At 35.4% G+C, this 144,179-nt stretch overlaps 11 protein-coding genes and 1 pseudogene across 24 annotated transcripts; 8 read left to right on the forward strand and 4 right to left on the reverse strand.

Moving 5' to 3' along the window:
* Positions 1-7,945: 7,945 nt before the first annotated feature.
* Positions 7,946-14,809, forward strand: LOC116110255 (probable aldehyde dehydrogenase). The gene is made up of 16 exons (XM_031396473.1): positions 7,946-8,102; positions 8,560-8,639; positions 8,890-8,993; positions 9,249-9,316; positions 9,496-9,553; positions 9,687-9,800; positions 10,084-10,167; positions 10,593-10,697; positions 11,120-11,233; positions 11,572-11,703; positions 11,807-11,896; positions 12,150-12,239; positions 12,959-13,168; positions 13,702-13,812; positions 14,291-14,370; positions 14,472-14,809. The coding sequence occupies exons 1-16, from the start codon at positions 8,032-8,034 to the stop codon at positions 14,608-14,610; spliced, it is 1,650 nt and encodes a 549-aa protein (XP_031252333.1). The 5' UTR covers positions 7,946-8,031; the 3' UTR covers positions 14,611-14,809.
* Positions 14,810-16,004: 1,195 nt separating this feature from the next.
* Positions 16,005-19,354, forward strand: LOC116110269. Of its 2 annotated transcripts, XM_031396488.1 has the most exons (3): positions 16,005-16,247; positions 17,690-18,908; positions 19,224-19,354. In XM_031396488.1, exon 2 carries the CDS (start codon positions 17,715-17,717, stop codon positions 18,906-18,908), a length of 1,194 nt encoding a protein of 397 aa, XP_031252348.1. In that variant the 5' UTR covers positions 16,005-16,247; positions 17,690-17,714; the 3' UTR covers positions 19,224-19,354. The 2 variants fall into 2 exon arrangements, with proteins under 2 accessions (XP_031252348.1, XP_031252347.1); XM_031396487.1 differs by lacking the exon at positions 19,224-19,354 and having other exon boundaries at positions 17,690-19,156.
* A 445-nt stretch (positions 19,355-19,799) lies between these two features.
* On the reverse strand, positions 19,800-23,289 carry LOC116110261 (tRNase Z TRZ1). 2 transcript variants are annotated; one of them, XM_031396479.1, is made up of 8 exons: positions 22,971-23,289; positions 22,315-22,477; positions 22,155-22,225; positions 21,929-22,024; positions 21,532-21,645; positions 20,864-20,932; positions 20,691-20,765; positions 19,800-20,221 (listed from the first exon to the last, which is right to left on the reverse strand). In XM_031396479.1, the coding sequence occupies exons 1-8, from the start codon at positions 23,229-23,231 to the stop codon at positions 20,132-20,134; spliced, it is 939 nt and encodes a 312-aa protein (XP_031252339.1). In that variant the 5' UTR covers positions 23,232-23,289; the 3' UTR covers positions 19,800-20,131. The 2 variants fall into 2 exon arrangements, with proteins under 2 accessions (XP_031252339.1, XP_031252340.1); XM_031396480.1 differs by lacking the exon at positions 20,691-20,765.
* Positions 23,290-27,904: 4,615 nt separating this feature from the next.
* Positions 27,905-28,498, reverse strand: LOC116110223 (E3 ubiquitin-protein ligase SGR9, amyloplastic-like). The gene has a single exon (XM_031396437.1). The coding sequence runs from the start codon at positions 28,496-28,498 to the stop codon at positions 27,905-27,907; it is 594 nt and encodes a 197-aa protein (XP_031252297.1).
* Positions 28,499-29,201: 703 nt separating this feature from the next.
* On the forward strand, positions 29,202-38,940 carry LOC116110248 (YLP motif-containing protein 1). 2 transcript variants are annotated; one of them, XM_031396456.1, is made up of 13 exons: positions 29,202-30,048; positions 30,145-30,310; positions 30,811-30,923; positions 31,170-31,271; positions 31,895-31,964; positions 32,564-32,619; positions 34,705-34,755; positions 34,933-35,037; positions 35,269-35,313; positions 36,161-36,263; positions 37,163-37,374; positions 38,062-38,148; positions 38,453-38,940. In XM_031396456.1, the coding sequence occupies exons 1-13, from the start codon at positions 29,266-29,268 to the stop codon at positions 38,624-38,626; spliced, it is 2,067 nt and encodes a 688-aa protein (XP_031252316.1). In that variant the 5' UTR covers positions 29,202-29,265; the 3' UTR covers positions 38,627-38,940. The 2 variants fall into 2 exon arrangements, with proteins under 2 accessions (XP_031252316.1, XP_031252317.1); XM_031396457.1 differs by having other exon boundaries at positions 37,169-37,374.
* Positions 38,941-39,525: 585 nt separating this feature from the next.
* On the forward strand, positions 39,526-47,129 carry LOC116110251 (isochorismate synthase 2, chloroplastic). 4 transcript variants are annotated; one of them, XM_031396462.1, is made up of 16 exons: positions 39,526-39,699; positions 39,777-39,965; positions 41,969-42,210; positions 42,317-42,434; positions 42,532-42,648; positions 42,765-42,911; positions 43,107-43,181; positions 43,272-43,340; positions 44,117-44,235; positions 44,370-44,427; positions 45,257-45,367; positions 45,512-45,596; positions 45,962-46,059; positions 46,275-46,367; positions 46,566-46,636; positions 46,769-47,129. In XM_031396462.1, exons 1-16 carry the CDS (start codon positions 39,586-39,588, stop codon positions 46,770-46,772), a joined length of 1,710 nt encoding a protein of 569 aa, XP_031252322.1. In that variant the 5' UTR covers positions 39,526-39,585; the 3' UTR covers positions 46,773-47,129. The 4 variants fall into 4 exon arrangements, with proteins under 4 accessions (XP_031252322.1, XP_031252321.1, XP_031252323.1 ...); XM_031396461.1 differs by having other exon boundaries at positions 43,269-43,340; positions 46,769-47,128; XM_031396463.1 differs by lacking the exon at positions 42,532-42,648 and having other exon boundaries at positions 43,269-43,340.
* Positions 47,130-54,132: 7,003 nt separating this feature from the next.
* Positions 54,133-55,452, forward strand: LOC116110270. Its single transcript, XM_031396489.1, has 2 exons — positions 54,133-54,434; positions 54,736-55,452. The coding sequence occupies exons 1-2, from the start codon at positions 54,302-54,304 to the stop codon at positions 55,323-55,325; spliced, it is 723 nt and encodes a 240-aa protein (XP_031252349.1). The 5' UTR covers positions 54,133-54,301; the 3' UTR covers positions 55,326-55,452.
* A 1,562-nt stretch (positions 55,453-57,014) lies between these two features.
* LOC116110246 (protein QUIRKY-like) lies at positions 57,015-63,797 on the forward strand. Of its 2 annotated transcripts, XM_031396454.1 has the most exons (3): positions 57,015-57,578; positions 57,908-57,912; positions 61,003-63,797. In XM_031396454.1, exons 1-3 carry the CDS (start codon positions 57,070-57,072, stop codon positions 63,630-63,632), a joined length of 3,144 nt encoding a protein of 1,047 aa, XP_031252314.1. In that variant the 5' UTR covers positions 57,015-57,069; the 3' UTR covers positions 63,633-63,797. The 2 variants fall into 2 exon arrangements, with proteins under 2 accessions (XP_031252314.1, XP_031252313.1); XM_031396453.1 differs by lacking the exon at positions 57,908-57,912 and having other exon boundaries at positions 57,015-57,732; positions 61,152-63,797.
* Positions 63,798-76,033: 12,236 nt separating this feature from the next.
* Positions 76,034-77,458, forward strand: LOC116110268 (mitochondrial outer membrane protein porin of 34 kDa-like). The gene is made up of 5 exons (XM_031396484.1): positions 76,034-76,118; positions 76,233-76,319; positions 76,462-76,523; positions 76,651-76,901; positions 77,026-77,458. The coding sequence occupies exons 1-5, from the start codon at positions 76,070-76,072 to the stop codon at positions 77,336-77,338; spliced, it is 762 nt and encodes a 253-aa protein (XP_031252344.1). The 5' UTR covers positions 76,034-76,069; the 3' UTR covers positions 77,339-77,458.
* Positions 77,459-77,850: 392 nt separating this feature from the next.
* LOC116110259 lies at positions 77,851-80,295 on the reverse strand (annotated as a pseudogene).
* Positions 80,296-81,120: 825 nt separating this feature from the next.
* On the reverse strand, positions 81,121-85,312 carry LOC116110253 (hypersensitive-induced response protein-like protein 1). Of its 7 annotated transcripts, none has more exons than XM_031396469.1 (6): positions 85,118-85,312; positions 83,019-83,207; positions 82,733-82,853; positions 82,522-82,613; positions 82,291-82,387; positions 81,121-81,633 (listed from the first exon to the last, which is right to left on the reverse strand). In XM_031396469.1, the coding sequence occupies exons 2-6, from the start codon at positions 83,205-83,207 to the stop codon at positions 81,275-81,277; spliced, it is 858 nt and encodes a 285-aa protein (XP_031252329.1). In that variant the 5' UTR covers positions 85,118-85,312; the 3' UTR covers positions 81,121-81,274. The 7 variants fall into 7 exon arrangements, with proteins under 7 accessions (XP_031252329.1, XP_031252327.1, XP_031252330.1 ...); XM_031396467.1 differs by having other exon boundaries at positions 83,019-83,217; XM_031396470.1 differs by lacking the exon at positions 85,118-85,312 and adding an exon at positions 84,460-85,007 and having other exon boundaries at positions 83,019-83,217.
* Positions 85,313-101,207: 15,895 nt separating this feature from the next.
* Positions 101,208-103,390, forward strand: LOC116110224 (putative pectinesterase 63). Its single transcript, XM_031396438.1, has 4 exons — positions 101,208-101,726; positions 102,458-102,664; positions 102,896-103,134; positions 103,231-103,390. Exons 1-4 carry the CDS (start codon positions 101,208-101,210, stop codon positions 103,388-103,390), a joined length of 1,125 nt encoding a protein of 374 aa, XP_031252298.1.
* The last annotated feature ends 40,789 nt before the right edge of the window (positions 103,391-144,179 follow it).

A 144,179-nucleotide genomic window follows, 5' to 3' on the forward strand; every position in this document is an offset into this window, starting at 1 on the left:
TCCTCATGATAAGTCTTTGCCTGAGATGCATGTTTTGCCTCATTTTGATGACTTGACTCCTTCTATTGACCGATTCAAATCTGGACTTGTATATGAAAAACGGCGACCTACTTTGCCCCTTCCTGAGCTTGGTCTGCCATCTGAGCTTGTTCAGACTAAATCCTCTACGGATGATTCAGAGACTACCCCAGTTCCTTGCCGATCGACCAAAGTGTCTTGTCCACCAGACTAGTATATTTTCTCACATACCTCTCTCCATGTTACTTTGTCTACTATTCCCATTCCACCAGGTTATTCTAAGGCAGCTAAACATGACTGTTGGCGTGCGGCAATGGCTGAGGAACTTCGAGCTCTTCAGGATAATCATACATGGGATGTTGTCCCTTGTCCTCCTCAAGTGAAAGCTATTGGTTGCAAATGGGTCTATTCTATCAAGTTGTGTTCTGATGGAACTTTGGATTGGTATAAGGCCCGGTTGGTTGAACTTGGCAATAAACAGGAATATGGAATGGACTATGAGGAGACTTTTGCTCCAGTTGCCAAAATGACTACGGTGCAGACTGTCCTGTCTGTTGCTGCATCCCAAGGTTGGCCTCTTCATCAGATGGATGTCAAAAATGCATTTCTTCATGGTGATCTCAAAGAAGAGATATACATGACCATTCCATCTGGTTTGTCATCCTTTTCTTCCTCGGATGTCTGTAAGTTGAAACGATCATTGTATGGGCTGAAACAAGCTCCCCGAGCCTAGTTTGATAAATTCAGCTCCACTTTTCGTTTCAGCAGAGTGCATATGATTCTTCTTTATTTTTCTGCAAGACATCTCTTAGCATTGTCCTTCTTCTGATTTATGTTGATGATATTGTTATTATTGGAATGGACTCTAGCTTGATCACCCGACTGCATCAGCATCTTCAAGCCTCATTTCATATGGAGGACCTTGGTCCTCTTACATACTTCTTAGGCTTGGAAGTTCATACTGATTCCTCTGGCTTTTTTTTGAATCAGCATAAATATACTCAGGATCTGATTACATTGGCTAGTCTTCAGGATACTTCTTCTATGGATAATCCTATGGAAGTAAACACGAAGTATCGTTGGGAAGAGGGTGATCTCCTTTCCGACCCTACTATGTATCGACAGTTAGTGGCGAGCCTGAACTACTTAACCATTACTCGCCCTGATATTTCCTTTGCAGTACAGCAAGTTAGTCAGTTCATGCAAGCTCCACGTCATCTACACTTAGTTTCTATTCGTCGTATCATCCGATATCTTCGAGGTTCTCCTAGTCATGGCATATTCTTCCTTACTGGGACTCCTCTTCAGCTTGTGGCTTACAGTGATGCAGATTGGGTAGGATGTCTTGATACTCGATGATTTGTTACAGGTTGGTGCATGTTTCTTGGTGACTCTTTGATATCTTGGAAGAGTAAGAAGCAAGATCGCGTCTCCAAATCTTCCACCGAATCAGAATACCGTGCGATGACTGTTGCTTGTTCTAAGATTCTTTGGCTTCATGGTCTCCTTGCTGAGATTGGTTGTGTTCAATCCGATCATGCTTCTCTATATGCTAACAACACTAGTGCCATTCAGATTGCTGCCAATCCCATCTTTTATGAGCGTACCAAACATATTGAGGTGGACTGTCATTCCATTCGGGAAGTATTGGACACTCATATCATTTCTGTTCCTCATATTTCTACTGACCTCTAGATTGCAAATGTGTTTATGAAGGCCATGACACGACAACGTCATCAGTTTCTTGTAGGCAAATTGATGCTTCTTGACCGACCAGCATCAATTTGAGGGGGGATGTTACCATGATACGCTCCATGTTTCCTTATTTAGTTCTCACCAGTTGTACATATATACTTCCTTATTTAGTCAGAATCTGTATATAGACATAGTTTTGGTATAGACAGATTTAATAGCTGTAATTTAGGCTTGATTCTAGCCTTGTTTATTGCACATTTGTGCCTATATAATGAGAGGAAATCCTCACAGAGAGGACATTGAATCCAATTGACACCAAGTATGTCATCCATCCTCAGCTTAGAGCTGTCTGGAGTATGCCTGACTAATTGGTTTTATTTGTTCTAAGCATGTGCGGCTCTGTTTGGGCACCTATGCCCGTTTCACTTTTCTATTTGGTTTGAGCCCACGAGCTTCATTAGGGCGCCTGAGCCCATCTCCCTCCTTTGTTTGGAGTCTGTATACTCCGTTTTAGATGGTTGTTCCCATCCTTTTATCCAAAAAGATGGGCATATATGTTCTGGTCTTCTTTTGACCTCTTCTGGGGGCATGTCCCTAGTTTTCTGTATAATTTCTCTTCTTTTATGAAATTTACCTTTTCCAAAAAAAAAAAAAAAAAAAAAAAAAAATGTGAACTAGTTCGTAAATTAACTAGACTTCATTTATCAATTTATTCGTTCAATTACTGATCCTGAAAAGAAAAGGTTAATGCCTACTGCCAATGTTCCTAAGTTTATAATTTGAATTATATTACTTCTTATAAAGTCTATATACAGTACTACGCCACTGAATACAAAAGGATTCATGCACAATAAATTTCATTAGGATATATATTATAATACTCAACTACACATAAAAAGGATACCTCCATTATAGGAAAAAGAAAAACACTGCTGTTTGATATAGTCACAGAAACAAAACTTATTTAGGAATTCGGATACAAATATGGTTAGATTATTGACTCATTCGTTTCTTACTTTTATTCGAGGTTTTGATTTGACATCAGGAGCCTGGAACCGCACCGGATTCTTCCTTCTTAATTACTAGATCTAGAAGTCTCACAAATGGAGTAGCAGCCATGTGGTTTATGGAAGAAGACGGTGAAAGAGTCAGTGGTACGACCGGTCTCTCCCCTAGAACATATCGTTTTTATTAAGTTCAGAATTCAGATACGTGAAAAAGAGCTTGTTATTTTCAACGTTTTTGTCAAATTCAAAGGCAGCCCCCACTTGGTAATTGAGGAAACGCATGAAACGTTTGACCTAGAATTTGTATTCTTATATTTACAAAGACTTTTTAACATTTATCTTGTACGAAACCATCCATATCTTATTATATATATGGCAATACATTAACGAACCTAAATATTTTTTAGCTGACTTTATTAGCTAATTAATTATATATCTCCCTTGTTAATTGGATTAATTATGAGATTAATTATTTGAATGCATTGCCCAAACTCCCGCAGTTTGACACAGTAGATAATTTATATTAACCAGAATTTATATATGTGAGGAGACGGAAGGAAGGATAAAGGAAAGTATGTCTTCCATCATCAATTTAAAGCCATTCTTGTTTGTTCTAAGCCGGTGCTCTCTTGTCGAACGTCAGTGCCTGTTTGCTTTTTTGTTTGGTTTGAGCCTGTTAGCTCCATTAGAGCACTTGTGCCCATCTCTCTCCTTTATTTGGAGCCTGTGTGTTCTCTTCTGGGCGTTTATTCCTATCCTTTTATCTAAAAAGATTGACACATTTGTTCTGGTTTTCTTTAAACTTCTTCTGGGGGGTATGTATGCCCCTAATTTATGTATAGTTTCTTTTTTTTTTTTTTTTTTTATGAAATTTATCTCTTCCAAAAAAAAAAGGATAAAGAAAAGTAATGTATCAATATCACCTTAATTGATTTAATTAAAATTTTCAAATTTTAACATCCTAATTGTTGTCAATGCTTTGAACTTTATTCTTACTTGCATTAGCTTCCAAGCTTCATCTTAATTTAATCTGACTTGCAGAATATATTTAATTTTTAACAAATTGCTTAGTTTATTCTATATATATATATATATAAAATGATCGAAAGAAATTCTTGTTAAATAAAGTTGACATTGTACTTGGTTTTCGAGCAGTCATACAATCAATCTATTAATTAAACAATCAAGCAATTGGATCAACTTAACAGATTTAAAAATGTGGCAGCCTCTGATATATCTGACGATGAAGTAATTCATTTTTTAATGAAAAATCCTCACGACCTGGAGACTTTGCTAGATCGATTCTTTGTTAAAAAAGCTAACTATCAAGTTGGTAGGGTTACAATATTAATGAAAGGTCAACGATTCCCATCAACCATTGGATTTAGAACTCTTATATTTGAGGTTTCTGTGTCTTTTAGTAAACTTGAAGATAGATAAATTCAGATTCAGTAAGATTTGCTTAACACTTTTATGTTTAAGATCCAATCAAACTCCTAGTTATTGGGATACTAATTATTTAATCGTGTAACTTTTTGTTTGGATCGATTGGGTCCATAAATGAATTTTTTTCATTAATTCTTTTGATAGATACCCAACAACTTCGGAGAAAATTAAGTTAGGAATGTTAGACCTCTTTTTCTTGGAAGGCAAACAGGGTTGTTTAGCTGTTATAACAACAGCGGTAGCTCATCATTCGATAGCTAGCTTCATTTTTGTCAAAAAATCCTATGAAGCTGGAAGTTCAAAGAAGGCATGCAGAGCTCAGAATTTCTTCATTAAGGTCATAATTAGTTCTTCACTAAGGTCAGCTGCAGTTTCTATCAAATTGGGTGGGCGACCCTGAGTAAACGCTTAGGGTTAAGGCCAGGGTTGTGGCCTTATAGGGTTGAAGCAGAGTTTTTAGTTGGCGAAGAGAATAAAAGAAAGAAAGGAAAAAAAAAACATTACAATGATCATCACCAACCTACAATTTTCTCCAGACAAATTATATTTTTTTTTCAACTTTATCCATTGTTAGCCATCTACATGTTGACATGGACTAAACTTATAAATTTCAATTATATATACATATATATCAATTTCAGAGACTTGGATATTTCTACCAGGTTGCTTGTTGCTTGGTCGATGATTGTTTGTAAGGTCATCGAGTGGATTAAAAAAGATAAGATTCGGAAGTTTGTAATTTGTTTATTAATTTATAGACCTTTTCTCTTTCCGATGATGGTGGAATTTGAATGATGAGATGAAGTCTTATAATATTGATTAAAAAAAAAAAAAAAAAAACCATAAAGTCCAAGATCCATCCATTCATATTCCATGCGTACGTATAGCATGTGTAATTCAGAAGGTGGTGAGAAATTTATCTGGATGTTGAAGTTGATGATGGAAGATATCATGCGAGAAAGTGAAAGCCAGACAAAAAAGCTGTGGGAGAAATTACCCATTGTGGTCTGGAGCATGCAAGATAATTAGGTTAAATAAATTTAGGTATAATTAGCTATTATTTGTGTATTTAAACCAGTCGTTTAATATGGTATAATCTTGGTACAAGGAAGTCAATGGATTTCTTAATATATATATATATATAAAATGAATACCGTACATACTGTCCTTGCCGCCGTTCCGGTCGAACTTAAGATATTTTACTCGAGAACTGTGCAGATTCATTGAACCTGGAAAGAAAACTTGAAAAAAAAAAAAAAACTCAGGCATCCGTAAGAGTAAGGTATTGCAGATGAATGCAACGTATTATATGAAGTAAATGAATTTGTGTTGCTTTCCATGAATGGGTCAATTTTCAGAATAAGCATATCCCAGTAGACCTTGTTTTATTTATTTTGTTAAGAGTAGAATACTTGTGAGATGATAAAAGGTGATGCAATTTATCATCAATTGATTTATCAAATGTCAATGAGTGTCTTTATTTTATTTTAAAATTAAATTTCATTTGATGTCTCTTGCATATATGATTATATTTTTCTTTCAAAAATACTACGTTTACAACTCAATCTCACAATCTTTTCTTTCAACTTTAACGTAGCAGTAGAGAGTTGGCATTACCACGCACGTCAACTGACAACTTTCACTAAACATGAACAACCGTTTCTTAAAGACGAACAACCGTTCATTCATAAGGAATAGTTATTTCATTCATGAGAAAGTGATTGTTATTTTATAACGAACAACCATTATGTATGAATGAATGATTGTTCCTCAATAAGGAACAACCATTGCTTATTAAGGAACAATTATTCCTTATAAAAGAACGATCATTCGTGTTTAGTCAAAATCATTTAGTGTCTTGAATGTGATGAGAGCTGACGTGACAATTACTAACTCAACTATCAAGTTGAGATTGCAAGAGAATCTTATAAGATTGGATTGTGGACCGGAGTGGATCTACCCTTTGAGGGTTGGCCCAGGCCTACCCTCATATTTAAAAAAAAAAAAAAATACAAATAAATAGACTCACAAAAAATTGTCATTAATTTGTATACTTAGGCCTATCTCTCAGATTTAAAAAAAAAAAAATGAGAACTATTGTATATATATATGGGTCCACAAAAAACTTGTTATTAATATGTATATTCCAAGCCCACATCATATCAAAAGTTTAAAATTCTCTCTACTCTTTTTTCTCCACGACTCCACATGTTTTTTTTTTTTTTTTTTTATGATTTTATCTTCAAAATTCTTTACTTTCTCATTCTCTTTCTCTCTCATGCTATTCGCTCTTAAAACTTTTGAAAGACTGAAATTGTTAAAGCTTGCACTACTTAAGTACCACAATTAACTTTGGTTTTTGTTTTATCAGTTTTATATATGTATATTGCTCATTTTAATTTAGTTTATTTTATGGTTTAATCATGCTTGTTCTTTTAGAGGTCTTTTTATTCTAATTTAAGAGAAAAAAATATGAATATTATAAGTTTATTTTGTGTTTTATGTCTAAGAATGAATCTGCTTTTTCAAATTAAAACCTTAACTATATATTGAAAGACGTTATTCTTTACCTTTCATTAACCACTTTCGTACATTTCAAACGTCACCGTTCAACTGCTCAAAATTATTAAAGAAATTTGGGTTACTATATATGTTTCTACTAAGAAAATTCTCCCTATTTTTATTAATTCATATTAAAAGTTAATGCAATATTAACTTGATTTAAGTTTTATTGACTTTAGTTTAAGCTATGTTTGATCAAAGTCATGAAAATTTACATTATAATATGTGGAAGGCAAAAAAAATAAATAAATAAATTAAAAGAACGTTTTGCTCAAAATTTTGCTTCTCATATATTTATTAAAGTAAGAAAGTATTGTGTTATTACATTATTTTCTCTTAGGTTCATGATATTGTATTATTTTCTTTGCTTAATGTTTGACGATTTTTTAAAGTTCTTACTAGTTGTTTGACAAACAATGGCAGAGCCGCGGAGGCTCCCTCTGGGCAAAAATCTTGTATCCGCCACTTGTTGTGGGCGTAGTATTACTCTATAAATTTTTTATTTTTTATTTATTTTTTATTTTTTTGCCTTCTTTTCCGTTTAGAGCTTTAGATAAGACTATGTATGTACCTTAAATTAAGGTTTTGGGTCAGGAAGATGGGCTTTGGAAGTTCTAGGCCTTTTAAGGGCACATAGGTTTAAGTTGGTCCATTTGATTTTTAAAATTTAAACCAAAGTAGGTCAGTCCATGTGAATCCTCGTCACGTGTACTAATGTACCTTAAAGTCTTACCAAGAGAAGAGATTTCGTGACAGTCTCTAAAAGACAAACATGGCACTTAAAAAAATTAATTTAATTTATAGGATAACATTGTCACGTGACCAAATTTCACGCTTAAAAGACAGCTGTTCCTTTCTTTATTCTTATCCCGCTCCGCGTTTAGTGACTCACTCACTAGTCACTAATCATTAATTCATCATGTTATGATGCTATGTACCTCAGGACCATTACGGTCCATAGACCTGCAAGTGAGTCCTTTGCTACCAAACCTGTCTCATGATTTATTCCATTTCCTTCAACTTTAACGGAAATTAAACTGAGAAAGTGTGATAGAGAATATTTGACACTACACTATAACCATTCTCAGTAGATTAAAATACATTAAGTGACTGGGATGTGACGTGGCGGTACGATCTTTTCAATAAATAATAAATATATTAAATTATTATGTTACCAAACTAAGCTCGTCGACTGTGACGCTTTATGGTCCGTCCAATCATAAAGGCCCAGCTGATTAAGTTAAGATCCCATTCTAAAAAGACGACGCCACTCTAACTCACTTTCAGTTCTCTCTCACTCACCATGTATAGAGTTCTCGCCTCCAGAGCTCCCCGGAAGCCTTACAGTTGGTTCTCTTCTTTCAATCTCTCTAGGTATTTTTTTTTCTTATTTCCTTTTATATGTTGAGTTTGTGTTGATCTGAGAGATGAGAAGTAAGCGTAGTTCAATTCAGGTTGTTGTTTTTCTTTGAATTATTATTATTATTATTCCATATTAAAAGATGGTCCTTTTTGTATTGGTACGGGGACGTTTTGGTCATGCCCTTTTTTTTTTTCGAAAATTATTTGTAATGCAATGAGATTGAATGCGTTATATTATGATGTTATTTATCTGCTGGTGGGGTTTTTATTTGTTTAAATTTCATTGCATTCTATTTAATTATATGGGAAATTAATTTTCTGGAGTAGTTTTGATGTGGGTTATAGTTGTAGTGTTTGGCTGGAGTTTGGATTGTTATGATTTATGTATTGTTGTTCTATAGTTAAGGTGTTTATTACATGGATTTATGGGAAATTTCGTTACCTGATTTCATATTTTCCTGTGTACCAGATCTGCTCATTCTTTGCCTTTTACTACTGTCGAAGCTGAAGAAATATCCGCTTCTCAACCTGCTGAAGTATACAACTTGGGTAGGTACCGCAACTCTTACATCGTTTGGTATTCTAAGCTGAAACTGATGGCTCTATCTATATTGTTCTGCTACGAAAAGGAGTAGTTTTTGAGCAGTTGTGAAACAAACAAGAATTTGCTAGGTGCAATTTTCTATGGTAACTCTTTAGTTATTTGCAAGTTATAGGACTCCAGTTAGGCTCTAAACTTGCTCTTTGTAAAGCCTCACAACAAGAGAGTGTTTTGAACATGGAATGTTTTTGCCTTTAGTGCAGGGGAAATGGACAGGATCATCAAGTTGGAATACAATTGTAGATCCGTTAAATGGAGAACCATTCATTAAGATTGCTGATGTATCTGAAAAGGAAATCCAGGTACTTCCTTTGTGTGTTATGTAAACTGACCCCATTGCTTTGTTTGCCAGCAGATATTCCCCTTTGTTGAGTGGAAGGTGTATATTGTGGCCAACCTGGCATAGGTTTTAGTCCTTTTTTTTTTTTTCACTAAGCATCTTCTTATTATCTACTTTAATTTTTTTATTCAAGTGAAAACTTGTCTAAACTTTTTGTTTTCTTATGTTATTGGGTTGCATCTAAATTAAATTTCCCTACTATTGAACCTGTTTACAGCCATTTGTAGAGAGCTTGTCCAAGTGCCCTAAACATGGTCTACATAATCCCTTTAAAGCACCAGAGAGGTTTGTTTCACCTCTTCATCTATTCCTATCTTTGCTTCCTCTTTCTGTCTTTGCTTATTGGATTGTCAGATGGGTAAAGATATCATCATTCCAAGTAGTTGTTTTCTTATTTATATCAGTAGTTTGATGTGGTGCGTAGTTTCTAACAATGAATACTACTGATGGGTCATTTTTGGAAGGTATCTGTTATATGGAGACATATCTGCCAAGGCGGCCCACATGCTTGGTCTGCCAAAGGTAATACATTCTGCTTGAAAGAATTTTGAATATCTATCTTCCTTAATCTCATTGACTTTGGTGTTCTGTAGTTTCACTTATAGGCTTTTTTATGCTTCCGATTGACCCCTTTTGATTATTTTTTCACATTCAGGTCACTGATTTCTTTGCTAGGTTAATACAAAGGGTTTCTCCTAAGAGTTATCAGCAGGCTTTTGGTGAGGTTTATGTTACACAGAAATTCTTGGAGAATTTCTCTGGTGATCAGGTACTTCAAGATCAACCTCGTTGAGCAATTTTGGTTGGAAAGATCAAGAAAAAAGGGGAAATCTGGCAAATAGTTTCCACTATTGATGAATGTCATATGCTTGTTTGCCATTATTGTACAATTTCCATCCTCACAATTGTTGCATGTTTGCCATGCTTCAGAATAAGCTAGAAATATATATTTAATAATCTGATGGACAATTTTTAGTTACGGTATCTTTTTAAGTTTGCTGAAACTTTTACAAATTTACTATTAACCTTTTTTCTGTCTATATGTCTGGCAGGTTCGTTTTCTGGCAAGGTCTTTTGCTGTACCTGGGAATCATCTTGGACAGCAGAGCCATGGTTTTCGTTGGCCTTATGGTCCTGTAAGGCATTCTCTTTAAAGATATAAGAATTTCATACATCCTGTCTCACTGATTATTTAAGTATGAGGAATTCATCTACAAGTATAATGATTTGTGAAGATTATTGCGTCATAAAAGTTTGTTTCTCTTTAGATTTAGATGGTTAAATTTTAATCCATTTTAAATATCAACAACAGAGAAGAAGGACAAAGCATTTCCTTTATAATCTATATGATGGTTTTCCAATTTGCGATTAGTTTTTATATTTTGAAATGTGTTTTCACCATGTCAATCTTTTGCACATGACATCTTTTCATTGCTGTCATATTGAATAGTAGGTGCTTTAGATGTTGTTACTTATTAATTGTATATAGTTTCCATGTTATATATTCATTACTCTTCATAAAATTCTTATGATTTAAGAATCTAAAAGAATTTATCTGCAGGTTGCAATTGTTACTCCCTTTAATTTTCCTCTAGAGATTCCTGTACTTCAATTGATGGGTGCTCTCTTTATGGGTAATAAGCCCACTCTCAAGGTTGATAGCAAGGTATGTTAGTGATTAAATACCATTGGTGGCATGTAATTATGGTTTGTTTATATCATATTAATTGTTTCAAGATGATATGAGCTATTTTAGTATTGCAGAACTGCAATACATGATGCATATTTATTAGTTATTTTCTGCTTCTTGTTTCTGGAAAGTGTCACTGATGTTTAATGGGATTGGGAGAGGCACCACAATTAGGAAAGGTCATACCATTTGTTTTAATAGAAAAATTCATGGGTGTTCAACTAAATTTGCATGGGAGGAGAGAGAAGGATGATGTATAGGACTGATCCAGTAGATTGATGTTCATTATAATTTACAATTGTTTCACAATATTTTTGTTCGTACTGAAGAAAACTCTAGTTTTTTGACATTGTGAAAGGTTTCCTTAGTCAGATTTTGACTTTGTAAATATTTCATAGGTCAGCATTGTTATGGAGCAGATGATACGTTTACTTCATCAGTGTGGGTTACCTGTGGAAGATGTTGATTTCATAAATTCTGATGGGAAAGCGATGAACAAGCTGCTGATGGAGGTTTGTCATCTAAAATTTAACTGTGTGCTTTTCATTGGTCATGGTTGGCGGTGATATTGGACACTGTAATTCTTTGTTAATGCAAATAACTGTGCGTGATGGTTTTAGAAGAAACTTAAATTTCTGAAAAAAGGTATCTGTAGTTAATTCTTTTGTTATAGAAGGTGAAGCCTTTACTACAGGAAAGGTGGTTTTAAGGAACCATGGAAAAAATTTTCATGTTTTATTCTGATGGCATTGCTTCTCAGCTCTTATCCACAGCTTTTTTATGATTATGATGCAAATTTGAACGTAAAATGAAAATAAAATTAACATATAATCTTATGTTGCTTCTTTAGGCAAATCCACGGATGACCCTGTTTACTGGTAGCTCCAGAGTAGCTGATAAACTGGCTGTTGACTTGAAGGGCCGCATTAAATTGGAAGATGCAGGATTTGACTGGAAAATCTTGGGACCTGATGTTCAGGAGGTTTCTTGGAAGAAATCTTTTACTTTGGATCATGCTATTACATTCTTGTAGATTTAAGATAATTATATTGATTTTTTTTTTCTTGCTGATTTCTGAATGGTAGGTCGATTATGTTGCATGGGTTTGCGACCAAGATGCATATGCATGCAGTGGTCAGAAGTGTTCTGCACAATCAATACTATTCATGCATGAGGTTAGCTGCTGTGGTTTTAGTTTTCTGTACTTGGTCTAGTATAGATGTACTAATGCTTTATGATTAATCTTAAGGTATTAACGTTTAGAACTAGGGTTAAGGAGCTAAACTTTTGATTCTGTTCTAGGTTATGTATATTTTTAATTTTAAGTTTGTTTCTCTAGAGTTTCTTAGAGATTAGCAGTATGCAGTACTCATATATACTTCTGATTTCCAAACCTTTCTTTGTTAATATAATCTTATCATTGTGCAGAACTGGTCCTCAACTTCACTTGTATCCCAAATGAAGAACCTTGCGGCGAGAAGGAAGTTGGAGGATTTAACTGTTGGTCCAGTTCTTACTGTAAGTGTGGCAATTTGCTTATATATATACTATTGTGAATTTTTATATTAGATTGTCATAGGCTACTTATTTGGTGAATACCACTGCAACATTCAATGATTCTGGTATTGCGGCTTTGTGATGGGGGTCATTGAACATATTGTTAAATTTTTATCATAAAAACCCGGATGAAATGTTAACTGTTTCGAATCTAATGGGCATTTTATGAGCAAATGAGGCATTCATTAAGCTTTCTGGGCAATTTGTTAATCCCAGGACATGGTTGGCTGGCTAGATTAGCTCTTAATAAAATTACCAATGCAGCTAAATTGATTAGAAAGCCTTAGGAAATTAGGTTTTAGCCCAAACTACCTATGGTGGTTGAATGTGAGCGTTATATGTATAAAGTGACATGTTTGAGGATGAATTTGCCCATTTGTTGAATTAAGTCTTAAAGTAATATTATCTCTCTATAGGCATTTGACAAATTAGCACGCTGGTAATGTCAAAAATTGTACACTAGCACTAATAGGACAAAAAGAATGCATGTAATTGTAGGTCTGACCAATGGCTTCATACTTTCAATTCTTTTTCTCACCCACTGAAGAGTCGCTGAAACTAATCTCTTTTAGCTTATTGAGGCATGTCTCTTAAAGTGGTGTTTCTTTAAAGGTACCATATTATTATTCTGAATTACAACTTTACAATGTCTCAGTTCTGGTTTCCATATTATTGTGCAGGTTACAACTGAAGCAATGCTTGATCACATGAATAAGTTGCTTCAGATACCAGGTTCAAAGTTACTCTTTGGTGGTGAAGAGTTGAAGAACCATTCCATTCCTACTATTTATGGTGCTCTAAAACCAACGGCCATCTATGTTCCACTTGAAGAAATTGTGAAAGACAACAACTATGAGCTTGTAACAAGAGAAATCTTCGGACCATTTCAGGTAAATAAAAATAGAGAAATTAGTACTCTTTTAACTGTTTATATGTATGTGAGTGTTACCAAACTATATATTTAATTTTATATCTTAATTATACTTTGCTCGGGAGCCTTTTAAGGTTGGTTGACGGGGAAAAATGAACATAACCTCAAATATCTCAATATAGTTATTTTCTATGCTTTAAAAGTGAAGCAGTGGTGCAGGTTCACAATGAGGAGGCATGCTATCAAAACTCGTTGTCTTTCATTTAGTGATTTTGTTGAATTCTTTAAGTTATTTATATCACAAAACCAGAACACATATTTTTGGGCTTATGTTAAAACTTATCCCAGATTCTGAGAGTGTGCATTGGAGTTGGGGATCAAGTGTGTGAGAGTCACATTCTATTTAACTGATTATTACTGGATTCAAACTTTTTTTAGTTGAATGATGTATAGATAAAAACCCATCAAAAGAAAATGCTGTAGAGGGCAGCACATTCCTAAGTACTTGTTACAAATATTGAATGTGACAGCAGGAAATATGTTTGTTTCTAGGTTGTTACTGAATATAAGCAAGATCAACTCCCATTGGTGCTGAATGCTCTGGAGAGAATGCATGCACATTTAACAGCTGCAGTGGTTTCAAATGATCTACACTTTCTACAGGCAAGATTTAACTACTCTCTCTTACTCTCTCTCTCCCTCTCTCTCTCAGGCTCATCAAAGAACTAGATAATCTTATCTATATGATAAGTACTGGGTTGATACAAAAATATCATACAGTGTAGTCAAAGTAGATCTTGAGAGACAACCGGCAAATATTTGTTTTATGTTTGAAATTCTTCATGGACATAAAACTGATTATTTATGCTGACTATAAATTTGTACTACTTAAGTCAGCAAAACTTCAACCATCTGGTCGTATGCTGCTTGTACCTGGGCACCATTCCGAACATGATAAATGATTGATTCTCAGGCGTTAAGAATACAGCCCCTTAAATAAGTTTTCAACCTTGAACTTGCCTTCTTGGGCATGTAGGACGATTTTCGAATTCTTAATCAATGCACTGAAATATGTAGGAATGTATTATGAATCAATTTCTGCAGTTTTAGCTTTGCTTATTGTCAATAAGTCAATTTGCAGGAAGTCATTGGGCAAACAGTAAATGGAACTACATACGCTGGATTAAGAGCACGAACAACTGGAGCTCCACAGAATCACTGGTGAGTAGAAAATTAAAATCCTTTTAGATCTGTTTTCATGATTCTTGAGAAGATTGTTAGTGCTTATAAGTGCATATATTAACGACTACTACAAATGATAGGTTTGGACCGTCCGGAGACCCAAGAGGCGCTGGAATCGGGACCCCAGAAGCAATAAAACTTGTTTGGTCAAGCCATAGAGAAATAATATATGATGTTGGTCCAGTCCCAAGCCAGTGGGCGATTCCACCATCTACCTGAGGATTCACATTGATTAGTAGAGGAGAGAAAAGAAATTTTTATATCAATAAATTACTTTTGATAGCAGTCAGCATATGTAGTGTTCTTTCACTCCTTCCTCTTTGTTAGTTTCATGAATAAAACTAAGAAATTTTTGTGACTTTTGAAGATTATGGAATCAGGATATATGTTACTCTATTAGCTCACTAAGTTATTTCCCTGTCGTGTTTGCTTATTACGTTTCTTGGATTAGTTTGTTTGTGATTCCCAAAATGATTTTTAAAAGCAAATTGAATTAAAAAAATTTAAATTATATCTTAATATTTGAAAATATATTTAATGTAATATTCATAAACTTTTTTTAGAGTTACATCTTGTACAAATTGAATAACCATAAATCCATGATTATATATATATATAATTCTTCAGTAAGGACGTTATTATATAAATTTTGGTATTTTATATATATATATATATATATATATATATATACTCTTTATTTGTCACTTTATATCAAAAATATTTGAACTAATTCTAACTAATTGTATTTCCATCTTCCATGAAGCTCATTGATTAAAAAAAAAGTTATCACGATTAATCTTGATTTACAAAAAATAAAGATTATTTTTAATTGTTAATTATTTAAAAAAAAAAAAAGATGTAAAGATTATTTAAGCTCTACAATTACTTCCTAAATTTAAAAAAAAAAAAAATTTGTTAATTTTGAACAACAAAACAAATTAAAGTCCCAACTACAATATCACGATTAATCTTGTACACAAAGGATTCAAATTAAATTATTTAAAAAAAAATGGTAGAAATATAAATTAAATTATTTTTAAAAAATGGTAGAAATATAATTAGTTTTTAAATTATTATATTATACTGAATTTTGGTTGGATCCAATAATAATCATTTTCCTTGTCTAAATAACACCCTGGTTTTAAAATCCGGCTCGGCCCAACCGATTGAACCGGTTCGACTGAGAACAGGTGATTAGATTAGGTCGGTTTATATAAAAAACTGGAATTAGCATTTGACCCGTTTCTACTTGCGGTTGAACTGGTTTTTTTTGCGATGAACCACTGGTATAAACCGGGTCAGCTACAGTAAAATATAAAAAAATAATTAATTTTTTTTATTATCATTGATAAAAATTAAAATCTGCATTTAATTTTTTTGAGGTTTTTGCTGATGTTATGGTCCAACCCGTTGGTTTGACAGTTCGACCCGCCAAACCTGTGATCCGGTGCTTGGCCGGGTTGCCCCGGGTCGGGTTTTAAACTTGCTAAATAGAATCACTTGAAAAATCAAACGGTTTCCTAATGAATCCACTGGCATTTACAAAACATACCTACTACGTCGTTTTGGGGGCAGAAAACCAGTAAAAAGTCAAGCTTGCCTTTGACCTCTTCGCTAGAAACCCTTCTTCCGCTAAAACCCTTTTGCTTACACGCCTCTCTCCCTGTGTAGTGTGTATGAAATAATACTTTCTCATTTACGCACAAAACTTCAATAACTTCTCTGCAACAGTGCAACCTTCACTCTTCTCTGCACAAATCGATCGAAACTTCACTGGTTCTTCTCTCATCAATCGGACAAATCTTCTGCAGCCTTCGAATTCGATCTCTCCAAGACTCCACTGTGCAAAGTCTAAGGTTTCTTCTCTCTCTTTGCGAACTTGCGCTTAATTAGTTTTTATTTATAATGTCGTTGATTTGGTTTGTTTTGGAGTGTTGGCTGATGGTGCTGACTGCTGAAGCTTTGCGTTTTTTTTTTCTCCTGCTGCTGTTTGGTTTTGCTAGTTGTTTTGGATTTTGATGTTAGCGAACTTGCGTTTTTATGGTTTTTGGCTTTTGCTATTTCTTCTCTTGCTGGTTGGGTTAGCGGGGTTCTTGGGTTAGATTTTTATGCTACATATTCTTTATATATTTTGAGAGCCTGAAGAACATATCTTGTATATTTATCTGTATACAATTTCTTTATATATTTTCACTTTGAAAACGCTATCAATTAAAATGGGCTAATACAACTTTTACAAGGAGAAACCCCACTTTTGGCATCCATGTTGGTGATGATCTCTGGATATTAAAATCGGTTAATACAGCTCATGGCTTAGGCGCTGATTAGGACACAAGTTTCTCTTTCTCGTAAATGTTTCACTTTTGTCTCCTCTTAAGCAATTTGGTATCTAATAATATGTAAACATTGTTAAGAGATGATGGAATGTTATTATACTGTGTATATTTTGTCCCCACCCCATTCATCCTTTTCCTTATATTATCTTTCTTTCTTTTTGGTTGAATCAAGTAACAGACAAGATATGGCATGTGTACTGTTTTGTATTCTAAACTGAAACAGATCGTTGGAGATGGATGGGATTTTGTTTCAGGGTCGAGATAATGTTTATTACAAAAGGGAAAAAGGAAATTTATTTGATATTTAATCATACATAAGAGTCTAATTCTTTTGTTGGAACTGCACTTATTGATGCCTACTCTGTTTGTGGGTATGTTGATTTTTTTCTAATTCTGAAAAAATCATTTTTTTTTAAAAAAATTTCTGTCATGCTGATGTCATCACGGTCCAACCAGCCAGTTGGACCGTTCGACCCATGACCCGGCTCCCTGGCCGGGTTAGCAGACGGGTCGGGTTCCTAAACATTGGTATGAATATTATAGTTAAGCAATCAAAGACCTATCCTTCAAGTCAGGTACTCGTTTTTGCACCCTATATGCTCTGGAATTTTTGTTGGGTCTAGCCAGTAAGCTGTAATTTGGAATACATTTGATATTTGCTTCATAAGGTTTGTCGTGAATATTATCATGCCGAATGTACTCCAAATACTTCACTTACGTTATTTGCTATGCACCGCCTTTATTGTTTTCACTTTGAACTCAAAATGGATTGATTTATTTTATGCGAAAGCTGATTTTTTAATAGATTATGCTTTAGATTGCACATTGGAGTTTAATTTGTGGTTTGTTCTATAACTAGGTTTTACGATGAAAATTATGTTGAGAGGATAAGTCAAAGTTAATTGTTTTCTGAATGAACTTTTTTTTTCTATGTTTCTGATGGTACCCTTTTATTTAAACAGATTTTTAGTTTCAGCAGTTTTTATCATGACATTGCTGGAAGTGATAACAAAGGCCTCAGCCAATCCTGAACCACCAGGTTCCCATATTGACCACCCTATCATTCTCAATCCAAATGATATTTTCCTCAACTTGAAGCCAAAACATGAAAACATCAGTCGTGCATCACTTGTGAATCCTGTTTCTGGCTGGGAAATTTCTCAAACTGATACCCAACTCATTGACTCAGGCAAGAAGTTCTATGCGAAGCTTAAGAGAAAGCTCAAAGATACTAATAACTTTAACAAGGATGAGTTCATTGGAATTTTCAATCCATTTCTTGTTAAACTTAGTGAGCATGTTGGGATTTCGAATGTCAGTGATATGTCTAATAATGGGTTCACCTGGATTTTAATTGAGAAGATTGGGTTCTTGATGGGTCGAGATGTGGCAGGTTTGGTTTTGGAAGCCTGTCTAGGTTTGAAAATTTGGGAGTTGGTGGAAGCTTTGATCATTAACGGGCTTGTCGATCATTCGTGTTATTCAAATTTGGTTATGAAACTTGCAAAAGAGAAGAGGTCAGATTTGCTTTGTGTTTGTGTTAGATATGCTCCAGATCTTGGATCATCTGAGTTACTTTGCATTTTGAAGTATTTTCTTTGTCCACCGAAAGATGCATATGGCAGCATGGTGAGTGTGAGGAAGGAATGGGAGAGCCAGGCCTTGCTAGCTATTGAGAAGGCAACTGATGAAAAACTTTCTCGGAAAAAGTTATGTGTGGCAAAGGAGGCTTCAATTTGGCTGATGGTTGCACATGATGGGTTTTCAGTTTCTGAACTTTGTTTGCATTATTTGCTGGGATCATCTAATGTTGATGAAGTGATACTATCATCCTCAATTAGTAAGTTAAGCGGTAAAGAGATGATGAATTTGATTCGGTACTTGGGGAAATGGTTGAAGAAGTTTGAGAGGTTCCCCCAGGCACGACCATGCCCAGAAGCATCATATATGTTGGGTTTATCTGCTTGTGATTGGGTTCCCAAGCTTGAAGTGGTTGTGAAATGTCTTGGCTTGGTGTTGGATGAGAACTTTTCTTCTCTGGTTTTGCACCCTGAGTTTCGGGATGAGCTGAGATCTATAGAGGGAGTCGTCAGTTCCCTAGTTCTGGAAACAAGGTTTTGTTGTCCGATAGCTAACGTACTCAAGAATTTAGTAGTTGATGATGAAACCGTGCAGAATTAGGAGCTGTATCAACTCTCAATGTAGTGTTGTTATTCAATGATGTTGCTATTGCAAAGTTTTGTTTAATTAATCTTGTCAGTGTAATCATCATTTATTTTGGAATGAACTGTTGCAATTTTAAATGTTTCTTTTGTGAATGATTTGATATTGACTATAATTGTAAATACTTACGAGTTTTGACTGCTTTTATCTCCTTTGTTTGAGAATTTTGGTGACAATCTGTGGCGAGTGCCACAGGATCTTATGGAAGATCTTTATCCTGGAATATCTACCATATTTCCTCAAGGATTAGGAACGTTGTTNGTGCAGAATTAGGAGCTGTATCAACTCTCAATGTAGTGTTGTTATTCAATGATGTTGCTATTGCAAAGTTTTGTTTAATTAATCTTGTCAGTGTAATCATCATTTATTTTGGAATGAACTGTTGCAATTTTAAATGTTTCTTTTGTGAATGATTTGACATTGACTATAATTGTAAATACTTACGAGTTTTGACTGCTTTTATCTCCTTTGTTTGAGAATTTTGGTGACAATCTGTGGCGAGTGCCACAGGATCTTATGGAAGATCTTTATCCTGGAATATCTACCATATTTCCTCAAGGATTAGGAACGTTATTTGTTGTATTTGGCTCTCCGCAGTAACCTTTAACGATTGTATGATTTCCCATGATATCCTAATCTAGTCATCTGCCCATAGGTGATGAATGTTCTGCCGCCATGTTACCCAGTTGATTTGTGAAATGAATTGGGACGAAACAATTTGTGGGGATTATGGCTTCTCTAGTTACAAATTTGCTCAGTTAAAAGGCATGCCTTCTGATTCATCCAGATTTACCAATGATTAGTTGCCTTGAATTAATAAATCATTTTAGAGCCTGTTAATGTTTCTGGTTGTTTAAAAACTTAAAATGCCTGTTCTGTGTTTGCACTATCAAAAGACTTAATCATTCCGAATATGAAAAATAAATAGTAAATTATTTTGTGAACGAACTCCACCGTAGACAAAAATTAAATAGCTACCAGTTACATGTTCCTGCACTAACTTATAAGAACTTTGAATTGTGCTGAAATGACTACAGCTACCAATAGCTTTCCTTTAATCTTTATTCCCATTGTAGTTGGTCTTCAGCAGTAGAGATTTATGCAACCATCAGATGAAGGGCAGCTGCTTCTATGGTTTGCCACAATGCAAAATACGCCCGATTAAGAAAAGCTTTCAAGTCTCAATTTCTCCTATTGTTAAAACCTTCAGTAAGTGCAGACACACGGCCAGCCAAAGGCGGAGGCAATGCAGAAACGGCTCCTTGTATTTCCTGATAAACCAGCAGTGAAAATTATCAATCCAGTCATGGAAGAATTATACAGTTTGAGGAAGAAAAAAAAGGCAACCTGGAAGCATAGCAAATAAAAAAGAGCCACAACCTACTCTTAAGGCATATCACACCCTAGTCCTTTAAAGTACAATGGAATTTTGGATATCGAAGGGCCCAATATTAATGGCAGACCAAACTGATATATGGATACTACACATGAACCAATGTAGCAAACCATGCCTATGAATCAACAATCAGATTTGCAACTCAAATTCAGCAGCTGGCAATTAATTATAAACTGCACTGTTGCCAAGAAATAGGCCTCTAATAAAACAATCACCAGTATCTATCAGTGCGACCTTGTGTTTTTTGTCAACTCCCTCCTTGCTATGCTGGGCTTGCAGAAGGTAATATTGTTAAATGAAAAGGATAAAAGGCTATATCCTAGCGTCTATGTCAGATTACTTACATCTAATGTATGACGAGCTGAAAAGTGAATCAGAAGAATTGCTTTGTTCTCAAACTTGTCCGCATAATTAACTATCTGGTAGTTCATGAATAAAATTAAAGCAAAGAGTTAGAAATGCAGATCGATTCACACATTAGAACAAAATAGACTTATTAAGAGATTAGGGACTGTACCTCAGAGAGATGAGTGTGTCCATAATCTCTTGCCTGCTCCACAGTTGTTGAGTTATCAACATAGGTGCTCTGCAGGAAAAGAAGAGAAATGGATAATGCACTAAACTTGATGACTCAAGCCATTTTAAAGCTCCATGTGGTCTTCTTTTCTTCCCTATTAGTTTGACTTAGTTCTTTTGAGGATGTTTCCAACCAATGACTTAATTCTTTTGAGGATGTTTCCAACCAATAGTGTAGACACCTATTTATACTAAAACCATCCCTTTTATTTTGCATGAAATGGTAAACCCAGGATTTTATTAGTTAAGGTATTCATGACAGCCCTTATACAAAGAAAACATATATGAAAGCATGCATGCAGGTGTACAAACAATTAGCAGGTAATTGACTTCCAATGGTAAATATTTGTTAGCAGACAAGAAGAAGAAACAGAGCCAAACAACTCAGCTAGGTTCCTTCATGACCGCTTATTCAACCCATTGATGACTTGGAGATATACAATGGTGAATTGGAAAATGAATCTCTTGTTGTGTCTACACAAATGCAATTCAGTAAACTAAAATATTCATCTACACTTGCAACTTATTACCCCCTTTCTCTAAGGAATAAGAGAGAAATTTAAAACCATACTATTTAAAGTAGAACAAAAAACAAGCCATATGACCCACCTCCATTACGAGAATCCTTGCCCTTAAAACATCAATATTACTTTCATCAACAATAAAGTCTGACATTGTATCTCCAGTAAAGGCAACTTCAGGTGTTGAAATAGTATTTGTAATCTGCCAATACGAAACTTAACCTTGTCAGACACAAAAACAGGAAAATATGTATCAAAGACAAAAGTAAATCAACCCAGAAACTATCCATCAATGCTAAAACTGGAAAATCATTTTGACAAGCTTAACCATTCATTTTTTTCTTTAAAAGAAATAAATTAAGAATTAGAATATAGAAAGGCAGATGCACAAAGAATAGCAATCACAAGATCACAAACAAAAGAAGAAAGAAAATCCCTTGAAAACATGTATATGATAATGTACTATTATGACTAGTAAGAAAGACCTCCGTGCCTGACGACTTCAATTTCTTAATCTCAGGACCAGGAAGGCCTAAATACTCCTGCTTGAGTTTTTGTTTTACATAGTAAACTATGTAACCCTGCAATAAAACATGCACAATGCCAGTTAGTTCCCAAACAAATTTCAAATTACGTCAGTTAAAAATTTAAATTAACAAGTGTCTCATATGAACCCAGAAGAGGAAAATATTACAAAAGAATAAGGTTTACCTGGCTCGGTATAACATGGTAAGTCTTAAAAGCTTTTACTTTAAGGTCCTTTCTCAAGCAGTATTCTTCCCCTGAAAATACAAGTTGTATGTGCCACAAGAAGTAAGCTGATTTATTTTCATTCAAGGACAGAAGTTGAGAAAAAGTCGAACATAATTACCCACATCCAAACCAATCAAGTTATGATTGAGCTCAGAATGGTCCATTCTTCTATGAACGTTAAATAGTTCCTCCACATTTTCTTTTACACAAGTTGGAACAATAATTGTTGGGGGCTTCATACGATATAGGCCTCTGGTTGCAACATACATGGGCAATCCTCCCTAAGAAACATTAACTCATGAGAATGAAAAACGTTTCTACAATAAAAAAAGAACATTCTATCTATAACCAAAACTAGAAATGTGTAAGATAAGGAACAAAATAAGGTTAAATATTGAGATACTGAATAAACTCATCCAATTCAAAATTCCAGGAAAAAAAAAAAAAGAGTGTTTTAATATTCTATTAACTTTTAAACCTATCAAATTAAAAAAAAAAAATATATATATATATATATATATATTATCTATAAGTTATGCAACACAGATCATATGCAGGCACAGCTTTAACTAGTCAAAAATTACATTTTTCAAAGGTAATAATTATATCAACTATTTCTAATTAATCTTCCAATTACGTTAAACATTCAATACTCCTCTAGGAAAGAATCAATGAATTTTATTCTTACTAAACTCTATACAGAAATAAGAAGTATAAAGATCACTAAGAAGACAGAGCAACTGAAAACGGGAAAAGAGAGATAAGAGCACTAACAATGTGATCCATGTGAGCGTGGGAAATAAAGAGAAAATCTTGAGAGATTGCACGATCTGGGCATCGACCAATATCAAAAGCTAAATTAAGAGATGGGAAAATTATGCAAGTTTCATGGCCTGCTATGGACAATCCCTCCACTTTGTAGCTTTCTATAAACATCTCCTTCTTATCATCTTTGTTTCTCTTTGAAACTGATGCCTCTCCCTCTCCCTCGTGTTTTTCCTCTGTTGAACTCGAGTTTTTGTTTCTTGTCGCCATGTTGTCCACCGAATGGAAGCGAGGAGTGAAAGCAGAAAAAGAAGGGAGAAAACGGGGGGTTCTTGTATATGTTTCTTTTTGTGGTTAAAACTTGTAATTCGTTAAAAGTTCCTTTTTTTTTCCTATAATTTCGCGATCATCTACTCTTACTTTATATTTCTCTTAAAATCTCATTAATTTTGTTGACGCTTGATTTTGAACACCAACGACTCGCACGTGAGAAGCGCCAAGCGAACTTAGGAATTATACGTGATGAATCCATGAGATTTGAATGTGGAGCTGAGATTATATATGTTGTAGAAATTATAAATAATAGGCTGACAAGAGAGGTTTTTATAGTGGTTCGGATGCTCAAACAAGCGACTCCTACATCCACTGTTATTTTATTGATCTCTGATTATTTCTGTGATATTGGCCGTAAGACATACAAAGATGAAGAAATACAGTGTTTACAGAGAGAAAGAATTGAGCTCTTATCTATGGTTAAATCTCAGATGCCCAGCCCCCCTCTTCGGGAAGAGGAGTGCCAATTTATACACCCTTGCACTCAAATGTAATGAGTCTTTTGCAAGTTGCCTTGACACATAAAAGGCTCTCATCCATTCATTTCTTGAAAGGAAATAGGATTGGTAAGAACATCTTTGAGGAGATATAGGCTTGGCAACTAGTACAGAAAGACATTTATTAGGCTAACATAAGCATGACTTTTTAGGCATAACAGAAGCCCCTAGTTTTTGGAGTGCGTAATCGCGCTTCAGAAACTAAGGTCTTTGATCTGAATGGCTGAAGTCTCAAACTGAAGAGCTCGAACTATTCTTGGCGTGATCGAGTGCTGAGAGTTAGGAGCTGATCGCGATCTGTTAGGAGCTCGACTTGAAAGCAAAACGAGCTCAATCTGAGCAAAATGAGCTCAACTTGAGAGCAAAATGGGCTTAATTTGAGCAAAATGAGCTCAACTTGAGACCACGACGAGCTCAATCTAAGATCAAAACGAGCTCAATCTGAGCAAAACGAACTTAATCTAAGATCATAACAAACTCAATCTAAGCAAAACGAGCTCAATTTAAGAGCAAAACGAGCTCAACTTGAGAATAAAACGAGCTCAATTTAAGAGCAAAACGAGTTTAACTTGAGAGCAAAACGAGCTCAATCTGAGCAAAATGAGCTCAACTTGAGAGCAAAACGAACTCAACCTGAGCAAAACGAGCTCAATCTGAGATTATAACAAACTCAATTTGAGCAAAACGAGTTCAACTTGAACAAAAACGAGCTCAACTTGAGAGCAAAATGAGCTCAACATGAGCAAAACGAGCTTAACTTGAGAGCAAAACGAGCTCAATCTGAGCAAAACGAGCTCAACCTCAAAGCATAACGAGCTCGACCTCAAAGGTCATAACGAGCTCTACTTGAAAGGTCATAACGAGCTCGACCTGAGAGCATAACGAGCTCGACCTGAGAGGTCATAATGAGCTCAACCTGAAAGGTCACAACGAGCTCGACCTGAAAAAGTCATAACGAGCTCGACCTGAACGGTCACAACGAGCTCGACCTAAGAGCACAAGAGATCAACGATCTCAGCGTGTGATTAGTGATCTGAACACGCGATTTGAAGCTAAAGATCAGCGATCTAAAGCCAAGGATCAGGACGATCTGTGCATACGATCTGCGATCTGGCCACGTGATCGGAGAACTCTGATGCATTCGATCTGCGATTTGGCCACACGATTGGAGAATTCTGACACGTGCGATCTGCGAACTGGCCACGCGATTGGAGAATTCTAACGCGTGCGATCTGCGATCTAACCACGTGATCGGAGAACTCTGACGCGTGCGATCTGGCCACGTGATTGGAGAATTCTAACGTGTGCAATCTGCGATCTGGCCATGCGATTGGAGAATTCTCTGCGATCTGGCCATGCGATTGGAGAATTCTCTGCGATCTGGCCACACAATTGGAGAATTCTGACGCAGGTTTGAGATCTGAGCACGCCATCAGGGAACTTGGACACAGGTTTGAGAATCGGACCTGCATGGGCCACCAAACTATTGACGCTTAATTTTGGACGCCAACGACTCGCACGTGAGAAGCGCTAAGCGGACTTAGGAATCACACGTGATGGATCCATGAGATTTGAATGTGGAGCACAGATTATATATGTTGTAAAAAACATAAATAATAGGCTGACAAGAGAGGTTTTTATAGTGGTTCGGATGCTCAAACAAGCGACTCCTACATCCACTATTATTTTATTGATCTCTGCTTATTTCTATGATATTGCCCGTAAGACATACAAAGATGAAGAAATATAATGTTTACAGAGAGAAAGAAGTGAGCTCTTATCTATGGTTAACTCTCATATGCCCAGCCCCCCTCTTCGGGAAGAGGAGTGTCAATTTATACACCCTTGCACTCAAATGTAATGAATGTTTTGCAAGTTGCCTTGACACATGGAAGGCTCTCATCCATTCATTTCTTGAAAGAAGATAGGGTTGGTGAGAACATCTTTAAGGAGATATGAGTTTGACAACTAGTACAGAAAGACATTTATTAGGTGACATAAGTATGACTTTTTAAGCATAACAAATTTTGATTTAATTTTTTAGCCGAATGACAATTGACCCTAATCTATGCAAAAAGACACTTTTTCTCCTTGCTTTTGGAAACATCTAATGTTATTGTCATTTTTCAGATTTATAGATGTTAAATTTTATTGTGAAAGGACAATCCTGTCAATTCACTTCATATATAAGGTTATGTAAATGCAGACAGAAAATTTATAAAATGAAATTCAAGCACGCAAACTGGTCCGAACACTCTGGATAAAAAAAAAAAAAATTATGAAATGGATGAACTTTTTGGGACTAACCTTTTATATTTGATGATTTTCTTAATTAGTTATTAATTGTTTTTTTCCATCGACTGTAGGTAATTAATTTTAAAAATATTTATCTTCTAATTGGTGAAAACAAGGGTAGAATTAAAAATTTAGTGTTCAAAGCCAGTCAAGTAGAAAATGAGATGGACGGAAACTGACTTTGGAGTAAAAATTTAATTGTTGCTAAAATTTAGGGGGAAAATTGTTCTTTTGTGATAGATTGGGGGTTAATAAGAGTGCAGCCTAATTGCTTTTATTTACTCATTAATTTTTACTCGGAAGACGGTAGCAAAAACTGTATGAAAGCCAACCCTCAAACCTTGCAGAAATAACTGTAATAAAGAGCGAGAGACGTATTTGTAATGAGAAATTCAATTTAAAAATTAATTAATGCAGCAGTGAAATATTGGAGTCTAGGAACAAATCTATGACATTCACTGTAATCGCAAAAGAAGAAGAAAATATATATATATACACAAGAATTATGGTTCTTACTTTGTTGAATGTTTTAAATATCTTTGATTTTTAAGGTTGAGAAGGGTGATGTTTAAAAATCTTCGAGTTCAATTAGAAGCAAGAAAAAGAAGGTGATGGAGTATTGCTATGAACCTGAAAAAATGGAGGAGGTAATGCTGTTCAGCTTATCTAGAATGCTAAAAATCATCTCTGACGAACGTATTACAGTATGATTTTGCAAACATCTGGCTTAACATTTATGTATATGTAGCTTTAATCAGAAAGTAAATTTCCTTGCTGGGATTAAGTTCAAATATAGACCCTTTTATTTGTGCCTTGAAAAACATAGTAAAAGGACTGCAAAATCAGTCTAGCGTTTCCTCAGCCTGTTTGAAATCCAGTATGAATTTTTTTTAGTTTGAGTTGAGCTGCTCTAGGGCTTTAGCATTTGATTTTGCTCGCTTGACTTTGATGATTGTGCTCAGCATGCCTTGAAGAAGGACGCAGAACACAGCCATGCCTTTTTGCAGATTTTTAGTACAAATGGTGTAAACAACTTTTGCTTGCGCGAAGGAAATAAATTGCTTTTTCAATTCGAGTTAAGTAGCCAACGGCTTTTTCCCTTTCAAATAACAACTTAACGACACTTTTTCACTCACTAAAATATCACTTTTTCCTTAAAAAAATACACTTTTTGATTTGACGACGAACAGAGAATAAACTTGATTCATTCTTTTAGGATTTTTCAAGAGAGGAGGCCGATGAGGTTTTTTATGGTGGAAGGTTAGACTTTAGTGGTTGTGATTGGTTTGAATTTGACTTAAAAGAGGAGGCTAAACAACTTTAATTGCTCGATTATCGACGATTGGTAAGGTTGGTGAGAGTAAGGTTTAAAGGGTTTTAATGACTGATGATCGGGAAAAAAAATTATGGTAGTTTAGAGTCGTAATGATGTCGAAATCAACAGATGATTGGTGAAGTTGATGGATAAGTGTCATTAAATATATTTTTTAAAGTGAAAAAGTGATATTTTAAAAGTTTAAGGGTAGAAAAGTTTCTTTAAATTATTGTTTAGATGGGAAAAAACAGTTTACTCTTTCAATTATTGCGAAAATTATTGTGAAACCTACTTAAACAGTAACAAGTATTAAACAAACAATAGGCAATTGAATAAAGAGGTAACAAAATATTAAAAGAACAATTTGCAACGAGAATGCTACCGATTTTATACAGAAATTCAATTTAAAAATTGATTAATACAGCAGAGCAAAATTGTAATCTGAAAACAGATCTATGACATTCACAGTAATCGCAAAAGAAGAAGAAGAAAGTATTCAAGAATTAATATTGATGGTGTGGAAGGGGAAAGCGACACAGAGGACACATGTGACTCTTCTCCAGCCATGGAACGATGCAATCACCATGATAAAAATGGAAGCAAGGCAGACGAAACACTTCAACTCCAAGCTCGAATTCCTCCAAACATACGCTACACTTCTCATCCTCTGAACCACAAAATTTTCCCCTCTCCAGTGCTTCAATCGAAGATTGAGTAGCCGGCCTGAACATCTCAGAAGCCCTGGATTCTTCTAAAGTCCTCCTAATTATCTCTTCATATCCCAAGTAAGAAACTCTTTGAATATCCAACGCCGTTAAATAGTGAGGGATTGACATTCCATGATTCCTTTCTTCAGTGTTGAGTAATCCCCACAGGCGTCTAGCTATGACTGCAGCCCTCGAGTAGTACTCATGTGTGATTGATCTATGCAAGGCCTCTGAAGAAATCGTCCGCCCAGAAAGAAGAGAAGATTTACAAACCAGACATGGGAAGCTGTCGAAAGAACCCATTAATAAATCGAATGTGGGTACTTCCACAGATACAGTCTCCACTCTGGTTTCTTCTGGCACAAGAATCTCCCAGTAATTATCATCCATCTCCACGCAAACTTGTAGATGCCGGTATATGTGATAGTGAACATTTGACGTACCGTAGTAACCTTGATGCTCGGACACATGACGGGTTATGGGGTTGTGGTGGTTCATCATCGTCCTTAACGACATACTGTATTTCGAGAGTGAATTGTTACTATGGAGTGTGTCTGTGTGTGATGCTTGATCAGTAAGTAACTGGGTTAACAAAAGAAAGAAGAAGAAAGCGCCTTGGACATTGATTTGCTGTGCGTGATTTCGTAAAGTCTCACCAGTGAAATCCTTTTATATAAGATTTTGATAACCCTTAGTCAATCAGGATTTACAGTTCAGGTAGAAGTCTCCTAATTTGACATAAGAAAGAAGAAGAAAGCGCCTTGGCAAAATTTACTCTCTGTAATTTCCTAAAGCAATTTTGATAACCCTGAATTAATCAGGATTTACAATTTTAAGTAGAAGAAGTTTCCTAGTCCGAAGGGATCTAATAAAATCTAACCAAAATAATTCAAATTTATTTATTTTTTCTTTAAAAAAATCAAATTACAAGTTTGTACCCTCAACGGTTCGAAAAAATAGTTTGGTTTGCAAGAGGGAAGAACTAAAGGGAGTTTGTAGAAAAGGGTCAAATATGTAATATCACCTATGAAATTGAGAATTATATAATTTTTTTTTTTTTAAGATACACTCCCTGCCCCGCTCTTTCTCTCTGTTCACGATCTTTAGTTTCTCACTTTCTCTAGAAATTTCGAAAACACTCGCTCTGAAACCAAATCATGGATCATCAGCAATGGCACTTCAGGCCACCACCCCCGGCCAACAACATCTGTCCAATTTGCTATATATCTCACTTCCCATTTTGCCCTCCGCCTCCCCCTCCTCCGCCGCCCTACGCTAATCAAAACCCTAGATTTCCACCCCACCCCGGCTTCGACCCTAGAACTTGGCACGGTGTGAACCCTAATTTCGAAGGGCCAAATCCGGTACCGCCGGTTTATGATTACTATGGTGGTACCAACGGTTTTGTTAGTGAATATGATAGGAATTATAATAATAAAAGAATGAGAATTGATGAGAACAATTACCAGTCACCTGATCACGAGCGCCGATTGAAGCTGATTCGCGATCACGGCTGCGCTTCTGGAAACCCTGAGTTTTTTAATAGGAATGGGGTTTATTCTGCTGAAAATCATGCAGCTAATAATTCTGTTCATGTGAATCATGATTGGCAAAGTTATGGTCCTAACAATCAACCACCGCCAACGGCGTTACCACTACCGCTGTTACCTCCACCGCATCATGGATGGCAGCACCAAAATTATTGTAACGGTAATGAGCATTTGAATACACCAGGAGGTTACTTATCACATCACACTGGCAATGGCATTGGGCAGCCTCCTCTTCCTACTTCTCCACCGCCGCCTTTGCCGGTGGATCCCCCACTGCCACATCTGCCCCAGCCACCACCACCACCGAAAACGTCTTTGTTTCCTGTACCTTTGAGTCGTCCTTCCTCATACCCACCAATTTCGCATGCTTCTGCTGAGTTTCTTAGGGAGGTATGTGTTTGTTGTCGTATGCTTAGTTTGTGGTTTTGCGTCTTAATTGTTGGCATTGTGTTGTTTGATTTAAATTATTTTGTTTGTATCATGAAGGAATCCCGGTCATTGTCTATGCCGTACCTGGGAGAAAGCCAATCGTTTCCCCTGAAGCAATTATCTCCGGAGAAGCCAAAAGTTGTGAATGCTTTGCAGCTGTTTAAGCAACCTCATCGAGCTACTCGCCCTGATCATATTGTGATAATACTTCGTGGGCTTCCAGGTAGCTTGTTTTGATTGGTGCATTCTTAATAATTCGTCATTATTTTTAATGTTTCTGTAGAAGAAATATTGGTGAAATTTGAATCTTTACTATAGGCTATTGGATGTATTCCTGGATTGTGGTATGAGATACTCTCAGTGCTCAAATGTTTGTTGGAATTTCAGCACTTGACTGAGTTTCTAGTATCATTTTTCTTAATGGACTGAGCAGATTACGGGACATGGTTTATGAGAAAATTTTTTGGTTAATTTTTTTTAAGGGATGTGCTTACGTGGAGAGTTGTGTGCAAGGACTACCTTTGAAGACCCCTAGCAATTAGCTGACACATACATAGACAGTTTATTTTCATTTGTTTTGTGACTTTTAGATAAATGTTTCCTGCTTATTAGTAGAGAAAGGGAAATGTGCATAAATTCTGGTTCATAGTTTGGCAAAACATGCCTAATCAAAGTTTCTATGATTGTAGTTGGAATCTTTATTGTATTTGTTTATATTTACAGGTAGTGGAAAGAGCTACTTAGCAAAAATGTTGCGTGACCTTGAGGTTGAAAATGGTGGTGATGCTCCTAGAATTCATTCTATGGATGACTATTTCATGACTGAAGTTGAAAAGGTTGGCACTGTGTTACTTCTGTGTTTGATGTTCTCATTGAAATCTTAAGTGGTTGTTTCGAATAGAAATCTCTTTTTCATTTCCTGCTGCATAAAGTGCATCGGCGCATCTGCATGCATGGTATATGGTCCTTTCACAGACACCTCTACACACACATTCATAAAAAGACGTAGATTATGTGTCATTCCGAGTGAGGTTCTTACTTTATAGAATGTTATAATAAATCATGTATCTTCTACTTTGAAGATTGAGGAGGGTGATGTTTCAAAATCTTCAAGTTCAATTAGAAGCAAAAAACCAATAACAAAGAAGGTGATGGAGTATTGCTATGAACCTGAAATGGAGGAGGTAATACTGTTCAGCTTATCTAGAATGCTAAAAATCATCTGTGTCGAACATATTATAGTATGATTTTGCAAACATCTGGCTTAACATTTATGTATATGTTGCTTTAATCAGAAAGTAATTGTTTTTGCTGATATTTTTTAGGTCAAACTATATACCCCTTATTTGTGTCCTTAAAAGCATAGTAAAAGGATTTCAAATCAGTCTAGCATGTCCTCAGCCTGTTTCAAATCCAGCATTAATTTTTTAGCCTGAACTGCAATAGGCTTTACCGTTTGATTGTGCTAAGCATGCCTTGTCAAAGAACACAGAATACAGCCATGCCTTTTTACAGATTTTTAGTACGAATGGTGTAACGAACTTTTGCTTGCACTCAGGAAATGAATTGCCTGTTCAAATATTGTGAAAAATCCCATAAATAAAGTTAAAAATATGACCTATTATAGGCTGTTCTTAATACTGCTTTCTGTTTTATAATCCTATTTAGGTTTTTAAATTTCCTTTCATATGCAATGCTTAACTGCTCTTAGTGCATTAGCATATTGGCATTTTAACTACTTGCTTGTTCATCATACAACTATATTGTTATTTTCTTGAAGTTTGATTGATATTTATTCCCACAACAGGCTTATCGATTGAGCATGTTGAAAGCATTTAAGAGGACTCTTGAGGAGGGAAATTTCACTTTTGTAATTGGTATGAGATCTTTTAAAGTCCCAGTTGAAAACATGCATTTCCATTATTATTATTGGTTGTGTTTTTATCATTTACATTCTTTTCCATTCTGGCCACCGCAATGGTATTGGCAATGTTGAGATGGTCATTTGTCTAGAAGTGGAATAATTATGTTCTTTGTTGAAAAGTTGTTCTAATTTGATGAAATTGTTTATTTTGATCACTTGATATCAAGGCAGTGTCTATATTTGGTTTTTGATATCTGAAATGTGTTTCTAGTGGTAGCCCCAGGTGGGAGATATAACTCTCTTTAAGAATGCGGGTTTGTTTGAACCTGCCTGAATTATGGCCTGTTTAGAAAACTGGCAATAGTACATTTTCACTTTTTTCTGTTCTATAAAAAGTTTAAACTATAGGCATTAGAATAAGTCAAAAGAAATTGAATGTTCTTCCTTGAGTTAAACTGGCTACTTACAGCATTCGAGAACGTCAATAATGTAATTGGGTTATAGAATGAGGGTGATGCAGTGCCTCCGCACTGCTTGCATTTTCACTAACCACAGATGCAGTTTTGTTCGGCAATTGACCCTTTTGTTGCTGTTATGTGTGCCTCGTCTTAGTGGATGACCGCAATCTGCGGGTAGCTGATTTTGCTCAGTTTTGGGCATTTGCAAAGGTATACCCTTAATTCTTTTTTCCTTCCAACATCTGTAAGTATATATGTTGTCTTTTCTGTTTCCTGGGACTAGTTTAGGTCTGTAGGTGCACATAATCATATGCAGATCTCATTGAAGTTAGAAGCTAATAATTTTAATGTGTTGCATTTGTTTGCTTATGTTTTATGGGTTTTAACCACATGGGGTGTCCCTTTGATGCTTAATGCGATTGTTTACTTATAATATATACTTCCTTTTTTGGGCTTACTTTAAGTGGAGTCTCTGCTCTGTATTTGGTATGAATCTTTTGTTTGCTGTCAAAAGCAGAGAGTTAAACAATTTTATTTGAAATGTTAGAATACAATGCCATTACTAAGTTAAATGGATTAGCAAAGCAGGGAAATATTTATGAAATCTTCTCTATCAGTGTTTGGAAGTTCTTTGCTCTATTTTTTCCCCTTCTGTTTTCGTATTAGTTGTACTTCATCTCTAGACAGCGTTTTAATTTTTTAAAAATTATAGGTTATAAGATGTATTAAGTATGGTACTCATCATCCTTAAGGAAGGATTATCATCATTTTTGGGACCTTTCTCTTTTGTGGCCCAGAGATGATCCATGATTGTTGTACAAGCAATCCAAATTCATAGCAGGGAACTTTGGTGTGTTTACTAACATAATATGAACTAGCAAATTTTAACAATAACTTTGGGGAGGCACTGCCTGTTTAATATCAGCATATTTGATTTGATTTATGGAAACATCCATTTTATGTCTCTGAATAAGTTAGAAGCTGAACTAAAGCCGTTACCAAAAAGTCAGTTGCATATAATGAAGGTATTGACGTCCTATTTCATTCATCTAACACCATATGATTGTGCATGTGTGGCTTCTATTTTTAACCCTGAGAGCGTTTGTTGTATGAGTAATGCTAGACATTCAAAAATGTACACCAAAATTAACACCCTAAGTGATGCATCATCTTGTTTGGAATTGTTATTTCATTTACCAATTGATCACCTCATTTACATCTCAACACCACATAAGATTACCCATCCCGTGGGAGGAGACTTTTGGGATAACTTTTGGGATAACTTTTGGGATGTGCAGCATTATTGTTGTTATATATACCGTGTGCTAAGTTGGATATTGAGAAAAGAAAGGTTGTATCTTGATCCATTATGTGTAAAGCTTAGTTATTGTTGTCTTTTCTTGTCAGTAGTGTAAAGTATACTAGTACAAATGTTATTCAAAATTCTTCCTGAATTGTTATACTTCTCCCTTAGAAGTTTGTTCTAGGCAGCTGTGGGTATACATGGTCCATCTATACTGTTTATTGTTACATTTTATCAGCTTATTCCGTTCTATTTATTTTCTTTCTCATTACTTGATTTCTCGAACTTAAAATACCTTGTTATGGACTTCTTGTTTGAAGGAAACTTCCCAATGTTTAAGTGAGCAACGAACTAACTGACTATGGCTATGTATATTTTAAAGTTGTGTTTGCCTTGGTTTGGAACCACTAATCTCTAGGTGGTTTTATTGAATTTGTGTTGATTGAACATCTAATTATAGATAGTTTGGCAGATTTTGGGAAATTTCATTTTTAGTTGTTTTTTCATGCTTCCTATTGTCATTGTGTTAAAAGTTTGGAAAAGAAGGAATGTTGACAATAATATGCTAAAGTGTCTGAACGTTTTATGTGAACTTCCACAATACACTGATAACTGAAGAGAGTAAGTCTGGCCTCATTACTTGGTATGTGGTGCATTTCAAGTACTCACTTTGAACACTAATTTGCCTGACCTTTACATATGGTTATTAATTTAGTAATTATGCTAGTGTTATATTTGATTTTTATTTGCTGAATAGTGAGGTGGGAAAAAGCAATTGCACATTCTGTCATTTAGATGAGATGGCAATGAAACATGATCCGTTAGGAAGTTTAGATTTCTCCAGTTGATGATGCAGTTGTACACTAATATTACTTATTTCCTCGCAAATTGCCAGTGTTGTATGTTATATGATGATGTTTTAAGCAGGTAGATAATATGAGGTTCTCTTGTTTATTATTTTCTTTTCTTATTGTTGCTTGTTTGCTTGTCAGAGGTCGGGTTATGAAGTGTACATTTTAGAAGCTACATATAAGGACCCCGCGGTGAGTTTGGATATTATTTATTTATTTATTTATTTTTTTTTTTTTGAAGAATTATTCCTTTTATGTGGTTTGATTATTTATGGTTTCTGTTCTTTGTATGAAGAAATTGTGATTTTAGGGTGAGAAGTTCTTCTCACTTGATAATGAAAGTATGTAAATAATTTGGTGAAATTTCAGGGCTGTGCAGCTAGGAACGTGCATGGTTTTACCTTTGATGCGATTGAAAAGATGGCTGGACAATGGGAAGAAGCTCCATCTTTGTACCTGCAACTGGATATAAAGGTTATTATTACATGCTCTTAATTTAATAATATTGGTTGAAATGCTGGAAGTTAGAGCTAATTATTGTTCATAGGTAGAGAAATTCAAATGTAAACTTTTTTAATAGAATCTGAAATGAAAAGTCTATTTGACATGTGTCGGCTTGTGAAATTCTAAGAAATTTTGTAATCTTTTTTCAGAACTTTAGTAACTTACTTTTCTGTATTTGCTGTATTCTTGCTGGCATGACAGTCTTTATTCCATGGTGATGACCTGAAGAAAAGTGGGATTAAAGAGGTAATTCAATATTTCTGTTGCTGATTTTGCCTTTTTTAATTTTTTAAGAATAGAGTACGATAAGTGCCTTTGCCTGATGATAGCTAGATTCTGTCTTTTCTGAAGTCAGGCCTAGCCTATTGAACCCAAACTTGGCCATGCCTTGTATGACTACTTGTCAAACCATGGAGAATTTTGCTTCCCCCTTTTCATAGAGGATAGGCTACTGTAACTCAAATTTTTGACAAAAATTGTGACACTAATTTATGACACTTGATTCGACTTAAACTAATGGACTTGGATGAGAAGTTAAGAGTTAGTTATTTATAATGCCAACTAAGCAATTTTTAAGCCATTGGATTACCTTGAATCAAGGGCCATGAATTTGTGTCAGACATTTGTGTAAAATATTTGAGTTAAAATAGCTTGACCCCTTCATAAAAACTTATTAATCTGTCTGGTTTGGATGCTTACTTGAGTCATGGTAATGGCTCACGAAATTCATTGAATTAGTAAGCTCAATGTAGATGGTCCAGCAGCATCTAGTGTGTTTGAAAAACTTATGCAAGTAAAAATTACCCTCTAGAAAGATTTGGTCTTGGATCTTATGCAGTTGTCATAATTAATTATTCAGCTCTTATCTGTTTCTTCTCCCATAAAAGTTCTTCATTGTTTCTGTATGGGGAAATAGAAACATCCCTGAAATGAAATGGTGAATTATACTGGATATTGTCCACAGTTCAAAGAAAAGTATTCGATATTGCTTGTAATAACAATCAGCGGTGATGTATTAATTATGTCGAAGTGCATTTTGTGTTATGTTGTTTGTTCCACAATTTTTTTTTTTTTCAATGCTAAAATCTTTTAGGTAGACATGGACTTGGAAGATGAAGATATTGATGAAGGTCTGTCTGCACAACAAGAAATACTCTCTAACAACATTACAGTTGTTGGGGATCAACCACCTTCTGGTATGTTCAAGTGTTGATTTTGATAGTTTTTGTGTCTTTGTTTATGCATGTTGTGATTGAGTTGTTTTGATTTACCATATTAAATTATATAAGTTGCAAGAATTGGGATTTTTGAATTGTTAGTCCGTCGCATATATCTGTCTGCTTGTAGTTACTGGAGTAAAAGCACTTGAATGTTGGAATATGTATCTCATTAGGGGGTTAAATATCATATTTAATAATATAAGGGTGTGTGGATCTAATAAGAAATCAAGGCAATTTAGTGGAAGTACTCAAAGAAAACAACTTTGCATCAAATGTCCTCCACATTTCCTTTCTTACCACAATTAATTGTAACTTCTAAAGTAAGCTTTACATCTAGTTATATGTTCAAATACCCAAATATTGAACATTACACCTACATCCACATTTTTCTTACCAAGCCATGCACTGAATGGAGTTAACAGCCTCTGTGCAGACTGCTTATGTAGATACTTGTATGTATATACATGCCTGTTAACATGTGTATACATATAACTATATACATAAGTTAGATAAGGTGCAACAGCTCCTTTTATAATATAGATAATAGCAGTGTTCTCTGCATGACCTTGAGTTTGGATGACTTTTTTTACTTGCTTAGTAATCTAGTCTTGTGTCATGTGGAGAGTTGATTTTATGAATAATTTTGCTAGGTTTATTTTTCTTGAATGCAAAAAATCTCTTTTCTGCATCTGATTTACTTTTCCATACCTATATGACTTACCATGTCCTACTAATACACATTTTTCATTGGTTTATCGTGGATCAATTTTGTTTTTCCCCCTCAATCATATGGAATGATTATCTTTTAAAATTTCTCAAGTTTTCCCCATTGTTTTATCTAATTTTTGGGCTGATATATTATATTATTATTTGAGCTTTAGATTCTCCTTCTGATGGGAAGAGATGGGATGCTGAAAGTGATCATCCAACACAAGTAGTTAAAGACTTGGGCAGTTGTAAGTGGTCAGATGATTTAGAGGATGATGATGCTGAAAGATCTAAAGTTGTGAAGGGTAATTTAAATTCTCTTTCTGGGCTGTTCCAAACTTATGGTAGGGAAGGGAAATCTGTTCGTTGGGGTGACCAGGTATCTACTAGATTTCACCAAATTTTTTTTTTCTATGTTGAATGCTAATACATAGCTTGTAGCTTGTTCCTGGTGATTAGCTTGATCACCTGTTATGCTAATACTTATGGGCTTTCATCTGGCTTTTGAGAAGATTGGGGAGCAGATACAGAGCATTTGAAATTTTAATGGATGTTATATAATTCATACTTGGAGGGGGAAAACATTAATGACTTCTGAATATTTACTGCTGAATTATTTTACCTGTTTTTGAGATTTATAATATCCATAACTAATGTTCTCTCATGTGATAGTTTATGTTTAGAAAAAATAGAAAAAAAAGAGGTAGTTTAATATAAGAAAGATTTTCACTCTGTCTATCTAGCAACATATGTATATGCATGTGTGCATGTGACATTTTATTAGTGTAGTCGTGGTATTGCTTAAGCAGTTTAGAGTTCAACCTGCAATAGCAGTGGTCTATTTCTTTGGATTTGTATGTCCTTAGGAAATAACTCCACTACAACTTTGCATTTCATTTTTTTCTAACAAGTTTAGAAAAATATATTCTTGGATAAGAAACAATAAAATTTATATTACTTGCATGTTTAGAAAGTTTGGTGTATCCACTTAATTCTGTCCCTTTCCCCGTGATTATTTTCCTAAACTATTCAGCTTGTCATGTTTTCTAATTAATTTTATTACCAGGTTGGTGATACTGGTTTTTCAATAGGTGCCGCAAAGAATGCTGACATGCTGTCGTTAGTAATTGGACCGGGTGCCGGATACAACTTGGTCAGTCATGCAATAATAATGTTGCCTATAATTTGGATAATTCAAATAATTTTTAAATCTGTAATGATTGTATATTCGCTTTTTTAGATAATACGGTTTTGTAGTTCATGCACATTACTAGTATTTGCTATTTATTCTTTCCATTTTTGTTGGTAGAACATGCTTTTTTCTTGGGGCCAATAGGATGGGAAGGATGGCTTTTATTTTCGTGTTCACATTCTATGATTGAAAATTTTCACCTTATGTTTGCGGTCCACAAAGATTCACTTTATAAGTGTGTTTTGTGTGCTTCCATCGCCTGCAGAAGTCTAACCCATTAACTAAAGAAGAGCGATCAGGATCAATGCATAGTGTTGGCAAATCAGAGAAGCAGAGCTCATTCCAAGAGCATCTCCGTGCAGAGCGGGAGTCGTTCAAAGCTGTTTTTGATAGGAGGCGACAGCGGATTGGTGGACTCGATTTGGAAGAGGAAGGATAACGGAAAAAAAGCTAGGGAAGTTTTCTGTTTTCCTAATAGGCATTGTTCTGATATCTTTGTTATTCTTTTGGGGGTCATTTAATTACCCATTTTTCCGAGGAAACATTTGTCAACTATAGAAAGATGGCTCAGTGGTATATGTTGTTTTCTGGGTTACTTTCTTAGTCCCCCGTCCCCCCTAAAAGTTAGGCCCCTCCCTTGAGTGAACCCAGAACGTGGAATTTTTCTGAGAGGTGAAGGGCAATATGGCAAAAGTTGCCTTTGGTGTTGGATTCTGTAATCGTAGTCGAGTGAGAATGTTGTACTATTGGTAGAGAAACTACTTGGTGGATTTTTGATAGTATTGTAGTCACCACATTATAATTTTTGGTACCAATTGTTGTATGATCTCATCTTGATCAACACATAATGAAAATAGTGCTTATACATACAGTCTGAAGATTTGTCCAAATTTCAGATGAATATTTGAAGTGTTTTTATTTTCTTATACCACAAATTACCTTGTAGAGTTTTAATTTTTGTTAAAAAATATATCTTGTGATGAAAGATTCGAGTTTGTCTATCCGATGACAAAGATTTGCGTGCATCGTGCTAGATGTTGCAAAAACCATATAAATCTCCAAGAATCAAATGCAAATTTGTGGGTTTTAATCTGTTTGCTGTCAACTATAATAGTATAATCATCAATCTTTGCAATATAAAAACCTAGTCCTGGAATGAGAATTTTGATTCGTCTAACCGTAAGTGGAATATACTAATACTAATACTATCACGTGTCACATTGATGACCAAGATTGATGTTGCTCTCTCACTTCCAAAATCAATCATAAATTGAAGATTACATTTACAATAATCCCTTTATGGGTATCCTCTTCTTATCATTACTTGTAGCTAATAGGCCAACACATTGACATTGCTCTCTCTCTCTCTCTCTCTCTCTTATATTTTTCTCTCTTTTCATGGCCGGTGCCACTGGGCACTGCCTTCCACGCTTCATTGATACTGAATCAATGAAAACCATTACTACTGTTCCCACCTCCAGGCATTCCCTTCACAACACTACTTTTCACTATGTAAGTCAATGAACCTCCTTGTTATGCTTGATTATGTAAATGAATCTTTCACTGAATACTTGTTAATTATGTATCAGAGATATCAGTCGTGTTCACTCTCCATGAATGGTTGCCAAGGAGACTCTCCACTTCCTGTTGGCACAATACAAAGTCGTACTCTTGCTCCAGTTCCTTCTCCTGCTTTAGCCATGGACAGACTCAACTCAGCCATTTCCGAGTTGAAATCCAACCCACCTCCATTAACGTCTGGCATCATAAGGCTCCAGGTACGGTTATGGTAAATTAAGTTGGAGTTTAATGTCACTGTCTCCTTGTTTCTTCGATGTGGATGGATGACTCATTTCATCTGTAATCGACTAATCAATCAGAGGGTAATGGGCTCCTGCCACGTGGTTTTCTTCCACTGGATGCCCTGATTCTATTTATTCTTATCTTGCACNATACATATATAGTAACATCCCTACACATATAACGCAAAATGCCACTTGAATGTGTTAAAATAAATATTCCAGATATCAGTTGACAAATAATGCTACACTCATTTGATACCACATTATGTATTAATCATCAGAGGATATATGATGCATAAAAATCAAAAGGATGAAGTACACAGTCCATAGACTGCTCGTTTGTTCACAGATCCTATATAGGACCTCCTGAATATTTGTAGGATGACATTGCTACAAAAATGAAATTGAAATTATTGATTATTAAAGCTGGATCGAAGAATGGCTTGTTTATTACCTGGATCGAAAAATGGAGCTGTCGTTAACGAATGGAGTTGTCGCCGTCGATTTCCAGCGAGGAACGGAGCTGTCGTCGTCAATTTCCGGTGAGGGAGGAAGACGTCGTCGTCGATTTCAGAGAGTTCAGATGTGATTTGGGTGGGATTTCAGAGAGAAATCTTCGCAGAGAACAAACAACAGAGATGAAGCTGAAAATTTTTTGCAGAGAAGAGAGAAGAAGCTGAGAAATTTGCGTAAGAAACTGAGAAAATTTTCATAAAAAACTGAGAAAGAGATGAACTGAACGCGATGAGAAGAAGGCTGCGTGTATTAGGTTTAGGGATTTTTAATTGGACCGGTTTATCAGTCGGTCTAGTTGGACCGGCGGTTCACTGAAAATATCCGATTTTTTAACGGTTTAACTCGGTCTATTGCATTACAACGGTTTTAGAATTGATCCGAACCGGACACGTGACCGGTTCCCGGTCCGGTCCGGCTTTTAAAACAATGGTTTTAATTTGTTTGCTGTCAACTATCTTTGCAATATAAAAACCTAGTTCTGGAATGAAAATTTTGATTCATCTAACCATAAGTGGAATATACTAATACTAGTACTAATACTATCACGTGTCACATTGATGACCAAGATTGATGTTGCTCTCTCACTTCCAATTGAAGATTACAATAATCCCTTTATGGGTATCCGCTTCTTATCATTACTTATAGCTAAGAGGCCAACACATTGACATTGCTCTCTCTCTCTCTCTCTCTCTCTTATATTTTTCTCTCTTTTCATGGCCGGTGCCACTGGGCACTGCCTTCCACGCTTCACTGATACTGAATCAATGAAAAACATTACTACTGTTCCCATCTCCAGGCATTCCCTTCACAACACTACTTTTCACTATGTAAGTTAATGAACCTCTTTGTTATGCTTGATTATGTAAATGAATCTTTCACTGAATACTTGTTAATTATGTAACAGAGATATCAGTCGTGTTCACTCTCCATGAATGGTTGCCAAGGAGACTCTCCACTTCGTGTTGGCACAATACAAAGTCGCACACTTGCTCCAGTTCCCTCTCCTGCTTTAGCCATGGACAGACTCAACTCAGCCATTTCCGAGTTGAAATCCAACCCACCTCCATTAACGTCTGGCATCATAAGGCTCCAGGTACGGTTATGGTAATTAAGTTGGAGTTTAATGTCACTGTCTCCTTGTTTCTTCGATGTGGATGGATGACTCATTTCATCTGTAATCGACTAATCAATCAGAGGGTAATGGGCTCCTGCCACGTGGTTTTCTTCCACTGGATGCCCTGATTCTATTTATTCTTATCTTGCACTCTCATTTGTATAGCATTTTACATTTACCAATAAAAAATAATTCTTTTTATAATTAAGGGTCAAACTATAAATACCTCATAATACAATGCTACAAAGGTAAATTCCTTGAATATCCTTTCCCGCTCTCCGCTCCAACCGCATTCAACTAAATTTTTCCTACTGAAGAAAAAAGAATCACATTTCTTCTTTGACTGAAGGTGCCGATTCAAGAACAAATTGAAGCAATTGATTGGCTCCATGCTCAACAGAATCTTCTTCCACGCTGTTTCTTCTCTGCTCGAAGCCAAAAAAAAGTTTCTAATAGTTTCTTAGAATATACTAATGGCAATGGCTACACCTCAGTTACTCATAATTTGGTCAGTGTGGCCGGTGTGGGGTGTGCCGTTTTCTTTCGCCATCTCCATCCATTCTCATACAATGATTGGAGGTCTATTAAAAGGTAAACTATATATCTACATTAATGTTTGCTATGTTTTTGTCAAATTTTTAGTAATTATAAAAAATTAATGACAATTTGTTGATGTTGCATACATCTTTGATTGAAGGTTTCTTTCTAGAGAATGCCCATTGATTCGTGCCTATGGAGCAATTCGTTTCGATGCAAGGGCTAACATATCATCTGAATGGGAAGATTTTGGTTCATTTTACTTTATGGTTCCTCAGGTAGAGGACTTGTGTTCTTTCTTAAGTGCTTAATGCCCATGAATTTTAAACTTTTGTTTAGTATTTATAAGATCTGTTGCTAGATACTTAATGACAGGTTGAGTTTGATGAGCTTGAAGAAAGTTCAATGCTTGCTGTAACTGTTGCTTGGGATGATGCTCTTTCATGGACTTGGGAAAAGGCCATTCACACACTTGAATCCACTATGCGCCAGGTCCATATAAGCTGACTGAGTTGAATTTGTCAAAATAATTGGTTATCTGAGTGTCAGTAATATCTTGAAAGGCTTGTTTATTGCACCATCCCGTTTAATTTTACTTAATGATGCAGGTTTCTTCCAAAGTTGTAATTTTACGGAAAGAGGTTTCCAGAACATTCATTTTAAGTAATAATCATTCTCCCTGTAAGACACATTGGAATCTTGCTGTTAAGAGGGCTTTGCAGATAATCAACCAAAGCAGCACTCCGCTTATTAAGGTATTGAATAAGCATAATAAAACCTTTTTTTGGTGCCAACTAGTTATAAAATTCTGTGATTGTGAAGATATTTGTAGTTCTCATAAGCAAGCTCAAATGTTTTCAAAGTCACAGAACCTGCAAGTCTTTATTCTACTCTTCCCCTCACTGCTATCTCAATTTGCTTTTAATAAATCTATCATGACCGGAAATCAGGTTGTACTAGCACGTAGTAGCAGAGTTGTAACTGCTACAGATATTGATCCTATTACGTGGCTTGCTTGTCTGAAGGTATTCTTTTATCATAACATTTTGTTGAAATTTTGGTGAAACTTATCTTAAAGTGGGTATTTACAACCTATCTGAACTATCTTTCAGCAGGTTGAAGGGGAAAATGCTTACCAGTTCTGTCTTCAGCCACCTGATGCACCTGCATTTATAGGAAACACGGTAAGTGAGCTTACTAGTATATTCTAGAATATTGTGCATATTTTCCTGTGCTCTTTGTAATCATCTATACTCTTCTCCTAAATTGCACATTCATGAAATCCTTGCTTATGATATTGATCTTGCAATGGAATCCGATTGACAAATACCAGTATGACTAAGGGTTTAGACAGGATGCTGTTCAGAAAAATATACTCTCGGGGTGTCTTTTAAGTTTTCATCCTTTTCTACCTCTTTGTCCCCCAACATATGGGATATATATCTTTGGTTCTTCATAATCCACTTGGCCCCTTGCACAAGTATTGTATGTAAAATTGGTTTGCTACTTGCCAGTGCCCCATACAAAAGGATAATTGACGGTCATTTTCACCTATAAAGTTCTTGGACTTCGATGCTTTTGTTGTTTGGTATTTGGCTTCATTTCCTTCTTCATGTTTCAAAGTAGTTCTCTTGGTGTCCTAGACAATTAAGTCATAGTTTATGTCCACTGAGTGTTTTTCCGCTCTACCACTGGAATAGTTGGTTGAAATATTCATATCATTTCTTCATCAATATTATGGGGTTCAAGTTGTTCTAGCACTTCATTGTGAGCCCTTAGCCTTATGCCAAGTTTAACCAAATGTACCACCATTTTTTCATCCGAAAAGAAGAATAAAGGAAAAATAAAAAGATTTTGTATCAGTAAACTTGTTTTATGTCTTTTAAAATCTGTTCATGACTATTTCTGAGATCAAATGGCCTTGTTCTTGCTTTGACTTATACAAAAACTTTATGAATAGCCAGAACAACTATTTCATAGAAAATGGCTTAACATCAGTAGTGAGGCACTGGCTGGAACCCGTGCTAGAGGTAGATCAACTGCTATGGATCTTCAAATAGAACATGACCTACTCTCCAGGTTTATTTTGCTACTCCAAACCCACTAGAAATTTTTTTTTCCTGGATATTCTCATGTATTTTTTGCTATGACTGTTTCGATTTTTTTGTGGCCAACTAACAATCAATTGTACATCCAATTTATACTTCTTGCAGTCCAAAGGATCACCTTGAGTTTACTATAGTACGTGAGAGCATAAGAAGAAAATTAGAGGCAAGTTTATTTTGAGTATCTTCATCATTCAAATCAATAGTTTTTCTTCTCTGCAAGAAATGCTTTTAATAGTAATTGGTTTTCATCCCCCTGCATGTATACACATGCATACATGTCATTGTGAGAGAAAAAGAGAGAGAGAGGCCCTTCTACAGTGTTACTTTGGGTTAGGACAGGCTAAACTAATGCTTTTAGTGTAATAATATGTGAAGCAATCATTATATCAAGACCTGTAGGTGTGAAGTTTGAAAAATAGTACCAGTTGCTAGTAGTAATTAAACAACTAGGAATGCTTCTAGACTTTCTAGTGGGCTGACAAACTGATAAGATCACCTGCAAACAAACTCAATCCACAACCAACCAGCAATAATTCTCACACAAATCACCCACACACTGTCAATCCACAACCAGAATAACACAAGAAACAGAATATATAATCTCAGCACAATTTGTATTAATCAGATAATATGAATGAAACAGATAGAAAATGGAATGACTGGACTGTAAACATAAACCCTGGCGTTTCAAGGAGCCAGGAACCTCCACTGTTTTATCAATGCAAAAAGATAATCCTGCTGCTACGACTCTCCCTGCTTATATACTAATCCCCTTTCCACAATTACCCTTACTCACACAATTCATATTCTCAAAACAAACTCTTACCCATGACACCTGTGCTTTGTGGACCCACTCCCTTAACAACCTTCCTAATGTCTATTACGCCTCTTAAGGGTGTAAACTTTATGCACTGCTGGTTTATCACAAACACAGAAAAAAAGGATGAGATAGATAAGGATATATATATGCTTAACTCTGTTCTTGTTTGCAGGCTGTATGTGACAGGGTAGTGGTTGAACCCATGAAAACAATACGAAAACTGCCTAGAGTTCAACATTTGTATGCCCAATTGGCAGGAACACTAAGAAGCGAAGATGATGAAGTAAGAATGATACATTTCAAATTCAAGTTCTGATCAGAATACAACACCTGCCTGCTGTTTACTCCCCTGTTCTCCAAACCCTTGTTCAATACTGAGTTAGTTATTTCTGAAAATTTTTGACATTTCATTTTCTCTCTCTTTCAGTTTGACATCTTGGCTTCTCTTCACCCAAGTCCAGCAGTCTGTGGATTTCCAACTGAAGAGGCACGACTTCTAATTGCAAAAAGTGGTACATGATTTTTTTTTTCTTTTAACCATTTCTAGTATGTGGATGTAGTCATATTATTTTCTTAAGAGCAGTAGACCTTATGCAATAACTGAAATACTGTATTTTGAAGATTGTATTCAAGTATTGCATAAGAAATCTTACTGTATCAGCATCTATTTCCCTATCTTAATGCAGTCAGATTATTAACCACTTATAGTTCTTATCATTGTTGTTTTTACATTGATCAGAACTATAATTCCGTGATCTCTTCTTCATTTTCCCTTGGTAGTGCAATACTTTCACTAACAATCACTAAATTGATTTTGATTGCAAGTCTGTTACCTGTGTCAACAATGAATCTTAAATATTTTCAATATGTTGTTCAGAGGTATTTGACCGAGGAATGTATGCTGGGCCTGTTGGTTGGTTTGGAGGAGGAGAGAGTGAGTTTGCTGTTGGCATCAGGTCAGCATTAGTGGAAAAGGTGAGATGATACTCTTGTCAACTATTTCCTCTGTTTTGGGTAAGAATTACATTGTCATCTGAACTAGTTAAGAACTTAAGTGGTTCCTCCAGTTTTACTATTTTCCAGAAAACTGAAACGAAAAGTGGAAGCTATATATATTAATTTGATGTGTTTAATATCATTCTGTTCATCCCTTTGCCAAAGTATCAAGTACTGATTACTTCACAAAATAGGGTCTTGGCACATTGATATATGCTGGAACAGGAATAGTAGAAGGAAGCAATCCATCTTTAGAGTGGGATGAACTTGAACTGAAGACATCTCAGGTGTGTGTATGAGTGAATGTTGTATTTGCTGCATCCATGCTTCATTCGGTTCTTCTTAATCTTAAATCATGTGCCTGGGGTTGTGTTTGTATGAAGAATCTTAAATTGTGTTTAAGAGTCTATCTCTTTGCATCATGTATGAACACTTTTGTGAACATTTTCCAAATGTCGATTCATGTGTTTTGATCCATCCTGCAGTTCACCAAGTTGCTTAAACTTGAGGTGCCTTTCCGGTCAAAAATTGAGAAATTGGGGACTCAGCTGAAAAGGTTAGTATTCTTTATGTTTAGCTGCTTTTTTTGAAGATAAATTCTTTCTTTTCTTTGGATGGTTTCTTCAAGAAGCTACGCCCATTTCACAAAAGAAGTTACTAGTTGGTTGATTCCATTGCTGCATGGCAGTTAATGTTCAGACACTGCAACAAAAAACAAAGTTCCCCACAGTATATTTATTCTTTTTCCTGGAAGAGAATTGATTCTGGCTTACTAGTAGCTATCCAAACTGATTGATTGAGTTACCTGTTTGGTGCCCCTTGTACTCCGGAAAATTTTTATACAGCACACATTAGCCACAACATTTGGATCATAATCTGGTGAGTGATAGCAGGACAAATAAGAAGAAATATTGGAAATTTCACCAGCAACTTTTCATTCATTTTATTAGGAAAAGCCAGGTAGCTGAAAATAACCTCAGCTCAAGCAAAGTTTATATAAACATGCACCTTCCTATTATTTATTTAATTATTTAATGAAAAAGTGTGATTCCTTATATAAATGGAATTCTAACTTTTCAATTTCAAAGGCATTTCTTTGCATTATATAATNAGGATTGATAGGGTTATCTCAGAGCATGTATATAGAGAAAATGTTGAAAAAGTTCAACATGCAAGACTCCAAAAGAGGTTTTTTGCCTTGCGGTCATGGACTACATCTTTCTAAGGATATGAGTCCTAAGACTGATCAAGAGAGAAAGCAGATGCGTAATATACAATAAGATTCAGCCGTGGGTAGTCTTATGTACGCAATGCTATGTACAAGGCCTGATATAGCTTATGCTGTAAGTAGTGTGAGCATATATCAATCAAATCCAGGAGAGAAATATTGGTCAGTAGTTAAAACAATCTTTAAGTACTTGAGAAGGACTAAAGATTTAATACTGAGTTATGGAGGTTCAGAATTGAAAATCCAGGGATACTCAGATTCTGATTTTCAATCAGATGTGGATGATAGAAAGTCTACATCCGGATTCATCTTTACATGTAATGGAGGAGCAGTTAGTTGGAAAAGTTCCAAACAATAAACCACTGCAGACTCCACTACAGAAGCTGAATATATTGCCGCTTCAGAAGCAGCAAAAGAAGGTGTGTGGATACGCAAATTTGTACCTGAACTTGATGTGGTTCCGAACATGAGTTATCCGATAACTTTGTTTTGCGATAATAATGGTGCTATTGCATAAGCAAAAAAACCAAGAGCACACCAAAAATCAAAACATATTCAGCGTAAATATCATATTTTGAGAGAGCTTGTTGAAGTTGGAGAAATTTTGGTGCAAAAAACACCTTCAGCGGATAACGTAGCTGATCCACTTACTAAAGCGATGACACAGAAGCAATTAGATTATCATCTTGAGAAGATGGGTATTAGATACCACAACGATTGGCTCTAGTGCAAGTGGGAGTTTTGTTAGTGTATGCCCTAGGAACCAATCGTGTCATCGGTTCCGAGGCATTATGTTTTGTATATATATATATATATGTGAATGTATATAGTTTGTATATACATTTTATCTTATCAATAGAAGAAAATGTTTTTATTTCACATGTGGTTTATTGCTTCATTTATATATATATATTACATGTGAAATGTCCGGATGATACAAATCTTTAGAAGATCAAAATCATCAAAGTATTCCCTACATAGGTAATATTAATTGGGCAATAATATTACATAGTAGGCATACTGAATGCCTCCGTAGAATATCATNGACAAACTTAAGGAAGAGTTTGGAGGAAGTAGCCAAACCAGAAACATGCAAGTCTTGAACCTAAGGAGAGAGTTTGAGACATTGAAACTGCAAGAGGTTGAAGTGGTTAAGGAGTATGTAGATAGATTAATGAATGTGGTTAACAAGATAAGGTTGCTAGGGGAAGAGATAACTGATAAAAGAATTGTAGAGAAGGTATTGGTAAGCTTACCCCAGAGGTTTGAATCAAAAATCTCCTCTTTGGAGGATTCCAAAGACTTGTCTCAAATTACCTTAACTAAACTTGTTCATGCACTTCAAGCTCAAGAGCAAAGAAGAAAGCTGAGGCATGAGGACAGTGGTGAAGCTGTATTGGTTGTCCAGCAAAAGAGCAAGCCAACTTAAGGAGGAAACAAGATGTTTATTGGAGATAAGAGAGGAAAGGAAACAGCAAGCAGTCAGTGGAACAAACCAGCTGGTTTCAGGAGTTTTGCACCATGTTCTTGTTAGTGTATGCCGTAGGAACCAATCGTGTCATCGGTTCCGAGGCATTATGTTTTGTATATATATGTTAATGTATATAGTTTGTATATACATTTTATCTTATCAATAGAAGAAAGTGTTCTTATTTCACATGTGGTTTATTGCTTCATTTATATATATGTATTACATGTGAAATGTCCGGATGATACAAATCTTTAGAAGATCAAAATCATCAAAGTATTCCCTACATAGGTAATATTAATTGGGCAATAATATTACATAGTAGGCATGCTGAATGCCTCCGTAGAATATCATGTGATGGTATTGGTGTGGGTGATTATAAAAGTTATATCACTAGGGCATTAGCATGGATACGCGGTTAGTGAACTGTTTATCGAATATGGCCATTTATGATGAATCACATGGACATTTAAAATGTAGTCAATGATTTATCATAAGATCGTACTAGGGTATTTTTAATCCTTAGACCTGAGATATCACGGTTGGATTCTGCATAAACGCATATGGTTCATATGGTGTATAAACATGAGGCTAATCATGCCATGTGTTAATAAGCCGATTTGGCCATGTGTTGTTTATGTGTGAGGACAAGTGATAGTCAAGATGGGATCCGTTGACTTGGTATAGATTGATATCAAGTTCCAAGACAAATGTCAAGATACATTGGAAAAGGGAAATCTCCGGCCGGGGTATATAAAATGTTACATGAAAGGTTGTTTCATGGTGACACGTTCCATATGTATTGAATTAAAATTAAGATAAGGATTTTGACATACCATGAATCCATTCTTAATTAGGATTAGACAACGGAAGGATTTGATTATACAACATGTATGATTGTAAAAGGTTCGTTGGAGTATATCTTCATTGTGACTTAGGGGTTATGGAGCATTGCTAGATGCCTACCATAATCAGTGGGAGTTTTGTTCATAAAGAGTTATGACAAAACATATCGAAATAGTCTGTGATATTGGGCCCACGGCTAGGCCACAGTGAACCTAAGAGGTCACACATAAAAACTAAGGAGAATGAAGAAATAGCCAAAGAGAGTTGATTATCCAAGGTTGGCTAGCACCTACCAAAGGTAATAAAGTTATTTATATTAATCATTTTCTTTATATTAAATTGGATTTTACAAGGGGTTGTAATTGTAAACAATTTAAGGGTTAAATTGTTATGTAAACAATTTAAGAGTTAAATTGTTAATTGTGATTAAATGTTAATCCAATGTTATCATTTAAAGAAGTTTAACAACTTCATAACAATTATGGAATTGTTTAAGGAAGTCCAAAACAATTATTGAATTGTTTACAAGGATTCCTATATAAAGAAAATGATATATCAATTTTTGTGTAGAGGAAAAAAAAATCTCTAAGAACCCTAAATCTCCCTCTTGGTCAAATTTCTTCTTCCCTTGGTGTGGATACTCTTTTGCTTAATTTCTCTTGAAATTAAGAGGTTCCAAGGTTGCTAAGGGCTTAAGGTAACATATTCTACCTTACTTATTTCAATTTGATTGAAATTTATTTTTTAAACTATGACTATACTTGTTATAGTATGATATGCTTGATTCTCCATGCATCTGTCTTTCAGTTCTCACTGCAAAAAGAAGAACTATGCAGAGAGTAAGTGTTGGTTCAGACCAAATGTTCAATGTAGGGCATGTAAACAATTCAGCCACATTAAAAAGGTATGCCAAAACAAACCACACCAGCCAGCGCAGCAAGCACAGATGGCTGAGGATCTACAGCAAACTACAGAATCAGAGCATCTATTTGTGGCATCCTACTATGCAGTTCAATTCAATGCTGGAGCTTGGCTGATTGATAGTGAATGTACAAATCATATGACATATGATCTGGAGAACTTTGTGAAGCTGGACCAAGCATAACAATCAAGTGTAAAGGTGAGAAATTGTGTCTTTGTCAGGGTTAAAGGCAGAGGAGATGTGGCTGTGCAGACCTTGACAAGTACAAAAATAATTTCTAATGTGTTGTTTGTTCCTGAAATCAATCAAAATCTGCTTAGTGTAGGACAGATGCTTGAAAGAAATTACATCATACACTTTGAAAACAAATCCTGCACAATATTAGATAATGAGGGAATTGTGATGATGTATGTTAAAATGGTGGGAAAGAGCTTCCCAGTTGAACTCAAAAAATCATAATTTCAAGCTATGACAGTGAATTCAGATGACACAGACCTATGGCATAAAAGGTATGGTCATTATCACTATGTTGGCCTTAGGCAAATAAAGCTTAAAAATATGGTGCATACCTCACCCGAAATGGAAGAGAAAAAGAGTTTGTGTAGAGTATGCCAAAGAGGAAAGCTTAGCAATCTAACAAACCAGGCCTAGAGAGCTACTGAAAAGCTCCAATTGGTACACATTGATGTGTGTGGACCAATGCAGACCCCATCCCTAAGTGGATCTAAATACTTTACCTTGTTTATTGATGATTATTCAAGAATGACTTAGTTGTATTTTTTAAAACAAAAAGGAGAAGTTGCTGCTGTGTTTAGGAGATTTAAAGTTCAAGTTGAAAACCAAGCTGGTGTAAGGATAAAGGCTGTGAGAAGTGACAATGGGGGTGAATATACTTCATAGGAATTTGAATCTATATGCAGGGATGTAGGAATGTGGCATCAGTATAGCTGTCCTTATATTCCTCAACAAAATAGAATGAGTGAAAGGAAGAATAGAACAGTGATGGAGATGTCAAGATGCATGCTAACTGAAAAAAAATCTTCCAAATGAGTTATGGGTAGAATTTGTGAACTCTAGTGTGTATTTGTTGAATATGCTTCCAACCAAGGCTTTAAAAGATCAACTCCATTTGAAGCATGGTATGGAGTCAAGCCTCAAGTAGACTATCTTAGAATCTTTGGGAGTATATGCTATGTCCTCATACTAGCCATCAAAAGATCAAAGCTTGATGACAAAGCAAAAGCTAAAATTTTGGTTGGTTACAGCCTCCAATCCAAGGCATACGAAGTCTATATTCCGGAGTCTAAGAAGGTTGTGATTTCAAGGGATGTAAAGGTTGAGGTTAGTGTGGAACTGGGAGGAGAAGAAAATTCAGGATGATGCACGGCCATAGCAAAGAGAGAAAGTTGCTGACCAAGTTGATGGGGCAGATTTTGATACAGAAGAAGAAGTATCAGTTAAGGGAACTAGACCTCTTGTTGAGATCTATGGGAGATACAATGTTGCAATGCTTGAACCAGCATCCTATTTTGAAGCAGCCAAGTTAGAGGAATGGATGATTGCTATGTAGGAGGGGTTGTCCATGATAGAAAAGAATGGAACATGGAAGCTTGTAGATAGACCTGCTAAAAGAAAAGTGATCCAGGTAAAGTGGATCTTCAAGAAAAAATTGAACCATGATGGTTCAGTTCTGAAGCACAACGCTAGGCTAGTTGTGAAAGGCTTTGCACAACAACATGGAGTAGACTTTCAAGACACATTTGCACCTATTGCTAGGCATGATGCAATCAGGTTAGTCTGCTTTGGCAACTCAATTCAAGTGGAAAGTTTATCAAATGGATGTCAAGTTAGCCTTCTTGAATGGTTGGCTAGATGAAGAGATCTTTATTGAACAACCTAAGGGACATGAAGTCAAAGGGAAAGAAGACAAGGTCTATTTGCTGAGGAAGGCCTTATATGGCCTAAAACAAGCTCCAAGAGCTTGGTACAGCAGAATCAATGACTACCTGGTCAGCCTAGGTTATGCAAGGAGTCCAAATGAGCATACTTTTTATGTGAAGAAAGTCAATGAAGATGTGATCATGGTTTCCTTGTATGTAGATGATTGGCTGGTGATAGGAAACAATGCTACTCAAGTTGAAGAGTTTAAGAAAGCAATGCACAAAAAGTTTGAGATGACTGACTTGGGAGAGATGACCTATTTTCTTGGAATGAAAATCTATCAATCTCAAGATGGCATTTTTATATGTCAAAGGAGATATGCTAATGAGATGCTGAAAAAGTTTGGGATGGATGAATATAAGTCAGTTGGCACACCTTTAGTGCAAAATCAAAGGTTGTGCAAAGAGGATGGAGCAGTCCTGGTGGATGAAACAAATTATAGAAGGTTGATTGGGAGCTTGTTATATTTGACAGCAACAAGACCTGATCTAATGTTTCCCACTAGTCTCCTATCAATATTTATGAGCAAACCAAGTGAGGAGCATCTTAAAGCAACCAAAAGAGTGTTGAGGTTCATCAGAGGAATAGCAGATCATGGAATCTGGTTCAAGAAGTTTGAAAATTTCATATTGGTAGGCTATGTAGACATTGATTGGGGAGGTTCTTGTGATGACATGCGAAGCACATCAAGGTATGTTTTCCTGCTGAATTGTGGAGCTTTTAGCTGGTCTATAGGCATGCTGAAGTAGTAGTTTTTGGCGAATTCAGCTTGCATTTGGCTACCAACTTTATATCAACTTAATGTGATGTAATTAGAGTTACTAAGGATGTATGGTTAAGATGTTATTTTGGATTAAAATATGTTTTATGTTAGGTACAACAGTAAGTTTGCAATGTGTAAAACTCTGCTGTATTTTTGTTGAATGATATGCAATATACAAGTCCTTCTTCTCTCTTATCTTTTTTCCTCCCTCTTTTCTCTCTCGTATAACCATCCTTACATGCTCAAATAACCAACAAGAATAAAAATATTGCTTAATGTTCTTATTATTTTTGAAATGTTTTGTGTTTTGTTGCTTCCAGATAGGGTGGAAAATGTATATGTATCAGTTATAATTAATGATCTAAACTAAGAAAAGAAATTAGATAAGAAGTCGGGAGGGAAGGGAGGGGAGCCTCGTTCACTAAAACCGTCAACAGTTTAGGCTTTTCTTTTATTTGAGATCAATCAGCTTAACTACAAGATGTTTGCAGATCTAATATCGTTTAAATTGGGAAAAGAATTTGATTTCATTTCAGAGCTTCTCATCTGGGCAGAGTGACGGTTAGATTTTATATTTATAAGATTATACTAATTGCATGTGAGATGGGAATCGTAAGGGTCAGCTTTCTTGGCCACGGTGAATCATATAATGTTCTTGTGCTTGAAGCAATATTCTAGGTTAATTAATGTTGATACGTGCATTATTTTCACGGCGGCTGGCATCCCTCTCTACGTACTCCTCCACCGAAATATTTTGTTACACAAGACAAGCAAAGAATATATAGTTTCTTTCCTCTCCTATTCAAATTGTTAACTTCTACAAACTAACTCAAACAACCCACCCGACACATCACGTTTAGAATAATTATATGCCTCCTGAAAAGCTGTGTGAACTTCATCAGGTTTTGATCACACACAAAAACGATTGCCACATTGATCCATCGGTTTCCATTTCTATAAATACAATTATAAGCTCACCCCATATCAACAATCACAAAAACATCATTAATTTGGGAAGTTCAGCTACTAAACTGATTAATTTAGTTCATCACCATGGCATACGTTGGAGGAAGAAGGTGGCCTGGAGAAAGAATTCATCCGCATAAGCCAATAATTCAAGATTTTGTACCTTCTTCAGATTGGAATGAGGACGCCAATGGCCATTATCTCCTGATGGATCTTCCTGGTACGGAAAAAAGTTATATTTGGTGATGAATATATAGGATACACAGCTTTCTAAAATTATTAAAATCTCCTTAAATATAACGTAATGCAATATATAATATATATATATAGTCTACAATAGCTGAAGAGGTGCATGGAAATATGTAATATGATTTTCTATGTCGATATTAATTGAATACTAAATGAAGAGCAATTTCATTTTTTTTTTTTTTCCTTGTGGAAATATTTATATGAAGATTTACTGCTCAAATGGATATACGAGGAACATGGTATTAACTATTGTGAATTGTATTATGTTTTAGACTTCCAAAAGGAACAGGTGAAGCTCCATGCTGACCCTTCTGGCAGTATAATGGTTAGCGGAGAAAGACTGACGAATGATAAAAGTAGAATAATACGCTTCGAGCAGACCTTTAAACTGCCACCAAATTCAGATATCGATCAGATCACCGGAAAATTTGACGGTGAGATTCTCTATGTAACTGTGCCAAAACTAGTCGAAGCAGAGAAGCAGCAGGAAGTTCCCGAGAGAGAAACCGAAAACATGAGCAGCAGCAGCAATATTACGGAAGAAATCAAAGAGGAAAGCAGTCATCATCATCATCACAATGATGAAAATGTAAACCGCGGTCATGCAGAAGTGCATGGCAAAGAAGAACATGAGCGCCAGTCTGACAAGAAACAAATGTGTTCCTCCCGGGTTGATAGTTTCCATAAAGAGGACGTAGAGAAGTGGGCAAAACAGCCGAGTCAGTTGGATTGGGCTATGAAGATACTAAGGAAAAACAAGGGAATTGTTGTTACGGCCGTGATAGCGTTCTCACTGGGGGTTTACGTTTCTCGCAAGTTCGGACCTGCTGCTGCGGTACTCGAGGCTGCGCCATTTGATTAATTAGTTTGCACGATTGTCCACCAGTAATGCTAAACGATTACAAAATTATGTTGACCATCTACCGTTGTATATAGAATAATATTAGACAAATTCCTTGTGTGAAATTGCAAATAATAAATTATCCATTCCGTCTTTATGATGCTGATTCATTCACTGTGTTTTAATTCATAACGCAAAATTAACAATTCCCTCGTTGTTGTTGGACTGTTTCTTGAATCTATTATTTCTTTGAAACTAAGGAGAAAATTAAAAATTAATGTTGATGATAAAATCAAAAAAAGGAAAATTGCAGCTGGACCACACAATTATCAGGGTGAATCAGAATAAGATGAATTTCAAAAGTAAGTTTGATAGTGATGGAGTGAATGAATGAGACATGGAAGGCAAATTTTTTTTTTTTTTTTTAATCATCAGGAGGTCCGGATCAGTTTGCGCGCACCTTAACTAATCTTCTAAGGTCTTAGAAGTCCGATCGAGTAACCCTCCAGTGACCACCTCTATTAGGGTCTGGACGGACTCAAACTCAGGAGCTTAGGAAAACTCCTTTTATTCTTTGACCACTAGGCTACCAATTTCTATGTCTGTTGAAGGTAATATGCCAAAATGTTTGTTACAACTTACATCCCAACATCTTATGATAAAAAATTAAATTAAATTAAAATGGGTGTTACGACAAATATTACAGAATTAATTTTTAATTTGTAGTCATGAGCATGTCGTATAAAATAGACTACAGAATCATCAGGGAGAGATTGGTGTGTTTGAGTAAATATCAAATTGAATCAAACTCTAGACTGATTGTATTATACACAACAAAGATTGTGAATTGTGATGGCTGCAAGGCCCCTTTAGAAAGGGGGATGAGATGTACAAAATTTGATTGGATGCTAAATAGATAAATAAAAGGAATGGGCATCTAATCAAATATATTCTAGGGTGTATATGAAGCTTTTGCAATATAGCATTGAAATCTGTTGGAAAAATATTATGCCAAAAACAAAACAGCATCTGACCAAAATTTACTTTATCCTTTGGGATCAGATTCACCTCCACCAATTCAAAAGCCAACCCCCGAAGGGAGAAGCTTCTTCGTTATGAGTGCCAAAAGTTGTTACCAATCCACAATGTTCAGAATACGTTACTGGAGATTTGTTTTACAAGAATGAAAAAGGGAAATTAAATAATAAATGTAAGGTGGTGTGACTGTGAGTTGAGTAGAAAAAGGTAAAGGATATTGGTCTTTTAGGTTTGTTGACAAGAGAAACAGATAGAAGAAGAATAATAAGAGTCCGAAACAATAAAATAAAGGTGGATGCTTTTGTGGCTAAACTTTATTCAAAATGTGTGTGCTTTTGACATAAAGGAGAGGCCCAAGTTTGGGAGGAGGAATCATCATCTGCCTTGCAGTTACCTTACCTACATTCTATGAAGCGTCACCGTTTTCTTCAAGCTACCTATATTCATACAAATCCATTAAAAATAAATAAGATGAGGTGGGTAAAGGAACCTGTCAAGTTGGAAACTAAAACCTTGACGAGAGAGCATGGAATATTTATTCTTTTCCATTTTCTTTCATAATAATAATAATAATAATAAATCACAATTTCAAAAGGCCACCTTAAAAACCACCTCATCTCACTCTCTTAATTTCCCTTCCGCTATCAACGCTTTCTCTGTCCATCCAAAAAAACAAAACAATCCAGTATTTCTTTCAACAAAAATAAATAATAACAAACATGAGAGTATGACAACCCCGCCGTCTCAACCACCGCCACAAAATACCGTCCGTAAACTTGTGGTGGAAGTAGTCGATGCACGTGACTTGCTTCCAAAGGACGGCCAGGGAAGTTCCAGTCCCTACGTCATCGCTGACTTTGACGGCCAAAGAAAGCGAACCTCCACAAAGTTTCGGGAGCTCAATCCAGTATGGAACGAGCCATTGGAGTTCATTGTGTCGGACCCCAAAAACATGGACTATGAAGAGCTGGATATCGAGGTATACAACGATAAAAAGTACTGCAATGGCAGTGGCCGTAAGAACCACTTCTTGGGAAGGGTTAAGTTGTACGGTAGCCAATTCTCAAAGCGTGGAGACGAAGGGTTGATGTATCTTCCTTTGGAGAAGAAAAGTGTTTTCAGCTGGATTAGAGGAGAGATCGGCTTGAGAATTTGTTACTACGATGAGTTGGTTGAAGAGGAGCAGCCACCGCCAGAGGGTCAACCGCCGCCAAATCAACCTCCTCCAGAAGAACCGTCGCAGAACACACCCGCGGTTGTTGTCGTTGAGGAAGGTCGAGCTTTCGAGGTTCCTGGACACGGGCAGACTTGTCATCCTGTTCCAGAGCACTACCATTGTCAACCGCCTCCGGTTACCATAATCGAGGAATCTCCACCGCACGTGGTGCAAGTACCACCGGATCCACCTCATTATGCGCCGCCAGATGAGCCGATTCCGACGGTGGAGGTGATGAAGATGCAGAGCGCAGGTGTTGAAAGAGTTAAAGTTTTGAAAAGACGATATGGAGAATTTTCACCGAGGGTGATCACTACTGGTAAAGCTTCCGGAGAAACTGCAACAGCAGAGATGGTCCATCCATACAATGTGTTAAATTGGTGATGAATATATAGGATACACAGCTTTCTAAAATTATTAAAATCTCCTTAAATATAACGTAATGCAATATATAATATATATATATAGTCTACAATAGCTGAAGAGGTGCATGGAAATATGTAATATGATTTTCTATGTCGATATTAATTGAATACTAAATGAAGAGCAATTTCATTTTTTTTTTTTTTCCTTGTGGAAATATTTATATGAAGATTTACTGCTCAAATGGATATACGAGGAACATGGTATTAACTATTGTGAATTGTATTATGTTTTAGACTTCCAAAAGGAACAGGTGAAGCTCCATGCTGACCCTTCTGGCAGTATAATGGTTAGCGGAGAAAGACTGACGAATGATAAAAGTAGAATAATACGCTTCGAGCAGACCTTTAAACTGCCACCAAATTCAGATATCGATCAGATCACCGGAAAATTTGACGGTGAGATTCTCTATGTAACTGTGCCAAAACTAGTCGAAGCAGAGAAGCAGCAGGAAGTTCCCGAGAGAGAAACCGAAAACATGAGCAGCAGCAGCAATATTACGGAAGAAATCAAAGAGGAAAGCAGTCATCATCATCATCACAATGATGAAAATGTAAACCGCGGTCATGCAGAAGTGCATGGCAAAGAAGAACATGAGCGCCAGTCTGACAAGAAACAAATGTGTTCCTCCCGGGTTGATAGTTTCCATAAAGAGGACGTAGAGAAGTGGGCAAAACAGCCGAGTCAGTTGGATTGGGCTATGAAGATACTAAGGAAAAACAAGGGAATTGTTGTTACGGCCGTGATAGCGTTCTCACTGGGGGTTTACGTTTCTCGCAAGTTCGGACCTGCTGCTGCGGTACTCGAGGCTGCGCCATTTGATTAATTAGTTTGCACGATTGTCCACCAGTAATGCTAAACGATTACAAAATTATGTTGACCATCTACCGTTGTATATAGAATAATATTAGACAAATTCCTTGTGTGAAATTGCAAATAATAAATTATCCATTCCGTCTTTATGATGCTGATTCATTCACTGTGTTTTAATTCATAACGCAAAATTAACAATTCCCTCGTTGTTGTTGGACTGTTTCTTGAATCTATTATTTCTTTGAAACTAAGGAGAAAATTAAAAATTAATGTTGATGATAAAATCAAAAAAAGGAAAATTGCAGCTGGACCACACAATTATCAGGGTGAATCAGAATAAGATGAATTTCAAAAGTAAGTTTGATAGTGATGGAGTGAATGAATGAGACATGGAAGGCAAATTTTTTTTTTTTTTTTTAATCATCAGGAGGTCCGGATCAGTTTGCGCGCACCTTAACTAATCTTCTAAGGTCTTAGAAGTCCGATCGAGTAACCCTCCAGTGACCACCTCTATTAGGGTCTGGACGGACTCAAACTCAGGAGCTTAGGAAAACTCCTTTTATTCTTTGACCACTAGGCTACCAATTTCTATGTCTGTTGAAGGTAATATGCCAAAATGTTTGTTACAACTTACATCCCAACATCTTATGATAAAAAATTAAATTAAATTAAAATGGGTGTTACGACAAATATTACAGAATTAATTTTTAATTTGTAGTCATGAGCATGTCGTATAAAATAGACTACAGAATCATCAGGGAGAGATTGGTGTGTTTGAGTAAATATCAAATTGAATCAAACTCTAGACTGATTGTATTATACACAACAAAGATTGTGAATTGTGATGGCTGCAAGGCCCCTTTAGAAAGGGGGATGAGATGTACAAAATTTGATTGGATGCTAAATAGATAAATAAAAGGAATGGGCATCTAATCAAATATATTCTAGGGTGTATATGAAGCTTTTGCAATATAGCATTGAAATCTGTTGGAAAAATATTATGCCAAAAACAAAACAGCATCTGACCAAAATTTACTTTATCCTTTGGGATCAGATTCACCTCCACCAATTCAAAAGCCAACCCCCGAAGGGAGAAGCTTCTTCGTTATGAGTGCCAAAAGTTGTTACCAATCCACAATGTTCAGAATACGTTACTGGAGATTTGTTTTACAAGAATGAAAAAGGGAAATTAAATAATAAATGTAAGGTGGTGTGACTGTGAGTTGAGTAGAAAAAGGTAAAGGATATTGGTCTTTTAGGTTTGTTGACAAGAGAAACAGATAGAAGAAGAATAATAAGAGTCCGAAACAATAAAATAAAGGTGGATGCTTTTGTGGCTAAACTTTATTCAAAATGTGTGTGCTTTTGACATAAAGGAGAGGCCCAAGTTTGGGAGGAGGAATCATCATCTGCCTTGCAGTTACCTTACCTACATTCTATGAAGCGTCACCGTTTTCTTCAAGCTACCTATATTCATACAAATCCATTAAAAATAAATAAGATGAGGTGGGTAAAGGAACCTGTCAAGTTGGAAACTAAAACCTTGACGAGAGAGCATGGAATATTTATTCTTTTCCATTTTCTTTCATAATAATAATAATAATAATAAATCACAATTTCAAAAGGCCACCTTAAAAACCACCTCATCTCACTCTCTTAATTTCCCTTCCGCTATCAACGCTTTCTCTGTCCATCCAAAAAAACAAAACAATCCAGTATTTCTTTCAACAAAAATAAATAATAACAAACATGAGAGTATGACAACCCCGCCGTCTCAACCACCGCCACAAAATACCGTCCGTAAACTTGTGGTGGAAGTAGTCGATGCACGTGACTTGCTTCCAAAGGACGGCCAGGGAAGTTCCAGTCCCTACGTCATCGCTGACTTTGACGGCCAAAGAAAGCGAACCTCCACAAAGTTTCGGGAGCTCAATCCAGTATGGAACGAGCCATTGGAGTTCATTGTGTCGGACCCCAAAAACATGGACTATGAAGAGCTGGATATCGAGGTATACAACGATAAAAAGTACTGCAATGGCAGTGGCCGTAAGAACCACTTCTTGGGAAGGGTTAAGTTGTACGGTAGCCAATTCTCAAAGCGTGGAGACGAAGGGTTGATGTATCTTCCTTTGGAGAAGAAAAGTGTTTTCAGCTGGATTAGAGGAGAGATCGGCTTGAGAATTTGTTACTACGATGAGTTGGTTGAAGAGGAGCAGCCACCGCCAGAGGGTCAACCGCCGCCAAATCAACCTCCTCCAGAAGAACCGTCGCAGAACACACCCGCGGTTGTTGTCGTTGAGGAAGGTCGAGCTTTCGAGGTTCCTGGACACGGGCAGACTTGTCATCCTGTTCCAGAGCACTACCATTGTCAACCGCCTCCGGTTACCATAATCGAGGAATCTCCACCGCACGTGGTGCAAGTACCACCGGATCCACCTCATTATGCGCCGCCAGATGAGCCGATTCCGACGGTGGAGGTGATGAAGATGCAGAGCGCAGGTGTTGAAAGAGTTAAAGTTTTGAAAAGACGATATGGAGAATTTTCACCGAGGGTGATCACTACTGGTAAAGCTTCCGGAGAAACTGCAACAGCAGAGATGGTCCATCCATACAATCTGGTTGAGCCGATGATGTATCTATTTGTGAAAATCGTAAAGGCGCGTGGCTTAGCTCCAAACGAGAGTCCATATGTGAAAATCAGAACGTCCAATCATTTCCGGAAATCCGAACCGGCATTTCATCGGCCCGGTGAGCCAACCGACTCCCCCGAGTGGAACCAGGTATTCGCACTGGGTTATAATAAGAATGACTCCGCCAACGCGCTTCTGGAAATCTCCGTGTGGGACTCTCATTCGGAAAATTTCCTCGGCGGTCTTTGTTTCGATCTTTCCGATGTTCCGGTGCGGGACCCACCAGATAGTCCGCTGGCCCCACAGTGGTATCGCCTCGAGAGCGGACCTCCAGAACAAGGGAATAGAATATCCGGTGACCTTCAGCTGGCCGTATGGATTGGGACTCAAGCTGATGACGCGTTTCCCGAAGCGAGGAGCTCGGATGCGCCCTACGTGGCACACACGCGCTCTAAGGTTTATCAATCGCCTAAACTCTGGTATTTGAGAGTTACCGTGATTGAAGCTCAGGACCTTCACATTGCTCATAATTTACCTCCGTTGACGGCACCGCAGATTAGAGTGAAAGCGCAGTTGGGGTGTCAGTCTGTACGGACGAAGCGTGCGTCTATGAACAATCACAGCTCGTCGTTTCACTGGAATGAGGACTTATTCTTCGTCGCCGGAGAGCCGTTCGAAGACTCCTTGATTTTGTTGGTCCAGGACCGTACAAGCAATGAAGCAATGCTCCTGGGACACATCATGATTCCAGTGAGCTCGATCGAACAACGAATCGACGAGCGACACGTGGCGAGCAAATGGATTGCCTTGGAGGGAAGAAGCGAAGGTGGCTGTAGCTGTGGGCCCTACTGCGGGAGAATTCAGCTACGATTATGTTTGGAGGGTGGATATCACGTGCTTGATGAAGCGGCGCACGTGTGTAGTGATTTTAGACCCACGGCTAAGCAGCTTTGGAAGCCAGTTATTGGAATTTTGGAGCTGGGGATTCTAGGCGCACGCGGCTTGTTGCCAATGAAAACCAAAAATGGAGGTAAAGGCTCTACTGATGCTTATTGTGTGGCCAAGTACGGTAAAAAGTGGGTGCGCACCAGAACCATCACTGACAGCTTTGATCCACGCTGGAATGAGCAGTACACGTGGCAAGTGTACGATCCGTGTACTGTTCTTACTATTGCAGTGTTCGACAACTGGCGGATGTTTGCTGATGTATCAGAAGACAAACCCGATTGGCGTATTGGGAAAATACGTATTCGCGTATCTACTCTGGAGAACAACAAAGTGTATACAACTTCGTATCCTTTGTTGGTACTGACGCGTTCCGGGTTGAAGAAAATGGGCGAGATTGAATTGGCCGTTCGGTTTGCCTGCCCGTCAATGTTACCGGATACTTGCTCAGTTTATGGGCAGCCACTGCTTCCTAGAATGCATTACTTACGGCCACTAGGCGTGGCCCAGCAGGAAGCGTTGCGTGGGGCTGCAACCAAAATGGTGGCCGCATGGCTGGGCCGGTCTGAACCCCCATTGGGCCCAGAGGTTGTGAGGTACATGTTGGATGCGGATTCTCATGCATGGAGCATGAGAAAGAGTAAAGCAAATTGGTTTCGGATCGTTGCGGTTCTTGCGTGGGCTATCGGGTTGGCTAAATGGTTGTATGATATTAGAAGGTGGAAGAATCCGGTGACTACAGTTTTAGTGCATGTGTTGTATTTGGTTCTTGTTTGGTACCCAGATTTGGTAGTACCAACTGGGTTTCTATACGTTGTGTTAATTGGAGTGTGGTATTATAGGTTCAGGCCCAAGACACCTTCGGGCATGGATACAAGATTATCACAGGCAGAAGCGGTTGACCCGGATGAGCTAGATGAAGAATTCGATTCAATACCCAGTTCAAAACCACCGGACATAGTTAGGATGAGGTATGATCGGTTACGGATGTTGGCTGCAAGGGTCCAAACAGTTTTGGGTGATTTTGCGACCCAAGGAGAGAGGGTTCAAGCTTTGGTAAGTTGGAGAGATCCAAGGGCCACTAAATTGTTCATTGGGGTTTGTTTAGTCATTACATTGGTACTGTACGCGGTCCCACCCAAAATGGTGGCTGTGGCACTAGGATTTTACTATTTAAGGCATCCCATGTTTAGAGACCCCATGCCGCCGGCTAGCTTGAACTTCTTCCGGCGGTTGCCCAGTTTATCGGACCGATTGATGTAGAGTTGAAGAGTAGATTAGGAATTAATAGTAAATTTTTAGGCATCAAGTGGAAAGTGGTGGGGAAGAGGGTGGAACAAAGTTTACTGTTTGTGTTGAAAAGTTGTTCCTTAGTAACATTGTAAGGAGTGAAAAAAAAAAAAAAAAAGGGCGGGATTAAAAGGGAAAGTGGCTAGTTGTCATTATTGTCTTTTCTTTTTTTTTTTAATTAATTTTTTTTTATTTTTGTATTTGAATTCAATTGACTGTATTGAAAACTTGAAATAAGAAAAAGGAGAGAAAGAATTGAGTGAGAGAGGTTTCAATGATCCAGAAATTACTGTAAAAATGTCGCAAAAAGTATCGACACTGAGCTGCTTTCTGACATACAAAAATGCATTCACATCTAGTGTTGAGGTGAATAATAAGCTACCACTTCATTAAATCCCGGGAATTACTGATTAACTGAATGATATCCACACGAGCTCAACCATACTATAAAGTAACAGAGAGAGAGAGGATTCATTATTACTTTTTATAAGTAAGAATTCAATTATAAGTCAAGAAGTATGGCTGGCACTTGGCAGCTTTTAAGACATTTTTTCAAAAAAAATTGACTTGAGAATGTAATAATTTCTTCTGAGTGCTTAGACTACAGTTTTGAGAATCATTTGGCGCTACATAACACGGTAGCCTGATACTTTTTTTTTTTTTTTTCAATATTTGATTTACAATTTTGGAAGTTGGATTGTGCTCAGAAGTCAGATTGCATCTCCACTCTCCGATCTACATCTGGGGGACCAGACCATTTCTGCTTTATCCGATTTTAATCAAACAAAACAAGGAAATTATTAACCCATTATATATATATAATTAATATCTCCAAACTAGTTTACACACATTTATGGAGTTATCCCACAATATCGTATCTTTATATAAATCATGGATAAAAATATTATCTTTACATCGAATAGAGAATCGAGAATGAAATTTTTAAAAAAATCTCTAATTTATTATTATATCCTCAGTACTTTTAATAATTACAACCACCCCCTCAAATAATTAAACTTAAAAAAAATTAAATCAAATAATTAAATTTAAACCCAGAAACAAACTGAATGAAGTTTAGATTATAAATAAGGTCTATCTAATACAAATTTAATTACATAATTAACAATTTAAGCCGGAAACAAATTAAACAAAGTTTTAGATTATAAATAAATAAAATGCATTTTTATACAAACTTAATAAATTAAGGTCTTGATATACTACAACAAATTATTTATTAGTTTATGAATCATATAGGAAAATTATCAATGTTTTAAAACCCGGCTTGGCCCAACCTATTTAACCGATTCAACCGGGACTTGGGGCTTTCATTGGGTCGAGTTAGCAATTTTCATATTCACCAAAAACCCTAGAAATTGGAAAGGTGATCAACAAACAATTGAAAGCCGAGATGTTTGGGCTTTTGAAGAGGAAGGGCCGATGAGTGCAATGGTGATGGCGGAAGTGATTTCCATTGAGTGAATTTACCATAAATCGAAAAAACCCACGGCAGCAACAGTCGACTTTTCTGGTGATTGGTAAGGCGAACAAGGGTGAGGTGAGATGAGTTTTGGTCAAGAGGCTGTGGGAAGTATTTTCGTGATGATGGGAAGAGTTGTTGATGCCGACAGTGGTGAGATTTAGCTTGGGTTGTCGATTTTGGCCAGATCTTGGGTAGATTTTTTGGTGAATGGCTCAGGAGATGATTAAGATTGCATTTGGTGTGTTGCCCCCGCCAACCAGTTGACCACTGATTTTTATTTATGGTATGTTTGCTAAATTTTAAACATGTAGAGACTCAATTGTAATTTTCAAAGATTTATTTGCTGAATTTTAAACTTTTGGTCACACGGTCTGACTGCCCAATCAAACAAGTTAAACCAATCAACTTGAGACCCTACAACTTTGCCGAGTTTCACCCCAGATTGGTTATTAAAATATTGAAAATTATAATGGTATATAAATATTAAAGTTTTAATATTTATTAGTTGGAAATATTTTTAATTTCGCCCTCCTCTCACTTCAAAGTTCAAACTTCAAATCCTGGTTCACCACTGGCCGACTGGTTATGAGTGGAGGTAATTAGGGAGAGATTATCTCTGGATCATTGAACTCTATCTGAGTGGGAGGCTAAGCGTGAAAAGCTGGTGCAGGATTTGATTAAAAATAACAAGCTAAAAACACACAAAGTAAGACATTGGATTGAGAACAAATTTCGTGTGGATATTCACAATTCTCGCATAAAATAAACACAACCTTTAGCCATTAGTTAAGTGCATTAAAGCTTAAACATAGGAAAACCAAAATAATAGGATGCGGATTAGAGAATAAAAAGGGTAAATATTGCATTATGCTTTACATTAATTAAACATTCAAGGCTTGGAAACCACATTCCAGCCCACCTTCAACAGCCTCAGAGGATTGGGTTTCCAGGTCTGTAATTCATTTGGCACTTTTCCTGTTTCCTTTTTGTATTTTGGGTTGGGCAATCAACAATGGAGGGTTATGATTGTTGATCAAAACGTGAACTTTCAAAATATTGCACGTTGATTGGCAAAAACATGTGTACAATGAACATGACCACACATCATCAAAATAGTGATTGGAACGAAAATTAATATTGACCAAAAATGCATACTAGCATCGTTAATTAATTAACACGATTAAGATGACGGTTAATAATGCTTTATTGATTGAAATATGTTTGATATTTGGTTTGCAGAAGAAGCTCAATAACCAAGAATCTGGTGAATCAAGGTTAAAGTTAATATGGGAGAGACAGAAAAATCAGAAAAGAATGACAGTAAAGCCGAAGAGAAGGACAAGCATGAAAAGAAAGAGAAACACGAGGGTAAGGAGAATAAGGAGGAGGGAGATGATGAGAAAACTAAAGATAAGAAGAAGAAGAAGGACAAAGAATGTAAAGATAAGGAGGATAAAGAAGATGGTGGAAAGGAGAAGAAGAAAAAGAACCCTGGAGATAAAAAGGATCCAACGAAACTGAGGGCTAAGCTCGAAAAGATCGATGCCAAGATGCAGGAACTTGCTGCAAAGAAAGAAGAAGTTTTGAAAGTGCTTAATGAAGTCGAAAAAACTCCCACAAATCAAACCGGATGATGATCCTGCAGCTGCACCTAGCTTCCTCCCTCGCCCATCTCAGGTTACACTTGTTGTATGAAATGAATATATGCAAAAGCTTCAAGGACTTTTTGCATGCATATGCAGATATAGTTTATTATAGGAAACTGATGTATTTATATAATAAACACGAAAATAAAATATGTATCTTTGAATGATAAATGGTCAGAAGTTTGCAAAAGCAAAGGCAATTAAAAGTCTCTAGAGTGTATGATAATTCGATAACTTATGTGGGGAATGAAGCCTGGTCCGGGAGCATTGCAAGTATATAGGCAGAAAATTTTGCAATGATCCTCGACCAATCTTCATTCCAAACATTACAATTATCATGTATGCATACTTGCTTTCACTGAAGTATTTGATGCAAACAGTTTGCGAAGAGAAGGAAAATTGGGTGAAGCAAGAGATATTTTATACGGGAGCCCACTTATATTTAATATTGATAGCTAATCAAGATTGACTTCCAGGGAAAGGTGCATTATTTTTTCATAGTTTTTTGCATGTTTCACACACCACTAATTAATGTTATCTTGATTAGAAAAAGAATAATTAGAATGACGAAAAATTCTATGATTGATGTGCAATAAAGTGATGAAATTTCACTTAATTTTATTAGCCAATCCAAGATGATGATATCACTTGCTTAGTAAAGTTAGATGCAGATCATGCAGTGTCAAGTTTTTTCTGAAAAAAGACAAGGCAAGATAATTGCTCAATTTTCATGTATTATCCTGAACCGAATGAACCAGGGCACTTAATGTCTATAGTCATATTATTATTACATGAAAATAAAAGCAATCATTTCTCACATGAAAAACAATTTACTCAACTACCTCTGGGTGGTCAAGTCGTTTGATATGGACTCTTGGGTGTATTAATCAAAAGGTTTTGAATTCGAATCCCTTCTCGATTGCTAATAGGAGTAGCCACTGAAGCTCTTATCCGGCCGATAGGTAGTTCCAGAGTCCCGAGAGATTAGTTGAAGTATGCACAAGACGGCCTAGACACCCCGGCCAAAAAAAAAAAAAAAAAAAAAAAAAAAATTCAGTTTACTCTATTTAGGAATGCTTAATTAGGACTTGCATATATGCACAGGTCACATGGTTTCCTTTTATCGCGAGCGTATAAACATTTATTAGAGAAGTAATCCAATTGATCTGCACTAGTACTACTTGGAAGCTTTCTTGACGTACTTGCAACATGTTGTGTGTGATTTTTCGACCAAGCTCGGAGAATCGCGAGGATATAGTTCAATCCAGAACCAGCTCAACTCCACTGATTGTCCGACCCAGCATAAACTCGTCAAGATATAGCTTAACCCAGCACAAGCTAGTCACGAATAATCTGAATGATAGTTCAACCAATTCCCAGATAACTTCAGATCCCAGATATCTCGAGAATGATCAGATTGATAGCAATCTTTGCGCAATCATAAAGCCCAATCGCAAGAATATCGGAGTTGCATTTCAATTTAATTTTAATCCCTTTAATTTCGCTCTTTTCTTTGTACAAAGTTTGCATATAAACCCCCTCAAACGATGAGGAAGGGGTTGGAACATATTCCTAGAATTATTACTGTAAGCTCTCAAAACAAATACAAAGAACAGTGGACGTAGGCTTAAGAGTTCATCTCACCGAACCACTTTAAAATCCTTTCTTGCCATTTACTTTACTGCATTCATTATTCCTTCATTGTTGGTTATCATTAATCATGCACATATCCGTTCCGATTCCGTCAAGGTCAATCAAATCGCTCTAGTTGGTGTAAAATTTTGTATCAACATTTTGGCGCTAGACGGAGGGCCTCCGCTAACATCTCAGAAATTCCAGCAAACAACCACAACGATCTAACCACTTCAGGCCCACGATGGTGCGTACAAGAACAAAAACCACCACCGGCAACCACGACGATGTGGAAGCCACCCATCAGGAGGTGCAATAGGACGCCGCTGGATGTTGACCACCATTGCCGCCATCTCAGCATGCCACGAATAACCAAGGGGCAAGAACGTCAAACTCTGAAAACGGCCAGCTGGTGGAGATGATCAGAGTGGCTGAGCTGAGAAATCGACAACCAACTGCCCAGAACCTTGACCAGCCGCGCTTCACTAATCCCACCCCGACGGGTCGAACTTTAGCTGACAACCAATCTGGCTCATCAGTGCCAAGGGGCGACCGACACCCCCGACGTCAAAGGGTGCACTTCGTCCACGAGCGTGAGTCTCACGGACAATCTAGCCCTAGGAGGCGACCGAGGAAACAACCAATGGGTGAAAGCGAAGGAAATGGTCATCCACGAGACGCTCGACCGACCCAGTGGAATCCTCAACGTTAGCATGTCAGTCTTAACCCATGCCCAAGATAAGCCCAATCCTCGCAAGCTCGTGAGATGAGTAATGTTTGCCAATCTGGCAATGACTAACATTCCGGTTATAACTGACGTCATGAGTACTCAACCTCACACATCAATGCGTATAATGGAGGGGGTTCACAAGCGACAGATTTGCGAACTCACTTGCTCGAGGTAAGGTTGAACTAAGCTCGTCAGGGGCAAATACCTCGAAAGAAGTAGAGTAGCAGAAGCCGAAGCTCGATGACCTATGGCAATGAACTCTGTATGTAAATGGCTCTTCAAATGATAAGGGGGCAGCAGCAGAGCTCTTGCTCGAAAGTCCTGAGGGAAACCTGATTAGAGTCGTAGTAAGATTCGGATTCGTCACCTCCAACAATGAGGCTGAGTACGAGGCATTGCTCGCAAGGATTCGCCTTGCCAAGGAAATGGGGGTAGAATCCATTAAAATTTACGGTGATTCCCAACTCATAGTCCATCAGATTGCCGGGGAGTACCAGACAAAGGAAGATAGGATGGTGTCCTACCTTCAATTGGTGAAATTCGAGCTCAAGCAGTTTAGATCCTTCACAGTTCTTCATATCCCAAGGGAGAAGAACTGGATAGCTGATGCTTTAGCCCGCCTAGCCTCTGCAATGAACCAAGAGAAAGCTGATTCCATACCAGTTAAGCTCTTCCCAAGACCAAGCACCTTTGCTCCACAGGAATCAATCTTAGTAACTAGTCGAAGATACAGTTGGATGAACACAATCATTGTCTACTTAAGGGATGGTACACTGCCTGAAGGAAGAACTGAAGCTAGAATACTCCATGCAAAGTCAGCCCGGTACATGTTCATCAACGATAAGTTGTATAAGCGCAGATTCAATATACCGCTACTGCGATGTATCGACCATGAGGACGCAGATTATGTGTTGAGGGAGATCCATGAGGGGATTTGCGGGAACCATGCAAGAGGCAGATCTCTAGCATACAAAGTGTTTCATCAAGGTTATTACTGGCCAACAGTTTTCGACGATGTAGCGAACTATGTGCGTAGATGCGATAAATGCTAGAGATTTGCAGATACTCTACGAGCTACACCTCAAGAATTAATTACACTGACAAGCCCCTAGCCATTTGCAATCTGGGGTATTGACTTGATAGGCCCTTTGCCTCAAGGAAAATGGGGCGTTAAGTTTGTAGTGGTTACCGTTAACTACCTCACCAAGTGGGCAGAAGTCGGGCCTTTAGCTACCACCACGTCGAACAAGTTGAAGGATTTTGTTTACAAAAATATCGTTTGTTGGTTCGGAATCCTCTACACTATAATAACCGACAATGGGAAACAGTTCGACAATAAAGACTTTAGATCTTTCTGCGAACAGCTCGACATCAAGAAGAGCTTCGTCGCTGTTTATCAACCTCAAGCCAACGGTCAAGTAGAGGCTGTAAACAAGGTCATCAAGCACACCATTAAAAAGAAGCTTGATGCCTTGAAGGGAAAATGAGCCGAAGAATTGTCCGAGGCCTTGTGGTTTACAGAACGACAGTCTCTCTATCATACTGGTGTGAAGCAATGACCTCAGTTGAAGTGGAGATTTGTTTGTTTTGAATGGAAGTTTTCGATAAAGAAATAAATGAAGACCTTCTCCGCCTGAGGCTAGACCTAATCAAAGAGTATTAGGTCAAGTCTCAGCTAAGGCTCGCCTCATATCAGTAGCGAGCCAGACAATATTTTAATGCCAAAGTCAAAAACAAAGACTTTGAAGTGGGCAATCTAGTTCTCAGAAAGATCATCCAAGGTACCCAAAACCCGAACTTGGGAGCACACTCAAATGGGAAGGTCCTATTAGGATCTCCGAAAAGCTTCTGCCATAAACTTTCCACTTGGAACGCCTCAACGGCGAAGCAATACTGCAAGCTTGGAATGCCGAGTATTTACGAAAGTATTACCAATGAGCAGTTCGGGTTCCACCCATGTCTCTCTTTTATCATTCATTGTAAAGTCGTTCATGGCCAAAATGCTTTATCAATAAAAGAGGTATTATTCAAACCTTTCTTAGTTCATCATTGTTATTTTTACTCATTTAACATGTATTATTCATCGCTTCAAAAATCGCAACCTACGTGATAGCATTTAAAAAAGAACTCAAAGTCAAGAGTCGGAAAAAAGGTAGCTTATCTCAATAAGCCATGTCAAAATCCTACTCTACAAGGGTGAAATATCCCAAATCAACAAAGTTAAACTTGAAAAAATTCAAGAAAGACACGTCGAAAGAAATCGGCCCTAAGCTGGCGACCAAAACTCGAAACGGACAATGGATCCAAAATTGAAGTTGTCGCATAGGATTTCCTTGCATATATTAAAAAAAAACTCTTCAAGAAGCGAGCTACGCATAACTTGAAGCAAATTCAAATTTTTTATGACAAGTCCAACTAGGATGATTGAAGATTGCTCAATAGGGATACATCAAAACATCTTCTATTCATTATAAAGTTCGATTACAACTTAAAAAAAAAAAAAAAAAAAAAAAGATATATAATAATCTTTCAGGTAGGTGGGGGAGCAGGGACATCATCTTTGGCCAAGCCATGGTGCTCGTCGCTGACTGGAAGAGACGATTCCTCAACGGAAGGGTTGGTAGTAGCCTCTTCAAGGTTTGAAGCCTCGCCCGGAGAAAGATCGATAGTTTTGGGGGGGAGTGTAGCCAGGGGAGTCGGATCCTTGACTTCTTGCTTAGGTCAATCTCCTTTTCACCTTCCTCGACCCCTTCTTGGCCCTCACCATCATCCTCGAAATCATCTGAGAATATGTAGGCCATTCCTTGAGCTTCGGTCCTCATCTTATCGACCTCTCTCTAATAAGCTCGCAAGAGGAAAAAGAAGTTGATCGAAGGGTGAGCTTTCCACAACTTCTGCATGAGGAAGACTGACGTCTGCCAAACCCGAATGGTGATGAGCTCATTCAGTTCCTCAATTTGAAGTCTAAGTTGCCCGGCCTCAACTTTAGCTTTTCATCAACCTTTCATTCCTAAGCAAGGTCGAGCGAGGTCTATTTGAACTTGGCCTCCTAATCCAAAGCAGCTTTTTGGGTTGAGCAAAGCTTAGAATTTAGCTTGTTATTAGTACCCCACTATTGTGCCAAACTTTTCTCTGCCTCGGTTGCTTTCGCTTTAGCCTTAGCTCTTGCAGCCTTGTTGACCTTGATTTTGTTGGAACTCCCTTTCCTTGACCCTAAAGGTCGTCATCTCCTTCTTGAGCCACTCGAGTTTAGCTTGCTTGGCATCCTTCTCTTCTCCGCAACCTCGGCGCTGGCCAAAGAGTCCTCCTTCACTGTCTTCGCCAGTTGTCACCCTTTATGAGTGCCCTCCAACGTGGGATAGTACTCTTCGTAGAGAAGCCTACTCGCCATGGTAGCCTAAAAAAAAAAAAGAGAGATAGGATGGAAAGTCAGCAAGTAGTGATAAAAGAAAAAAGGGGTGAGCTACTAGTACCTTCGCCATATAGCTGCACACCCAGGCCAACACCTAGGTGGGAGACAAGTCTCTAACACACGCAAATGTTCGGGGGGTGATGCCATCCCTAGCCGCCGCAGCCCCAACGCTGATATGGTTGGGGAGTTGGTCAATCAAAGCATCGACCACGGCTCGAGCTGCCTCGTCCATCTTCTTGCCTCCCTATCAAGATGAGCTAGACTTACTTCCCTTGGCAACAACAGTCTCACCCGTGGGAGTGGATTTCTTCTTGGCCGAATCCTTGGCCACCGACTTCTTTGGGTCGCCAGCCTACACAACGGCCTCCTTGCCCGAGCCAACCTGCTGCTCGACCACCTTTTGCTTCCTCGAGCCCCCTAGGGGCTCGACCAATTTCTTCTTACCGGAGCCATCATACTACTCAGGTGCCTTATGTTTTCCCGAGCCTTTCGTTAGCCTGGGTGCTTTTTTTGCCGGCCTCTTTTGGGGCTTGTGCGTACCTTTCCCACCAACTACCTTTGAGGTAATTGCGAGCTTCTTCGCACTTGGGTCTTCCCCAAGTTCGCCCTCGCTACGCTTCACGCTAGAAATATCAGTGGGCTGCTTCATCACCTAACCAACAAGCGTTTTCTTGGCAGCCGCAGAAGTTATCGCCTTCTTCTTAAGGCCCTTTGGTTTCTTGGCCCACATTTCTGCAAAAAAGAGAAGCAAACTATGAACGACCTATCTATGCGGGAGAAATAATCGCGAGCAAGCAATAACTTAACCTTTCTCGAGAATGGTAAGAAACTTAGCGTTCTCCTAACAGAAGCCATACATCCTTAAATGAGGAAGCGTGATGATCTCATTGACGTTATGTTGTCTATCGAGAAGGTCGCTGAAGCGTTGGAGCCTCTCTAAGCTCGCAGTGGGGAGATAGTTTTGCTCAACGTTAACTGCAAAGCAAAGCAACTCAGTTAGCTTAAAAATAAAGCTTGAAAGCGATCTTCATACGCGTTGCGAGTTTGAAATCTTACTCACTTCCGAAGCGAAAATGATGGTCTCCCAAGCCTCATAAAAGAAAAATTGAGAGTCCCAATGTGGGATCTTCTTTGGGACGTCAACCAACCGGTTGAAACATACCTTCCTCACCTTGAAAAGGTAGTACGTTTGCTCTTGTCCTTTCTTTAGTCTATACAAATGGATGAGCTCCTTGACGGATGGGTCGCCCAAACTAGCGATCGTGTATGCTATATACAGACCTATGATTATGACATATGAGTTCAGGGACAATTGGAGAGGAACGATGTCGAACTGTCTCAGAACGTTGTCAATAAAATAATGAGGGGGACTAGATACCCCACATCTCAAGAGGGTCTCAGAGGTCGTTACCCACCTGGGTAGAGGATTCTTCGGAGAAGAATTCCCGGGAACCATCAAATTGAGTTGCGGCGCATAAATCTCTCTTATGCGCCTCAAGTCCTCGGATTATACCCCCGGGGGCTGCTGAACCCGCGAGTGAATCAAACATGCAATCAATCGTGTGGCTGCTGGATGAGGACATAGTTAAAGCTCGCTTTTGGGTACCTAAATCAAAAGCAAACATGTGTCAAAGCTCGAAAAACTCGACGACCTATCCACACTGCTTTCAATTTAAGCACCCGAGATAGCTTACACCAAACAATAAATTCACGCGACCTACCTAGGTTTTTGGTAGCCATCGTGATAAGCCCTCCTTAAACCCAAGGCCGCTGGAGATATGCTTAAAAACCCTAGTAAAGCCCTAGAAGACTCAATGTGGCCACGACAATGGCCACCCTTAGCTGCAAAAATCAAGAAAGCAACTAAAGAGAAAGAAAGAAGCCTTACTGGAATAAGAGAATGGGAAGAACTCGCTAGAAAGAGCACCGTGACAATGATGAAGCAACAACAGAATAAGTAAAAGACATCAAAGAATTTTTCGCAAGTTGAGTAAGTTTATGATGACTTCGCTCACTTTTATAGTGGCTTGCATGGGAGACAAAAGGGCGGGGTTCGATCGTAACTGTCGATCTATAGTGAATCTCGACCTTCTATTTATCGAGCAATCCTAGCCCTTGGACGTGGCCACATGACAGCCATCCACGAGGGGCGATGAACCATCAGACTACTGTGATCATAACCGTCGCCGCATATCGCCTCAACTCCGCTCGTGGACAGCTGTAGTCACCCACGTGCGATGAAACATGACTGTCAAAGGCTGCCGCATGTAATGCGACATGACTACATGGAATTTACACAATTGTCCTAACCATTCATATTCCGAGTTTGACAGGTGTCACAAAGGAAAGAAGATCCAAGTGTGAAGTACGTTGACCAATCATGGGTTTGACTCTCGAAGCTCGACTGAGCCTGGGTCTGATGGCCTACTGACGACATCGAGCTTGATATTAAATCGAGTAATAGTCTTTGAAGCTCGAAACGAACATCGAATACTAGGGGACAGATGTTGTGTGTGATTTTTCCATCAAGCTTGAAGAATCGCGATGATATAGTTTTATCCAAAACTAGCTCGACTCCACTGATTGTCCGACCCAGCACAAGCTCATCGAGATATAGGTCGACTCAACACAAGCTAGTCGCAAACAATCCGAATGATCGTTCAATCAATTCCCAGATAACTTCAGATCCCAAATATCTCAAGAATGATCAGATTGACCACAATCTTTGTGCAATCATGGCGCCCAATCGCAAGAATATCGGAGTTGCATTTTAATTTATTTGCAATCCCTTTAATTTCGCTTTTTTCTTTGTACAAAATTTGTATTTAAACCCCCTCAAACAATGAGGAAGGAGTTGGAAAATATTCCTAGAATTATTACTGTAAGCTCTCACAGCAAATACAAATAATAGTGGACATAGGCTCAAGAGTTCATCTCACCGAACCACTTTAAAATCATTTTTTGCCATTTACTTTACTGCATTCGTTATTCCTTCATTGCTAGTTACATTACTCACGCACACATCCGTTTCGATTTCATCAAAGTCAATCGGATCGCTCTAGTTGGCGCAAAATTTTGTATCAACACAACAAATTGAATGGAGTATCTTTACTTGTTTAATCTGGTTCAGTTCATCTAAGCTGTTTAAAGAATTATCTGATGTAAATTTTAAGCAAGTGGTAATTAAACTCTCAGTACAATTTCAGCAGAGATGTATGACTTCACTTCTCTTCTATTTTTGCTTAAAGTTTCATCATCAATACGTCCATCTTGGAGCTACATGTGGGAACTATGACAAAAGTATATGGTGAATGGGTGTTGATGGGGCTTGCAATGAGCTGAAGATGAATGAATTCTTGGAAATTTCCCTTTATATGGTTGGTCCTACATCAGGAAGCTTCCTCTTCGGCTTATTCTATCCATTCTCAATAAATTAAACCTCGTTGCCAACAAATCATAATAGGTTAAAATATAAGTGTGGTCTTTACTGTTTTTAAGTTTAAACCTGAAATGAGCAGTTCTCCTGGTTTATACTTCCATATTGGCAAAAAAGCCAGAGGTTGTATCATTCTTTACATCTTCCCATTTTTCTTAATTTTAATGTTTTTGATTTTTACTTCACGTTACAATTGATTGATATTTGCTAATACTTTACTTGTTCTCATTTTTTTAGATCTTCTTTACAAGGGTTATGCTCAACAACCACCATTTCACTTCAGTTACCAATGGGTCGACTGGAATGTTGATCTCTCCTGTCAGAGTAATTGATCTACCATCAATCTGATATTTAATGAAATTGAAATTTCTCTTTCAGTGTCTCATTTTCCATGTAATTGTAAACTCTGCATGCATATTGTGTCAATGAGAGGCATCATGTAATTATATTTTGAACTTCAATACAGTGGAAAGTATTGTGCCTGGACTGCAAACGGCTTTAAGATTTACCATTCCTGATTCTGGAAAGGTATGAACATTATTATCTCCTTTTTTACAATTCTATCAGAACTTTTCCATGACGAATAGTTAAAATGTGATGCAATAAGTCCACACATGCTTAGTATTAGAACAAATATAATTGAAATTAATTGCAGGTGGAACTACGATTCTTGCACGACTATGTTGGGATTACTGCAGGCTCTGGATTGAAGATGAGCAACCACCACTCTATAGGAAATGAACCCTCTATAGGACTCGACCCTGTCGTTAATTTTTCAGGTGTAATTGGAACCGATTTAGTCTCCCTTGGGACTGATATCGCCTTTGACATGTCAGCAAGCACATTCAACAAAATCAATGCCGGTTTAACCTTCAATAGTCCTTTCCTTGTTGCTTCATTGACCTTGTGAGCAACCCTATGAGAAAAGTCGAAAAGACTAAACCAAGATTCTTTGTTTTCCTTAATTCAACCTTTAAAATTTGTTACCTGATTTTCAAGAAACTAATGCTAAGCCTTTATAATAATGCAGGAATGATAAACTTGACACTTTAAAAGCCTCCTATTACCAACCACTGAACCCCCTGTCCAGGAGTGCCATTGCTGCGGAATTGAAGCATAGTTTTTTTATTGAAAGGACGACCATCTTGACAGTTGGTGGCCAGCATGAACTGTTTCCTTCTACATTGGTGAAGGCTCGTATGGACAGTAACGGCAAGGTGGGTGCTCTTATTCAGCAAGGTTTCTGGCAAAAGTTCTTCCTATCTATTGCTGGAGAATTTGATTTTAAGGACAACGACAGGAGGCGTCCCAAGATCGGTCTTTCTGCGGCTCTCGCGCCTTAAAGTAATATAATATTATAGAAGATGTTTTCATGTTCAGAAGACACTAATAACAACAGCATCTAATGATTGTAATTTTACTGGTGCGATAGTTATAAGAGTAAAACTACAATTACAAAAAAAAATAAAAAAAAAATTAAAAAAAAAAAAAAAAAAAAAAATGAATAAAAAAATAAATTTAATAAGTTTGACTTTTTGTTTTACTATTTTATTCATTTTTTATCACCTCACTTTGTATATAAATTTTTGTAAAATTTCTTTGTAAGTATAGTATTATTGTAATTATATATCTTCATATCTTCAATCAAGCATGTAATGGGGGAAATTATTCTCTTGGTTAACCTCTGTAGTACCTTGATGGAGCATTGGAAATATGTATTCAGCTTTTCATAAAGAATGATAAATAATAACAAATAAAAATTTATTCCTCTGCTGTTTTCATCAGGAAAATTTAAGGACTTGGTTTTGACAATGCATTTGAACTGCAAGCTGTTAATACTTTTTTATAATATAAATCTTAAACCCTGAACCCTAGAAAAGAAGTAAAATTTGTCAGTAAATGGCGAAATTTCAGATATTTAGAGATTTTTTATCAAATCATGTTGCAGACCGTTTAAAGTGCAGCTGCTACTGTTTATCTGTAAATGCTGTGACCGAATGTAACAAGTGAACAAATTGCAGAAGGCCTCTTCATGAAGCAGACATAACTGGTGCTGTCATGACGCAGAGGTTTAACTATACGGGTTTGTCACTTTGATATTCAAGCAGTTTTTCATATAGCTAGCTTGAGACTAATTGACAATCATAATTAACAACCAGAAAACATGGAAACTTAAACGAAAAAGAAATACCCTTACTTGGTTATAATACCCTTACTTGTCCAGAATATAACCCAATGTTAAGCCTTGATTTTTAACAAATTACTGGTGACTAGCCTGAAGAAGGTCATCACGGATCTGTGTAGCTACATTACGAACAGCACCAGGTCCATGGGGAATGAAGATAGCTGAGGACTTAGAAGCAGCACCAATTTCCTTCACGGTGTCAAAGTATTGGGACCCTGTCCATGACATCCTCTGAAGTGGTTCCTGGCACATTCATGAAGAATCCTAGCACACTGTCTCAAGCAATACCAAGCCCTGTGCAATACCAAGCCCTGACAGATATTTGGCCTCAGCTTCACCTTCAGCTCTTTTGATATGTAAAAGTTTCTCTGCCTCTGCCTTTTCACTCGCTGCCACTCTCAGTCTTGCAGCTGAGAGAGTAGAAAACAGTTAGAAAATTTCATTGAACAAAATGTAGGAGTGTTAAACATAGTGTGCCTGGCAAATCATTTGGAAGTTTTTGTTCAGTTACTTGAGGAAAGACAGAGAAAAATAGTATAGAATAATATTATACTTACAACTGAGTTATACAAACAAACAAAAAACCAAGGACAAAGTAGTCATTTTACATGAATTTTATGTAATTTTTATCTGTTTGTATGACTCAGTTATAAGCAAAACATTATCAAATAGTATAATTCCTTATAACATGCAAAGAGAAGCAAAATGGATATTTGGTGTATTTTCACCTACGTAATTTCCTAGACCAAATTATGCACATAAATAATGACAATACTGTCAAAGGAAATGAGATTCGACCCATATGGAACCATTGAAAGGAACTTTCCCTAAAGAACCGCTATTTTATATGTACAGTTAAGCAAGATGCTATGCAACAACCTATGATTGAGGGAAAAATCAAAGAGTTTTACACTTACCAGTTTATGTTGGAACTAGATAATTTACCAGCGCTAATGTCATTCATCGCCCACTTCACATGCTTATCTGGTTCAATCTCAACAATGAGTGTTTGAACGATCTCATACCCGTAAGCAGACATAACCTGTGAGAAATAATGAAGAAAACATTATAAACACTATCTCACATAAGCTCCCCAATAAACAGAAACTAATGAAGGTTGTCCTCCACAACATTCATAAAATCACTTGATTACCTTTTCAAGTTCATCTTCCACAGCTTTTGCAATTTCTTTCTTTTTTTGGTTCGAAAGCATCATCCAGATTTAGCTTCAGAACACTTGCCTTAATCACTGAACAATTGGATAGAGGATGATATATATATATATATATGCACACCTTACAAGAACATACATGTGATTGTGTGTATAATTAAAAGCACAAAATGTAACTCAAATGGTAGATTTATTTTGTACCATCAAATACATATGCCTGAATTTGTGACTTTGTGTTGCTGAGTTTGTAGAATGTATCACTGGCCTTATCTACCAGGGCACGATATTGAACAAATGCAACAACACTGATGAAGACATTGCCCTGGTAAATAATTCCAGCAATGTTACATATGCATATAAAGATAATGACATAACCGAGGTGAAACTAAATCTATAATGAGTTATACAGACGGACATACCTTTGTTTTGGTTTTACAGCGCACATCTAACTGCCTCTACCTAAGAGACAGATGACCAGCTGTCTGATGTCTAAGGATCCATGGTAAGCAATGGAATCCAGGTTCAAGTACCTCCTCAAACTTGCCAAATCTCTCCTTAATAACTCCTGTGGACTGCTCAGCTTGTATGCAGCGGAACAGATTACCCATGTTCAATTCAACACAACAATGACGATTTGGAAGAGGAGACTTACAAAAGTATCGAGGAGCAATGCAAAAAATGAGTGACAGAAGTATATGAGTAACAACTCTAAATATGACCAAGCACTGGCCGAGGAAAGGAAACGTCTCAAATATATCTTTACTTACATGAAAATTTGCAATATGAATAATACCAACAAAGGCAAGTCTATCATTTGAATGGAACTTTTACAAGATTAAGAAGAGATATCAAAATTTAATATCTGAGCTGCAGCCACAAGACCAGACTTAGTGAAAGCTATGAATGAGAAGAATTATTATTGATGAAGTATTAAATAAACCTCAAAATTAGGGCCTTAGTAGTGTTAAAAAACAAACGTTACAGAACTAGAACAGTAAATTTTCTGTCAACATACAATTAACGGGTAACATGATTAAGAAATACTAAACAACAATTCTGAAATGTATACATTTACAGGGGATTGTCAACCTTTAGATAATGATCACTAACCTAATAAAGGCCTAAAATGACGAAGAAAAATGAAGATGTTTATTAATTTAAAATAGGATTTGCTTGATGTTTCCTCTGAGACACATGTCATAATAGGATAGTATTTACTCATAATTTATGTGGAAGTGAGCCATCAATCTAGTATTATTGAATATAAATTCCCATTAATCACAAGATATTTGGGAATTTGTATGGCTGTATAGCACCAATCCATCTGTTTCGGTTACTATGATTCTAAAAGCATTCACATGTTTCATCTCATAAATAACTCAAAGCAATTCAATTTCCACATAAATAGCAAACAGTTTATACCCGGCTGCATCCTTGTTTTACAGCAATTTTCCACTGAAGTCTTTGATAGATCAATAACCAGAGAGTTTTAAGTGATTCTGGTAAAAGAATGAAGAAAATATATGAAATTGTGTGTCATATTTTGTGATGGTTATTTCTCATGCCATATTGTGCCGTGTGTTATATGACATTATGGTGCAGAACTTTCTGATAAGGATACTGGCATTTGAAGAGCACCAGCAAGCTCCTGTTGAAATGCATAATTGGTGTGATAAAATGTATGCAGATAATAAGAATGAGGCATCAGCATGGTCCCTTTATAAGTCAAAGTTACTATAATCTATTACCAAGTACGCACATTATCTTCATAGAGCAGAATAACTTGCTTAATATCATATGCACGCTAGTAGCTATAATAGATTGTCAATTAACAAAACCAGACGCATGAAAACTTGATGGAAATCACAAATGCATGACTGTTATCCAAACATCAACGCCATATATGCCTTGATAAGTAGCAAATTACTGTTGAGAAGCAGCCTGAAGAAGTCCATCACGGATCTGGGTAGCTACATCGCGAACAGCACCAGGTCCATGGGGAATGAAGACAGCAGAGGATTTTGAAGCAGCACCAATTTCCTTCATTGTGTCAAAGTATTGGGTGACCAGGACCATGTCCATCACATCCTTTGCAGTAGTCCCTGGAACATTGATAGAGAACCCCAGCACACTATCTCTTAATCCATCTACAATTGCTTGTCTCTGGCGGGCAATACCAAGCCCTGAGAGATATTTGGACTCTGCTTCACCTTCAGCTCTTTTGATTTGTAAAATTTTCTCTGCCTCAGCTTTTTCATTGGCCGCCACCCTCAGTCTTGCAGCTGAAAGAGTAAAAAACAATAAGAACATTTCATTGAACAAAATCATACTTTGAGATTTCAAATTTCTCTGAAAAATGAACATTATATAATGAAATGGCAGGATCATAGGCAATGACTAATTGGTATATCACCATCCAAGAGCTATGTCATGCTTCTGATATGAATACAGTGGACAACAAATTTATCTGCATCGAGATATTTTTCCCCTTTAGCGTTGCAACAGTTCTGAGAAGCTAGTATCTTCCTGCAACGTTAGTGAAATATACTAATATAACGTCCCCGGGCAACTCATATAGAAAATGTTTTTTTTTTTTCATTCGGAGAAAAGTTATCGATATACATAAACTTAATTCTTTGTTAAAAACACGAAGGCCACAAGAACAAGAATGTCTGTTTGATATGTTTTCATCTCAATAATTCCTAAGCTAAAATCAAGTGCTTATAAAAATGACATCAGAGTCTGAGAACATGAAATTCTGCCCATCAGAGTTCAAGATAAAATGTAGGAAGACATTGGTAAAGGGGGTATGCCCCTCAGAAATCTGCCACTGTCTAATGTGCAGAATACAGTTAAACTAGTTGCTCATCTAAATCAGAGGACAATTTAAAAAAAGTTTTGTACTCATCAACTTAGTGGAGATAAATAAAATACTTTACCAGCATTAATTTCATTCATTGCCCGCTTCACATGCTCATCTGGTTCAATGTCAACAATGAGTGTTTGCACTATCTCATACCCATAAGCAGACATAGCCTGTGGGAAATAATGGAGAAAACAGTACAAACACATAAGCTTCACTATTTAAACCAACTAGTGGTCATGTACCACAAGAAAATGAAGTTTGGCTCTCACAATAACAGCTATGCATATAGAATAATATTGATTACCTTTTCGAGTTCATCTTCCACAGCTTTAGCTATTTCATTTTTTTGTTCAAAAGCATCATCCAGATTTAGCTTGGGAACACTTGCCCTAATCACTAAACAATTGGGTGGAAGATGATAAATAACATACAAGTACATCCTTGTGATGCTGTGTTGTGTGAGTGAAAGCACTACACGTATTTCAAATGGCGTTAAGTAAAGATTTAATTTGTACCATCAAATACATATGCCTGAATTTGGAGCCTTGTGTTGCTGAGTTTGTAGAAAGCATCACTTGCATTATCTGCCAGGGCACGATATTGAATAGACGCAACAACATTGACAAAAACATTGTCCTGGTTAATTGCCAAAAAGATTTATTTGTCTCAGTGGTAGTGTCTCTATTTCTCCCAACCCCCACATATAGAGATAATAATAATTTCAAGATAAGTTACAGATGCCAAAAAGAGTGTGACATAACTGAGGTTAAATTATATTTATAAAGAGTTATATAGACAGACCTTTGTTTTGGTTTCACAACGCACATCTAACTGCTGCAACCTCAGAGACAAGTGGCCGGCAATCTGATGTCCGAGGAACCATGGTAGGCAATGGCATCCAGGTTCAAGGACGTCATCAAACTTGCCAAATTTCTCCTTAATCAGTACTGTGGACTGGTCAACTTGTACACAACAGAACAGATTCCCCATCTGCTTAATACTGTAATATGTTAAAAAATGCAGAAGTCAAATATGTTTAATTTAAGAATTGTATGTTTCAATTCATTGATTTCTACTACAAGGTTACAAACATTACATAGGAAGAGCTCACATAATTAAGAGATTACAAAATATCAAGAGTATCCTACAATATATTGACATAATTAAGTATCCTACAATATACTAACATAAATAGGAGATTACAAAATATTCAGTAAATCTCAACACTCGCCCTCAAGTTGGTGCGTATATGTTACACATGCCCAATTTGTCTAAAACTTATGAGAATATACGTGAATGGCAACTTAACATGGTATCAGAGTCAAAGATCTTAAGTTCGAATCTCCACATACAAGCTGGATAAAGAGAAATGACAAAAAATCCAAAGTTTGATGTGAGGGAGCCTATTGATCTAATATGTGTTGAGCCCTCAGCTACTAGCTTAAGTTTTTAGATGGAATGGCAAGTTAACAAAATAGAAAGGATTGAAACAAGAAAACGATAATTATTACTCTATGCTATGTGGTCATAGTGAGATAGACGAAATAACCTAAGCCAGTAAAGATCAACAGAATGAACAGTAAGAAAAACAGAAGAATTCTGGAAATTTTAGTGATGAGAATTACTGCAGATTTTGCTGTGAAGCTTAGTTCATATACACTTTACAATAACAGCAAGTAACAGACTTCCCAGATATACGGGCTCACGCTAAAAACCCTCTAACTTCTCTGCTCTGCACCGACTTGCGACTAATGCAGTCCACCTCGGCAACCAAGTCATGGTTACATGGCACAGATTTTACAAGACTAGCATTAGCTTAACATATCAGCGGAGCAATATATAATATTTCAAAAGATACAACAGTGTATCTAAAATCTGTCACAATTTGATCATTACTCATTATGAAGGAACACAGAAATAGATAATAACCACAGAAGAAAGATGCACATAACAAAGTATTCGTACTAAAAACTTGTGTCACTTAGAAACCCAGAAACCCAATTCCTAGTGTCACTTAGAGGTGGTAAACCGGAACAAATAAACAACAACAACAACAACCAAGAAGAGCCTTTCAGTTCGATTCAACCCCCAAAAATTAGTTAGAGAAAGATGGGAATTAACATTCAAATGAGAAGTAGGAGACTTACAATACTCCGTAGGAGAAGAATGCAATGAAATGACTGATAGAAAGATAAGAATGACAACTATAAGAAAGGGACTTAAATATAACCTAGAGCCTTGCCTAGGAAACCTCTTCAAAATTGTTACGATACTGCAAAATATCGAGAGTTTGTCTTTAATTCAAAAGAGGATTGCAGCAATTAAGCACCGAATATGGTTCTAAGTCCACCAATAAAGGGAAGTCGAGTCAATCACTACAAACTTTCACTGTGTTATTCTATGAATAGAAATCCAGGAAAGCTCTAAGAAGTTTCGCCACATGAAAGGAATATTAAATAATCAAATATTAATGCATAGGATTACGCCAACCCTTAAGGAATAATAAACAGCAATGAACAAGACGTAATGATATGATACAATCTAAGGGTAACATTAAGAAATGATAAGATTAAGGAATAATGAACAACAATGAACAAGATGTAATGAGAAAATGACAAATAAAAACGAAAGATGCTTTGACAATGTAATTATAAAAATATGAAAACTATTGGTTTGCCGTCCCAATTAAGCAAGATGCAACTAAGCTTCGTACTTGTTGTTTTCTTAATTTTCATTGGTAAAATCATTAATTAATAATGACAAATTAGATATCAATATGAATGGATTTGAACAGCAAGCAACCATGAAAAGGAAAGTGTAAAGAAAAAAAAAAAGTTAACAGTAACAGAAATGGACCCAGAAATGGTTTCAGAGAGACTTAAAAAGTAGAAGAAACTCACCTTTAAAATTCTTCACATGCAAAACTTGGTCAGTTTTTCTTAGATGTATAATAAAAGGTAAAAACGAGTATAGCATGATAGCATCAGCATCCACCTGTAAAGAAGAAGAAACTGTGGGCATAAAACAGAAACGAAGAACGCGGATTCCCATATCTATAAACATTTTGCCATTTATATTCATCGAATAATATATCTCTATAAATAAACATGGTTATTGCTGTATATTTGTGAAATAAAAAGTTTGTAATTTGATTATACCTTGATATTGGATTCTTTTTGGATTTTTTATTAATATTAAAATTCAATACAAACTGTTCTTGCTACGTGGGTATAGATAAAGATGTTGACTTTATTTGGAAGTGAATAAGTTAAAGCATTGAAGACAAGGCGATGATTCGAAATCCTTTGCATTTGCAGAAATAATAATACAATATTTTATAATTTATATAATATAACATTAAAGCTGGTCAAGATCAAGCACCATTGAAACTTCTGAAGTACAAGTGTAAAAAGTTACGCTATCAAGGAGAAACGAGGGTATGAAATAAGTTACACCATCAAGTAGAAATAGGGATATGAAATAAGAATAATACTACACTTATAAAAAAAAATCTTATAAATTAATGTGATAAAAAATAAAAAGAATAATGAATTTAATAAATTTAACTTTTTGTTTTATTATTCTATTCATTTTTTGTCATCTCACTTTGTATGGAAATCTTTGTAAGTATAGTATTATTGATGAAATAAATAAGAGTTTACCTTAAAAGAATCTTTCCTAAAAAGTTTTAAAATACCACTTTTCCACCCAAAGTTTATATTCCACTAATACTGAAAATACACTTCACTTTCTGAGCTGACGTTCAACAAGTTACCAAGAGTCAAGGTAAGAGCGGTTTAGTAGAGTGGATCGAATGGTGGTGACCGATTAAATATTTTGTTAGGGTAGGTGCACTAGAGCTAATAATATTACATTTGTAATAATATTATTGAATATCAATAAAGGCATAACTTCTATATCATAGCATTAATTTATATATTCGTATACATATTGATATATGTCCTTAGAATGGTTGAACCATAACGAGAGAATTAAGTATTCTAAATCTTAATTGTGAAGACCTTATGATCACATATAGTGTCATTTTTAGAACTGTTTGTAGCCTTAGTATTAATCTGACCAAGGACACAGATTATACAGTAAGGTTATCATAACGTTGAACGACCCTACCGAAAGGTAATGACAGTTTTCACATATCAAGGTTGTTAGGTGACAACCTAGTGCGAAACATGGGTGCTTGTTAATGACAAGTTCACTAGACCGACCCACTAAAGGACTCCACATAAGATGGTGACAGCAATGTCTATGAAATATATTCTCCAACGGTTGGTGGTGCATGTGATCCCTCGACTTAAGATCACCAGAGCGTCATGTGTAATTATTGATGTACTTTGACAGTAGCCTAACGTAATCTTATTTAGGGTTATCAGTACGGTAGTCGTTGGTTACATCGAGAAGTACACTATGGCTATGGTGGATCAACAAAGGATTCATCACTTCTAGTTACAGTAGAAATTATCTTGCTGATATATTCAGTTAGAAACTATGACCGCAAAATCTGCAGCCACAGTGGAATTGAGTCAGTGCTTGAATCCAATTTATATAATTATTGATTCGACAACCGAATATAAACATATCAAGGTAAATTCATTAAAGTTGACACTACTTCTGTACTTTAAACCTTAATGAGATAAATAATGATGAAAGGATTTGAATTGCATGGTAATCATACTGTTGAAAAGTAGCTACTTCACTGAATCTTTATTTGTTGTGTAATCGTGATGCCTTGCTAGCGGCCAATCTTGATTGGTGTACGGAACACTAATTAGTTGATGATTAATTATAAATCTAGTCATTGTCAACATAATAAAGAGTCTACAAGTCACACACATTAAAGACAGTTTTATTGAGAATGAATATGGAAGGGTACTTTCGTCTTTTAGATGAAAAAGGTATTTTGGTAATTTTGTTGTGCGATTAAATTCGCTGAAGGTCGTTACCCAAATTCAATATTTATATTGAGGTTAATTTAGCAAAATTATAATTGTATTAATATTAATATAAAACACTAATATTAATGTGGATTAAATATATTTTATATAATTAAATATATTTTATATCCCATTAATTAAATATAGTGATAAATAAATATTCATATTTATTTATTAGGAATATATATTTAAATTGGGAATTATCCTATTCCAAAATAGGAATAGAAATATTCCTATTCTTAATGGGGAATATTTTAATCCCCACTATAAAAGAAAAGGGATAGGAGAGTTAATCATAAATTCATAAGAGTTCATTATTTTCTCCAAAAGGAAAACCCTAGCCACCCATTAAGTTTTTTACAGAGAAATTCTTTCTCCCAAATTTGCGTCTTCTCTCTTCTTACACCCAGGATTCTAGCAAACTTCCTTGCTTGTGGATTCGCCTTCTTGCCTTTGTGTGGACTTCTCAAGAATGATTCCATGTTGAATCGACTAGCGAAAAGTAAATCAAAGAACCCAAAGGAGCCTCCAAACGCAGGTAATAACAACAAACCTTATATGGGTTGTTTTTATTTTATAAATGGGTTGCATATATCAATCTTGATCGTGGGATTAACGGGTTAAATTGAATAAATTTTGTTTTATATTTCGCGTATAATTCAATAAAATCCCTACAGGCCGTTGGAATCAGCTGAAAATCAATTAAGAACAGAAAACTCTAGCTTTGCAGTGGCTAGCAATCGGTGAGAAATCAAGTGTTGAAGTGAGAAGGGTTTTGTAAAGAAGAGACTGGAGGTTTAAATGGTAGTGACAGAGAGAATTTTTGCCACTGAAATCGACTTTAGGAATTAACAGAATATAAACTCTGGATGGAAATGTGGTATTTTGAAAATTCTTTGGGTGGGAAAGTGTCATTAAGGCAAACCTTGGGTGGAAAAAAGCTGATTACTTCATGAAATAATTTTATCTTAAATCCAATATAATAGACATATGTATTGTATCAAATCCACAGGACCACAAAGTATATAACTTATAGAGGTGGGAATTTGGGTCTTGGCCCAATGGGATGCCCAAAAAACGCACCCAAGACCAGCCTTTAGGAGGACTCATCCTATAGGGCCTGGGCCCAGACCTAGGCCCAAAAGGAGGGACCGGTCCTTAGGTTGGTCCCTCCTCCAAGGCACGAGCCTAAAACCAATCCCAAGCCAAGGCCCAAACCCCCACCTTTTTTTTCTTATACACCCTTGGCAAATATCAAAACCCCCTGTTTTATATTGAATTGATAATAAATATAAGGGTTAAACTAAAAATTTACAATATATATATATTCGACCGTTTAGCCAACGGTCATGGGGGGAAAAGTTTTTTTTCTTTCACTTTCCTCCCAAACCTAAACTATAAATAACCCCATTTTCCTCCATTTTCCTCACAACTCACAACTATAAATCTCTCATTCTCCCTACTCCAATTCTCAAACTCTCGTCAATTTATATTTATATTTATTCATATTATTATTTATTTTATTCAATTTCTTCCATTTTTCAATTTCATCTATTATTCATATCATTCAATTTCTTCCATTTTAGTTATTTATTATTTTATCATAAATTCATAATAGATTCCCGAAATTATGCATTCGAAAGATCATCCCCAAATGAGTATTATGTTCTATCCACCGAAGAAATGGAAGAGTTCGATCAATTTTCACCCTTTCTAGAGGCAGCAATTCCACAACCAAAAATAACTGAGACTGCGTGCAGCCAAACACAAGAGAGCTGCGACACCACAAGCATGACAAGACCGTCAAAGAGGATTGTGTCTGGGGTATGGCAATACTTCACCAAATCAAAACCGGCAAAACCAAATTGGGAGGGGGAAGAAACTTGCGGTGTATGTAATTTTTTGCAACCGTGGTTGGCACTGAGCACAGGACTTCGATGATGCGGTGGCACATAGAGAAGAAGCACCCCCAATATATGCAGTCCGGACCGTCTAGTTCAACTTCAATGGCACCTAGTAAGCAAATTCAAACTCAACTTAATTTTAATCCATAATCATCAACTAGATTATTCATATCATTCAATTTCTTCCATCTTAGTTATTTATTATTTTATCATAAATTAATAATGGATTCCTGAAATTATGCATTCGAAAGATCATCCCCAAATGAGTATTATGTTCTATCCACCAAAGAAATGGAAGGGTTCAATCAATTTTCACCCTTTCTAGAGGCAGCAATTCCACAACCAAAAACAGTCGAGACTGCATGCAGCCAAACACAAGCGAGCTGCAACACCACAAGCACGACAAGATCGTCAAAGAAGGTTGGGTCCGGGGTATGGCAATACTTCACCAAATCAAAACAGGCAAAGCCAAATTAGGAGGGGCAAGAAACTTGCGGTGTATGTAATTTTTTTGCAACCGTTGTCAACACTGAGCACAGGACTTCGATGATGCGGCGGCACCTAGAGAAGAAGCACTTGCAATATATGTAGTCCGGACCGTCTAGTTCAACTTCAATGGCACATAGTAAGCAAATTCAAACTCAACTTAATTTTAATCCACAATCATCAACTCTCTCAACCCGGCAATACAATGCACACAAAGCACGAGAGGCAATAGTAAGATACATAGTTGCTACGGACTCTCTTCTTTCTTTATTTGAAAATCATTATTTTGTTAAAATGATTAAAGATGTTTTTCGTCCAGCATATAGCCCTGTTAGCAGAGGTATTAGTAAAAAGGACATACTAAAACTTTATAATAAAATAAGAGATCAACTTAAAAGAGAATTTGAAAATTTTAGGAATATATATATATTGCACTTACTTCAGACATATGGGCTGCTTGATCAAAAACAGATTTTTTGAGTATCACAATACATTACCTAGATCATAGTTGGCGTTTACAATAAAAATTGATAGGTTTTAAACCATTATATGCTAAACATAGTGTTGTGATAATTTATTTTACAATTATTGAAATTTTGCAAGATTATTTATTAACTGAGAGAGTTGTGGCGCTAATGCTTGATAATGCACTGCCAACACCACGATAATTTCTTTATTTGAAAAGAGATTAGGTCCACATGGTGACAGAAATTTTTTTCACCAGAGATGTGCTTGCTACATCATCAATTTGATTGTTAAAGTAGGTTTAGAAGCTATACATTCGAGGATTGAAAGGGTGTGCACGACTATTAGATTCATCGCTGGTAGCAATACAAGATGGACTGAGTATGTAAAATATTATTGCCAAGAGAAGCTGCCAAATCGACCAAAGAAGTTATGTACAGACATGTCTATCTGTTGGAACTCCACGTACTTGATGTTACAAAGAGCTATGTCAATCGCAAGACAAATCACAAAGTTCATCAACCGAAAGAACTATCCGAACAAAGTCATCAATAATGATGACTGGATGGTTTGCAATGTTTTTCATTCATTTCTTAAAGTTTTTTATGATTCCACTAATACATTAAGTGGTATTTACTAATGTAGCGTTAGATATTTTATTTCATATTTCTATTTTTTTTGCTAAACATAGATATGATGCAAATTTAAGTGACATGTTTAAAAAGTGGCAACAAAATACCAAAAATATTGGTTAGATATTCCTTTCTTATATGGATTAGGTCTTATTGTAGATCCTAGGTTTAAACATATTTAAATGTATGGTTACTGAGATAGGCCAACATTTAAATCATGACTATAGTTCTTATTTGATAGACTTTAACAAAAAAATAGAAAGCTTTTTTTCTTTCTATCAGACTAGGTACAATGGAACACCCAACGCTTGCAGAGACGACCAACAGGACCCTGACAAAGACATTTATCAATAAGGATCTAGCATGTGGACGTATATGGAACTCAATAGCGGTGGTGGTGGAAGTAGCAACTATAGCTCGTACAAGCATAGACCAAGTGAGCTTCATCAGTATCTACAAATGGACATGTCCTACATGATGAAGAAGGAGAAACATGAGATGGATCTACTTCAATGGTAAAGCCAAAATACAAGTCGATTCCCCTTTGTAGCCCAAATGACACGTGACATTTTATCTGTGCCAGTTTCGACAATGGCATCCAAGTCAACATTCTCAATTAGTGGCCGCACTGTTGAAGATAGAAGATACTCTTTAACCAATGAGTTGGTTGAAGTCATAACAAGTTTACGGGATTAGACTCTTGCTAACTAAAGACTATAACATCACCTTGAAGATCTCGAGCTACTAGACCTCTTCAGAAACACAGATTTGGACGATGTAAATTAATTTAATAAATACAAATTTGTTTAATTGTTTATTTGTGAAGTGTAAATAGGGGCGAGCACGGGTAGCGGGTAGAACCGGAACCGGGGGCAAGAACCGGAACCGGAACCTACCTAGAACCTGCACTGTGCGGGTAGGTTTCGATTCTAATTTTTTGGAACCGCTACTGTGCTGTTCCGGTTCTGGTTCTTGCATGTGGAGGAACTGGAACCGGAACCTGTAAAAAGGGTACCCTGTTTGGAACCTGTAGGGGGTACCCGGTTTGGAACCTGTTTTGGAACCTGTTTGGAACCTGTTTGGAACCTGTTTTGGAACTTGTTTGGAACCTGTTTTGGAATCTATTTGGAACCTGCTTTGGAACCTGTTTTGGAACCTGTTTGGAACCTGTTTTGGAACCTGTTTAGAACCTATTTTGGAACCTGGACTATGATAAAATATTTGTGAAATGTAAATAATGGGGGAGTTTCTATTATTTTACATATAAAAAAATTTAAAATAGAAAAAGTTAAATTTTAAGAATAACCTAATTAAATAAATATACTAATACAATTGTACTTATTACATATAAATTACACCATATTAAAAGCTTTGATATATTATAATACATTAATATTAAAGTTTTGATCAATTAAATGAATAATTGGAATTATGATCCAATTAAAAGTGTTTTACATTTTTAATGTTATTAAAAGAATTATTTTTGAATAAAATAGTATATTTGATTGAGTAATAATATATTTAGTTATTTACTTCAATTATCAAGTTCTAAGTATATCTATAATAAATTAGTAATTAATTAATTATATATGATAAATTGATAAACATTAATAAATTTAATTACTAGTTAAATATCCTACTTAATCCTTCTTAGTTCGTCCATTACTTATAGTTTAAATCGTTAGCTTCTTTAATTATAATTTTTAACATTACTTAATTGATTTATAGTATATAATTATAGCATTACATATTATTCTACTTTAATTGACTTAAAGTTATAACATAATTAATAGTTAATTAATTGACTTATAATTAGAAATTTAATTAATTATAGCATTACGTTTAGATTTATTGATACGACCCGTCCCGACCCCCCTATCCCATAGGCTCCGGCGCACCTATAGACTCAGGTGATCGAGACGTGCCATGTGAGAAAACTATAAACCTGTTAAAATAAATATCATAAAATGTAACGCATTTGCATATAAACAATGCATTGGAATTTTCACAAAATGAAATTTATGGTACAGATTTTTCCATATCTTTAATAATCCAACAAGAAATAAATACATGATGAAAGAAACTAAACTTTGCAGCGACAAACAAATACAACTATAGAATCTATGGTGAAATGAAGTCGTGTGGCCCAACCTTGAGTGAATTCACTCCTCTGCACGATCACCTCTAGACCTGGTGTGGGGGAAAGAAAAACATTTGAAAACGAGGGTGAGCTAGAAATGCTCAGTGAGTGGAATGGGTTAGTAGTATAAAACATTTCAATATACAATAAAAACACTCATGCTTATAAAATTTCATTTCCGTATACACATTTTTATAACCCACTTCATAACACATGCTGAAATCCTCATGGCAAGACTTCTTCGAACACTATTATGATAAACGATAAATACTCATGTTTCTCTAAAACATCATTTCAAGAAACAGTTCATATACGAATAACATTTACATTTATAAGTTCCCATTTTCAAAAATGATATACATATCCAACTATCTCTCAATCACATGTGAAAACTCTCACCCAACTAGTACCCTGGGGAAATGTCATACCTGGTGGGCATCCCACACGCAGCAGAGCAAGGGACGTACCTGTCATACCGGCAAGATCTATCATCGCGTGGGCAGAGCCACTGAAACTGTCATACCTGGCGGACCACTCAACGCCCAGGCAGAGCCAATAATTTGTCATACCCGGCAAGATCTATCATCGCAACGCAAGCCACTGACTGTCATACCTGCAGACCACTCAACCCCAGGCAGAGCCAATAAAATCTGTCATACCTGGTGGACCACTCAACGCCCAGGCAGAGCCAATAAATCATATCATACCCGGCAAGATCTATCATCGCACGGGCAGAGCCACTGAACTGTCATACCTGGCGGACCACTCAACGCCCAGCAGAGCCAATAAAATCTGTCATACCTGCGGACCACTCAACGCCCAGGCAAGCCAATAAAATCTGTCATACCTGGCGGAATCCTGCATCGCTCAGGCAAGCCAAATCTGTTCTCTGGGGATGGGTACTTCGTAGGGTGGGTTTAGCACCACAGCATACTCATGCATAGTCTCAAGTAACATGTAAGTCAATAGCATATTTCGTATGTGCTTATAAATCATACTATATGACATAATATTCAAAAGTCATATATAAGGTGAAACTACAATTTTCTAAACATGTTTCAGAAACTGGCGGTTTAACCTAGATTGAAATTATTACTAACCTCACAAATCTGAGTCTTTTCTTTAACATTTAACAGCCAAAATGCCTAACTCCCAGCATTTAAACACCATGGAAATCATTTTCTCAAAGACAGTCCAACTGCATAACCAAGCACCTCTCAAAATGCAATCCAGCCGAGTGCATGCAACCCAAAATATCTACCACCATCTCAGTTTATTGAAACAGCCAATGCATGCAAGTTTAATTAGCAAGCAATCCCTTTAAAACCAAAACAACCACTCTAGAATTTGTCCGAAAACATGCAAAGAAGAAATAAACCAAGCAAGCTTCACATTTTGCTCAACCTCACCAAAATATATAAAAAGGGCATACTAGAAAATACATACAAGCATAGATCTGAAATTTTTAAGGAAAGTTTTTATTAAAACCACTCACCGTTTGAAGCTCGACCCTTAAGCCGAAAAATGACTGAAATCTTCTAATAATGCCCCCGCTTGCCTCCCTATGTACAAATCAATAAATCCTCCATAAAAAGTCCCCATAAGGTAACGCCTCAATACAAAATCGTTGGACACTTCACACACCCAAAAGATTAACATAACTTCTGCTTTAACAAAACGTCTCATAATCGAACATTGGTCGCTCTCAGATTTTCTTAAAAATTCTATTTATCATTTTAAGCCATAATTTTAACAGAGCGTTCTAGAGACACATAGTTGTTCCCATATTTTTCTCAAGTCATTCCAGAATCAATAACTATTTAAAACACAATTGCCTTTCAACTCGTTCAAATCTGCCCCTGTTTCCAAAATTGAGGTACTGACTTGAAAAATTCATAACAATTCACCCTAATCCAAACCTCATGAAACTCTCTAGAATTAAACTAGACACACATAGGATTCACCAGAATTTAAAATCACTCAATTTGGATAAGAATAGATGCATCAAATCATTTTCCAAAAATACATGTTCTGCACAAAACGAAAATTCAGGATTCACAAGGCAACTTCAAAAATCCATATAAAATTCAATCCTACGAATTTTTAAGTGAAATAAATTTCTAAACACTCCTCAAGATTCTACAACAACATATCCAAAATTCGGCTTCAAACAAAAACCCAAAACATACAACACATTTTCGGAGTTCCAGATGGTTAGATTTCTGTACAATAAACCCTTACATCAAAACATATCTTTAACCCATTTTTGTTTAGAAACACCTCTATGTTCTACCCACACCAAATTATTAAAATCAATCTCCCTATTTTAGTTTTATTTTCATGAATTTATACCAAATCATAGACAAAACAACCAAAGAGAGTTCGAATCATAAATCACCAAAAAGAGGAAATATCAAGCTTTATAACACCTCCCATTTGCTCGATCTTCCTCCACTCTCCGATCACCGGAGTTTTGCTCGCGACGGCCCTTTTGCGCACCTCCGTCGGTCTCCTATCTCCTCTCTCCTCTCTATTCTTGGTTATCTTTCTCTCCCATCTTTTTCTTTTCTTTCTTTCCTTCTTCCTCTCCTTCTCTTCTTCTCTTTTCTCTCTCTCTCTTTTCTTTCTTCCTTTCTCCTCTTTTCTTTTCTTCTTCTTCCCCGTTTTTCTTTTCATTGAATGATCACTGTTCATCAAAATATCTGAAAAATTTCAATTTAGTCCTCACTTATTTCGACTATCACCTTGTACTCCCCAAAACTTTCAAATTATTACACTTTACCCCAGAATCACAAAATAAAATTTAATAAAACTCCATTAAAAAAAAAATACGGGGTATTACATTTATATTATAATTACTTAATCATTATAACATTTTATTATAACCATTAGTAAAACTTAATTAAATGTTACAAATTTAAATTTATAGTATGATTACTAATAGTTATTCACTATAATATTACTTATAGAGGATTATATAATTAATTATAACATTACATAATTAAATAATTACTTAATTGATTATGTCATTATATTATAAATATAGTAATTACTAATTTACTACATACACATTAGCATAATACTTATTAAATGATAAGTAATTTCCTTAATTATCAACATTACCTTATAAACATTAATTAAGTATTACATTATAGTTAATAATTACTCAATTAAATTAATAATATTATATTACATTATATATTTGATCACTTACTTAATTATAGCATCATAGTTTAAATGATTATATAATTACATAATTAGTTATGAATTTATAACATTACATTATAAACATTAGTAATTTACTAATTTACTATATTATTCATTACTTATAAACGATTAAAAATTTAATTAATTATAACATTACCTTATATATTTATAATATGATTACTTAATCAATTATAACATTCCATTATAACATTAGTATATTAATCAAATGATTTGAAATTTAATTAATTATAATATTAAATTATGATTATAGTATGATTACTTAATTCTTATAACTACTTATACTATTATAATAGATCATATAATAATATAACATTACATAATTAAATGAATTCTTAATTGATGATGAGTTATGATATTATGTTTTAACATAGTAATTACTAATTTACTACATAAACATTAGCACAATATTTAATTAAATGATAAGAAATTTAATTATATAACATTACCTTATAAACATTAATTAAGTATTACATTATAGTTAAATAATTACTCAATTAAATTATAATATTATTATATTACATTATATATATGATCACTATTTAATTATAGCATTACATAGTTAATGATTACATAATTACATATTAGTTATGAATTTATAACATTACATTATAAACATGTAATTTACTAATTTACTATATTATTACATTACTTAATTAAACGATTAAAATTAATTAATTATAACATACCTATATATATAATAGATTACTTAATCAATTATAACATTCCATTATAAACATTAATTAGATTAATCAATGATTTGAAATTAATTAATTATAAATAAAATTATATTATAGTAGATTACTTAATTCATTATAACATACATTATACTATTATAGTATGATCATATAATTATATAACATTACATAATTAAATAATTACTTAATGATTATGAGTTATGATATTATGTTTTACATTAGTAATTACTAATTTACTACATAAACATTAGCACAATACTTAATTAATGATAGAAATTTAATTAATTATAACATTACCTATAAACTTTCATTATACATTAATTAAGAATTGCATTATATTAAATAATTACTCAATTAAATTATATATTATTATATTTCATTATATTTGATCACTTACTTAATTATAGCATTATATAGTTAATGATTACATAATTACTTAAATAGTTATGAATTTATAACATTACATTTAACATTATATATTTACTATACTATTACATTACTTAATTAAACGATTAAAAATAATTAATTAACATTACTTTATATATTTTGTATATGATTCTTAATCATTATAACATTCCTTATAAACATTAGTATATTAATTAAATGATTTGAAATTAATTAATTATAATATTAATTATAGATTTATAGTTGATATACTGTAGACTAAAAATCTACTTGTGCAAAGGAGGTTCTGATCCCCTGAGGTTGAGCCACTAGCGATCTGCTGTACCTGCACACGTAGAGAAACACACCGCGTGAACGAACGGGAAACACCAGGGTGGTGTTTTGCCGTAGGCACTCCGACGCTCAATCAGCAAACTGAAAGGCTTATATAGTGAGGGCTAAGGAATAAGAGATTACCGAAGTCTAGTCGGGACTGTGACTACGGCGAATCATGGAACTCTCGAGTAAAGAGTCTCGGGTGTGAAGGTGTAATGTTGATGTCCTTTGTGAGAGGGCAGACCTCTGCTTAATGTGGTTTGTCTGGTCTCCCAACCTTGTGGGAACAGGAGTCCTCGTATGACTCCGATGTAAACCCTAGAAGAAATAGGGTCGTGGTGAGTCGTCTTACCCGTGTCCAAATAGGAAGATAACTCTGTTTAAGAGAATTCGCTAAGTAGGAAAGTGATCAGGAATAGGAAGACGTCTTTGAATAGGAGGTTGACTGGGAGTAGGAAAGTACTATGACAGGGCTATGGGCTCTGGGTTCTTCCGTGGACCTAGGAAATGGGCTAGGTTTGAGAGGCTTGTGCCCGCTTGATTTGGGCCGGTTTATACCTCATGTTAAATAGAATTAGCATGGCTTGGGCCTTTGCAAGACTGGGCCTGGTCCATCTTCGCTAATGGTCCTATTTCCCTATTTGGGCCAAGGACGATTTTTGGCCTTAACAAGGCCCCCTCACATCAAACTTGTATTATTTTTTATTTATTTTCTTTATCTAGATTGTATGCCTAAAAATTGAAGAAAGGCCTTTACAATAGCCTTCTGAATGAGCCATTTGTTAGGAGATAGTGCAACAGAGAACATACATTCGAGATTAATAACATATGATTAAAATCATACCACCACAAAGAGACACAATTTTTACGTGGTTCGGCATAACCTTCCTACATCCACAGATGAGAGAAATCCACTATAATTTCATGAACATGATATACAAGATTATAAAACACCATAAACTCAATACATAAAACAAAGCGGAAACAATCCCAGTTTCTAAGTCACTCTCCCCATGATGTTTAATAACCCTTACGTCAAATACCTTGTGTTCTCACATTCTCTCATAACCTTGAATTGGTTCTCACCCCTATATTTATAGGTAGTATATGAGATATTCTTTTCCTAATAAGATTCATATTTCAACTCCTAATAGGACTCCTAAATTCTATTCCTATTTACAATTGTATTCTTTATTAAATAGTTTTCCTAAAGACATACAATTTCACATGGGAACAAATAGAAAAGCGAGCCATAATATCCCAACACCATTCACCATGGAATGGAGCGTGGGAAACTTTAGAAAGAGTTGGCAAGCTCAACATCCTGCTGCAGAAAGACACATCAGTTTGATAAAGCTCAAACTCTACAAGGATGCGAGTGTTCGGACCAACAAGTAATAGAGCTACTTCATATTCAGACAATCCCTTATTCTTGTTTTTGCTTAATCTCAGCACCTATAGCACTGATTGGAATATTGACACCTATCAGGAGTGCTTACTAGAGCCCATATCCGTTAATTGCTCATGGGAATGGTCATATGTGGCAGTAGCCATCAAGACCAACCCTTTACAAAGAGCCTCTTTTATTCCGAAAGGCTAACAGCTAATTCTGACAAGCTATTCTTCTTTCAATATGCTAGTCATAGTGTGCTCATCTAGCCTATTGAAGTTCAGTCTTGTCCATTGGGTAGCGGGAACTTCTCTTTTGGAATTGCTTGGTTAAATGATAGGCCCCTCACATCAAACTTGATTTTTTTTTTTTTACATTTTCTTTATCTAGTTTGTAAGTGGAGATTCGAACTTGAGACTTTTGGTTAAAAACTTAAAGGTCTCAATGCCATGTTAAATTGCCATTCCCATGTAAGAGCTTAAGTTGATAGGTGAGGGCTCAACATATATAAGATTTGAAATTTTTTTTTTCATTTTCTTTATCCAGTTTATATGTGGGGATTCGAACTTGAGATATTTGGCTCTGAAGCCATCAAACATATATATGGATTAGTTTATATAATGAATTTGTATATATAACATTATATGTCATACAAACTAACTAATGTATTATAATATGATTAGAGGTCTTAAGATTAATAATTAATTAATTATTTCATCTTTTCTTGCCAGGATTATTAACAATTATTTATATAATAATATATAGTGTCACGTATTACCTGTGCGATATTATAATTATATATATAATACCTTAATTACCATAACTAATGTAATTATACATATGGTATAGTTATTGCTAAGAAATTTCTAAAATATAAAACTCTTTGCTATTCTCACTACCATTTTAATTAATCAAAAACAATATTCTCCTATAAATAAATAACAGGTTAAACCATCGTCTTTTTGAATTGTACTCACATCGTCACATCTGAAAAAATATTACCTAATATAATCATGAGGGGTTGTTTGGATCAAGGTAAATAAGATAACGAGGGTAATCTTCATTTATTTTGCAAGATTCAGGTGTTTGGTTTGCAAGTAATAAAATATTACGGTAATATTTTATTATAAATAGTGTTTACTGTTGGTAATGTAGGAGGTAATCTTATTACCTTGTTAGGGGGTGTTATTAAAACATTACCGGGGTAATATGATTTTTTTTACCCATTTTGCCTTTAATTAAACACCATTTCGGACACAGTTGTCCTCAAATGTCTATCAAATAACAATTACCCAATCCCCCTACATTTGAGAAATTAGCTAAAACACCCCAGCCACAAAAAAGTTTAAAAGTTAACAAAATACCCCTAGCCAACCAAGGCCGTGACTCACCACTGCCAACTGCTGGGCCAGCCGTGCACTGGTAAGGCCTTTTTCGACCATGGATCTATGATCTATGGACAGAAACAGCTAGATCTGGCATTTCTATGGTTGTTTCACGACCAAAGATGTGGTCGTGAAACAACCACAGATTTGGCCATGAAATGGTCATAGATTTGTCAATGGATTTGTGATCCATGACCATTTCCAGCTTTCTCGGCGCACGGCTGGCCATATACAACCAGTCATGTGCCATTCCATCGATTGTCGGCAGCGGCCGACGGTGGTGGCTGGCTACCAACAGTGGCTTGGGATGTGTGGGGGTGTTTTTGCTACAAATTAAAATTTTATATGGTTGGGGTGTTTTAACAAAATTTCAAATGTAGGGGGTTAAAAGAATGGTTCAAAAAATAATAATAAAATATACTATTATATTAACATTTAAAAAGGAGGGTAATTTAGTAATCTATAAAATATACCCACCCATTTATTCTCTCAACCAAACATATTATTCACCAATTTATTTGAACTAACCAAACACATTTTCTAAATATTCTTAGTAATCTTCAAGGTGATCTTTCTTTCCGTTAATATAATATACCTTTATAATAAAATATTATGCAATCCAAATGCCCCATAATAGTCATATAAATAATATATTTTTAGCTTTCTCAACCTCCCTGCAACAAAGATGGTCAAATCTCTTGAATTCACGAACTGTATCTGATCATTCTATATTTAGCATTCTATATATATATTTTTTTTTTATTTTAGAAAGAGTTTTAACTTATTTGACTTAGACATTCATTAGCAACGTTTTTTGTTTTACTATTTAAAAGCCTTAAAACAAGTTTTGAAAGGAAAATTGTTGACTCCACTAATTTTAGAAAGGGTATCCTTGTAACAAACAAATTACTAAAAATAAGTATGATTTCACATATATAAATTACCCAATAACACTTTATTCTAAACACAATAATAAAGTTAACCAATTCAAGAATGGCTTACAGAATAAAACAATTTGCCATTCTTGCAATTGTGTTAACAACGACTTTACTTTCTTCCCAATTAATTCCAACCGTATTTTGCACAGACATTCCATCGGAAAAAGCAAAACTTGATGATTGGATTGGCAAAAGCATCAAAGACTATAATCATAGGAAGACTAAATTGAATCATACGAAATCTCCCTTATATGACATTTTGGCTGCTGCAGAGGCTCATGTTAAGGTAATAACTGTTAAGAAAGATGGTAGCGGAGATTTCAAGACGGTGACTGATGCAATAAAGAGCGTACCTGCGGGGAATTCACAGAGGGTGGTGATTAAGATCGGTGGAGGGGAGTATCGAGAGAAGATCATCATTGACAGATCAAAGAAGTTTATAACACTTTATGGGGACCCAAATGAGTTGACAAAGATTGTTTATGATGGGACGGCAACAAAGTATGGTACATTTAATAGCGCTACGGTGATTGTAGAAAGTCATTACTTTGTGGCTGTTAACATTGCATTTGTGGTACGCCTTTTATATTCATTCTTTCTTTTTACTTTACATATACTTTGAATATCAACGTATTAAACAATGGTTCAGATATTATAAAATTGTTGATGTCTGTATTATACATACACATAATACTATAAACATAGAACATAAGTTAACCTTAAGATATTAGTTAAGTATAATGAAAATTTAATTAACTAGAAGATGTAATATTGGCGTGAAAATCACATAGTTTAACAATTATATGTAAAAACATTAGCATAAATATTTTTTTGCATATTACTTACTAAATTGTTTACAATTTATTGAACAAAACCAATATATGGAATGGTATGATCCAATTTATTGATGATTTGACATAACTCAACTCTTGGATCATATTATCAATTCAGTAATACTACACTTACAAACCATTCTCTTTAATTTTATCTCACAAACGCGACATATCAGTTTATAATTGGTTAGCTCGCAATAAGTCCTATCTACCCAATAATGGGTCACATCTACTCAAAAACAAAATGACCAATTACAAGATGTCAAGTAAACATTTGTAAAAAAAAGTTAAGAAAAATATTTATCAACCAATCTTTACTCTTATCAATTTTATCAGTGAGGTCACTATAGTTGATGCATGACAGATAATAAATGGTAATAAAAGCTCAATATTTGTGAGGTCACTATCTGCCATCTTAATCATTTTATAGTAATGATCTTAGTTTAAGTTTCTTCTTCTTCTTCTTTCGTAGAATTCATCCCCGATGCCAGATAGTAGAAGAACGGATGCACAGGCAGTTGCCTTGAGAATATCAGGAGATAAGGCAGCATTTCATAATTGCAAGTTTGCAGGTTTTCAAGACACATTGTGTGATGATAAAGGAAGACATTTCTTTAGAGATTGTTATATTGAAGGCACAGTTGACTTCATTTTTGGAAATGGCCAATCCCTATATTTGGTACTTTTTATATTTCTCTTAATTATTATAATTTGAATTTTGTTAACCTCCATTCTTTAAAACAGTAAGAAAGATCTTTTAAATTAGGATTTAAAAAAAAAAAAATCTAATTAAATATGTTTAATATATTTGATTGCATATTAATATATCAAGAATTACATGGATACATGAGATTAGCTTCTTAACTAATGAATTAGCATATGAAAGCTAAACATTGTAATATTGATGCAGAACACCACCATAAAATCGGTTGCAAAAGGCTTGGGAGTGATCACTGCAAATGGAAGGGAAAAAGCAACTGAGAAAAGTGGTTTTACATTTGTTCATTGTACCATAGTTGGCACTGGTGACATTTATCTTGGACGTGCATGGAAGGAGAGTCCTAGAGTGATCTTTGCTTATACATATATGGGCACTCTCATCAATAGTGAAGGATGGTCAAATAGCATGATTGGCGAAAAAGATAACAAGTATGAAACTTGATAATCTTTTCCCCTATATAGTTAATTAACAATATTTTAATAATTATATATACTTATTGATTTGTGAATTGGAACATTTTGTAGAGCTGTGTATTACGGCGAGTACAAGTGCAAGGGACCAGGGGCTAGTGCTTCTGGTAGAGCCAAATTTGCCAGGATACTATCAGATGAAGAAGCTGAACCTTTTCTGAGCATGACTTACTTAAATGGAAACAAGTGGATTCTACCACCTCCTACTGTATGAATTGATTCAAGTATACAACAAAGAGCAAGGTTGTAATAGGGAAAATTCTACCATAATCAATGATAAAAATATAAAATATTTGTAAGTATTGTTTGTCGACTTATGAAATATGTGTGCACATTATTATTAATTTACTTGTGGGAACATTTCTGTTTATGTGTAAACATTCCTTTAATCTCTTCTCATAGTACATGTGTCCATTCACAAGATATTTTATCTCGATTTGTTTTCATGAGACTTGTGTGATAAGATACTTTACAAGTGTCACTCTCTCTTTAGAGTGGTCCATGAAGGTTTGTTAAAAAGTTTCTCTCACGTGCAAGGAGGTAACCAGAAACTCATTTTAAATAAAGGGATCAAGACGTTAATTAAACTTAATAATACAATTGTAAATAAACTTATAATAAATAATATATTGGGTATAAGTTATACAAAAATATGAGTATTTATTTATAATGCTCTTTATAATTATGTGTTTGACGATATGGAATAAATTTATAATACTTTAACAAGTGTAAAACAAAACCAAGAAAATTTACTAATGAACAAGTTATTAAGCCAACACAAATAACAACACCTCCAAATTAAACTATAATAAAATTTATGCTAAAAAAACATTCAAAAATTTATCTAGCTTTTATAGTAAAATATTATATTTTTTGTTGTAATTTCACTTTTATGTTTCAATCCCTTAAAATAATGCATCAAAATACATATTTTTTATATTTATCTTTTTTTCCTAACTTCAATATTTTGATATGACTCATCTATGGGTAGTCTAGATGATTAAAACGAATTGGGGATAGTGTGTGTAGGCACACGGTCTGAGATTCGATTCTCCATCTAAACATCTGCAATTTAAGTGGAGGGTCATGACGGTGGGTTGTATATATATAAGTATTGAAACACAAAACAATTGACAATAATTTAATTTGACAAACTAATTTTGAAAATGATATTTATTTTATAAAATATATGAAAAGATATACAAACTTTCTTCATTTTATTCTTTGTACAATTAAATAACATATACAAAATCTATTATATAATTTATTAAATGTATTTGTGAGATTTTTTTGTAAAAACTAAGGCTCCGTTTGGTTCACTTTTTTACACTTTTTAGAAAAGTTTTTTGAAAAAAGTTAAAAAAAAAAGTTGAATTGGGCGGGTATTACAATGTAGGATTTGGAAATTAATAAAAATACCCCCTATGTTTGTTTATTTACTAAACACCCCTATAATAAAACATTAAAAGTTAATAAAAACACCCTCAACCCACCCATTAAATACGAACAGTTGGCCACCATCGCCGGAGGGTGGTCGGAGTCGCCGTATCTGCGCATGACCGGCTGGATCTTGCTGGTCGTGAGTCGATATGGCCTTTTCCGACCAGATCCACAATGGATCTGGCCGACAAAGGCCAGATCTACGGCTAGATCTGGCCACTGACGGCCAGATCTGGCCGCATTTGCTTGTCAACAACGGCCAAAGATACGATCGTCGTTGATGGTCAACGACTATCATATGTTGGCTGTCGTTGATGGTCAACGACTATCATATGTTGGCCGTCGTTGACGACTGGCTACTGCCAAAGATCTGACTGTCAACAGCCAGATTTTTGGCCTTAGATCTGGCCTTTTCCGGCCAAATCCACCATGGATCTGGTTGGAAAATGCTAGATCGACGCACTACCGGCTAGATTCAGCCAGTAGTGTGCCATTATACCAGATTCCGGCCATCTTCCGACAGTGGTGGCTGGAATCTGGTAAATGTGGGTTGCTGGGGTGTTTTTGCAATTTCTAAAAAAAATTTAGGGGTATTTAATTAAATTAACAAATTTAGGGGGTTTAAAAAAAATTGAATAATATTATGAATTTTTTCAATTTTACTGTTTAACTTTATTGGGAATACTAATAATAGTATTCCCAAGAGTGAGCCAAACGAAGCCTAAGAATTTAATTTGATATATTTGATGAATTTAAAAATTAATTTCATTTATACATATATATATATATTAATGATTGTGGAGTGTGGCTCCTTGTTGAAAGCTTGAAGGAAGTTCAAGTTTTGTGCTGCAAGGTGTGTTTCGGCTATCCAAGCTCAAGAGGTGCTTGAGTTGTCCAAGTGAATTCTTAGACTCAAGCAAATTGTAGCTGAACATTGGAGTAATCAAATGGTGGAGTTAAGAGTCTTGTAGAATAGGGAGTGTTTCACAGTGTTGTACTTTATTTCAACTCTGGATTAGTCTGTAACGTGTTTTGTTATAATAGATTTACTTGATCTGGATTTAGTCTCATAGATGTAGGCTAAAATGGTTTTTAGCGAACCATATAAAAATCCCAATGTACTTTATTTTTCGGCTCATGTTTGATTAATTTGCCTAATGGTTTGTTAATTAACTCCTAAAAGCATTAACACCTGTTAAACACATTCCGCTATGTGTATGAAGAGTTCATACACTCTTTCAATATTAATGGACAAGAAGATGAGTATGGATAGTTTTTAATCATGAATTGCAATTGAAAATCACCACAAAAATCTTAACCGTTTTACCTCATCATAATCTGGTTTCTCTTTTGATAATTTCTCAACCATCTGAAACCTCAAAGATGCTTCACCCTTTTTTTTTTTTTTTTTTTANGTGGCCTTTATTTAATTTGTTAGAAAAATTAAATAAGTGAAATTACGTTTAAATGTGTGTTTGCACATATTTAAATATATTATCATTATTGTTAAATGTTAATATATATTTAAATATATATTAATTGATTTTAATTGAGATAATGATGGAGAATAAAATAAATCAAATTGGGAGTGTTTGGCAACATGGGGCGTTTGGGTTGGAGCCCAAGCCTATTCCATATGGGATTAGGGCAACTTAATTAAATATAAAAGGAAAAGTGTGTGTTAATTAATTTAATGAATTGATTTCTCTTGAAATTAAAAACACACATAGCAGCCCCATCTCCTCCCACGCCAGTTTTGGGTTTTAGGAATTTGATTTGCTTTCTTCTTAATCTTGAAGCCAAAGAGGATCTAGCAAATCCCTCTTTGGTTCTTTTGAGATTGTCTTCGTGTGGACTACATAGGTCCGATCCTACACTTGGATCGGTAGCAAAACATTCGTCGACAAATTTGGAGGATCCTCTAACGTGCGTTTGTTTTCTTTAAACTCAGATTTATTTTTTTGCAGATTTTATTTATATGAATTGTAAAATTATACTCTTGATCTTGGGTCATGTAAATGATCCCTGAATTATATTTTTTGTTTCCGTTGCAAATATGGGACCGTTTACTAACACCCATCCCCCTCATGATATTGACTAGATCTTACGCATGTGCATGGTTGGTTATATTGCGGGCTCAAGTGGGTCAAAGGCCTGAGCGAGGCAGATATCGCTACATTGGATTGTTTTGTCGGCCCAAAAGGGGTCAAAGGCCCGAACGAGGCAGATATCTCTAGATAAGATGGATTTAGCATTCAACCCGCGCGATGTTGGACTTTGCCGAGTTGGATGGGTTCACATCTGGGTACTAGTTATGGTGAGGAGTTTCACATGAAGTTGGGAAAAGTTTTATATTTATATAAATCATTTATGGAAGTGGAAACTTTATAAATATAAATGTTTTGTCGTATATTAAAATGATTTCTCCCTTTTCCCCACTCACTGAGTATTTCTAGCTCACCTATATTTTTTTTATGTTTTCCTTTTCCTCCCACCAGGTCAAGAAGAGAATCGTGCAGAAGAGTGATATTCGCTCAAAGTTGGGCCACACGACTCCATTTTGGCAAGTGTATAACCGATAGATTTTTCTTTTGCATCATAGAGACTTATGTTTGGCTCTATCATGTGCCATTTCATGCTTTATTTTGGATTTGTAATATATATATATATATAACCTGATACCAAATATTCCTCTTATTTTTGTAAAAGAATTATTGATGAATGCATACCATGATGCAAAGAAGAAAATGTTTATAAAGATATTTTAGGAAAAACATTTTTTTTTTTTTATGGTTTTATAGATTTTACATGGCACGTCTTGGTCACCTAAGTCTCATGGGTGCGCCCGGAGCTTGTGGGATAGGGAGGGTCGAGACGGGTCATGTCATAAACTCTCTCATACTCTGTCAAGATGATTGGGTGGGTTTGAATTAAAAATAATTTAACTAATATTACTTGTCAAACATGCGGCACATCATTTACTCTAATTTGTTTAATTTATCTCTAATTTAAAATCATTTAATCACAATAAAACACATTAATTTGTATGAGTGAGTTTGCATAGGGTGGTATACATAATACTATTCTTTTTATGAAACATTCTTTATAGGTTCAAAACAGTAAAACTTGTTGCTAAATCTATTACTAAGAACGTCTATACTGTTTAATAAATTCTACTTTTATAAGCTTTTATGAATCATATACTAATTTATTTGTTTTAAAATAATTCTTATTGAAAGTTTTAATACTTTACAAAGTGAATTAAACCTAAGCGGAATGGGATGTTAAGTTGATTTTAGTGTTTATTCGTCACCATTACAAAACAATCAAACATGAAACAAAATAAAGCACACCAGNTGGTGAATTAATTAAGCAATAGAGGCAAAACAAATATAGTTGTGGCGGAATATTTATTCTATGTAAGGAAAAAATTATTATTAAGGTGGAAAGTGTTAGCCAAAATCAAGCAAAGCTTGATCAATGGCACTTGTTTGATTCAAGCCATCGAGCCATTGATCAAGCTTTGTCTGATTTTCGCTAACAGAAAGTGTTGAGTAATATATAGTTTTAATAGAAAGACTTAAAAAACTAACTAAGCAGGATAATTGTTGTGCAAAAAATTGTGAAAAAGAAAATTATTTGGTCAATAATGTTTTTTTATTATTTGAAGATTTTGCTATTTAACATAATTCACTACAATGATTGTTTTGTTTTCTTTATATATAAATAAAATATATGTAATTATGACAAATTTAGTAAAAATCTTAGAGAGTGTTATGCCAAAAAATACACAACACCACCAATGAGAGCTTAACAAACACTCAAAGACAAAATGATATTAGCTGTCAAAACTCAAACCGCCTCAAAGAGATATTTTATATCAATCATATCTCATTTTAAGATAAGGATTAAGGAGTGGTCCCCATGTGTCAAGACAACTTGCAAAATCACTCATTACATTGACTTCAAAGGTATAAGTAGGCACCTCTCTTCATGAAAAAGAGAGGTTTGATATATGAGAGCTTATTTTTCTCTGTAAACAAAACATTCTCCATCTTTGTATGCCTCAAAGGTGATATCAAAAAAATAGTTAGAGAATAATAAAATATTAATGGATGTAGAATCGCTTTAAGCATCCAAACCATTATAAAAATCTCTCTTGTCAATCTTTTATTTATGTTTCTTCAAACATATATCATCTCAGTACCATACTTAACTCTCATAATCATATTGCGTGTAATTTCTAAGATCTTCTTAACACTTTGCACATGCGAGGTCGTTGGTGTCAAAATCATGCATCAACCGTTTGGCACTATAAGGAGGGCCTAATTCACATCAGCTTTCCATGTTTTTCTAGGAAGTCTCAACCTCTTCAGCAAATTCCAGCTTCTTTTTCCAGAATCACGTTATCAAATGTGAAAATCTGAGTAGGATAAAGTTTGAATCTGGCGAAGCAGTAAACACAAGAATTGTAGCCCTTCGAGTTAGATTTCTGATGGTTCAAGAATTATCAAAATCTGAGATCTACAGCTCAAGTTATCATCAAAATACTGAAGCTTATTTCGGATCAGAGCTCTTAGATCATGTGGTCAAATCTCCCAGATCGTGTGCTCAGATCTCTCAGATTGCGTGGCCAGATTACCCAGATTGCACACATAAGAGCTCTCAGATCGTGCGCATCAGATCTCTCAGATCGCGAGCTTAGATCACTTTGATCTTCAGCTTCAGATCACGCTCAAATCTCTCAAACCAGAAAGAGCTCCCACGCTCTCTAGCTCCCAAGCTCTTGAGATCACGTGTTCAAGATCATTGAGATCACGCATTTAGATAATTCAGATCACGCTTTTGAGCGGCCAAATCATGCTTCCAAGCACTTAGATCATGCTTCCGAGCACTCAGATCGCACTTTCGAGCGCTCAAATCGCTAGCCTTGTGTTCTTAGATCAAGCTTTGCGCTTTTTGATCGAACTTCTTGTATTCTCAAATCAAGCTTCGCACTTTCTGATTGAACTTCTTATATTCTCAGATCAAGCTTCGCGCTTTCTGATCGAACTTCTTGTGTTCTCAGATCAAGCTTTGCGCTTTTTGATCGAACTCCTTGTGTTTTTAGATCAAGCTTCGCATTTTCTGATCGAATTTCTTGTGTTTTTAGATCAAACTCCGCGCTTTTTGATCAAACTCCTTGTGTTCTCAGATTAAGCTCGGCGCTTTCTGATTGAACTCCTTGGGTTCTCAGATCAAGCTTTGTGCTTTCTGATCGAACTCCTTGTGTTCTCAGATCAACCTTTGTGCTTTCTGATCAAACTTTTTGTGTTTTCAGATCAAGCTTTGTGCTTCCTAGTCGAATTCCTTAAGATCTCATATCAAGCTCCTTATGCTTTCTGATTGAGCTCATAAGCTCACTCGTTCGCTTGAGATTGCACGCCTCAGATTGTTCAGATCGCGCTGTCCAAATCATGCTCCTCAACTTGAGATCGCACGCTTCATATTACTTNAATAATAGGTAAGGCTGAAACTGGATGAAAATAGTTGAAGATGGATGAAGAGGATTGTGATTAAGTAGTGTTTAGGTCTGTATTTGGACTGAGAGAAGTGTGTAGGTCTGTGTTTGGACTTAGAGCAGTGGAGACATGAATTGATTGATAAGGAGGTAACGCTGGGGTAGTTAAATCAATTTCATTTGACAAGTTGGCAAAGTGTTGGAGGAAGGGATAACAGATAATTAGGAAACTAAATTATGACTAGTCAAGGCAGATGGGGAAAAGTTTGGTTTACTGGTATGTAAGGTTGGTCTGGATTTTAAGGTAGCAGATGTAGGTTCAAATAAAGGTGAACTAGTACTAGAAATAACAGGAATCTGAGAAGCAGTATCTAGAGATAAATCAGAACTGTGTGTAGGAAATTTACCTGCTACTGAAGAGTGAGTACCAACTACTAGAGTATGTAAGAAAGTTTGAGAGCCAGTTATTGCTTAGAGGATAAGACCTACTGGAGATGAGGTATGTTGCAAAGTGATACAAGGAAATGTTGAGGAGTTATCATGACAAGAATTAGTAGGATGTGATGATGAATCAAAGTTAGGTAGGACAGAGGGCTTATCAAATTTTTTAGAAAAAAGAAACACATCTTCATTGAATTGGACACTAGGAGTGATGAAGGTTTTATTATTAGCCCTTAAATATTTATAACCCTTATGAAGTAAACTATACCCTACAAAGACACATTTGGAAGAATGAAAATCAAATTTGTGGCTGTTAAAGTTTTAAAGGAAAGGAAAGCAAGAACAACCAAAGATTTTAAGGCTATCATACACAGGAAGTTTATTGAAAAGTTTGTGATAAGGTGTATCATTATTTAAGACAGTAGTGGGCATCTTGTTAATGAGAAAGGCTACTGTTCCAAAGGCTAGCCACCAGTATTTTAAAGGTATAGAGACATGAGCTAACAAAGTAAGTCATGTTTCAATAATGTGCCTGTGTTTCCTCTCACTACGGCCATTTTGTTGGTGAACATAGGCACAAAAATATCTAGTTTGAATACCATTTTTAGTGAGGTAGGGAAAGAGAGTTTTATACTCACCTCTTTGATTGGATTGGAGGCATTTTAGTTCCAAATTGCCTCTCAGCAAGGTGATGAAATTTAATAAAAGTTTATTTAACTTCAGCTTTGGTTCTAAAAGGAAACAACCAGGTAAAGCGGCTAAAATCATCTAGAAATTGCACATAAAACTTGAAACCTTCTACTGAAGAAATTGGTGCAGGACCCCACACATCACTGTGTACTAAAGCTAAGGGTTCATTGGCATGAGATTGTGATAAAGGGAAGCTATTTTGATGAAGTTTTCCTAACTGACATGCATCATAGAAGTTAGATAATTGGGTAGGCAAATTCTGATTTGTAAAGTGAGAAGTAAACTTAGGAAGTGTTGGTAAAATTTTATGCAAAGTAATGGAGTTGGGATGACCCAATCTCTTATGCCAAAGCATGTATTGATGTGAATGCTTGTCAACAGTCAAACAGTTAAATTTTGAAGCATCAGAGTTTCTTTTATCAAAAGTGCAACATGAAACAATAGATTTTCTTTCATCAGACATGCAATATGCAATAGGTTTAGTAGTACTTTCATTGGACTCAACTGAAGACCCTTCAATATATGTTTTATTAATATTGAAGGTAGAACAAGTATTGGAATCAGAAGGAATAATTGTGTATCACAACTAGAATAAGTGGGATTACATTGTGCATCAGAAAAAGAAACATTTTCACAGCCAACATTCAAAAGTAGAACAAGAGATTTATTAACATTTGCAACTAACTCGAGAGACTTATTTGACAACTGAGGTATGGAAACAAATTTATTTGAAGACTAAGATAAGTCATTGGTTGAGGAGCACATAGAGTGTGCAGGAGTTGCAAAGTTTTGTGACATGTAAGCTATAGTCATACCAGGCCGGTAAGGAGAGATGCATGATTTTGGCAAGGCAATGGTGTTAGATGGGATTTTCAGTTGATAAAGCCCTTCTTTAAGGCCCCCTTGCAGTAACATGGCCTTGGTTGACTTATCCTTAACAACACAAGAGTTAGCATCAAACTCAACAACAAAATTGTTATCCCTTGTAAACCTATAAATACTAAGTAAATTCTTTGTAATTTTAGGAACACAAAGTATGTTTTTAAGATAAAGACACCTGGAATGTAGATTGCCAAGAATAAAAGAATGATCAATATGAGAAATGGGAAGGTACTCACAGTTGCCAACATAAAGTTGGTCTCACCTTCATAATTCTTGCTAATGTTCAACTGGGACAGGTTAGAGGTTACATGATCAGTTGCTCTGGAGTCCATATACCATGCTGGATCAATTGGAGTAAAAGCAGAGGCCTATTGATTATTGTACATTGTTATGCAACTGTGGGCAAAAAGGAAATTACTTCTAGGATACATTGCTGAGTTAGCACCGGCATGAACCAAATTTGCTTGACTATTTGGTCCCATCTGTTGACTGGGAACTCCAAAGGTTGGAGAAAAGCTTAAATTATTCTTAGGAGGAGGACTATAGTGTGGTTGCTGCGAGTTGTAATGTTGCTATTATGGTTGAAACATAGTATCAGAATTCTGCTGTAGACCACTAAGATGAGCAAATGGTACTACTTCAGTAGAATAAGTGTTGTGATGGTGCTAGGACATCGGATCAACATAAGAATTGTTATGAAAACTCTGAGATGAGACATTTCCAGCTTGAAATGCACCATTGTAAGCTGAGTTATATAGGTGATAACATTGTATTTATGAGTGACCAGCTTTGTTGCAAACATGACAGATAATTTTTCCTATTCCTATTCATGTTCCTCTACCTCTTCCATATGTGGTAAAACCAGGAGGTCTAGGGTTGAAGTTATTGTTATTATAGGGTAAGAAGTGATGAGCAGATGAAGCAGGAGCAGAATAAGGTTAAGCGGTAATATTGTAAGCAGAAAATGAAGACTGAATAGGTGAGAGAAGAGGCTGAACATGTGAGTTTACATAGGAAGGTAATGCAACATAATTCTAAGAAGTATGTAGATTCCCCAGAGACATTAGAGAAGGTATGGTACCACTCAAGTTTTCTGTAGTTTTGACAATAGAGTTTAACTATGAATTTGTACCAGAAACATTATAACACCTAGGACTGGTTATTGAGGCTATGTTTGTTGTTATACAAATATGTGGAATTGAACTTATCAAGTTGTATTTCATATTTTTGCAACAGGAATTAGGCTTCTTGGAGGGTTACAATGTCTAGTTTTGACTCTAATCTAAAGGTAAGTGTCATCACAGTTAGATCATATTCAGGCCCTAGGCCATCTAACACATATTGCAATAAGTCGATCTTCATCGGAAACAACTAATCCATTAGCAACTAAACTCTCTGCAATTTCTTTCATTTTCTTCACATAATCACTAATACTCGAATCTCCTTTATGAGTGGTTTGAACTAATTTTTTTAGATGTAAGGCTCTAGCCTTTGAATCTGTGATAAACTCATTTTCTAAAGCTAGCCAAATCTCATTGGAAAACTGACACTTAGACACAGAACAGAACATGCTTTCACTGATTTTAAGCTAGTAACCAACTTACTAGGAATTTATCAGTCTTTTCCACATAATGTAAGCTGGATTTAGACTCTCTCCAACAGTGTTATTGCTAATTTCTATCTCAGAATCATTAATTAAAATTAGAGGAGGACAAGGCACTCTACCTAACAAGTGATCTTCTAGTTCATGGGAACCAATTGCAAAGAGAACTTGGGAGCTCCAAAAATGATAGTTGTTCCGCGTTGGCTTGGGATTGATAACTTGTAAGCTCGAGGCAAGAGCTGAGGTAGTTCGGTTCTGCAGTTCAGGCATCATCTTCCTGGTGTTGTTAAGCGACTGAGAGAGATCAGGATCTGAAGTCATTTGACGCGAGTCAATGCTCTGATACCATGTGAATCTAGCTTAGGGTTTGAGAGAAAAACGAAATATCAAGAAAGTGTAACTGATTTTAGATATTGAAGAGTAGATTCGTAACAGATACAAGTGACAAAACATTCTCCCTTTTTATACAAAGAACAGATTACCAACTACTTTACAACTAAACTACTGATTTTGTTATAAACAAAATGACATCATATTGCAGAATATCATTTTCTCCTACTACTTGAGATTTTTACACTTTTACCCTTTGGTCAACAACGGAGATATTAAACTTAATTTAACATTATGAATTCACAAGATTGTCCTTTCATGGTTAAGTTCTAATGTCTTAATTCAAAAAATGGAGGGTAACATGAGTGTTTCCGAAACCAAGGGGGGAAAAGTTCATTTGCAATAGATTTGTGGTGAAATGTTGTCCCTATCTTCTAATCTTGATCAATAATTGTCATATAATCCCAGAAAAGAAAAATAATGTGAATAAAGAAAGTAGCTGGATTATGCATGCCACATCAATTTTATATTAGATTTATATACATAATAAGTATATAGATAATGTTTTTCCTATAAAAACACACGTAACAGTTTCCTTTGATTGTTATACGCACTTTAATTTGTTTATTTATCTAATTTTAAGTTTTTCGATCATATTGTAATACATTAATTTTTGTAAGTTAACCCATATAATGAATTTCTACATATAATATTAGTATTAGAAATAATCTCATATATAGTCATCGACAGATTTAGCCACAAAATGACATGAATTAACCTAATTGAAATAACAAGGGTAAAAATAGTTGGAATATGCTAGACTACCAAGTCTAGTACCATTAGCATTGTCTAGCATAATTTAATTAGATTGTCAAACCATATTGTTAAATGCTAGACTATCGAGTCATGTATAATCTAGCATTATGAATTAGAAATATATCATTTATTATTTCATTAAAGGTATAATTAATAAGTTACTGGATTTTATAGCTAGATTTGTCCTTTGAATAAAACCTACACATTTTGGGAAAGTGTAATTATTGAGTTGATTATATATATTCAAATTGATATTAATAAACTCTTATTGTAGGATTTTTAACATGAATTTCACTCAATTCTAACAATTAATCCCAAGATCTGCATATTGATTATAGAATACTAAATTTAAAGATTAAGGCTTAGAAAAACCTGATTCTATCATAGCTTCTGAATTTCTTGAATTCCCTGCAAGTAGTGATTGGTCTTCATTTCTAGAAACACTCCAAAATGACGACTTCCAAATAGGGTTCAGTGTACAATTGTATTTTGTAAAAGGGACCTAGCCAATTGATATTAATTTATTGGGCACTCCCATTAAATGTCCAATAAACTCTAAAGCCCATTATAGGCCGAAGATCAGTTCTCAATTATCATATCAGAGAGCATAAGGAGCTCAATTTGAGAGCATAAGGAGTTCGATCTGAGATCATAAAGAGCTTGATCTGAGATCATGAGGAGCTCGATTTGAGAGCATAAAGAGCTTGATCTGAGATCATAACAAGCTTGATCGGAGAGCATAAAAAGCTCGATCTGAGATCATGAGAAGTTCGATCAGAAAGCGTGAAGCTTGATTTGAGAACACAAGGAGTTCAATCAGAAAGCACGAAGCTTGATCTAAGAACAGAAGAATTGTTCAATTAGAATGCACGAAGCTTGATCTGAGAACTCGAGATCAGTGATCTAAGTGCTTAGAAGCGTGATCTAAATCATCTAAACATGTGATCTCAACGATCTTAAACGCGCGATCTGGATGATCTGAGCGTGCGATCTGCGATCTGGCCACACGACCCGAGAGCTCTGATGCGTGTGATCTAATCAGGTCAGCTGAGAGCTAGAGATCTGATCAATCTAAGTGCGTGATCTCAGCGATCTTGAACGAAATCTGAGCATGCGATCTGCGATCTGGACATGCGATTTGAGAGTTCTGATGCGTGTGATTTGCGATCTGACCATGCCATCTGAGAGCTTTGATGCGTGCTATCTACGATCTGCCCACGCCATCTGAGAGCTCTAATACGTGCAATATGTGATCTGACCACGCCATCTAAGAGCTCTGATGCGTGCGATCTACGATCTGACAACGCCATCTGAAGCTCTTATATGTGCGATTTGCGATTTCCGCGTGATCTCATCGATCTTGAATGCGCGATTTGAGCGTACGATCTACGATCTGGACACCTGATCTGAGAGCTTTGATGCATGCGATCTGATCACGCCATCTAAGAGCTCGATGCGTGCGATCTAATCACGCCATCTGAGAGCTATGATATGTGTAATCTGTGATTTGGACACGTAATTTGAGAGCTCTGGTGTGTGCGATTTGCGATCTGACCACGCCATCTGAGAGCTCTGATGCGTGCCATCTACGATCTGACCACGCGATCGGGTGAGCTTGGACGCAGGTTCAAGTTCTGCATGGGCCACCAAACTGTTGATGCTTGATTTTGACACCAACGACTCGCACGTGCAAAGTGCTAAGAGAGTCTTAAAAATTACACATGATAGATTCATGAGATTTGAATATGGTGTTGAGATCATATATGTTTGCAGAAACATAAATAATAGATAGACAACAAAATTTTTTATAGTGGTTCGGATATTTAAAGCAAATCCTACATCCATTGTTCTTTTATTATTCTCTGACTATCTCTATGATATTGCCCGTAAGGCATACAAAGATGGAGAAATACTTTATTTATAGAGAGAAATAATAAAGCTCAAATGTTTGCCCAGCTCTCATTTGCCCAGCCCCCCTTTTACGAAGAGAGGTGTCAATTTATACACCTTTGAGGTTAATGTAATTAGTACTTTTGTAAGTTGCCTTGACACATGAAGAGCTCTCATTCGTCCTTATCTTAAAATGAGATAGGTTTGTATAAAATATCTTTGAGGCGGTATGGGCTTGACAGCTAGTATACTTTGTCTTTTAGGCACTTGTTGAGCTGACATCAGTATGACTTTTTAGGCACAACAGCTTTGATTTGTTAATGATGTAGGATATGACTCCTTGATTAATAGTCAATGTTAAAAATAAGGATATATGATATGATTTTATTATTAAAATAAAAATTAACAAACAAAAAAAAAAAAAAACTCTCTACAGAACGTATCAATTTGTACTTAAAATGCTTTAACCATTTATATTTGATATATATACATAAGTGGTTTTACCTTTAATGCTTTAGCCACATAAATTTTGTATTAGTGGTTTTTACCATAAATGCTTTATCCATGATTATTATATATTCACGTAAACACTTCTAATAACCATAACTCACTTGTATCAATATCTCCCAAATTATTATGAAAAATTTCTCAATCTCTGCCTTTCTTTTCCTTGTTCTCTTTATCATTATAGGTAAATTTTCAATCTTAGTTTCTTTAGAATCATTTTATTTCCTAGTTGGGTATCATGAATACAAACTAACATAGTATTTTAATGAATATTATGGATCTATATATGAAGTACCCAATCATATCTATCATTTTTTCTTAAGAGGAATTAATCAAATTAATCCTAGTAATGTTTTTCAACACATCTCATGTCTTATATTACAAATATGGAAAAAAAAAAAAAAAAAATTTCCCTACAATGGATATACATGCATATACAATCAAGGATGAAGCTAGAAATTTTTTCTCGGGGCTCTGAAGTGCAATGTTCAAAGAGTAAGGTGGTCAGAGTATAGAAAATGAATTTAGGAAGTTGCATCTAGGAGGTTAAAGTGTCAAGTTGGCGAATGAGGGCCGAAAGGTAAAAATCAAACATTTAGGGACGAAAATGAAATATTTTTACTGAAGCCTAAAAGAAAATTCAGTAACCATAGTGCAGTCTGAGGGGGAATGTTAGCCAGACTGAAAAGAGGGCAGTTTCGTAAAACTGCAAATCTACAAAAGAGAGAACGGCGTCGTTTTGAGAAAAAAAGAAAACTTTACTCTTTAGCTTATCGTCTAGCTGAGTTTTACTCTTAACATCAGTTTCTTCTCTCTTCCTCTGTATATAAACAAATGTATTTCTCTGAGAATAATAAGAAAAGATTCACGCATTTTTCAATTTTCTCTCTTTTAGTTTTTCAGTTTCACAAGGCTGAACTTAGAGAAGTAAATTGAATATACAATGCATGGAACATGTCTAAAGAATAACTTGTACGATAGGGATAGAATAGGAGAGAATGCATTCTCCTTCAGGAATAATGGCAAAGAATAACTTCGTATTAGACTTTAATCCAAGTTCAAAGATTTAAGAAAGGAATCTATGCAATTTAACTTCACTCAAACGTTGTTTACTAAAAGCATCCCTACTTAATGGACTTAATTATCCATGTCGTACAATAATATGTTTGCTTTCAGTATAATAAATTTTTAGCATAAAATAATTATACTTATACATTACAGATATTCATTTTATATTAGAAGTAAAAATAAATGCTTAGAGGTGTTTCATTTGAACCCTTATATATATATATATATAAACATAGTTAGTCTTTACATAGACTTGCCAAAGTAAGTTGACTATAGGAAAAAGAAAAAAATTAGACGGATCATCATCTTGATTATATTAGTATCAACAAAAAGATGAATATATGTTTTAACTATGGAATGGATTAGTATAAGATTTCAAAATATAAGAAAAAAGAATTAAGCACGTTTGAATAGGTGTAAAATGTAATAATATTTAATTTGATTTTTCACATAATTCACAGATTTATTTGTGGGTTTGTCACGTGGTTTTGTCTGTGTAATATTATTTTTTAATTAATAAATAATTTATTGAGAATATTTGGTGGGTATAAATAACTCTGCCCTTTTTATGATTGAGTGGGCCGTGTAGTTACATACTCTCACAAATCTATTTATAAAACTATTTTTCACACCTATGTAATAGCTTAATATATATAAAATTCAAATATTATGAAATCCTTCTAAAAATTAGACAAGATGGGTACTTAGAAAACAATAATACTATATTTACAAAGATTTATATACAAAGTGAGGTGGCAAAAAATGAATAGAAGAGTAAAACAAAAAGTTAAACTCATTAAATTCACTCTTCTATTCATTTTTTGTCACATCAAAATTTCTTTGTAAGTGTAGCATTACTCGAACCTTATAAAAAAGGAACTCCTCCTTCAATTGTCCATAAAAAAACTACCCTTATTCTAAGTAAAATATTACGACACTACCCTTTTAAAATAGTCCTTTTAGACTTGCGTATGTTATTGACTGTGTGAACCGTGAAGTGTAAAGTGTAAACCTCAACTGTATCTTCCTAAGGGGGCGTTTGGTTGGGGGTTAAGTGGGATTACTAGGGTAATATCATCTTATATTACTTGATTACCATGTTTGGTTGTCAAGTAATATAAGATACCGGTAATCTTCAAATACCAATAGTGATTACTATTGGTAATAAAAGAGGTAATCTGATTACCTCTATTTTCTTAGGTATTCTGAGATTACCAGGGTTATCTTTTTTTGTTTCAATTTTATCCCTTATTAGTAAAAATTTTGGACAATAATACCCTTAGTTTAAAACAAATTTACATTAATATCCTATTTCAATTTTACCCTTATTTAATTAAAATTTTGGACAATAACGACCTTATATTTAAAATTATTTATAGACCACCACTGCCACCCAGCCACCACCACCACTACTACCCAGCCACCACCGCCGATAGCCGGCCAACCACCATGGACCACCGCCAGAAAATCGTCGGAGTCCCTAAAAAAGAAGGAAATTCGGTGGGAGGCTCCGGGAGGCTTCGATATGGCCGTTTTCGGCCATTTTAATGGCCGAAAACGGCCAGATCTGGCCCAGACCTAGCCGTTAACGGCCAGATCCCTGGCCATTAATGGCCAGGTCTGGGCCAGATCTGGCTGTTAACGGCCATGGAGATGGCCGTTAATGGCCATATCTGGTCCAGACCTGGCCATGGACATGGCCGTTAATAGCCAGATCTGGTCCAGACCTGGCCGATAATGGCCAGGGATCTGGCCGTTAACGGATCTGGTCGAAAATGGCCAGAATATATCTGGCCATTTTCGGCCAAATCTGGCCTGATATGGCCATTTTCGGCCATCAATATGGTCAAAAACGGCCATAGCGAAGCCTCCCAGAGCCTCCCACAGAATTTCCTTCTTTTTTAAGGACTCCGGCGATTTTCCGGCAGTGGTTCGCGGTGGCGGCTGGTGGCGGCAGGAGGTGGGGGTGATTTCATCATAAATTAAAGTTTTATATAAGCGGGGGTGTTTTAGCTAAATCTGAAATATTGGGGGTTAAAAGAAATTATTCAAAAATTAATAATAAAAATAATATTATATTAATATTTAAAAGGGGGGCAATTTAGTAATTTAAATAACATACCCACCAATTTATTCCCCATAACCAAACATATTAATATAACATACCCACCAACTAACCAAACATATTTTCTTAAAGATTCCTAGTAATCTTCCAAAGTAATCTATCTTTCCAGTAATCCAACATTCCCAGTAATCTAACATTCCTGAACCAAACGCCCCCTAAAAGTAATATGTAATAAAGCTACATGCTGGGCATTGAAATCAGTTTCACTTATTAACATATAAAATTTATTTGTGAAGAATTCAGCAAGTTGGAAATTATACATAATAATTAGTCTTTACATAGACTTGCCAAAGTAAATTGACCATAAGCTCAAAATTAATACTAGCTCAAGTAACAGAGAGAAGAAAAAAGTTGCACCTGGTTAACAAGTTTGATGTACTGCAATTTGTTGAGAACTGGCTTTGGAGATTTTATTGTTGATTTTAAGTAGAATAAAAGCAGGAGACAAGACTAACTGTTCCTTTATAAGGAACGACTATTCCTTATTAAGAAACAATCATTTCTTTATGAAGGATCAATCATTCCTTTATAAGGTATGACAATATGAGGGAATGGTCATACCTTCACAAGGTATGACCATATCTTTATGAAAGAATGATCATAACTTCATAAAGAACGATCATTCCTTTATAAGGTATGACCGTTCATTTATAAGAAAAGATCATTCCATAAGGAAGGAATACTCGTTGCTTAAGAGAGGGATGACCATTTCTTTGTGAGGAACAACTATTCCTTCATAGGAAACGAGGAATGGTATGAAGGAACAATAATTTTTTAGGTCTAGTTAAAATCATTTAATTTTGTGTCTTGGGTGTGGTGGAACTGACATGACAATTCCAACTTAATTATCACATTGGGGTTATAAGGAAAGTTTGTGAGATTTGATCATGAGTGTAGTATTATTTTAACTACAACCTGTGGTTTTAGTACCATGAAACAATTTTGAGAGAACTGAAAATCTAGAGAAGAAGCAAATTTTGATCTTTGTAATAGAAAAATGATGCTCTGCAGTTTATATACATAACACAGTTGACAAATTGGCAATCCGAGTGATGTGCCATGTCAACAAACAAAAATTAGAAAGCACAAAATACATGACACAAATTCTGTTCATGGAGAAATAGCGATTTCTATAAAAACGTCGAGTTTAAACTTCTTCCCAACACACACCGTTTTACTTACCCTATTAACAACAACATAATGGTAGAGTTAAATTTCGATTAGTTTTTATTCACTTTAACAATCTTCAATAAGGGATGCAAATGAACTGATCTGTACGCTAGTAGTTCGATGTTCATTCGATAACAGCTTGATTTGACTCGATAACAAACGGTTTGAGTTCGAGTTCGAGTTCGTTCGATTCAAGATCGACCAAGGGGTGTTCGTTTGATTATGTTTGCGAACATAACTCCGTTCGAATGATCCATCTGTTCGTGAACACTCCTCTATTTGATTGTTCATTTGTTTATGTTTGAAAACATAGTATACACTATTATATATATTTATATGGTGCTAAATTTCTCAATGATTTTCTATGGCTTATTGTTAAAGATGCAATTCTTTTGACTTCAAGGTCCTTAGCTCGAGTTGCATTAATATCATATTTATATTTTATATTTTATATTTTTTTATTTTTTTATACTATGCTTGGTCCAGTTTAGATGAATTTTTTTTTAAAGATAATCAATAATAAATTATTATGATGCTTTTTTTTTTTTTTTAAATATATATAATATGTTTGGATGATTTTTTTTTTTTTTCTCAAATGTAATCAGAAAGTAAATATATGAGTATTATGAGCAAGAGTTGGTATAGTCTTAAGTTGTTATGTTTAAAGTTGTTCTGTTTACAGAAAGATGTTAACAAATGCTAATTGTAGTTCAGAGTAGTCCAGTTTAAGGGAGGATGTTAGTAAGAGTTAGAAAAAGGTTAGTTAAGTAACCTATAGACTGAGTTAAGGACTAAGTTAGTTAGCTACTGCTGTGTGTTGGTTAGCTACTGTTATGAGCACTATAAAAAGTGCGTTTACTGTACAAAGTAAAAGTAAGTAAAATGCGTGAGAATTTTTAAGAACCTGCTCTTCGTTCTTTCCTCTGTATTTTTTTCTGTTTTCTCTTAAAACTCTCATGGTATCAGAGCTGTCGACTAACATCAAAGATGGTTGATCCTACTCAATTCTCCCTCAATCAAAATAAATCAGATATCAAATCTATCATTGAGCTCGTTAATTCCACAAACACTTCATCAATGTCTTCTTCCTCTCTTCCTGTAATTTCCCCCAAATTAAATAGGGATAATTACAGGTTCTGGAAATCACTAGTGCTATCTGCTGTGGGCTCTCATGACTCAGAGGAGCACCTTACTGGACTGGTCTCATGTCTAGCACCGTTCGTTAAAGTTCCAATTGAAGGCACTGAAGGGTCGACAGAGAAGAAGTCTAATCTAGCGTATAATCAATGGAAGAAGACAGACAAGCTATTGGTAAGTTGGATTCTTGGCTCTCTATCAGAATCTATGTTCTCAGTAGTGTCTAAGTGTCAATTTTCTGCTGATATGTGAATTGCACTCAAAAAAAAGTTTCTTACGGAGTCTAGAACTAAAACTGTGCACATTAAGAATTTGTTACAAAACACTAAGAAAGATAATCTTAGTATCCATGAATATTTCGTAAAGATGAAAGGATTTGCTAAAACATTGTCAGCTAGTGGAATTTTAATTTCTGATGAAGAACTAATGAACTACATTCTTGATGGTTTAAGTTCGGAGTATGATGCCGCTGTAGTAAATAATGCTACAAGATTGGAGTCTAGGATAGATCCTATTTCTGTTCGGGAAGCACGGATTATTTTGCAAAAATATGAGCTCAGGTTAGAAAGAGCAAACCTAGTTGCAAATTCTGTTGGCTCAATTCATCTTGCTAATCTCACTACTGATACAACTCAAACAAAATATCAGAGTGAACAACCCTCCCTTAATATTGGACAACATCAGTTTTCTCCTATACAGAACCCTTCCCAAAATTTTGCTCCTTATCAACCTGGTACTGGTTTCAATTTGTCTATGAACCCAACACCACATAATCACTTTTATCCCTCACAATTCACTGGTGTTATGGGAAGAGACAGAGGAGCTGGAAGAGGTAGAGTTATATGCCAAGTTTGTGGAAAAAGTAGACACCTTGCACTGAATTGTTATCATCGGTTTGACACAAGCTACACTGGAAGAAATAGCTCACTAGTCAGACCATCAAATTTTGATAACAGTTACTCCAGAACTCAAGTTGGTTTTTAAAACTTACCATACTTCACTCAGAGTTCACCTCAACCTTCTTATCACCCCAACATAAGTCACCAGCTTTATCACCCCAACATAAGTCACCAACCAATTGGATTTTCCCCTTTATCCTATCCAAGCTCAGAAGCACAAAACCTTAATTTAGCTAGCTTTCCATCAGGACCCAATCAAAGCTCAGGCCAATCTCACACAAATTCTGGCCCTCAATCAGCCACAACTACTACTCCTAATCAAGTATATCTATCATAGACTCAGCCATCAAATTTCTCTAATCCTGTTGCCAACTACATTGCTACACCTTCTACTGTCCAGGATGCAGCATGGTACATGGATTATGGAGCCACACATCATGTGACTTCAGACCTGTCTCAACTTGTAGTAAACTTAAGCTACACTGGTACTGAGCAAATTTAGGTTGGAAATGGTGAGTTACTCTCTACATCACATACTGGTTTTACTTCATTACCATGTCAATCTAGGTCTCTTTACCTTAAGCATGTTTTATGTGTTCCTCACATTAGAAAAAATCTCTTAAGTATATCAAAATTTACTAGAGATAATGGAGTTATTGTTGAGTTTTTTGCTGATCACTGTGTTGTTAAGGACAAACAGTCCCAAGCTGTTCTTCTTCAAGGAAAGCTTAAAGATGGTCTTTACCAACTCCAAATTCCAGCCATTCCAGCTTTTCCTTTTGTCTCCAAGTCCAACCTGCCTGCAGATCATTCAACCTTTCCAGTTTCAGTCCTTAATTCGTTAGTTGGAGCTCCTGCTCAGTCTTAGTCTTGACAAACTTTGCTTTCTACATTTCCTGTTGTTCATACTATTAGTAATGCTAATAAAGAATATGAAATTACAAGTTCAAATAATGTTGTTGTTAATAATTGTTCTCCTGCATTTGTACCTATTTGTGACAGCAATGCTAAGTCTGTACATGTATCATCTTGTAATAATGATACTGAAACCAATAAAGCTATGATTTACTCTTTTTCTGCTGCAAAAACTAATGGTTTGTTATAGCACAAACGTTTAGGTCATCCTAATGCCACAGTTCTGGCAAAAATTTTGCACTCTTTGAACTTAAAACATACAGTCACAAGCACCTTTGATTTCTGCACAGCTTGCCAATTTGGCAAACTTCACCAATCCAACTTTCCTAGGTCCACTTCTAGAGCTTCTAAGCCTTTAGAATTAGTACACTTTGATTTGTGGGGACCATCACCTGTACCTTCACCCGAAGGCTTTAAATACTATATTCAATTTTTAGATGACTATAGTAGGTTCACTTGGATTTTCCCTTTGAAAGTTAAGTCTGAAACACAACTTTTATTTAAACAGTTTCATAAACTAGCTGAAAGACAATTTAGTACAACTCTGAAATGTGTTCAAACTGACTGGGAAGGTGAATATAGAAGTTTAGTTTCCTATTTTCTTGATCATGGCATTACCTTTAGGCATCCGTGTCCCTACACCCACAAACAAAATGGCCGTGTGGAAAGAAAACATCGACAAATTGTAGAACAAGGCCTCACACTCCTTGCTCAAGCTAGTATGCCCCTAAAATATTGGTGGTTTTCTTTCCAAACTGCTGTCTATCTTACAAATAGGCTACCTACTCCTGTTTTGTCTAATCTGTCACCTTTTTAGGTTTTATTTGATCACCCTCCAGACTACTCAGGGATTAGAACCTTTGGCTGTGCTGTTTATCCTTTTATTAGACCTTATAACTCTCATAAGTTTGCATTCCACACCACTAAATGCACTTTCGTTGGGTATAGCATGCATAATCACAAAGGGTACAAATGCATGGATTCCAATGGCAAAATTTACATATGTCAAAGTGTCAATTTTGATGAATCTAATTTTCCCTTTGCATCATCTCCAATTCTAGCACCCAAAAATCATGTCTACTCTTCGTTTCCTTCACACTCTCTACATACAACCACAGACACTTGTTCATTACTCCATACAACTAGTCAAACCACTTTATCACCTGCTGGTTCTGACTCTCCTGTTTCCTCATCAGATGTTGAGCCTTCATTACAAGTTCCTTTCACAGTGAATCAGCAAAACTCATCAGTAACCTTGTCTCCTTCTTTAGACTTGGCAGCCCAAACACTTGAGTCTTCTTCATTACCTCATACAACTAGTCAGAATACTTCACCATCTGCTGGCTCTGACTCTCCTGTTTCCTCATCAAATGTTGAGCCTTCGTGTCAAGTTCCTTTCACAGTGAATCAGCAAAACTCACTAGTAATTCTGTCTCCTTCATTAGACTTGGCAGCCCAATCACTTGAGCCTTCTTCTTCTTCTTCGAAATCTAACTCTAGTTTTAGGCAACTAGTAGGCTTAGCAGACCACTTAATCTCCAAAAATCACCTCTCCAAAAATCAGCCTAATGGTTTGAACCTTATAGTTGAACTACCCTTTGCCACTCAACCTTTAACAGCAGCCACCCAATCTTTAAACATTCAGCTTATGATGCCAAGTGACCTGAACCTTACAGTTGAACTACCTTCTACAACTTAACCTTTACACAATATTACTCAGCCTTTAACCACTGCCACTGCCACTCAAACTTTAAACACTCACCCTATGATAACCAGGTCCAAAGCTAAACTTCATAGTTCTATGTTAGTCTCCTCCATTGGCTCCCTTTCTCATATTGACACAAATGAACCAGTAAGTGTAATTGAGGCACTCTCCCATCCAGCCTGGAAATCTGCTATGGAAAGTGAGTTTACTGCTCTCTTTTCTAACAATACTTGGCAGCTGGTTCTAGTTGAACCCAATATGAACATTGTTGGTTGTAAATGGGTGTTTCGAATTAAACACAATTCAGATGGTTCAATCCAAAAGTTTGAAGCTAGGTTGGTTGCAAAAGGTTTTCAGCAAACTCCTGGTGTGGATTATCTTGAAACCTTTAGTCCTGTGATCAAATCATCTACTATTAGAGTTATCCTTAGCTTAGCTGTTACCTATGAGTGGGATATACAACAAGTAGATGTTAATAATGCTTTTTTGAATGGAGAACATAGTGAGACAGTGTACATGACGCAGCCTCCAGGTTTTGTTGATGATAAAAACCCTCTCCATGTTTGCAAACTGATCAAGGCACTCTATGGTCTAAAACAAGCCCCAAGAGCCTGGTTTGAGAAGCTCAAAGCTGCCTTTCTGAAATGGGGCTTTTTCTCTTCGGTGGCTGATTCAAGCTTATTTGTTTATAGACACCATGAGGATGTTATGTATGTTATTATATATGTTGATGATATCCTATTAACAAGAAGTAACACTAAGCTGGTTCATGACATAGTTCACAAGTTGAACACTGAGTTTGCATTAAAAAAATTAGGTTCTCTCAAGTATTTTTTGGGCTTTGAGGTACATAGAACTGATACAAGTATTCATATGAACCAAACAAAGTATGCAAGGGATCTACTAGTCAAAATAGGAATGATGGATGCAAAATCCTGCCCTACTCCTATGACTTTAGGTAATAAGCTGAACTTTGAAGACAGTGAGCTGTTTGATAAACCATCACTCTGCAGAAGCACAATTGGGGCATTGCAATATCTAACCCTGTCAAGGCCTGATATTGCTTACTCTGTCAACAAACTTAGCCAATTTCTCAAGGCCCCTACTCAATTACACTGGCAGGCCTGCAAAAGGCTTTTGAGATATCTCAAAGGCACTACACACTTTGGAGTATAGTTCACTAAAGTAAGCAATTTTCACCTTGAGTGCTTCACTGATGCAGATTGGACAGGCAGCCTACAAGACAAAAGGTCCACTAGTGGCTGCTGTCTGTTTCTTGGCTCTAATATACTACAATGGAGCTCCAAGAAACAAAAGGTAGTATCTCTCTCTTCTACGGAGGCAGAATATAGAGCACTTGCACAAGGAGCCACTGAAATTGCATGGTTCAGGAGTTTATTTTCTGAAATTGGTATGCATCTTCCTGAAATCCCTATCATTTGGTGTGATAATCAAAGTATTGGATCCCTTGCATCAAATCCAGTATTTCATGCCCGAACCAAGCACATTGAACTGGATGCACATTATATAAGGGAACAAGTAGCAGCTAATAACCTAAAAGTGCAGTATGTTCCTACTGAGTATCAAACTGCAGATATTTTTACTAAATCTCTGTCAGCTGCACTTTTTGAGATCCTAAGAGCAAAGTTAACAGTGACTGCTTCTTCCTTACAAACTGATATTCCAGAAATTTGTGCTGCAGATAGTGGTTCAGACAGTAACTTGGAAGCTGCTTCTGCAGATTTACAGCAGAATTAATCTGCAAATTGCTATGTGCTTTACTTATGCTTGTTACTTGGAACTGCTCCTGCATCATTAGTTCCCTTTACTGGGTTTCAGTTTTATTTTGGTTTTCTGCAGAATTGAAGCCTAGCTTGTTTAAGTGCTGATTAGTTGGTGTTCTTTACTTATGCTTGCTTACTTGGAAGTTGCTCATGCATCATTAATTTACTTTTCCCAGTTTCAGTTTGCTTGGTTTTCTACAGAATTGAAGCCTACTCTGTTTAGTGCTAATCAGTTGGTGTTCTCGAATTTTGCCTGGAAATCTGCTCCTACAGTATCAAGCTCATTTTGCTTATGCTGCAGTATCAAGTTCCTTTGCTTGAATTGAATTCAGCTTTATATGGTTGATTCAAAGTGGAAGCTTGCTCCTACAGAATTTTGTGGTTGATTCAGCTTTATGTGATTGATTTTTATGTGGTTGATTCAGCTCTATGTAGTTGATTCAAAGTGGACAAGTTGATTAAGCTTTATGTGGTTGATTTAGCTTCATGTGGTTGATTCAAAGTGGAAGCTTGCTCCTACAGAATTTTGTGCTTTATGTGGTTGGTTTAGCTTTATGTGGTTGATTCAAAGTGGAAGCTTGCTCCTACAGAATTATGTGGTAGATCTTTATGTGGTTGATTCAAAGTAAAAGCTTGCTCCTACAGAATGATGTGGTTGATCTTTATCTACAAATTGCTCAGTTCCTCTGAAGACATCACCCAAGTCAAGTTTACGGCAGGATATGAGCAAGAGTTGGTATAGTCTTAAGTTGTTATGTTTAAAGTTGTTCTGTTTACAGAAAGATGTTAACAAATGCTAATTGTAGTTCAGAGTAGTCCAGTTTAAGGGAGGATGTTAGTAAGAGTTAGAAAAAGGTTAGTTAAGTAACCTATAGACTGAGTTAAGGACTGAGTTAGTTAGCTACTGCTATGTGTTGGTTAGCTACTATTATGAGCACTATAAAAAGTGTGTTTACTGTACAAAGTAAAAGTAAGTAAAACGCGTGAGAATTTTTCAGAACCTGCTCTTCGTTCTTTCCTCTGTATTTTTTTTCTGTTTTCTCTTAAAACTCTCAAGTATATAACATTTCAGTTAATAAATAATAAATATAGTATAACAAATTGATGAACATAACATATTGTTTAATCAAGTGATATATAGCATGCCAAATATAATAACATAATATATATATATATATATATTACAAATTTATAATAAACTCTCGTTCTATTATATAATACATGACTTGTGATTGCCTGTCCATGATGATTGATGGGAGAGTGATTGAGAATAGACTGATAGTTCAATTTACGAATTCCTTTTGGTTGTGATTTTTTGTTTTTATTGTTCTGCTCAATTTATTTTGAAGTTTTATTCTTGATGATGGCTTTTTATTTTAATTTATTGAGTTTTTGTTGATTTATTTAAAATATATATATAGAGAGAGAGAGAGAGAGTTGGATTATTTTCAAATGCTAAATTAAATGAGTATAATAGAATTTGAGATAGGTCTAACTCCTCACCTAATAAGGCTTTGTTGAATGAAAGAATTACCCTCTCTTATAAACCAGTAGGCTTGAACGTGCCTAGTCGGTGTGGAACTCCAACATTTCTCCTCACGATCAAAACTTCTTCTAACCCTAAGCATAAACTTCATAAGAACCCAACTTTTACACAAATAAATCATAGATAAAGAGCATGAATTCTTACCTGTTGAAGTCTTGAATTAAAACCCTATTAAAAATCACTCAAAAGCCTTCAAAATCCTTGGAGGATTGAATGAAAATTTGAGAGAAAATGGGGGAGTAGTGTGGCGGTGGAATGAAGGAAATAAGGGTTACAAACCCTTATCATCTTATTTTATAAACTCACTTTCCCATTTTGCCCTTACACTTTAATGAAAATTTCATCCTTGTCCCTTAATCAATTACCACAATGCCCTCATTTTTATTGTATTCTTTATGAAATTCTACCTCATTTCACTCCCCACTTTTTCAACTAATTTTGAGTGAAAAGACCATTTTACCCTTAATACAAGTTTAAGGGATTTTCTTCATATTCTCTTAAAATAACTTTAATAAAAATTAACTAAGGGCTATAAAACATAATTTAAATCATGTACCTCCATGTTGGGCGTTACAATTCTCCCCCCCTTAAAAGAATTTCGTCCTTGAAATTCAAACAAATTGAGACTTTTGATGCTTCAAAAAAGGAAAATTTTTGCATGTGTGTTGCACTTTTATGGACAATTAATGATTTTCCTGCATATGCTAATTTGTCAGGGTGGAGTACTAAAGGAGCAATGGCTTGTCCTTCATGCAATGAGGAGACCCCATCTACTCGACTTAAATATGGTCGTAAGTTTTCTTACATGGGGGCTCGTCGATTTTTACCAATGAATCATAAATGGCGAGAGACAGTCTGTCCTTTGATGGAAAATTGGAGAAAAGGTCTGCTCCCAAGAAGATGTCGGGAGAGGATGTGTTAACCAATTACAAATGCTCAACCATTACATTTGGCAGGCTAAAAGAAGCAAATAAATGATAAAAATCAAAACGGCTAAATTGGAGGAAGAAAAGCATTTTTTTTAATTGCCATATTGGAAAAAAACTTATTACGTCACAATTTGGATGTCATACACATTGAAAAAAATATATGTGACAATATCATAGGCACATTGTTAGATATTGAGGGGAAACCAAAGACAACTTGATGCTCGTCGTGATTGAAGGAAATGGGTTAAGAAGGATTTTATCCAACTCAAAGGATGGGAAGTGGTTTTATTCAGCAGCATGTTACACTTTATCTTCAGAGAAAAGACTAAAGTATGCAAGTTTTTAAAAAGTGTAAAGGTTCCTGATGGATATTCATCTAACATCTCACGATGTGTAAGTTTAACGAGTGCAAGATATATGTCTCAAGAGCCATGATTCCCATATTCTTTTAGAACAACTCTCTTCCTTGGCAACGCGTGGAATTGTACCTAATAATGTGTTGATGCTATAACTGAGTTGAGCATCTTTTTAGAGAGTTATCTCAAAAGTGTTGAAAAATAAGCATTGGAGCGCCTTGATACTCAAATTTGTAATAACCTTGTGCAAATTAGAAAGAATTTTCCACCAGCATTTTTGATGTTATGGTGCACTTAACTGTTCACCTTGCAACTGAAGCAAAAATTGCAGACCTTTACAATATCGATGGATGTATCCTATTGAGGATAATATTTGTTTTCATTATTTCATTATCATTTTATGTTTATATGTGTATGGTTATAATAAGTTATTAATTAGCTGAGAAACATTTGTATAGGTTCTTAGGAAATTGAAGCGTTATGTTCGTAATAAAAGTTGACTAGAAGGTTCTATTGCAGAAGGGTACTTGTGGAAGAAAGTCTAATACTTTGCTCGAGATATTTAAATTGTATTGAAACTAAGCTTGATAAGTTGGGAAGAAATTTTGAGGTATTAAGGTTGATTCAGGCAAAGGGTTATCTATATTTCATCAATGTGGATATCCTTTAACAGGGATAAGTGTAGGTCGATTGAAAATAATGAATGGAAACAAGCCCATCTTTATGTGTTAAAATTGTGAGAATGCAACCTTTTTTACGGTATGATAGTTTCCTTGTTCATTTTTTTTTTTATTGGTGCTTAGTTTTTTTTTTTTCTTTTTTTAATGTACTATTTTTCATTGTTGGTTCTTACTTTATTTTTTCATTGTTTGCAATGAACATGAGCAAGGCATGTATCAAGAGGATTTTCATGATCGTTTCATCATCGAGTAAGGTTTCCTTTTGTGAAATTTTATTTCTACGCATTAATTTAATTCTTACTATTTCTTCTTGTCTCTTTTTAATAGGTTGTACAATTGTTAAAGAGAGTACATGTGTAATGAAGATCTATTATCTTTGTCTCGTGGTCCTTTTATGGTATACAAAGGTTTTCAGGCTATATCAAATGGTTTTAGGTTTCACACTAAGCAACTTGAAGGAAAAAGGGTAAAGCAAATAGTGGTGTTTTGGTGAAAGAATGGTGGAGGATAAAATATAGATTATTATGGAGTTCTTAATGAATATTTGAACTTCAATATTTGAATGAAAAATGGATTGGATATTTAAATTGATTGTGGGTGTTCATGTGATTGGAAGAGGTGTGAAGAACGATAAGTATGGTTTTGTAGTGTTAAAAAGCTCGAAAATTATATACGGATGACCATTTGGCTTGCATCTCAACACACAAATATTTCTATTGTAATGATGGTTCCAATCCTATGGTTTTTGTTTTAAAAGGTCGTCCGGATAGCTTTTATGACCTACCATGTGGTGAAAAATAATCTATTGATGAAGAACTTTCCAACAAGACAGCTCTGAAATAGATCATCAAATTACAAATATGTTTGAAGATGATGGCGACTTAATCAATTGGAAGAGACATGAATATATGCTTCTAGTAGGGCATTTGTTGATGATGATCATAGTTGTGTTTGAAGAGGAGATGTTGAAGACATTGATGATAGTGACATTGATGATGAAGATTTGCTCATATAGATTATTAGATTGTTTGTTACATTTTTTTTTTAATCTTTCATATTATATTTGTTTGATAGCTTTGAGATTTTTGATACAGTTTTTATTTTTTAAATGATTGTACGACTTGAGTTCAATTCCTTTATTTTACAAATTATGCTTTCAATTTTATAAAGTTTTATGGTTATACAATTCAATTAATTTGCTTTTCATATTAATACTTTGTGAAGTGAGACAGGTTTTGATAAATATATTAATGGTGGTTTTGGTTTTTTGATATATACACCAAGTTTTATATAACCTTATCTTCCATACACCAATATTCTTTTTTATTAAACGTATAATAATTTAAATAGTTTATTAACCCTGTCATCATCGTCATCTAAAACATACATATAAGTTCATATATAAAATATGTAACATTATCAATTTTTATAATATCTCATATCTCATACCTAAAATCACTTACACCTAAAATCACTTACTATTTATAAAGTGTTAGTTTTAAATCATCATAGAAAAGACAAAAACCTTAGAGATCCTTTAAAATACAATTTTTATTTACAAAAGCTCACACTCTTAGCTCGTTGAAGAGTTCTTTTAAGTTAGCTATTGGTTTAAGGTTCCATTACTATTGACCTTAGTGGTGTGATTAACACTATTTTTGACTATAACTATTTAATTCATAAGTAATAAACATATAATAAATTACAAGATAAATTAGAATATCTATAGCTCATACGATAAGGATTATAGCAAATTAATTTTCACATTCTTATTGCTACAAATTCAAATAATTTATAGCTAATACACACATATTAGCTAATATATGAAACTAGTAGCTAACAATGATACTAAAATGTTTGTCACTACACATGAAAAAATTTGTATAGCTAATACCTTAATCACCTACAAATTTAATATTTTATGGCTAATGTACAATAATAGTTATATAATTAAACTCATAGCTAATAATGATACTATATGCCTGTACATAAAATGTTTATAGCAAAAATACTTAATTCTCTACAATATCAATATTTTATAGCTAATGCACAAATAATGCTATATAGTTAAAACTCATAGCAAATATGATACTATATGCCATGTAAATGAAATATTTATAGCTAAATACATTAATTAGCTACAATGTTTTACCATAGCTAATACATTGTAGCTAAATGAATAGCTATTCCAATTTATAATAACATATGATATTAGTTCGAGGGAGAAATTCTTATCACTAAAATTATTTCAATTAGCTATAAATATGACTTTTATAGTTGTAAATGTTTTGTTATAGTTTTTCTTTTCATAGCAATTTTCGTAGCTGATATTTGATATTGTTGTAGCTAGTAACCACCTTACTAAAGTTTATCAGTCCTTTTCCACATAATGTAAGCTGGATTTAGACTCTCACCGACAAGTATTATTGCTAGTCTTTATCTCAGAATCACTAATTAAATTGGAAGAGGGCAAGGAACTCTACCTAACAAATGATTCCCCAATCGTGTGAACCAACGCAAAAAGAACTTGGGAGCTCTAAAATCGATAATTGTTCCTTGTTAGCTTGGGATTGTTACTTGTAAGCTCGAAGCAGAGCTGAGGCAGTTCGATTTTGCAACTCAAGCATCATCTTCCCGGTCCTGTTAAGCAGCTGAGAGGAATAGGATCTGAAGCCTTTTGACGTGAGTCAAGCTTATACCATGTGAATTTATGCTTAGGGTTAGGAGAAAGAACAAAGAATCAGAAACATAACTACTTTTTGTTATTAATGATGAATTCATAAATGAAATGAGGGAACATTCTCCTCTTTATACAAAGTAAACACCGCAACTGAATCAACTACTCTCAACTGAATTCCTAATTCTATTAGAAACAAAGGGCTCCGCATTGTAAAAGACACTTTACTTCCGTTGCTAGACATTTTTACACTTACACCCTTTTGGTCAACAAGCATCAAAGAAAAGAAAAAAAGAGTTATGAGCATATAAAAACCCTTCAGCAAAAAAGATGGTTTCTATCTTATTATTATCACATAATTTAAAGTGGAAAGAGGATTTTCCTCTTTAATCATGATGCTTAGAATGCATTAAAGTAAACAAACAATAGCTAAGTAAAAAAAGAAATTATAAAAAAACAAAATCAAAGATATACCTTCCCATCGAAGTGGTTCAAAAACAAATGCTTGAATTATGATGTATTATACGCCAGGTCAAGCTTCCTTTTTTTTTTTTTTTTTTATTATTATTATTATATAACTATTTTTTCTTCAACTTTAGTCATATGTAACCTCTCTTATTATCATTTTACTGTTGCTTTGTCTAGTAGCTCACTATGTTCTCACTACAAGAATAAAGGCTTTGGAAACGCTAACTCCAAAATAATAAGAGCAATGCTATAGCTACCGAGAATGTGCACCGAATTCTGCACCGAATGACGTGGTACATCCTAACTGTCAATTAATTAATTCATAATTAATCAACAGTCAGGATTTCGCTACGTCATCTGTTCCGAATTTGTGTGCTTCTTCGATACTTATTATTTTCCAAAATATAACTAGACGAAGAAGAAGAAGAATGCAGTAATGTTAAATATTTTCAATAGTGGATAGATCATTCACTTCAATCTTTGAGCTTGGGAATTGGGGTGATAGTGAGACCATATTATGAACAAGAAGCACTTATTAAATGATCTCATTCACATTTCATTTTAATCTTTATTGATTTCATCCTTTAAAATTAACGAGCCTCAAACATTGACTTTAACAGCAAAAACTTGTTCATTAATTCTACTGCAAACATCACAGGTCATCAAATCGACCTCATCTTCTTTAATTTTTACTATCATCTTGTATTGTGGAATTATTGTAGTGTTTTTATTTCTAGTCCACTTGGTAGTAGTCTTTCATGTTTATATGAATTATAAACATTGTTTTGTTGACTCTTAACAACTTTAACTGAAATTCGAAACATCAAAGAACTGAAGTTCAAGCACTTTGTACTGTTGAGCTACTGCTCGATTTCATCTCTTCATCAACAATAATATTCTAGAGATGTTATTACTTATAAATGAAAGTTGAGATCAATATTCGGAAACGATGTTAAGTAGTTGTTTAAAAACTTTAGGAGATATAATAAAAACTCTAAACTGTAACATGAAAAACATGTAATGATGTATGTACTTTTAGATTTAAGTACAATTCCATAAGCTTGTTACCTTAGTTGTGAAGTTCAAATGATTTAGAATTTAGATTATCTGTGACTGTTAATTTAAATTAAATACTATTGTTATTTGATACATCAAAGAGTACTAGATGCATCAAATTACGAAACCTAAAGGATTATTATCTGTATGAAGCCGATATGTAAATCAACAGATTAAAATTTCAAGCTATTGTATTACAAATTTTTGATATATGACTTAAAATTGTTTAATTGACATTAAAAATTAGTTAACTATAACTTCTTGTTGGGGAGAGATTTGTATATTTAACTCATTTTAAAGTGTGGTTACACATTTTAAGTGCAACGGAATAATTACCAAATAGATTAAACATTTCCAATTTAAACACATTAAACACAAGTGCAGAAATTAAAGAACATATCCATATACATGGTTCGGCTAAATCCACTTTTAGCCTACACCCATGGGACCTTGTCCAGATGGAAGCAATCCACTAAGTTAAAAACACATTATACGATATAGTTCAAAGTTGATCTAAGTTACAGTAAAAAAACACTACAATATTATAGACATATAGCTACGAAAATTAGTTACAGAAAAGAAAACTATAGCAAATACATATTTACAGCTACAAAAGTCAATATTTATAGCTAGTTGAAATAATTTTAGTGATAAGACTTCCTATCTCGAAGCTAATGTTCATCTTTTGCTTTAACTTATTAAAATCATGGCAATAACTAGTCATTTAGCTACAATATATAGCTATGGTAAAACATTGTAGCTAATTAATGTATTTAGCTATAAACATTTTATTTACATGACATATAATATCATTATTAGCTACGAGTTTAACTATATAGCTATTATTTGTACATTAGCAAGAAATATTGAAATTTGTAACTAATGAAGGTATTTAGCTATACAAATTTTATTTTCATATTAGTATCAATATTATAGTATCATTATTAGATACTAGTTTAAATATATAGCTAATATGTGTGTAGTAACTAGTTCTAAAACTCCCTGTTCAACTTTATATGGATTAAAATATTTTCTTTATTTAGGACAAATTAAAAAAAAATATTTATATATAAGTATTTAATTTAATATAGAAATTAAGACAGGTGTGTAAAAACTATTCTTAAAATTATATCAGCAGACAATTTTTCTTATAAACTTCTCCCTTATTTTGTAGAGAGTAAATGATATTGCCCACCCAAGTTTGCCGAATCTACAAGTTCCCACCTAGTTTCATGAATTTCATATTCCCACCCTTAAATAAACAGAAAATAGTTTAATGAAACGGCAAAGGGTATTTAGGTCTTTTATCCAAAAAAGTAAACCCTAATATCTAACTCCCCAAATCAGTAAAATTTCAAAATAACCCTCCACATCTGAAAATTTTTCTCTCAACTACCAGGCTTTCAGTTGGCACCTGAACCAGTCATTGTCGCCTTTTCTAGATATAAAGTTTGTTAACAAATTTAATAGAGTACAAGCATAATACTATAATAGTGTTNTGTAAATATGTATTTGTTATAGTTTTTCTTTTCATAGCTAATTTTCGTAGCTATATGTGTATATTGTTGTAGTGCTAGTAACCACCTTACTAGAAGTTTATCAGTCCTTTTCCACATAATGTAAGCTGGATTTAGACTCTCACCGACAGTATTATTGCTAGTCTTTATCTCAGAATCACTAATTAAAATTGGAAGAGGGCAAGGAACTCTACCTAACAAATGATTCCCCAATTCGTGTGAACCAACTGCAAAAAGAACTTGGGAGCTCTAAAATCGATAATTGTTCCTTGTTAGCTTGGGATTGATTACTTGTAAGCTCGAAGCAAGAGCTGAGGCAGTTCGATTTTGCAACTCAAGCATCATCTTCCCGGTCCTGTTAAGCAGCTGAGAGGAATTAGGATCTGAAGCCTTTTGACGTGAGTCAAAGCTTTGATACCATGTGAATTTATGCTTAGGGTTAGAGAGAAGAACAAAGAATCAAGAAAACATAACTACTTTTTGTTATTAATGAATGAATTCGTAATAAATGAAATGAGGGAACATTCTCCCTTTTATACAAAGTAAACACCAGCAACTGAATCAACTACTCATCAACTGAATTCCTAATTCTATTAGAAACAAAAGGGCTCCGCATTGTAAAAGATCACTTTACTTCCGTTGCTAGACATTTTTACACTTACACCCTTTTGGTCAACAGAGCAATCAAAGAAAAGAAAAAAAGAGTTATGAGGCATATAGAAAACCCTTCAGCAAAAAAGATGGTTTCTATCTTATTATTATCACATAATTTAAAGTGGAAAGAGGATAATTATCCTCTTTAATCATGATGCTTTAGAATGCAGTTAAAGTAAAGCAAACAATAGCTAAAGTAAAAAAAAGAAATTATAAAAAACAAAAATCAAAGATATACCTTCCCATCGAAGTGGTTCAAAACAAATGCTTGAATTATATGATATGTTATTATAAGCCAGGTCAAGCTTCCTTTTTTTTTTTTTTTTTATTATTATTATTATTATATAACTATTTTTTCTTCAACTTTAGTCATATGTACCTCTCTTTATTATCATTTTACTGTTGCTTTGTCTAGTAGCTCACTAATGTTCTCACTACAAGAATAAAGGCTTTGGAAACGCTAACTCCAAAATAATAAGAGCAATGCTATAGCTACCGAAGAATGTGCACCGAATTCATGCACCGAATGACGTGGTACAATCCTAACTGTCAATTAATATTAATTCATAATTAATCAACAGTCAGGATTTCGCTACGTCATTCGGTGCACGAATTTGGTGTGCATTCTTCGATAGCTGTATTATTTTCCAAATAATAATAACTAGACGAAGAAGAAGAAGAATGCAGTAATGTTAAATATTTTCAATAGTGGATAGATCATTCACTTCAATCTTTGAGCTTGGGAATTGGGGTGATAGTGAGACCATATTATGAACAAGAAGCACTTATTAAATGATCTCATTCACATTTCATTTTAATCTTTATTGATTTCATCCTTTAAAATTAACGATCCTCAAACATTGACTTTAACAGCAAAAACTTGTTCATTAATTCTACTGCAAACATCACAGGTCATCAAATCGACCTCATCTTCTTTAATTTTTACTATCATCTTGTATTGTGGAATTATTGTAGTGTTTTTATTTCTAGTCCACTTGGTAGTAGTCTTTCATGTTTATATGAATTATAAACATTGTTTTGTTGACTTTTAACAACTTTAACTGAAATTCGAAACATCAAAGAACTGAAGTTCAAGCACTTTGTANGGTTTCTCCACCCATCCTTTTTTGATATGTTATTTGTCATATTGTGTATTGTAATTGCAAGTGAGCATTTATGAATCTTAAAACCCCTGTTTGCTATTGTGATATCTATCTTCTTTTACTTTGACCTTTTCCTTTTTTAATTAACTTTTTCATAATCAACTAATATCTTTTATTTGGATTTTTAGGTTGCATTTAGGATCACAGCATGACTACACCTTTATCTTCCAAACCGATTCCAAAACTGATTCTAGGTGTTACTTCTGATGAAGAACATGAGATTCGTATTGTTACTCGACTAGGTTTTACTCCACCTAGGATTAGTACGGTGGATGCTAAGGGGGCCTAAAGTTCCATTATTCACAATAGAAAATGCATACATATTTTTAGGTAGCATGATTGTTGCCATTGCGACTACAATGCTATTTGAGAAAACTGTGTTTAATACGTTGTTAAAAGCCAGAATCCATGTGATTTTTCTAGCAGTATGCATTTTTTTTGGGCATTTTATGTTTTTTCTATGGTCTTTTACCTCTCAATGGTGTGTCAATTGTGTAAATGTCCAAGATTTGGGCGGCTGGTACTGAAAGTTGGCATGGGTGCTACTACGTTCCCCTTGTAGCCATTGTTGGCCACCTATTCCCATAGCCAATGATGTATTGGTTCACTTTTGGGTTCGTTGTAGCCTGCTCACTGCCCATTTTTTTTATTGGAGTGAGATATTAGTAACTTTTGTGTTGTAGTGAGATATTAGTAACTAGTGTTGATATTAGTAACTTTTGTGGTGTAGTGAAAGAAAAATATTGGTTACATAATTTAGAATTCATGGTATATGGTATTTTACAATTCATTAATATTTTACCCTTAACTAGTTTAGCGTGAAAACACTTTCCTATTGATTTTCAAAAACTAACACTCTGACCCCAAGTAACGTGTCCATTGGTTAAACATTTCATATTTAAAAAAGGTTCATAATTTATTTAAAATATCTTTTTTACCGCTTATATTGTTATGCTTATTTGAAAAAACATACATTTAAAGGGAACCACGTTAGTTTCCCAAAATATTATTTGTTTGAAGTGTGGAATAACCTCAAGACCCTTTTTTTTTTCTGGTTTGATTACTTTCTTTTGTAATATGTAAGGAGGCGACTCTCCTACTTTGTTGGTTAATTCTAAGAATTCCCATGTTACTTTATGGTTAAGGAATTTGTCCCTGGCCTAGACTTGGCCCCGACCCAACCCCGACCTAGCCCTGACCCGGGCCGTGCCTATCCCTAGTTTTAATAGGTTTCGTCTTCTTAGTGCAGCTATTACTATCTATTTTTAGTAATCAGTTGTATTTCTGCATAATGTGTGAGACTTCACTTTCAACTACCTTATTGGTTCCTCCGCCCATCCTTTTTTGATATGCTATTTGTCATATTGTGTATTGTAACTACAAGTGAGCATTTATGAATCTTGAAACCTCTGTTCGTTGTTGGGATATCTATCTTCTTTTTCTTTGACCTTTTCCTTATTTAATCTACTTTTTCATAAAACTAATATCTTTTATTTGGATTTTTAAGCTGCATTTAGGATCACAGCATGACTACACCTCCGTCTTCCAAACCGATTCCATAACTGATTCCAAGTATTACTTTTAACGAAGAACCTGAGATCCATATTGTTACTCGACCAGGTGTTACTCCACCTGGGATTGGTACGGGGATGCTGAAGGGCCTAAAGTTCCATTATTCACAATAGAAAATGCATACATATTTTTAGGTAGCATGATTGCTGCCACTGCGATTAGAATGTCATTTGACAAAACTCTNACTTATTCCGAACTGTTTGTCCTAAAAACCAAACAAAATCTGTTGAGTTTTCATCAACAGCCTGATGATCCTCATCAAATTCTATAGACAATTTTTCTCATTTTTCTAATGTAATGATTTTTATGCAGTGTGTAGGACCTCTTGTTTTCCTTTTTTTGGTGTTTAGACCTAAAAATCACATGAATAATTATTAATTAGAAAATTAAGAACTGCACGACATTTAGAAAATGAAAATGCATGAAAGTAAAATGAAAAAAATTAAAATTAAAACCTGATGTCCATGCCTCAATTCCAACATCTAATGTGTGTTCCTCCGAAAATGTCTGGTTGACTTCTCTCGAAACATTTCCAAGATTATGTTCTTCGGGATAGCAAGGCACTATATCATTCTTTTCTAAGAGAGTAAACATGTTAACATGCATTCCTTTAGTATTTCTGTAACTTGCAAGCATGTTTCTCACGTCATCATCATTAACAATTTGGACTAGCCCATCAAGATCACTGAGGATACTCCTTGGCTTCAGGTAAAACAATTTGTCTCCGCGGAGTATATCAAAGTCACAGTTCTTCTTTATGTAATCCAACAAACCAAAGTATGTGAGAAACTCGAATTCCAAATCAAAATCATAGTACTTCTCACTCACTCTACCATTGACATAAGTTCGTGTAGGTGAAAAGACAAAATATCCTCTATAATGAAATCTTATTGTTCTCATGTCCGGTATGCCCATTCTTCCTATTATAAAAAAAGTAAATTCAAGTTAGATGAATATTAAATAAACTAACAAACAATATTAATAATGAGTGTACATGATAGANGGATTTTCCTTGGCCAAGCACTTCATCAAGCTTAAGAAAACCTACATTCAACTTATCAATGATGGCCTTAGCCTCAGTTAGTTCAGTAGTAAGAACAACAATCTTTTAGGACAAAGCTTTCTTTTGTTTCAACAAAGTAGCATCTTCAATACCAAGAGATTGCAACTTTTTCATAGCCTTTAGCCATTGGTCATACATTTTATCATATGCCTTTTGTTGCTCAGCATAGATATCAATAGTGTCTTCCGAAACCTCACTCTTACCATCTTCTTGGTTCATGGTGAAGGCTAAAACATTCTTATCATCACCCGAATCATCATCATCGCTCTCATCATGCTCACTCTCACTCAAAGTGGCAGCTATGGCCTTACCTTTCTTCTTTTTCGGTGTGTTAGCACACTCAGATTGTATGTGCTCACAACCCTCACATTCAAAACACTTACCAGGGGTTTGATGGTCATAAGACTTTTTCACAAAAGGTTTTTGGCTATAACCACTATTATGAGGCTTTTTCATGTTTTTATTAAGAAATTTAGCAAAATTCTTTGTAAGTAAAGCGCAATTTTCATCATCCACTAAACTTAAATCACAATCATCAAAAGGATCAAAATCACCCTCATGTTTGAGAGCCAAACCTTTGCTCAGTTTCTATTTTTCTCAATGTTGCTGATTCATCTCATAGGTTTGGAGAAAGCCAATGAGTCCATCAATTTCCATAGCATCCACATCTCGACATTCTTCAATGGTGGTGACCTTTGACATAAACCTCCGAGGTAAAGAGCAAAGTACTTTCCTAACAAGTTTAGGATTAGAATATGTTCTTCCCAAGGCAAAACACTCATTAGATAAATCACAAACTCTACCATAAATGTCAGTTATAGTCTCATCATCATCCATGTTCAAATTTTTGAAATCAATGACAAGTCTTCTAAGCCTATTTCTTTTAACAGTACTATTTTCCTCATTCTTGACTTGAAGCCTATCCCAAGCATTTTTAGCAAGCTCATAATTAGCTATAACTTTCATTTGATTCACATTAACAGTATTGAAGAGATCATGGATGGCTTTAGAGTTATAGTTTGCAAGAGTTGTCTCATCAATAGTCCAACTACAATAGGTTTTGGTCTAGACACTTCATTTTCAACAATAACCAGGGTTGTCCAAACATTCACAACTGTGGACCAGGCTCTTTCATCTATAGACTTAAGGAAAGCACGCATCCTAAGTCGCCATGTATAATAATTAGGTCCTTCTAATAAAGGTGGTCTATTAACAGATCCTCCTTCAATGAAGAAACTCATGACGAAAAAAATCAGACAGATGCTAACATCGCAAATGGAAGTGCACACACAAACACACAGTAGATCTAAAATGAAAACGCGACACATATTAGAATTCGTCCAACAACCAGACACTCAGATGCACACAAAAACAATCAAAATAGGTAAGGATCAACTGAAGCAACTTATCAGGACACGCTCTGATATCACTTGTTGGGGAAAAAGTTGCACATTTAACTCATTTTAGAGTGTGGTTACCCATTTTAAGTGCAACGAAATAATTACCAATTAAATTAAACATTTCCAATTTAAACACATCAAACACAACTGCAGAAATTAAAGAACACAGCCATATACAGTAAAACCTCTCTATAGTCATAATGGTGGGATCAACTAATTTTATTACTATAAGGAGGTTTTAACTTAATGGAGGTGTAGTTACAAAAATTATAGTTTTGATATCTTATTTTTTAATTCATGTTTTAGTAGTACAATATTAGGATTTCAATTCAGTGCTTCAATTGCCTACTTTTGAAATAGATAGAAGATCGTGTCTTAGAACCAACAAAGATAAGTGTCATTGATGGAACTATAAATGTAGTTGATGCATGGTCAATTAATGTGAAACCACAGACAATTGCCAATGGTTTTAAGCATTGCAAAATTAGGATCTCCATTTCAATGAATTGCAAGTTACAAATGAAGTGAATGAGCAAAATTAAAGAGTCATTGCAAAATTGAGTGATCAGATTCGACAAGAAAATAAAAGAGTCATTGCAAAATTAAGTGATCATATTCGACAATTTCACTACACTAATCAAATGGATATTAATATCTTCTTCGATCATCCAAATGAGCAACAAATCATGTATGCTTTAACCGAAGAAGAAATCATTGCTATAATTAGACAAGAAGATAAAGGAAATAATCCTAAGGATGATAATACTGAAATACAAAAAGTTTCATGTCTTGAAGCTCTAAATATACTTGAGAAGCTAAAAATATTTTGGCTTCAACAAGAAGGTGTCCATGCTAGCAAATTACTACATACTAGGAAGGAAAAAGATGTGGTAACAACTCTAAAATATAAATAATTGTCCCAAACAACTTTAGATAAATATTTTATTTCATCTTAAACCTTTAATGTAACATAACATATAGTTTTTGGTAATCTACAAATAATTATTACTATGTGGAGGC

The sequence above is a fragment of the Pistacia vera genome, unplaced genomic scaffold, assembly GCF_008641045.1.
Source record: "Pistacia vera cultivar Batoury unplaced genomic scaffold, PisVer_v2 Contig6, whole genome shotgun sequence".
Lineage (NCBI taxonomy): Eukaryota > Viridiplantae > Streptophyta > Magnoliopsida > Sapindales > Anacardiaceae > Pistacia > Pistacia vera.

Coding starts and splice junctions, on each gene's coding strand:
- LOC116110268 (XM_031396484.1), top strand. CDS start 76,070: ATGAGCAGTTCTCCTGGTTTATACTTCCATATTGGCAAAAAAGCCAGA. Junction 76,119..76,232: donor TATTGGCAAAAAAGCCAGAG/GTTGTATCATTC, acceptor TCATTTTTTTAG/ATCTTCTTTACAAGGGTTAT. Junction 76,524..76,650: donor CCATTCCTGATTCTGGAAAG/GTATGAACATTA, acceptor AATTAATTGCAG/GTGGAACTACGATTCTTGCA.
- LOC116110223 (XM_031396437.1), bottom strand. CDS start 28,498: ATGGATGATAATTACTGGGAGATTCTTGTGCCAGAAGAAACCAGAGTG.
- LOC116110270 (XM_031396489.1), top strand. CDS start 54,302: ATGGCATACGTTGGAGGAAGAAGGTGGCCTGGAGAAAGAATTCATCCG. Junction 54,435..54,735: donor TCTCCTGATGGATCTTCCTG/GTACGGAAAAAA, acceptor ATTATGTTTTAG/ACTTCCAAAAGGAACAGGTG.
- LOC116110269 (XM_031396488.1), top strand. CDS start 17,715: ATGACATTGCTGGAAGTGATAACAAAGGCCTCAGCCAATCCTGAACCA.
- LOC116110248 (XM_031396456.1), top strand. CDS start 29,266: ATGGATCATCAGCAATGGCACTTCAGGCCACCACCCCCGGCCAACAAC. Junction 30,049..30,144: donor CTGCTGAGTTTCTTAGGGAG/GTATGTGTTTGT, acceptor TGTATCATGAAG/GAATCCCGGTCATTGTCTAT. Junction 35,314..36,160: donor AGAAAAGTGGGATTAAAGAG/GTAATTCAATAT, acceptor AAAATCTTTTAG/GTAGACATGGACTTGGAAGA.
- LOC116110253 (XM_031396469.1), bottom strand. CDS start 83,207: ATGGGGAATCTGTTCTGTTGTGTACAAGTTGACCAGTCCACAGTACTG. Junction 82,388..82,521: donor TGGAAGATGAACTCGAAAAG/GTAATCAATATT, acceptor TATTTCCCACAG/GCTATGTCTGCTTATGGGTA. Junction 81,634..82,290: donor AATGAATGAAATTAATGCTG/GTAAAGTATTTT, acceptor TTACTCTTTCAG/CTGCAAGACTGAGGGTGGCG.
- LOC116110224 (XM_031396438.1), top strand. CDS start 101,208: ATGGCTTACAGAATAAAACAATTTGCCATTCTTGCAATTGTGTTAACA. Junction 102,665..102,895: donor ATGGCCAATCCCTATATTTG/GTACTTTTTATA, acceptor ATATTGATGCAG/AACACCACCATAAAATCGGT. Junction 103,135..103,230: donor ATTGGCGAAAAAGATAACAA/GTATGAAACTTG, acceptor AACATTTTGTAG/AGCTGTGTATTACGGCGAGT.
- LOC116110251 (XM_031396461.1), top strand. CDS start 39,586: ATGGCCGGTGCCACTGGGCACTGCCTTCCACGCTTCATTGATACTGAA. Junction 43,341..44,116: donor CTGCATTTATAGGAAACACG/GTAAGTGAGCTT, acceptor CTTTATGAATAG/CCAGAACAACTATTTCATAG. Junction 45,597..45,961: donor ACTTCTAATTGCAAAAAGTG/GTACATGATTTT, acceptor TATGTTGTTCAG/AGGTATTTGACCGAGGAATG.
- LOC116110246 (XM_031396453.1), top strand. CDS start 57,070: ATGACAACCCCGCCGTCTCAACCACCGCCACAAAATACCGTCCGTAAA. Junction 57,733..61,151: donor CTCCACCGCACGTGGTGCAA/GTACCACCGGAT, acceptor CCTGTTCCAGAG/CACTACCATTGTCAACCGCC.
- LOC116110255 (XM_031396473.1), top strand. CDS start 8,032: ATGTATAGAGTTCTCGCCTCCAGAGCTCCCCGGAAGCCTTACAGTTGG. Junction 10,168..10,592: donor TTCGTTGGCCTTATGGTCCT/GTAAGGCATTCT, acceptor ATTTATCTGCAG/GTTGCAATTGTTACTCCCTT. Junction 11,234..11,571: donor TGAACAAGCTGCTGATGGAG/GTTTGTCATCTA, acceptor TTGCTTCTTTAG/GCAAATCCACGGATGACCCT.
- LOC116110261 (XM_031396479.1), bottom strand. CDS start 23,231: ATGGCGACAAGAAACAAAAACTCGAGTTCAACAGAGGAAAAACACGAG. Junction 20,766..20,863: donor GACACACTCATCTCTCTGAG/GTACAGTCCCTA, acceptor ATGAACTACCAG/ATAGTTAATTATGCGGACAA. Junction 20,222..20,690: donor CAGCTCGTCATACATTAGAT/GTAAGTAATCTG, acceptor CTGGTTTATCAG/GAAATACAAGGAGCCGTTTC.